This window comes from Maniola hyperantus, chromosome 6, assembly GCF_902806685.2.
Source record: "Maniola hyperantus chromosome 6, iAphHyp1.2, whole genome shotgun sequence".
In the NCBI taxonomy this organism is placed as follows: Eukaryota; Metazoa; Arthropoda; class Insecta; order Lepidoptera; family Nymphalidae; genus Maniola; species Maniola hyperantus.
The window spans coordinates 3831433-3972468 of record NC_048541.1 but is presented as its reverse complement, the minus strand read 5'-3'; the positions used below and the strand labels follow the sequence as shown (position 1 = coordinate 3972468).

Below are 141036 nucleotides of genomic sequence, written 5' to 3'. Positions count from 1 at the left end.
AATCTTTTTTATGTTCCCCGATTACTCAAAAACGCCTGGACCGATTTTGAAAATTCTTTTTTTGTTTGAAAGGGTATACTTCAAAGTTGGTCCCATTTCAATTTGGTGAAGATCTGATGAACATCTTCGAAGATAGATACTGGAACTCCTCAACGGATAAGAGTAAATTGCTCGCGATCAGTGTAATAGCTTAGTAAACAGTAGATTTTTAACCAGTCATAGCATAATTCAATGGGGCCACTAAAAATTGTGAAATAAAAAATTTTTACAAAAAAAATAAAAACCGACTTCGTTACATAAACACTAAAAATTGAAAAATAATTTAATTTATTACCGAATATATTATGTATACAAGAGTAAATATAGTTCCATAATAATATTTTTTGGGGTCGGTGCCAATGAGGTGCCATTGTGGAGTCCCATAAAAATATGAAGTCTAGACGATTCGCGCAGCTAAAGCTAATTGGCACCGGCACCAAAAAGTATTATTATGGAACTATATTTACTCTTGTATACATAATATATTCGGTAATAAATTAAATTATTTTTCAATTTTTAGTGTTTATGTAACGAAGTCGGTTTTTTTTTTTTTTTTGACCAAAGTTTTTATGGAAAAACATGTAGAACTTTTCCTTTTATATTAGAAGTATAGATAGACTAAAGGATAGACTATAGCTCATCATAAACAGCATATTATGTAACTATTCCGTTGTCATTTTCATATTGAATAACACAGCTAGTTAGGATATGTCGCATCGTACCTGCAGTCAGTGATCAGTCACTATACCTATACAATTTTACCAGAAAATGCAGTGAAATAAGTCGCAGCGTACGTACCTATAAACAACCTCACACGAGTAGGTACATAACAACCTTTTCTTTTTTTTAACGCTGGGAAATGCGTTTACGCATCCCCCCTCCTGGAAGCCAGCCAGCTAACCAGTCAGCCAACCAACTGGAGGGAAGGTATGTGGGACTCGCCGGCCGAGAGGCGACCGGAATACCCACTAAAACCCAGCGGCATTCCTGCACGTCGCCTGGTGACTGGGTCACGGGAACGCCGAAGCAAACCACCGCGACCCAGTCAGCGACATCCGCCGAGGCGGACCCTCCACCGGGGACCCCGCTCACGAGGTCCCCACGCCGCGCCGCACGTCCGGCCGGGAACGGGGCGACAACTGCACACTCCGCGCACGTCGCCCCCGTCCCATCCTCCGCCTCGCCCGCTGTGCCCTCTGCTATATAGTCAGAGGGACACGCGGAGAAACTTCCCCCTGCCAGGTCATTAGCCATGGCTAACAATATCCCCGAAGAGAGATTATTAGCCATGTTACCGGGGTGCACCGGCCCGAATACTACTCTTCCCCTCAGATGCCCAATGCATCCAAAAGGGACCAGCAGCACTCAGGCACACTGGGAGATTACCTGGCTGGCACCCCAGGTACATAACTACCTACTATTAGCAGAGAATATAATATTATTTTAATATGTAGTACCTACTAGGACCTACGTACATAATATTCTGTAACACGAGGCACACAATAGCTGTGTTCGTTTGCTACTCTTTGTGTGCATGTGCGCGATTCATGCATGTGTATTGTTATGTTAATTACTTCTCAGCTGCTTCTCAGAGACTCCGACTCGTGACATTTGCTTCAAGTTTAAGCAACTGCACATGTACCACAGACATGCACGAATCGCGCACATGCGCATAAAGAGAAGCAAACGAACACGACTCATGAGGATAGGTTACCTAGGTACCTACGATAAATGTTTTGTTAAGTTCTTCAAAAGTTTCGTTGAACTTGTCGTAAGAAAATAGAACTAAGGATCTCGTAACATAAATTAAGCAAGGGAAGCTCTACATAAATTTTCTTTAAAGCCCTGAAAATTTACTTTCCAGTAACACAAACCACCATGTAATTTATAGGTATGTACCTACTACCTACATAATAACATGATAGAGAGAGAGAGAGCCAGTGCGTGCCAGACCTTCGTTATTTTATAAAAGCTGAAAGTTTATCTGCACATTGTCTCCAACACTGGGAGAAGCGTTTGTTTGCATTGCCAGACACTTAGTACAACACTCAGCTTAACCCTCTGCCACACACCTTTAAAGTTTAAAAGATTATTCTGAAGAAAATTAAAAAAAAATGGACTTTATACAATAACGTAAGACTTTTATACCTTTATTAGGTGTTAAAGCCAAAGCCACCATGATGCGAACAAACATTCAAGCAAACGCTCCTGCCAGTAATGGAGCAATACACAGAGAAACTTTCAGATTTTAAAAAATAACGAAGGTTTGGCACACGCTGTCTCTTAGTCCATAAATAAATGAGCAGCACAGGCGTTCTCCTCTGTGATAATGAGATTTTGCATCTCACCAAACGATGATAGAATTTATTCGAGCGTTAGAACACAATAACGCCAGAGTAAAATGGATCTAAATATCATTGACTTAAAGTAAAAAATTCAGTACCATCGATTTTAATTTCAAAAGGTTTCCGCTTGGAGCGCTGTCTGTAGATATATGGATAAACTAGCTTTACTGCTGAAGTATTACGAGCTATTACGAGGCTCGATTTCTATCAATGTTGGTGAGATTCAAAATCTCGTTCTGGAACAATACGTAAACGTTGATCGTGAGAAGCAAACGAAACGATTAACGATAAATGCAGTGTTCAATCCTACTAACGGAACTGAGCACACTGAACCGTGTACTTAGAGACTTAAAACTCACCAACAAGTAACAACGTTATTAAAATTCGAACGTCAAAACACTTCATCGTTAAAATGATGAAACCACGCCTCGTTCCCCGACTGCGGCGAAATCCAAAGGAGGGCTATGTGTTTGACCTGTATGTATGTATGCCTGTTCCTCTGTCTATTTAAAATTATTTTAAAAATCTCATCAGACCCAGCGAAGCGAGGTTCTACTTGAGTGAAATTCCACTTGTCCGTCCGTCCGCCCGTCTGTCAAAGCCTTACAAGTATAACCTCTGAATTAGGTACTGAACATTACTCAAGTTTAAACACAAATTTAATGTAAACGGATGGCCTTCAGCCGAATAATGCATAAAAAAATATAAAAAGCTTTATTTCAGGGGGGCTCCCATACAATATGGGGGGCTTTAAAGTGGAGTTTGAATTCGACGCTACATAATAGAAACTGAAACTTGTGTATAATTTCAGCTTTATCCTGTACTTGAACAATAAATACTAAAATTAGATAACTAGGTAAATACTATAAAGAAACGAAATTATTTGACTTTTAATGGGCGTCAGGATTTTTAACATAAGTTCACATAATTCTTCTTTGATAATCAAAGAAGAATTATTCTTCTTTATTACGGGTAACATTGTAAACGTGCGTAAGTGGTTACCATAGAGATTATTCCTGTCTCTATGGTGGAAACCTTGATCGTGATCGTGTTGTGAACACGTGAATGTGATACGTAGATTTAGTAAAAAAGCTAGATTGAAGTACTCTGTAACCGCGTATGAGATAGCGATAGCACGACGTAACGATGAATAACAAAATACAATCACACCACGAATTCTCATGGTTTGTTTTGCAAAAACAGAAAAATAGGTTAGCTGCGTCTCTGTTTATCACATTAGTAACTTTATCTGTGCTATCTTTTTAGTGTGAATGAGAAGGCAAACGTTCCTTTATCTAGCTTTACTACTCTATCTACGATGTCAAATGCGTCAGTGATGCTGATGCGTCAAATAAATTAAATAAATGTCAAAACCATCGCTGATTTCAAAAATTTTGCTCAATTTTTTAAATATTAAAGAAAAAATATGAAAACAGATATAAAATCACAACAGAACCTAAGTGAATAGAAGTTGAAACTATTATTTTTTTAAGTAAAATAGTGTTCAAGATTCAAAACCGTACTGTGTTGAGACAATTTATGATTTCAAATATTGCATAAAATATGAAGATTTCCGAGGTAAACATGAAACATTTCTGAGAAATAATATAAGATCATAAATTATTATTAGTTTATTAATCATAAATTCATACATAACAGCTACCAGGGGACGAGGATTCGAGAGCGACCTGTCGGACATACGTCTTCCAAGATGAAAGCCACACATTGGGAAATGCGTTAAAATGTATAATAGATAGATAGTAAGTATTTAACCAATATTCGAATTAGAATATAGGTCTATTCATGCTTAATTTGCATGCATGAAAAATTGAGCACTTTAGGAGTAGGAATCCTACCAAATGGCATACACAAAGTTATTAAAACCATTCACATGTTAAAACAGTGTATGTTTTTGCAGTACCAACAATGTGTCTTGTTTAATATGATACTCAATGTATGTGCCAGTATGTATTTGATAAGATTTACCCTGTGCCATCAAATGCCATGTAAATGAAGTTGTAAATAGAAACGAATATACAATCAAATTAGATTCAGTTCTAACTCAATAGATAAACTGCTTCTTCCTTGATTAACTTTTTCATTTTTGTTCCAGTGAAGATGTCCAGTTTTGTGGATACACAGTGCCTCACCCCGCTGAGGCTAAAATGCATTTTAGGATACAAACTAATGAAATTCCAGCTTTAGAAGTTTTGAAAAGAGGGCTCAAAGATTTACAGAAAGTATGCGATCACACCATAGACTTATTTGAAAAAGAAGTTAAAGATTTTAATAAAACATGAAACCAATTTTTTGCAGTGATTTTTATTTGAAAGAAGCTATTCCAAATAAATGAAATATCTACCTACCTACTTACCTGAATAGCAGGTTTATAGCAATGTTTTTACTCTAATTTAAATCAACATCCCGTAAAACAAAATATTAGTTAAGACTGCCAGAAAAACTAATTTCAACTTTCACATTGAGATTGAGTTTTTGTATTAGGAATCTGTCAAAATATTGTGAAAATGCATTTCACGAAGGCCACTGACTCATGATTGTGTTTAAGTCATATTGGTATATGTAAGGTACACTGTGTGCGTTTGACAGCGCTTGCTCAGGACGACCCTAGAATAATTCCAACATCAATGCTCAGGACTGATTGGTCAGACACACATGCACACTTACCTACGCAATGACCAATGTAAACGACGTTACCACAAGTTCAGTAGCCTTTGTGTAAAGCAAGAACTGACTGAAAGAAAAACATTCGCCGATGTCCGTCCGTCCATCTTATCAGTTGCAGTGGGCTGTCATGAACCATAATAGGTAGTTTAAAATTAACATCGATAGAAATACTCACAATGACAAACTACCATTACAGTTCACCAGATACAGCCCGGTGATTGACAGACAGGCAGTCAAGCACTCAAGGCTTAGTCTTTAGTTAGGTTAAAGAAAGGTAAGGAAGCCTTAAGAGATAGTAGCAAAAAAAAATTATTTTGTTCAAGACATTTAATCAATATTTAAACTTTGAATTCAGAGTATGGTGACTTTGTCAGTGGGATATCCCTCCACAGGTCAGGAGTAAGGTAGGCGTATGTCTTAGCTATGGCTGCATATGTAGCCTTGGCAAAGTTTCCAAGAGTGCCAGTGGAACCACGAGCCGATGTATAACAATCTTGTACTCCAGCCATCTGTAGCAGCTTCTTAGGAACTGGGGCAGACACAATACCAGTACCACGGGGAGCTGGGATCAACCGCACTGTTACAGAACCACACTTGCCAGTGACCTGAGAACAAGTGAGACACAGTATTAGCAATGATAATTTAACATATACAACCAATTGCTGTCAACATTTAAAATCAGACACAACAGAGCTTCATAGGACTTGCCTCAAGAGGATACCACGAATGAAATGATTATTAATTTCTCATCATCAAGTAAAAACTAATTTAAAATTTATTAATTCTAGCTGTAAGTTACCTTGCATGGTACAGTGTGCGGTTTGCCAATCTTGTTACCCCAGTAGCCCCTACGGACAGGAAGCACTGATAGCTTGGCCAAGATAATAGCGCCTCTAATGGCAGTCGCCACTTCTTTGCTGCATTTAACACCAAGGCCAATGTGTCCATTGTTGTCTCCGATAGCCACAAAGGCCTTGAAACGGGTACGCTGACCGGCCCTGGTTTGCTTTTGTACTGGCATAATTTTTAGTACTTCATCATTCAAAGATGCGCCAAGGAAGAAGTCAATGATTTCGAACTCTTTTATGGGCAGAGAGAATAGGTAGATGCTCTCGAGTTTGTCTATCTTTCCTTCGCGCACGAGGCGACCCAGCTTGGTTACAGGCACCCATTCCTTTTGGTCTTCCTTTCCGCGGCCACGACCTCGACCGCGACCACGGCCGCGTCCACGTGGACCCCCACGGCCCCTGTCACCGCCACGAGATCCAAAGCCACCGCGAAAACCGCCACGTCCACCGGCAGGAGCTGCGTCCGCCATTCTGTAAATGCATAAGTATTCAAAAATGAGAAACTGAACATAATATTATACAATTTAGTACACGGAAAATAATGATGAATCAGACGCGTTAGGGCCATCACCGTGTAAACACTATGGTAGATACCACGAATGAATTAGTTTTAAATGCTCATCATAAAATGCTTATAAAATGGACCACGTGTTGATAAGGTTATTCTGACTACAGAATTGTCATGGTACATATTAATGTTAAAATAATATGTGTAATGAATATATAATACTTATTCCCTAAATTAAATGATAAACTTCCAAATAAATTGAGTAAAACTATAACGAAAATAAATAGGAAAAGTAGGACTTACGTTGAACCGTGAGCTTAACAAGACGGTCAAATACAAAATGGCTGAAGCCAAAATCACCGACCGAATGATGATTGATGAGCGAAGATAGACCACAAATTACAGAATATATGAATGTATGACCGAAAATGGTTAGACCCAATTTACACTGGTCAAAAGTTTAGCGAAGTAGATAGTTAAGTACAGTCAGTAAGTAGGTACATTGGTTTAAACCGATTGGACAGTAGCAAATCAATAATTTAATTTAATTTAAATTTAAAACAACTTTATTGTTACTAAAATTACAGAGAGTAAGAATACAGGATACACTTAAAAAACAAAGGGCGACCTTATCACTAAAGTGATCTCTTCCAGGCAACCCATACTTAAGAACTTATAGAACTGTAAGACGGGGAGTCGCAATGTAGTTATATATATATATATATATATATATATAAATAGATATATAGGCATACATAATTAATTTTATTAACATAAATAATTTTAGGCTTTGCAAACAACTAAATCCAAATATGTAATATGGTTTCCTATTTTTTGTGGCAAGTACTTAGTACACCCCTCACACACTGACTACCTACCAGTCAATGTCATTCAAGTGCCAAGAGAGCCTTGTCGCTCGCACTGTATAGTTCACCTTTAAAATGACTATTATATGTGCACGGCATACGTCAGGTGTCGACACGCCATGTCGGATTGCGTGGTGATAGAATGTTTCAAGCTTTAAAATCATGGCCTCGTCCGAGTCAGGTTTACGGAGACCGTAGATATAATAATAGGTAGATGTAAGTACTGTGTAATGCGTATGAGATAGCGATAGCACGACGTAACGATGAATAACACGACAATTATTACCATTGTTTAGTAGTCAAATATTTGTATTAACCGATCAACAATATTTGTATTAAACGTTTTTTATGTGAAAACAAGTAAATAACTCATGAGAAATACAATTACGCCACGAATTCTCAAAGTTTTTTTTGCAACTTCTTGTGTGTATTCTTGAAAAAAACCAGTTACACGATAAGGGACCAAAAATAGGTTAGCTGCGTCTCTGTTTATCACATTAGTAACTTTATCTGTGCTCTCTTTTTAGTGCGAATGAGAAAGCAAACGTTCCTGCATCTACCTTTATTACTCTATCTACGACGGAGACGTGTGCTGTGGCTATTTTATCTATGATCAGTGTTAGGTACCAAATTATTGACTTTAGTCGCTAGATTTCGATATTTTGACATTTCGAAGACGCGCTTTTCTGGTCGGTGGACGCGATTGAATTTTTCCACTTCTAGCCACTTTAAAAACATATTTTTTATATGACAAACTATATGATGGCCGCGACTTCGTCCGCGTGGATTTTTCTTTTAAAAATCCCATTGGATCCGGTATAAAAAGTAGCCCCGATGAAAGCTATCTCTACCAAATTTAGTCAAAATCGGTAGAACGGATGGGCCGTGAAAGGCTAGCAGACAGACAGACAGACACACTTTCACATTTATAATATTAGCATGGATTTATTAATAACATTAAATAACTAATTCACTATTTCTGTTGTTCATAAACTTTATTGTGATGGAAAATCTACACATGGTAGGGCATAAATACAGTGAATAATTTTACTTCTTTTTTCCTGCAATCTTTCCTATTTATCAAGAAAAAGCTTATGAGTTTTGACAAAATATGTTACCAAGATTTTATAGTTTGGATTGTAAAATAATATGGGTTTAGATAAAGTAGTGTATGAAACTATATAATTATATTAAAACACTCGTGTGATACTATTCGAAAACTCGCCTGCGGCTCGTTTTTTAAACTCGCAACTCGCTTTTTAATATCTCCCATCATGCAGCCGTTTCATAAACTACTATTTTCGGGGTTGATACATTTTGAACACGTTAAAATTAAAAATAAATAACAAATCAATCTACTTTCTTAAAACGAATCATTGTTAAAAAATAGAAATAGTAGTTACTTAATTCATAAAATAACAATTATACACTATGCAGGCTGAAATTTTACTTGACCACTAGCAAAAACAAAGACTGGTGATAGCACTGATGATTACTGATAAGATACCACAAAAAACGCGATAAAAATATTAAAAAATATATATTTAAAAGCAAATAAAACATCTGACTGATGATAGAGGACAACGAACGTTCCGTAGATAGGTACCGCGGGGTCAATGCTGCATCGTAGGCGGGGCATTGACCCCGAGTTTTGCACGCTATACATTGCGGGTTTGAAAAATAATAAATCACAAAAATTACAAGTATAAGACAAATGGTTATTGATATTGGATTGCGTTAGGTAGTACAATATTGACTTTAAGAGTTTGCTAGTGTTCTAATAATTATACCCTGTGATACTCTATTATTTCAACAACATAAGTCCTAAATTATCGTATATATTTGACTATTTTGTAAAAATTACAAAATTACCCTGCCATCATTTCTGTTTGTGTTTTTAGGGTTCAAAAGGAAAAACAGAACCCTTATAGGATCACTTTGTTGTCTGTCGTGTTTGTCAAGAAACCTATAGAGTACTTCCCGTTGACCTAGAATGATGAAATTTGGCAGGTAACATAAGGGGAAAAATATGAAAATCGTGTACTTATGGTTACAACACAAGAAAAATGTGTTCCATGAACTCATAATTAGTACCTATTTTCAACTTTCAAAGTAAGGTTTAGTATACCAAGTGGGGTATGATATAAAAAGGCTTTACATGTACATAATAAAACAGATTTTTATTTATTTTTATGCATTAGTTTTTGATTTATCGTGCAAAATGTCAAAAAATACGAATTTAGTACGGAACCCTCGGTGCGCGAGTCTGACTCGCACTTGGCCAGTTTTTTGTATATAAGTATATATAATACAATACAACAAAAAGGCGCAAGTTCTATCATTCATTCCTTTTCACTTTCATAGTTATCGAGTGAATGGAAAATTAAGTATCCCACAGTGTTAAAACTTAGTGCAATGGCCACGAACAATTGACAGTTTCTATTTTATATTTATGCATTGTGATGTCTTGAACTACGAAGGGGAATGGTTCATCACCCAAACCATGGCAGGCTGCGCCGTATGCACCGTCGATACTGAGAGCGATTACAGCGCCCATGAAGTCAGGATAGTGAGTCGCTATTCGGTTTATGGCTGTTCTAGCAGCTTCTGTGGGTGATGCACCGCGACGCATTTCTTCGACAGCTAGAAAACTAAAAATGTAGGTATATAAGTTAGGCTAAATTTTAATTTATCAACATCAAAGTGGTAATAGCTCAACATATATTATGGTTATGGCAGACATTGCGGTCAATATGAGTTGGCAATACACAGTATTATCAGAATATTTGGAGACAAGGGTTTCTCATGATTTTTTTTAATGAAAATCTAAATATATAAAACAAAAAGGTGATGGATCTGGCTGAAATTTGGCATGAAGATAGCTATTATGATGTAGGAGTCCGCTAAGAAAAGATTTTTGAAAATTCAACCCCTAAGGGGGAAGTCGCTGGCATAAGCTAGTATTACAATAAAACTTAAAGCTAGCCTTATTAGATATGATTTGATTTGATTTGAATAGGCTTGCACTTGAGAACAATCATGCTTAGTAAAAAGCAAGGATGAAGTCTATATTGTGTGCTTGCCTAGATGACTATTCACTCTTGCCTAGAAGGTATTGTTTGGATTATAATATGTGGCAGGAAATATGGACACCGAAAGGACAAATTTACATCTTAGAGGTTGGTATGTAAAATGTTGAGTTTTGTGCAAATAGATAGGATGTCGACCACATAAAAATGCCAATGTTTGTAATTCCTCACTGTTCTGTGGTAGAATGGTGGAGGCGGAACTCACATATATTATAGTGCATTAATATTATTAGTACAATATTAATAATAATATTTACCTAGGTAGGAACCTAAGCATGATATCACCATCACCAGTTGCAGTAGCCCCACCTACAGTATTGTCTGCGTAAGCACCTGACCCTGGGATCGGAGAATCTCCAACTCTCCTGAAAATAGTAAATAAACATCATTATATTAAGTTGGTTGCAGTCATAAGATACTCATGGATTAGAATAGAATAGAATATATTTTTATTCTAAACTTTTACAAGTGCTTTTGTCATGGAATTTAGATTCCATAACTAGAAAAACTAAAGACTAGCCTGACCAGAAAAATAAAGCACCTCGCCATATTGCGGAAAACCTGTGGAACCAATTTAAACAAGACTCTGTACTTAGTGACCATATACCTATATACTAGTGGCGGCCCCAGAGAAAGTTTTTTATATATTTTCTTGTAAGGTTTTTTATATTTCTTCATCTCACTGGCCAAAAATATTCCTTTGTCACTGGTAAGTAGGTATTTTCAGTAGGTAAGGATCCCAAATCCATTCGGCTGTTTCTGTTGTAAATTGTAATTAATCTCTATACTAAATTTACTTGGTCTTAATCTAGTGCTATTCTTTTTCATACAAAGCATTATGAAAGACAGAGCAATATATTTAGACCTGTCATTTTAATTTAGTTGAGAGATTGTCTACAACAGAATTAATTGACTTATTAATCAAGGCAGCAATGGTCTTATACCTATATCTATTAAAATCTATATTTATATCGATTAAAATAATATACAGTGTGGTTAATTCTGTTGTATCTCTAAACTAAATTGACAGGTCTAAAACTAGTGCTATCCTTTTCCACAGAGAGCATTATGAAACATTAGACATGTCAATTTAGTTTATAGATAGTGCAAAATTAGCCACAATGCATACACAAACTTACCCAGGAATTTTAAATTTAGCTCCATTTGTTGAAGTACCAGCCGCTACATCACCTTTTCTATCAATGGCGACCATTCCAATTGTGTCATGGTTAAATCTATCAACTTTTATGGGCAGCCAATTGTAATATTTGTGCCTAAAGTGATCCATCTTGCTATACGGCCCACAAAACTTGCTCGGATCAGGTGTGACACCCTGTGATAAGATAAATGAATCTTGAAGTGATTCAGATCTTCAAACCATCTTGTAGTACTTAAGATATTGTTTTAGTATGTCAAGGATAATTACGAAGGCCACAAACTAAAAGCAAATTATTACATTTTATAAATAAACTCAAACATATTAAAATGTTGGATAGAAGCAGGAATTACTTTACGGAAGTCCATGATAGCAACAAGCTTAATTAAAACAGAGTCACTTTGCAATTGTGCATTGTAGTCTACGTTTTCTTATGATAATAATAATAATAATACACTTTATTTGCACAACCACAAAAAGGATTACATTAAAGAATAAAAAACCCAGACAGAAGGAAGATACAAAAGGCGGCCTTATCGCTAATTAGCGATCTCTACCAGGCAACCTTAAAGATTGGGAAGTATAAGGAAAATTAGACTGCAGGTGGTGTAATGATCTGTTTCAGAATAAAATGTATATTGAGTGTGCTTTAGAAGATTTGTGTGATCTGCATGTTTAGTAATGGGAGAAAGGGTGTTGCATGCTGCACATTGTACCATACAGATTTGTGTTTTTTTAATTTTGGTGGATTGTAGGAACTTGTTGCTTGTATCAATTCAACCAACCTTACCTTCTGTACCTTCTGTATCAAACATTATACGACAACAAGTAGGTAGGTTCATTACAAACCATCCAAAAATTTGGTTGACAATGATCCCTGTAGTACCATTTAAGCCACATTCTTTTAGAATCTGGTGTTGTTAAAGTTTCTTCATGGAAACCCATTTGCACAGCAAATTGTGTCGCCAACTCTCCAACTAGAATAGAATGCTTTGTGTGCTCTAAAACATGCCTCGCAACCGAGGCAGCGTGTTTAACTCGTCTGAGGGCTGCAACTGCACCAACATTCATTGTTCTCCTGCAAAATATATCATTTAATTGAAAAAATAGACTAAGTTTCTCTAAAAATTGTGTTACAAATACCACCTACTAATGTAAATATTTTGATATTTAGTAGATTACTAGCTGATGCCTGACTTTTTGCATGTGAATTTAGGTTTTTAAAAAGCTCATGGGAGCTCTTTGATTTTCGCTCACCTATATCACCAAGTCTTTAACTATACCCATGGAGAAAATCACGTTGATCCGTTGCTTCTTTGTGACGTGATTAAAATACAAACAAACACACTTTTGTAAAAGTTACTTTTTTTTGTAAGTAAGGTAGTTTTCTTATTACCCGTCCATTATAAGAGCGTCAAGTGTAGTTTCACCATCTTCGTCGGGGCTTCCTCCGTAACCCACAGTTCCATCACACTGCTGCTCCTCGCAAATTGATGTTCCCCTCTCAATCGCATCCAGAGAATAGCCTCCTTGCTTTAGAATATTCCAAGCTATAGTAGTAATATTAATAAACAATTAAAACAGTAACGTTGTTAGTAATATTAGAACAGTCAGGTATACCTACATGGTATTGTATCAGTAAACTTTCAGGGATTTCCATAGCAATAATTTCTTACCGGTAATTGTAGAATTGACAAAATTCCATGTTGTTATCACTATAGGAGTATTTTGTTCGCTATTAATAAACAGGGCTAGGGTTAGTGAGAGAAAAACGCATATTTTTGACATTTTAATATTTAGTTAGGTAAAACAATATTTTCTTCTTCACAGTCTGTGTTCACAGTTCACTTTGTCGAAAGAAAATAAATAAATCAAAAACGGAAAACCGTAGACCATATTGTACGTTAGTACCACCGGTTAGTACCTACATCACCGACCAGTAATAAAAGGTTGTACCAAAGAAGTTGGAAGTACTATAACTAGCACAGAGACTACTAGGTATGTCGATGGGATGGGTAGGTAGTACATGGCTACATCCTTGAGTACAACCAAATTCTTTGCCGTAGACAGAGATTACAGATTCTCTAAGCTCTGTCTATACGTAGTATCCCTATTAAAGGTGCTCTGTCTAGTCTACCTACCTACGTCCACGCCTACGTCAAAACAAACTTTTATATTAATTGTGCTTTGCTTTTATTTTTTGCATTTTGCATAGGCTAAACATGTGCAGTTGTTCAAAATATGCACAAATCACGCACTGCGCACATGTGCACAACGAAAACTGCTACTATTTCACAGTCAAAAAAGCTAGAATCCAGAGCCGTAAAGCTAGTTGCAAAAAAAATAGTCAAGTTAGTGAGTTATCTGTAGACTGTAATCTATGGACGGAATCCGGAAAGCCGGAAACCCACGGAAACCTGACAAAAGTGACAAAAATTGAAATCGTGCCTTCTGTGATGCCTCTTTTTAAAGTTCATAAATAAATAAAATGGGACTGCATAAATTTTGCCGTGAACTGCCCAAATTAGTAAGAATTATTCTACAATTGTTAAACAAAACATTACTAAGTACCTACTTAATTTTTTTGGAACACTATTAGATTATCTTTTCTTTATTATTCTTTGCCAGGAGTTGCATGCTCATCTAAATGGCTCTTTGAGTCGCTCAACCATGCTTCAACTGCAACGGTGTCTAGCTGATAATGGAATGGCTGATACATCTAATGCTTTTCTAGACGAATTTCAAATAGGTGCAGGTGACACAAGAAACTTGGCTGAGTAAGTGAATAATATGTTACTTAATGGTACATTAGGTATTTAACGTTAAACTAAGAGAAACCAAAACTTCTTTTTTTTAAATTATTTACACAAATAATTAGTATCATTTCTAAACAGGTGTTTAATTATTTTACAGTTGTTTCCAAGTATTCAACATTGCACATGCGCTAACAAGCACTAAAGAGACGCTTGCTAAGGCGACTGCATCAACACTTAAAGAATTTGAAGACGACGGGTGCTGCTACATTGAGCTGAGAAGTACACCTCGCCAAACACCCCATATGACAATCAGCGAATATATTGAAACCATTGTCCAGACTATGCTGTAAGGCACTTGTATTATTTGTGCTAATGGCTCAGTTTTATTTGCTTAATAGATAGCTCTCTTATGGATACATACTTAGTTTATATGATTCTATGTAAGATTTCTTCCGTTTATTGACAAGTTAATGCATGTCACCAATCTTCACGAGTGATAAGTGATAACAGCTTACAATGAAGCCTCAAACGGAAATACACTAAAGTTATAGGAAACCCTTTTGGCCACAAGAAAATACGCTAAATAGTTTTTTTTCGGAAATTCTCAATTCTCATCTTCTTAAATATATAAAAGGAAAAGGTGACTGACTGACTGACTGACTGATCTATCAAGGCACAGCTTAAACTACTGCACGGATCAAGCTGAAATTTGGCATGCAGATAGCTATTATGACGTAGGCATCCGCTAAGAAAGGATTTATTGAAATTCAATTCCTAAGGGGGTGAAATTGTGGTTTGAAATTTGTGTAGTTCACGCGAACGAAGTCGCGGGCATACGCTAGTAGATAATATGATGAATTTTATGAACATCATTTTTGTGAATTAACTTTCCTGATAATTAAAATTGTATAAATTGCAGGAACACCACAGACATGTCAATCATATCCTGTCTCATAGTATCAATAAATAGAAGTAGCTCTCAAAGAGATGCAGATATAATTGCAGATTATGCTATTGAATATCACGCAAAATATCCGGATATTGTAGTTGGCATTGAACTTAGTGGTAATCCTGCTATCGGAAACTTCAAAGATTTTGTACCACCATTAACTAGGGCAAGAAATGCTGGTTTAAAAGTATATACCTACATATATTATTTTGTATTGCTGAGTATCTTTATGGTATTTAATGCCTCAATAATCTTTAGCCAACTAGTAGAAAAGTATAAGCACGGGTATAAGTATGTAAAAACCTCTCTTCAATTGCTTATTTGTAAAAAAATAATTGTAAAATAATAGGTTTTTTTCAATTCTTACATATTGTGCGAAATAAAGACTATTGCCAGTACTTGTCTTATTTGCTTACTAACCAAACTTGTATTTTTGTTTAAATTAGGCAGGGTTAGGATTAGGACACATTGATGCATCTTTCATTTCATATTGTGCCATTTGCTATTTAGTGTGTTTGCAGTCAAGTGCAAGCCTGTATAGGTAGTTTAACCATTCACATGTTTGAAATAAGTAATTTGTAGTAATTAAATAACGGAATTTTAATTTCCTATTTACAAAATACTTAATTTTTATTTCAGATCACATTACATTGCGGAGAAATATGCAATCCACAAGAAGTAATTGAAATGTTGAATTTTAAACCTGAGCGTATTGGCCACGGTGTTTGTATACATCCACGATTCGGTGGTATCGATGCCGCCTGGGAATTGCTGTGCAAGTCCCAAATACCTGTTGGTAAGCTTATTTCTTAGCTTATAAGCTGTGATGGCCTAGTGGTTAGGACGTCCGCCTTCTAATCAGAGGTCGAGGGTTCGATCCCGGGCACGCACTTCTAACTTTGGGGAGTTGTGTGTTTTAATTAATTAAATATCACTTGCTTTAACGCTGAAAAAAAACATCGTAAGGAAACTTGCATGCCTGAGAGTTCTCCATAATGTTCTCAAAGGTGTGTGAATTCTTCTAATCCGCACATGGTCAGCGTGGTAGACTATAGCCAAAACCCTTCTCACTCTGAGAGGAGACCCCCGTGCTCTGTAGTGAGCCGGCGATGGGTTGATCATGATGATGAAGCTTATTTCTTAGATATATTCTTACCCTCTATATATAAATAGACATGGAATAGTAATACTGTTTTGTCTTTTTCCTTCAAATGTCAAATTACTGATGACAGAGAAAGACAAAATAAAGTATAACTATTCCACTTTTAATTGTTAGGCAGTTAATATATATTCTAACCCATAGATAGGCTATATAAATAATTTTAGCCTTTAGGAAGGAATCAGAAGTATTCTATTCTAATATAATAAAAGTGGAAGCCAACTTACATTACAACTAAACTGTTAGGTCTAGAAATTTGAGATTTTGCATGTAGCCTCTTAGTATAACCACAGTTTTATATAGTATCATGAAACTAATATAACGTAGATTTAAATGGCTGAAATTAGTAAAAATAATCTCTCCGTATAACCACAGTTTTATATAGTATCATGAAACTAATATAACATAGATTTAAATGGCTGAAATTAGTAAAAATAATCTATCTATAATAATTTGTCAATAAGTAAACAGGGAAACTGTCTTCGTTTTCGTTAATTTATTCATTTGCTTTCATGATTACATGAAGCCCCAAGCTAGCGTATAAAGTTATTTTGCAATGTAGTATTCTATCAAAAATTCTATGGTCAATGCTAAGTATCTTTTCAAAGTTTTTGAGAAACTCCAATGGGATCTCCACCCAGACACTATTGTACTTATAACAATTAATGGTAGAACAAATGTAAAAAGAATAAATTGTAGTACCTATGCAATAATTTTATTTTGTTTGTTTACAGAAATATGTCTAACAAGTAATGTGAATACAAAATCAACGCCAGATTATAACTGTCACCACTTTAACGAATTGTATAATGCCAATGTGCCTATTGTTTTATGTGTAAGTATTAAGTCATATGTACAGCAGTTTTGTAGAGCACTGTCTCTGTCCTTGAGACCGACAAAACGTCATATAGGTATGAGAGACAGAGACAACGCTCTACAAAGCCGAAATATTCTAAAGGCCGATCATTACTTTCGGCCGCGTACTGTACAATGATACCTCAATGGCTGGTACAGTGACTAGTGAGTAGTGTGCATTAATACCAAAATGGGAAGTTCCCCACGACTACCCTCAACTTTTTTTAAACTTTTCACAGACTGATGACAAAGGAGTATTTGCAACATCACTTTCGCAGGAATACCAAATCTGTGCTGAAACATTTGGAATTGAACAATCAAAACTTGCCAGACTTAGCCTGAGCGCTTGTAATTATATATTTGCAGTAGAGAAACGGAAGATGCTTATGGATAAACTACTAAATTTTATAAATAAAAAAGAATTATAATTTTAAAGAAAACTTTTTTCGCTAATCACCTAACCCAGGGCCTCCAAACTTTTTAGCCGAAGGGCCACACTGACTCCTCCACTAGGTAGTCCAAAGGACCACGATGTACAATCTAGAAATATTTGAGTTATTAAGTATAAAGGGTCAACCTTTTTCAGCTGACCGAATATTAGCCTTTTTCGCGGGCCGTAGTTAAGAGAGCACTGATGTGACCCATAATATTATAATAGGACTGTCTCGAGTAGGAGTCTTCTGAATCTCTTATTATTTATATTTCTAAGCGCCTAGCCTCGCGGTCAAGGTGCATCAATCGAATCTCCGCCGATCAGAAAAAAACTTAAGAGGTTCCGAGACGGTCAAGCTGTAGATTTTTGCTGAGTCAAGCATTTTGACCGTTTACGTCTGTTTGATGCTAGAGCCAAGCATTCACAGAACATATTTAGCAAGCATTTATCTCTATGCATTTAACCGATTGATGCGATTTTATATTTCTTGCTTGACGCGTCGGCTTGATCAAGCAAGTCCATAGATTAATTCACAGAGTACATTATATATACTGGTATAGAGACGTCAGCTAATCTTTCGTAGTGGCGCCATCTGTTTCTAATTGCAGTAACTATTATATGTAATTTATTTTTAATTTTTTCCGGCCTTGGATACTAGTTTTTTAAGGTCAACTATATAGCTATATGTATAACAGGTATAACACGTGTGCAGGTTTGATTCATATATTATTTTTATAGGTAGTGACTTCAAAGAAAATACGAATCAAAAATTATAATCCCGCTTAGGTACACTTCGCAATATGGCAGAAATTCAGTCTTATTCTTAGTTCGGCCGCATTATTTATTATTTTATACATTGAAAGAAGTACTTTCAGTACTAAAAGTTGAGATAATAAAACAAAACCCGTAATTTATTATTTAAAACTAAATTTTCTTTTTTTCTTTACACATGATTTTTGTACTGCATTCTCTATAGGTATTCGGTTATGTTGAATTTAGCATGAATTTATAAGTGAATATCCCAGCAGTACACTTGAATGGATGGATCACGGATGCAGTAACACTGCGTAAACAAAAATGTGGCACAAACATGGATGTCAAGGTTACTATACAAGGTTGCTATAGTACCCTTATTATAAATGCGAAAGTGTGTTTGTTTGTTGGTTTGTCCTCCAATCAAGTCGCAACGTGCAACGGATTGACGTGATTTTTTGCATGGGTATACATATAGTCTATGGGTATAGATATGTACCTAGAGAGTGAAATATGCAACTTTTTATCCCGGAAAATCAAAGAATTCCCTCAGTGTTTATAAAAACCTAATTCCACGCGGATGAAGTCGCGGGCTTCAGCTAGTAGCATAGGAGTAATAGTGTCCTGTGGCTAGTAGCACCTAGTCGTAAATAAAACGTTTGAGTCGTAGAGATCTTCTTCTTTTTCTTAATTTGCTTTATGGGAAGTCGTAGAGATACCAGACTACAGTGCGACAAGGCTCTCTTGCCACTTGATTGACATTGACAGGGGGGCGCTATTGGAGAACAAAGGCTTAGAATATTCAAACAAGAACAAAGGGGACACTTGACGGCACTGTTAGTTCCGATTTCGCCACGCGCCAAGATAGCCTTGTCGCACCGTAATTTATTTTTGATAAAACGCCATCTAGTTCTAATTGCACAAACTAAAATGATGGAGATTTTTTATACTAAACAACATTAGTTCTATCTGCAGGCCGATTGCCGTAAACTGACATGTGACATCGCAATAGAAATATCCTTAAGAATCGTGATCGTTACAGTTGATAAATTTGCTATCGCGGACGACTAATGCACTATATCGCATTTGGTCATTATCGACATTTTGATGACGTATTGGTAGCACGGACCTATTTATAACCCGACTAAATCGAATATCTATGGTAATCACTTGGTAATCTAGCAATTTACATGGACATAACAGTCTCCTAAATTTGGCTACGTTACTTATTACAAATAAGTAGTTAGTCTGTGGTAACTATTTAGAACCCCAGACCACAAAGTACAATTTTTTGTTGTTTTTCCTTAGTTTACGCGTTTGTTTTTTGTAATTAATTCTGCAACTTTGCTTGCTCTTCGGACTCCGGAGACTTAGTTTTTCTCACTGAACTTATACGCAAATGCCTGGGCACTGATTTGCCTAAGTATTGGGACCCTTATTGACGGACTGTGGCTGCTTGGAAGTTAGAACTCGTAAGTTAACAAACGTTATCATTCAATACAAGTAAGTTAAGGCTCTCATGCGGGTTTCCTCACGATCTTCCTTTTCCTTCACAGCTAAGCTAGTGATATTTAGTTGTTACAATGGTATTAAACTCCGAAAAGTTAGAGGAGTTTTAACAGCGTTTCATAAAGTACCTATTATACAAATTGAGTCCATTGCTACTGGTGGTTATGACTTCATAGTAAGTAAGAAAGTTTGGATGTTTCTTACTCCTTCGCACCACAAATATTTAAAGAAACAATTTGGATTAGCTAAATTAGTAACAAAGATACCATATACACTGATTCTAAAGTCTTCGCAGACAACGTCATACCTAAACAGAAGCTGGTAGTGCCTAGTGGTATAGATTAAGCAACACAGTCAGTGGTCACTTACTCAGTTATCATAATTTTTTTTCAGGCAAAGGTGATACAGTGCTGCATTCATTTCTTCATCCAGACAAAGATATGGATTGGGATATGTTGTGAACTCGAGCTCTTGGACCCCGTGCAGAGACAAATAAAATAATGAACGGTGCCAGATTAGATTTATAAGAAGCAGATGGTGATATAATTAAAATGTCTGAATCTAATCTACTTTAACAAAAGAATACATAAAAAATCATCAAACTGTTGTTTTATTATAAGAAGCAGATGGTGATATAATTAAAATGTCTGAATCTAATCTACTTTAATAAAAGAATACATAAAAAATCATCAAACTGTTGTTTTATTTGCCTAAATAATTTAAATTCCAAAGTAATTTCCAAAGCTAAATCAATTAAATCAGAAAATGATTTGACTTTTGGACATTACTTTGGGGAATAATTTTAGAAGTTCCCCGAAGAGCCTAGTGGTTAGGATGTCCACCTCTGAATAATTGAAGGTTGGGGGTTCAATTCTAGGTACGCATCTCTAAGAGTTATGTGCGTTTTAAACAATTAATTGTACTTAACTTGATTTAGCGGTGAAGGAAACATCATGAGGAAATCTGCATGCCTGAGAGTTCTCCATATTGTTCTCAAAGGAGTCAAAGGTATACTATTATGTTCAGCTTGTCGCTGGCTCACTATAGAGTACGGTTCTCTTGAGTGTGAGAAGAGTTTTGGCCATAGTCTACCATGCTGGCCAAATGCGGATTGGTAGACTTCACTTCACACACCTTTGATAACATTTTGGAGAACTCTCAGGCATGCAGGTTTCCACACAATGTTTTCCATCACCGTTAAAGCAATGATATTTAATTATTTAGTTAAAATGCACATAACTGTTCTCCAAGAAGTTATAGGTGCGTGTAAAAAGTACTCTGTGATTCTCGTTTCTCAGTGTTAGTATACCTCTATATTTAATGTACTCTGTGCATCAAACCTACTAATGAAAGAGTCATCACATATTCTTTTAAAAGTACTTATGAGACTTACATTAATCTAAAAATACTTTTATACTATTATACTAGCTTCTAAAATTAATAATTGATTTCTTATCTAGCAGAAGAATTACTATAGCCTTTTTTAATCCCTTTCATAACTTTATTTTAATTAATATGAGTAGTAAAACGATTTGCGGATAGCTTATGTCACTGATAAAAACACCTCTCGAGTTGTTTCAATGAAAATCTCATTTGACGTAACATTTGTCGAGGTTCTTATATGACATCAAACTTCAAAACGCGTCCGCAATAGCATTTTTCATACAATAAATTTTATCGATAGTGTAAATGAACTGTCAAAACATTTTTTTGTCCACATCTATCCTTTGTGGACTGTCTCACCGAACCGTGATAGGAAAACCATATTTTGACATTGATGCTGTCATTAAATGATAGATGCAGTCGATTCGTAATCGGCCCGCTGTTAAGGCCCTGGATTAATTGAGCAAGTCCTACTCTATGAAGCATAGCTCATTCGCATGGGCGCGTCAAGCAAAACTTGCGACTAGACCGTCTCGGAACCTCTTCAGAGAAAAAAAGATTCGAATTTCTGTACCTACCTATCGTCTGGACTCCGATCTATACCACAGAATACATTTACTCCAGATCTATACTTCTAGTTTTTTCAACTTCCAACAATCCAGAGCCGGATCATCGGAAAGCCGGCTCTGGATTCTAGCCTTTTTGAACCTTTGAAATAGACATGGTTGTAACCATGCTATGGTTGCCATAGACCTAAAAGATCAATGAATGAATGGTTTTTCTTTTTGACATAATGTTTAAATGTCAATATTTTTAATTTTATAGTTTATGGTCTCTTTCTATAACCTAAAAAATAATAATTTAATAATCCTATTTTTCTGAATTAAGAAGTAAAAAATAATTTTGAAATTACAAGATGAGCGAATTACCTGACTTTTCGTCGAGCAGCAAACCAGGAGACTCTGAATTGCAGGATTTTCTCTTAGTAGAAAAACAAAAGGCTCAATTTCATGCCCAAGTAAAAATGTTTTACTACTAATTTATTACTAGGCTACTATTAATTTAAAACTAGATCTTAATCAGACAAGCAAGCTGAGCCAAAATAATTAAAGAATTTTTGTATATGATTTTTCATTTTCTTATTAAATTCGTACCTATAGGTTGTCTTTTAGTAACTGTTATGATGACACCTCTAAGAATTATCTTGCAACGAGAACAAAAGTATACATTCTACTATTTACATATTGTTTATTGAGTAGGTACCTATATTAACGTTCTTGCTGTTAGTCTGAGCTTACTATAAATGTACTTACTGATAAAATATGGTAAGACATCTAAAATAGGCAACTTTAACTTATTTCAGATTCATGAATTCAATGACTTCTGCTGGGACAAATGCGTTGATAAACCGGGTGCTAAGCTTGACTCCAGAACTGAAACATGCATTTCCAACTGTGTAGAGCGATTCATTGATGTCTCATTATTAATCACAAATAGATTTGCACAGATGCTTGAGAAGGGAGGAGGCATGCATTGAAGCTTCTACCTATAAATTTTATTTATTCAGTAAAGTAGTGTATCAAAAGATAAGCTAAGTTTTATGCAGGATTCAATGATCACAATGATCTTGTTGGTACATTGTTTCTTATGTAGTTACTTCATTGATTGACCCATTTATCCTATTCAAAATTTATTTGGTAATACTTTGATGGGTTTATTAGAAACTATAAGTATAATAAAATATACTTAATAGGTATAACAATATTGTAATTTGTTGTAATATTAAAAATATTATCGGGTTTAAAATACTATTAAAAAACATTTGTAAAATACTTAAAATCTGATGGCTACTATTTTGTCACATAAATTTAGATTTTTTTTAAAATCCCATGGGAACTGATTTTCCACAATGAAAAGTAGCCTGTTGATTGAGGTGTTTAGTTAAAGACCTAAGTTAACTCTAACTAAACACCTCAATCTGTTTCTCGGATGTGAGGTGATTGAAAGACAAACACACTTTCACATTTAGATTGCTAGAGATTTATAATATCAGAAAAGCATTGTATTTTTTTGTTTAAAAAATTTATTAAATAAAAGTTCATAGTGTTGCAGTTGCACATAATTTATTTACCTTGTGTATAAAATATTTCATAATTTTCTTCAGGATAGACTTATTGAAAGTTTTCTTATTGAGCAGGTGAGAATAGAAGCAAAAATAATTTCTACTATTGCAAGTAAATCATTAAACCAACCTAAATTGATAGAATTTCTTAAATATTTGCACAGAACTACAAACAATAGTGTAATTATTTAAAGTTTAAACCTGTGTGGTGTGGACGTAATAAAACTGTTGCATTAGCTAATGCTGGTTTACTTAGTTATTTCTGTAGAAAACACATATCCACATATTTTAAGATTAATAATTACAACAGAATTGATTAAATATATTTTTCATTACTGTTTTTTCATATTATACTCGTCAAAATCTTTTATCACAACATATTGGCTATGAATGACAAAATCATAAGTCCCAGCTAGTCAGAGATGAGAGGATTAACAATGATTTACAACTATCAGCTTTTAGAACCAAATAAGAATGTTAGTGCATCCTTGATGTTATAGTTATAAGAGATTTTGACACTATGATGATATAATTTATCTCCCAACTCTGCCCAGTTTAGTATCTGTGCGTGGATCCGCTGTGACAGTCTGCACGGCAACTAAAGCTTCATTGATCTTTGTTTGAAGCTCCCTCAGATCTTGTATAAAGAGCAGTTTCAGTACATCAACGGGTTGGTTCACCATGTTGAACTCATTTCTAGGATGATCAGGGTGGGGTGCCGTTTTTAATATCTTAGCAACAGCTGCCAAACGAAACTTAGGATCCGGGTGGGGGCCCACACCAGCGAGTGCACAGATCCTTTCAACCCCTGCTTTGAATGTTGGGCTGCTGACTGTAAAATCAAACAAAACATATTATATAACCACCACCACGTTGGCCAAGTGCAGAATGGCAGATTTTACACACCTTTGAGAACTTTTTGGAGAACTCTCAGGCATGTAGGTTTCCTCACAATGATTTCCTTCACCACTAACCGTGTGATATTTAATTGCTTAAAATGCATACAACTGAAAAGTTAGAAATGCGTAGGGATATAAAGTGACTGACTGACTGATCTATCAACACAGCTCAAACTACTGGACGGATCAGGCTGAAGTTTGGCATTTTGCCTAATATAACGTAAGCATTCGCTAAGAAAGGATTTTTGAAAATTCAACTCCTAAGGGGGTGACATAGGGGTTTGAAATTTGTGTAGTCCACACAGACGAAGTTACAAGCATAAGCTAGTTAAAATTTAAATAGAACAACTATTTCGGTCAAAAGTAGTGTTCCACAAAGCTGTCGAACCATACCCAAAAATTACCCATCATGTTCTAAGCAAATTTAAATTTGCATCAAATTGTGAATGGCCCCACCCATGGCTATATTATTGCTAATGTTATACATAGTACAGGCATGGTGTTTGTAGAATCTCATTTGCAGAGAATTAGCAGAATCTTTGGAAATTATAAAAAAGTAAGTAACTACAACTAGACTTATACTTACAGTCAAGGTTATCCAATGGGTTTGAAGATATAACATTGGGAGCAGTCTTCTTTGGTTCTTCCACTTTAACATTCTTATATTTAGTTACTGCAAAGCAAAATAATATGTTGTATACACTTGTTTGCATCATGCTGTTTCATAGCTAACTATGTATATTTAAACCTCAATAGCTCAAATCTTCTGCCCATCTGAGATGATGGGCAGATGATTTGAGCTATTGAGATCAGATAGGCAGATGACATTAAGTCTGTAGCAGGGGCTACATGGCAGAGAAAAGCCAGAGATAGAACAATTTGGAAGGGAATGGAGGAGGCCTATGTCGGAAGACACTGAGGCGCTAAAACGGCTACCGAAGACGCAACTTGCTATTTATATACTTACTAGTTTAATAATATGTAATTGTTTAAATTAACAAATTGTAAATTGTGAACCCTCAGAATAATAAAGGCTTATTTATTTATTTATTTATTTATATAGCTCAAATCAACTAGCTTCAATGATATGGATAGTGGACCAGAGTCCAAATGGTCACAAGTTTCAAACTAACATAATACTTTTGTCATACTAGAGAGATTTGAGCTATTGAGGTTAAAATATACTAGTAAGGAGCCAACAGGAAATATTGTACATCGACTATTAGAAAGAAGTTTCGACTCGTAGAGCCTCGTCACTTATACCTATATGACGTTTTGTCAGTCTCAACGAGAGAGACAACACTCTACAAAACTGCTACCTCTTTCTAAAAGGCTACATATAATATTTTTTGTCAGTTACTGTAAGTACAAGTTTTCATTATTTTAACACTAAATTGACAAACAAAACTAAAGCATAAGCGGATTTACATAATTTTCATTAAAGTATATGTATAATAAAATATAAAAGGATAAAACTGGCTGACATATCAACATAGCTTAAAGCTTAAAACAGATCTAGAAACTTGAGATTTTGCAAGTCTAGGCCCTATTTATAATGTAGGGTCTCACTGAGAAAGGGGTTTGAGAGATTCTATAAGGATCTTTTAAAAACCTAAATACATATACCTATATACAAAAAAATATATAACAATAATGTTATTATGTATAACATTATACACATTACACAATTGCGGGCCTTACCAAAAGTACAACTTACCATTGTCAGCATACTCTAATCTTACAGCGTAGGACAAGAGCCAGTTTAATTGTTCATTCGGCAATCCTTGGACTACGGGGCTCACCAAATCTGTTTGATATGTATCATACGCTCTCTTCCACTGGTCACTCTCAATGTTCCGTAGACCTTCCCTTTCTTCTATTTTATAATGCCTGATCTTCTGATCTTCTAGCCAAAGCACTACACTTCTGTATTCTTTTTCATCTACAAAAAAATACATAAATTAAAAGGACGAAAACCGATAGCATCAAAACTTTCTCAATATGAAGGGTTAGGTCGTAATACCTTCGCAATTAAAAGCTTCTGGATTAGGATGACCGAGAGCAGTTAACTTTAGCTTAAATATATTACTCATTATATTTGATTTTGTTTCGATACTTTCTAAAATTTTAGTATTTTTCAATAAAATTGGACACCGGTCTTTGTCCAATTTGTCTTCTCTTTGTAATTTAAATTTTTTTTGGCTCCGGCTTCGGGCTAGCTATTGGCTTGGCCATAATCCATACTAAAATTATAAATGCGAAAGTGTGTCTGTCTGTCCATCTGTCTGCTAGCCATTCACGGACCATCCGTTCAACCGATTTTGATGAAATTTGGAATCAAAGTTTCCACGGGATTTTAAAAACCTAAATCCACGCGGACGAAATCGCGGGCATCATCTAGTCTACTATATTATTAAAAATGCAGGACAGGCTTCCGGGTCTGTGCTTATAATCGTTATCTGTGATCGTTATAATCTCAGAATCATCTCAGAATGTAGGTACCTATTGTATGTGATTGTATGTATAGGTACTATCTCTATGATTGTACCATTTTTTTTTTTTTTTTTTTTTTTTTTTTTTTGATTGTACCATTGTACGTCTCAACCATAGATAATATACTAATACGGGTCTCAACTCTCAGTAGAATCATAGAATATCTTCATCACCGACCAGAAGAAAAAGATCTTCATCTATGTGTTTGTTGATAAATAAACCTCAAATATTTATAATTCTAATTAAATAATTTAGTCAAACGTAATAAGTTACAGTGTCCTGACGTCAAATTCAATCTAGTTATATCACAATGTCTTGGATTAAAGAAAATTGTTTGTCCTTCTTCCAACTTTTTTGTATTAAAGTTATAAAAACTGGTAGAATACCGCAACATTTAGCCTTGATTATGGACGGAAATCGTCGCTACGCCAAAAAACTCAGCGTAGGTAGTACTGAAGGACATAATAAAGGGTTTGATAAACTGTCCGAAGTCTTGAAGGTTAGTAGTTTGTATCTGTACATATTATTCATACTTTTATATTATATCAGATAGGTAGGGTAGGTACCTACTACCTTATTAAAGTTTTTTGTTTGTTATGCTTATATTTCCTGCATAAATCATAGTGTTTCTTTTAACTTATGGCAGGGTTTGGATGTTAAGTAAAAGGGCATATTCCAGCTTATTGTACAAGCAGTAGGAATGTGTTTTATTTGGTAACTACTAAGTACTAACTATATTTGACTAAGTGTCTGCCCAACAGGCTAAACCATCACTCAGCAGGCAACACAAGAAGTCGTGATTATTTGTTCATTGTGATGTGTGCAGTGTGTGTAATGTTCTGACTGTAGTACCGAACCCACGGTGAGCGAGTCTGACTTGCACTTGGCCGGTTTTTTCCATAAGTGCTGTCTTTAAGTTGGGGTAAAATAATATAAAAAACATGTTCACACATTAATTTATTTATTTTAGAAATTCAGGGGTTTTAACAACTCTATATAATTATTTTGAACTGGACGCGACCGCACTCCATCACAGTTGAACAACGACTGACAAAATGTCAAATTGGTAGTTTGCGACAAAGATAACGCTCTAATAAGCCGAAATTAGCCGACTGTCTCTTTCTAAAGGTTTCATCACTTTCGGCCGCGTACTGTCACTTGTTATTTAAATGTTATTTTTACAGTGGTGCCTAGACCTTGGCATTCCTGAAGTAACAGTATATGCATTCAGCATTGAAAACTTTAAACGGAGCCAAGATGAGGTAGATGCCCTCATGGAGTTAGCAAGTGACAAATTCAAACGGCTTCTAGAAGAAATGTAAGTATGAGGGAACAGAAACAAACTTATTGGAAATAGAAATAGATTGATTACAAGTGTTTTAGCGTTTATACTATGGTGAGTGAAATAATCTGAAAACTGAATTTGTGGTAACATCACAAAAAAATTTAAAAAGTGTTACGATGAAAAAAGTATGTTTACTGAATCACTTCATATATGGCGCTGTCCGTTATAAATTATTTTATGACTAGAGACTAGTCCCTGAGGTCAAGAGCATACGGTTGGCTATATATGGGAACATAAAGTGTTAATTCTTGTTGCACTTGACTGGTTACATTGAATGAGTAAAAATTGTACATTTTCTGCAGTGATCAAATAAATGAGTGGGGAGTTCGGATGCACGTGGCTGGCCGCTTGTCCCTTCTGCCCGCAGAGTTGCAAGCGCTTGTGTCCAAAGCAATGCTGGCTACAAGGCAAAACAACAAGCTGCGGCTTAATATAGCCTATAGTTATACAGGTAATATATTTCTGGTTGATTTATGTATTTTCTGCAAATAAAAGTAGTGGTCAATATGGATCATCATTCATTAAGTATTTCATTTTTCATCTAATGAATGTTTGATGACGTCCCTGGTGCAGTGGCCTTATAAATTCGAGGTCCCGGGTTCGATTGCCGGCTTTTGAAAATTTATATGGGCAACAAAACGCGGGGGTTACGCGCATTTGTTCCACTTACTGCCATTTATATCAGTCCAAAACGTCGATTAATTACCTAAACCCATTTAGCTTAGACGTCCGTGATTTAAGAGCTATAAAATAACTTTTTATCCATTAGAATTCCCAATGAGTCACTGTGGGTGTGACTCAATAGGATTTTTTTATAGATTCCCAACGAGTCACACTTAAAGGCGATTGGGTGTGACTCATTGGGCACCCTAAGTCGAAAGTACCCCTACTACTTACCACACAACAGACGGAAACGTTTAAGTGCGGAAACCAGCCCAGAGCAAAGAAGTCCCCTACTACTTATGTCACACATAGGTATTGTAATGTACCATTAATTTTGTAGGACGTGACGAAATAAGTAGAGCAGCATCAAATATTATAGACAGCGTTAAAAATAAAGAACTAACAGCAGATGATATCGACGAAGAGCTAATCTCACAGACTCTGGACCTCGGGGAACCAGAGCTGTTGGTGAGGACTTCTGGTGAAGTTAGACTTTCAGATTTCATGTTGTGGCAGGTAAGAAAATTCAAAAATACATAACTATATTATTATACATGTATGACATAACGGCTTTACTCACGTATTACGTAGACGTTAGCCCGACTAGTTTCAAACCCATCCGGAGTCCTTTTTCACAAGGACGCAGTCTCAACCGCGACACGTGCGCGAACTGAGCCCCTGTGAAAAAGGACCCCGGATGGGTTTAACACTTCTATAAAAGATCGCGGTGTTATGTCAAAGATTAAAACCTAATTATCATATACATAATTACATATAATAATACGATGTGATATTAAAACCTACCTAAAAAATCCTTTTGCCAACCTATTTTCAACAATGAAATCCCACGCCCTTTTTGTTTTATTTTAACCACGAGGGACATGGTACAACAAGCCCTAATTTTTTTTCCAGGTTAACAGAACAGTACTGTATTTTACGGATGTTTTGTGGCCTGAGTTCACAATATGGAACCTGTTGGCCGCCATCATACACTTCCAAAGGCACGCACCGCCAGCGTTGCAAGAAAAAGAAAACACACCGACACAACAAGAATTTTTAGAAAAATTGGAGACAAGAAAGTGGCAAAAATTAGAGAAAATTGTAGGTTGTTGATAAATAAAATAGGTTTCGTAATGGTGCTAATTCGGTTGAATACAATCTCTAAATAATAGACAGTCCTATTTATCGCATATACAAGGTTTTGCATGAAAACAAAATCGTAAAATGTTGGCGGGGGACAGGGGAGAATGCTTTGTTGTGGTGGACTCAAAAGTCACGTAATCAAGACAATGTGCGGAATGAGGGTGCCGAACGGGCGTGGGCTGACTTTTATGCTAAGCAACTGCCTAAGCTTGGCGATCGGGGGTGTCCAGCTATTAGGCGTCTATAGGTGGTGGCCTGTGATTTATAAGTAGTACTAACTTTTTCTGCTGCGAAAATTATGAAAAGGAGTGTACTATTGTTTAATTTGTAGACTAGCGCTTGGCTGCAATAAAACTTCCTGGCAAGTGATAATAGCCTAAGAGCGCGCTTGCCTAGATGCCTACGCACTCTTGACCTGAAGCTACCTCTCCTATATTAAAAGAAGAAGGGAAAACTGGAGCCGGTATTCCATATCCTAGCAGTTTGAATTAGAAACTAGGAAGCAAATCGGTTTATACGTGTCCTGTCAATTTAGTTTAGAGAATGTCTACAAACGAAATAGCACCATTGGTACTTTCAAAATCAATGGTCCTACACACAGTCACAGATTTATCGTATTTTTATTTATTTTCCTAAGTTTTATTATGTACAATATGATGCCCTTGACTTTGTTTGCGTGGATTTAGAGGTTTAAACCCGTGAGAACTGTTTTTTCGGGATAAAAATAGAGCTTATTACTCCTCAGGTCGAATGATTTTTTTGCATGGATATACGTAGTTAACGTATATCCATGCAAAAAATCATTCGATGCGTTGCGGCGTGATTGAAGGGCAAAGCAAGAAACTCTTTCGCATTTATTACATAAAACAGCTGGATATCTTCCTTAATAATAATTAACTAGGATTTAGGCGTTGTTTATTTTACACCAGGCTAGTGTACAAAGAATTGTTATTTAACAATGGTGCTAGGACTAAGGAGCCAGCGCGTGCCAGACCTTCGTTATTTTACAAAAGCTGAAAGTTTCTGTGTATTGTCCCCAACACTGGGAAGGGAACGTTTGTTTGGATTGTGGTGGCTTTGGGAGATAACAGGTAATAGAGGTGTAAAAAATCTTACGTCAAAGTATAGTCTAATTTTTTATATTTTCTTCAGAATAGTATTAGAAATCACGTCATGCATTGCCAGCATTGACTTATATATATTACTTCGTTTGGACAGGGCCATTAAACAAACAAAATGGCACCGACTCTTCGGTGCTTTAGCACCAATGCAACCTCAGTGACGTCTGGATTTCAAACGGGTCGTTCATAAGTATCTAAGAGGTGGCGCTGATTTATTTGGTTCCAAAACCGTGAAAATTTTTGTTCACTTGGGCATATCTTGTCATTTATATCGATGATTGCCAGATACTTAGTATCATGGCAACCCCCTGCCAGGTTGCCACAACACTAAGTGTCTGGTAATGCATGACGTGATTTTTAACACTATTCTGAAGAGAATATAAAAAAGTTTGAAATAAGATTTATTCAGCATTTATAAATTTATATGTCAATACAAAATGTATACCTCAAAATAATATAAGTCGATTTTATTCCTAATAGAATTAAAATAATTTATGGATTATTATAGCTAAAATGTTAATAAAATCGTTGTTATTCTAAATTGCTATTTTATTTAAATAAAGTTAAAAATAATTAACTATTTTGTAGTTATTGCATTATTCACAACAATGTACAAATGTATTTGATAATAATATATTTAACACAGTACTGAGTGAATATTGTTCATTTTCCTTTCACAGTATACTTAGAGTAGGTCTTTGTTGGATCGTAGGGCTCCCATCTGGATGCGGGGAATATGTGTTTGTTTCTTTCATACCAAGATCTGGAATAAAAAACTTGTTGTAATGGGGTATTTTATACTTTTTGAAAAGTGTCTTAATTTTAACCTAAAAAGATAATAAACTACCAATAAATGCAAAAATGCATTTAAATTTAAGAATCAAACGAACTTACCTTGTGATGTTTGATATCTAATTATACGAGCGTCTTGACCGAAGATGATTATATTTACATGCAGTACGTCGGATTCTGCTGTCCTAATCACACTTTCAGAGTTAAAAAAGCACTTGACTTATAAGTGCCTACCTCGCACCGCACCCCTCCGTCCCGCCTGCGGGCGTCCCTGCGGTCTGTTGCCATTATTTAGAGCCCTATTTTTTCGATAGGTCTAGGGATTTTGAAGAAAATATTGGGTGGGTGGGATTGTAATCATCTTCGGTCAAGACGCTCGTATAATTAGATATCAAACATCACAAGGTAAGTTCGTTTGATTCTTAATTATACTTTGCGTCTCTCCCGAAGATGATTATATTTACATGCAGATGTTTAGAGCATCGAAAAAATAGTAACAATTTTGTCCGTTTCTAATTGTATACAAGAAGTATATAAAAAAGAAAAATTAGAAATAAGTACCATATAAATGGTTAAACGAAGTCTTTATTCTCTCTTAACAATCCCCGTTTTACCATAGTTTTAACTTCGAAACAAATCCATTAAATCCAATTGACCTGATTTTAATACGTTTTTATTATACCTAGTATTTTTCAAAAACATTCGAGGATTCGGGCTAAGCTGCTACTTTCCGAATAGTTTCAAGATTAACACCTGCCCTGTTCGACGCGTGTCGCGTACTATGAGCACCAGTGTAATATCAATGCCACTTTTTTCCAATATTGATTTAACCCAATGAGTAGAGTCTGGGAACATACCTTTTTGTATGGTTTTTGATAACTGATAAAAGGAAAGTCATTTTGGGAACGTAAGGTATAAGTTTTGTCTAAGTATGTTTTAAGACATAAAGCTCACAATGACTGGCTGAGAGACATTTGGTCGTCAGGTTTTTACCAATTCATCTATTTTAATTGTATTCTGAGATTTTAATATGAATATTTTCTAATACAAATGAAATATTATGAATTTTTATAAGGCTAAGTGTCTGCATTCTTTGAGCAGATGCTAAAACCAACAGAGTTCTAGTTTTTAGAGATAAATCTTTTAATGAGATCAGATCGTTGGGATAATAATTTTGTAGGTGGTTTAATACAATATTAGGATTCCAATTAGTGGTATCGTATTTCCGTGCTGGAGGATTTGTACGATAAATACATTTAAAGAACCTTTTTACAGTGTCATGACAAGTAATTTCTTGGCCTAACAAAATAGACAACGCGGAACGGTAGCTATTTAATGTACTGTAACCAGCACCTGAATAAAATTCAATCCGCTGCGTATTGTTGGAATTGCAATAATTTAATTCTTTGTTTTGCAATATAGCCACCAAGATTTTAAACATGAATTATCTTATAAATTATATTAATTTAAGGTAGGTACTAGTAGAGAATGAGGCCATTACTATGTCTAGCGATGCGCTGGGGATTCCGCATCTCAGTAGCGACTGCCTGATAATTTCCCTGCTATCAGGGTCAGATCCGCATGGAGTGGGTGAAGCTCTTTGAAATGACAGATTTTTTTATTTAAAGGTTTTTAACAGGCTGAAAATAAAGTACACACTAAATAAAGTACTACTTCTGAAACCAGCGTGTTGGTCCATATCGGATACCAGGGTTGAGTATAGGCCAATCAGGTGAACCAAAATAATCCTTTATTTGGCGAAACGCGTTATCAGCCAATTTCCATTCAGTGTCTGTATTAAATGTTTGACGTGATTCAAAATCTGCGACTACGTCCATTTTAGATTGGATATATGACGCAAAGGTGATGAAGGTGTGAATAGTATACCACCCATTTTATTAATATAGGCAATAGCTGTGGTATTGGCTATTCTCAATAAAATTCTGCACTTTCTTAGACGTGACGCAAAAAACTTTAAGACTATAAAAGGCTGCCAGTAGTTCGAGAGCATTTATATGCAATGATAGTTGTGAATTATTTCAATGTCCATGAGCTGTTTCGTCATTACGGGCTGTTCCCCAACCCGAGCATGAAACGTCGCTACACTACTAGTGAATACTATACATTTTGAAATGAGTGGCATGCAGAGTCAATATGATCCGTCCACCATATGAAATCATTTTTTAAATGTTCAGATAAGGTCATATACTTGCTGTAATGGTCAGAGTAGTTGAGTTCCAAAAAGTTTTCTCTTTCATACATTTTTGTATGTTCGTTAGTAAGTAACTTAATACGTTTTTTCTTGTCATCTGGTAAAGTTAAATACATTTTAGACGAATCAAATATAATACCTAAGATAAACAGCTTTTCGGTGGGTAAAGTTGACTTTTAGTAGCATTGCATTAATTAAAAATCCTAATTTTAAAAGTAAATCTTTGGTTGTTTCTAAATTATTTCAACAGCTGTTAAATGAAGTTCCGATGCACAAAAAATCGTCAGGGTAATTAATTAGTGACAAATGACCTGACGAACGTAAGTGGTGAAGGACAGGTTTCAATAGCTTTGTATAAACATAGGGAGCAGTGCAAAGTCCAAACGGTAGAACGTTAAACTCAAATAGTTGATTTTTCCATACAAACCGAAGATAGTATCTCTTTGAGAAATAGGCAGTAAAAATATCTCTTAGAAACAATCTTTATTAATCAATTTTAATACTGTACGATAGTTTCATTTTGAAGTGATTAACATGTACGGGTTTTATTTAATTCTTTTAAGTTTTAAATAAATCGATGTTTCCCGTTACTTTTAGGGACTGTAGAAATTGGCGAGACAAATTGTTTTTCTGGCGGAAGACATGTCGAAATAACCGAATTCTATATATACCGTAATGCACTCATTAATGTCCATCTCGTTAGGAGAATATGACCTACTTTTATCTGCGTCTGTTTGATATGGAAAACCATAAAAGAGAATTTTATAACCTGTAATCCAAGACAAAATCGTGTAATATGTAGCCATTCATGAAGGAAATATTGAAGTCTACCAGCGATGGGTAAAAACTGTGTTATGTACCTGCGGTGAAACAGCTAGGCGCGTCGTCTAGTTTGCGCGTAGGTCCTTGAGCGATGAGTTATCGCACGATGGTATGGGCGAGGCGCCATTGGCGCCGGCGCTCGCGCCGCTGGCGGCGCGGCGGCTGGGGCCGATATTGGTTCGGGTACACTTGCGTCTCGGCGGGAAGCGGCTGGTGCCCGCGGTGCCCCCCATGCGTTTAAAGCCCCCGGGTTGTGAGCTGAAGTACTCGACTGTGAGCGAGGCGGGTTTGATCTAACGCTGTTACCTCTTAACTCCGAAGCGGAAGTCAGGATGGCCTTGGATGAGTTCAGATGCTCTGACAAATTAAAACCAAATAAATGGTTATCGATCTTTGTGTTTTTAGTATGTCTCGTTTCTGTTTACTTATGTTATTAATAGCAAGTCGTCTCGAGAGAGATTCTCTATAGTGTGTATCGCAAAACAATCGCCCTGCGTCACTTAGTACTTTTACAATCTCTTGCGGGATACGATCTTTTTTGAGCTAACATCAAGTTCAATGCTTTGCCAATTGCATAGATATAGCTTGGCATCTGATTTTGCTTTCGATCACTTTATAAGTCTCTCTTAATGTTGATTTCAGCTACTGCTGATTTTATCTCGGGCTTTAGTAAGGGCGCCTTCATATTATGTGTACAGTTTTCGGCTGGTAAATAACGTTTGAGAAGGTCGATCTTTTCTTCTTTAAGTAAACCATTAGTCAAAATGTATTTCCATTGTGTAACCAAATCTTTGTGCAAATTTTGCCCGAAGAACTTGTCTTGTGTTGGGTCTGAGCCCAATAATTGCAAAATATCTGGATCCAATTCGTCTATTGTCTCAGATGGGACATCAGATGGGACCTCAGATGGGACCTCACACGGGACCTCGTGTGTAAAGACGATTTTCGTAGTAGTTTTACTTTTATGTAGGCATACATGTAAATCATGTAGCAACAAAGCTAGGTATACACCTGTCCATAGTCGCTTGTACTGGCGGGTGCAAACCTAACCTTGTTGCTGACCCTACTATGTAGTAATCTATAACCATACCATAAGACCTCACACACGCTTTGCGTCGGAATAGTAAAACTAAGAATGGTATAGATTCGAATCCACACACAATATAGGTATGTCAGGATAAGAGACGGTGTATCTATTTGTATCCACACACAATATATGTCGGGATAAGAGACCGTGTATCTATTTGTATCCACACACAATATATGTCGTGTACCTATTTATATCCACACACAATAAATGTCGGGATATATAATTTCCACACGCGTTATACGCCGGGATAAGGACAGTGTATCTATTTGTATCCACACACAATATATGTCGGGATATAATTTCCACACGCGTTATACGCCGGGATAAGATACATAATTTAAGTGCAAGAAAACTAAATAATAATTTTGTGCAGACCTTGACAGGTGAATCTTCTGATGACGATAACTATATTCGTTTCCTGCTTTTTTCTCCAACTTTTATAACACTTCATTCACTATTTCACTAACATGTTTTCTTTTCCCCATTGTTTTGATGTTGAAGCAGTGTGACTCGGACAACACAAAATTACGTAATGGCAACAGACCGCAGGGACGCCCGCAGGCGGGACGGAGGGGTGCGGTGCGAGGTAGGCACTTATAAGTCAAGTGCTTTTTTAACTCTGAAAGTGTGATTAGGACAGCAGAATCCGACGTACTGCATGTAAATATAATCATCTTCGGGAGAGACGCAAAGTATAATTCCCCACGAAAATGCTACTTACCATCGTTTTAGGCAAAAAATAAAAGCTACGAACCTTAGGAGTACTTTCCCGGCATGGGAGTCTTGCTTTTCTTGCGTGGCGTCGTTCACTAATCTTATGTCGTCTGAAGCATCAAACTGGAATAGAGGACCACTCTTGCCGCGCGCCTACAACGAATAACATATATTATATGTGATTAGAATTACATTAACTGATTATGGTTATACGCAACGAGGGTTCCGTACTGTAGTCGTATTTTTTCGTCATTTTGCACAATAATTCATAACAAATAAAAATAAATAAAAATCTGTTTTAGAATGTACAGGTGAAGCCCTTTCATATGATACCCCATTTGATGTAGTTATCTTACTTCAAAATTGAAAATACTAATTATTAGCTCATGACCACAATTTAATTTTTTTTGTGTGATGTAACCACAAATACACGGTTTTCAGATTTTTCCCCTAATGTCTGCTATAAGATCTACCTACCTGCCAAATTCATGATTCTAGGTCAACGGGAGGTTTCTTGACAGACAGACAACAAAGTGATCCTATAAGGGTTCCGTTTTTCCTTTTAAGGTACGGAACCCTAATAATAAAAAAAATGTGTATGTATAAATGTACCTTAGTTACTATGAAATCGTAGAAAGTGTAGTGATGTGGCAATATCAAGTCTTCTTTCACATACATGAGTTGGTCGGCAGACACTGTTTTCAACTCGCTGAACTCTGGTCGCAAAGTGTCAAGGCATCTTTGCAGAAACTGATATATAGAGTTTCCTGTAATAAAGATACATGTTGATGACATTGATATACATACGAAAGTGTGTCTGTTTGTCGGCTAGCCTTTCACGGCCCAGCTGTTCAACCAATTTCGATGAAATTTGATACAGAGATAGCTTGCATCCTGGGGAAAGACATGGGCTACTTTTATCCCGGAAAATCAAAAAGAATTCCCACGGGATTTTTAAATATCTAAATCCACGCGGATGAATTCGCATGCATCATCTAATAGACGATAATTATTTTCTTTTTAATCCTTAGTACAAGATATGAAAGTACTGCGCGGCACGGCGTTGCAAATATAGTTTATTTGAGTTTGTATGGAGCTAGGCGCAATTGAGCGATGCGGCAGGCAACTACGCGCCGCGTCACGTCGCGCAGAGTATATGCGTTTGGACCTTAAACCAGTGTTTGCACATCCACAGGTCCACTATAATATTATCTCCCGCGCATGGCTGGAGAATAATCGCCATGGACGAAATTCGATTGGGATGACAATGGCACCGATTCCGTTGTCTTTTTCTAAACTAAATTTAGAGTATCTGCATCCTTTTCTTTTTAACAATGCTAAAAAATGATAGAACATGAACTTTACATTTAAAGACTCTAAATTTTAGTTCACGCTACAGGCTCGCGACTGTGCGCTAAAATCACGGGTTTTACCATCTAAAAATAAAATTTAAAACTGTCAAACTGCGTCTGTCCTTTTCATATTACATTAGTAAGAAGAGTTTACGAATACTCTAAAATTAGGTTGTGCTCAGAATCAGTACCATAATTATTTTTGAAAAGGATCACAAACTTCAACAACAAAGGAATACATTACATGACACAGAGATAAATTACCTTTCTTCAGTGTGACATTCCGTCTATGCCCAGAGCCGTCCCAGTAGCTGAAGGTGACAGTGATTGGCTCATCCTTGAGGCTGGCTTGCGTCATGACCCACTCCAGCCTCAGTTCCTCGCGAAGCTTCAAGTCAGCTTCCTCCCTGTCTCTGTCTGGTAGAAATGATGTATCAACATCTGGATTCTTTTTAATTTTTTTACATACCTGAAAGCAAACTTTTTGAATTTATTTGGTGATGATAACATGATATAAATTTTTTAAACTTAGGCTTTACTTTATTCAGAAATGGTGTCAACCAAGGAAACAAAATATGAAGTGGAGTTATGTCAGTGTCGCTCAAGGATGATATTTTTCTTATTGTGTCACACGGATGTGACTCATAATGAAAATAAAAATGGCAGTGTCACAGTGTTACGCATGGGTGTGTGACAAGTACAGTAGCTAATTTTAAATTAAATTAATCATATAAGAGATAACCCAAAGTCAAACTGAACTAGTATGATATCAATTCTTACAACTTCACTCTGATCTCGCCAAGTCGTTTCTGGTTTCTCTTCTTCTTCCTTTTCTTCTTCGCAGTCTTCTTCTGAATCTTCATTAAAATCAAATGAGAGAGCTTGGATCTGGAAACAACATGCAGTTTAAAGTCTACATTCTAAAACTTATCATCTTAAGGTGGATTAATTAGACCAAATAAGTAAATGCTCACTGTATATCCACTATATCATTCTCTTTGGATAAACAGACAGAGTAATGCTTGGATTCTGTTTATCTAAAGAAAACAATTCCAACTGAGTTTATGTTCAAGCATTCAAAAATAGAGTTTCTCTCAAAAACTCCTAGATTAATACTTGCCAAGACTTAGCATAGGTTAGCATGGCAAAGAGAAAAAATGACACTCTATTGCACGTAATTATACCTGTCGTTTTTGTTTATTTTTCTGCGCCTGTTTGGCTTCAATTTCTTTCTGTCGTTCTTTCTCTTTTTCTGCTTTCTTTTGAGCCAATTTTTTCTCTCTTTCCCGCACTATGTGCTCCTGCTTGGCTTTCATTTCGTCAAGGGTCACCAAACCTATGGTGGAACTCTTGAGTTGCTGTTCAACTGCATCATAATGTGTGGCGAATTTGTTTTCAATGTTTTCTATCTTGAGATCCTCTTCGATTTTCTTCTTTCGAAGTTCTATTTCCTGCTGAGCTTTTTCACGTTTCTTCATCAGGTGCATGGCTCTGCCAGCTTCCGATGCTGCACCCTTGTAGTGGGCCATGTTTATTTATTTCCCTTTTCGTAGCTATACGAGTTTATTAGGTGCTAAATTAACAAGTGATTTATTTTCACCAAATCGAAATTCGTAATATGAGAATTATTATGAGATATTCACATTAGTATTCCTTCTGCTCATCGACTAGAAAAAAAAGCTCCATCTTTTTCTTGTTTTGTTGTTTTTCCAAGTTTTTTCAGAGTATGAACCACTATGAACCAAATCAAAGAGTAAAAGTTTAGTGAGTACAACCACAGAACAGACCACTACGTTTCAAAGAGTATGTAACCACTACTTGTATTGTCCGTTCAGAATATGTTGGCACCACACAACAATAAGTCACTCCACAGTGCGACAAGGCTATATTGGCGCGTGGTGAAAATCTGAACTAACGTTGCCGTTAAATGTCCCCTTTGTTCTTGTTTGATTATTCTTAGCCTTTGTTCTCTAACAGCGCTCCCCGTCATTCAAGTGTCAAGAGAGCCTTATCGCACTGTATATATAATGTACCTACCATCTGTGATTGTGTTCAGTGCTCAGAGCAAAACATCGTAACTTAACGTCGTGTAAGAGAGCTTTAAAATATTAATTTTCTCTATGTAAAAAAAATTATCATTCATTCATTTGCTCTTTTCTCTATGGTGACCTAATGAAAAAAAATATTTTGGTTTGTGAAAGTAACTGTCACTTTGACGTTTAGGTGTTTTTAAATTTTGCAACGCATGGATTCGCACCGCCCGGTGTTTAGCAGCCGTTAGAAATATTTTACTGGTGGTTTATGTGCCATTATTAGTGCTTTTTTTCAACTATGAACGGAACTGTAATATTTCCATCTCCAAACTGGTTCCAAGTGTCTGGACTAGCCGTATCCAATGATGGGTGGCTTGTTTACGGTGGTCCAAGCAAGAGTCTTTGTGTTTTGGAACTATTGAATCCAAATAACCATGGATCAGGAAATGAGAATTGCTACCAAGCCCACGTTATCAACAGAGCACACCTAGAGAAGTAAGTTTATTAAAAAATGAAAAATGCTGTCTCATGAACACGCAAATCCTTATCAAAGTCGTAGTTATACGAATCGGCAGGTATATTAGCTTTGCACATGAACTGAATTACCTACTTAATATGATATAAAATAAAAATCTTGCTAACATGTGCAAACTATATCGTTGCAAATGTGATTTTCTCTTATAAACGTTTTTAAGCTTGATTTTACAGCGCGCTGTCACTTGCCCTCCACTTGCCGCAGCTGTGTATCAGTAACATATGCATTGCGTTGCTCTGCTGATGCTGTGTGTGACTCATTACATTAACAAAAGCTGGACAGGCCAGACACATATTTGGCTGTCGTCATTATCATCATCAACTGATAGACCTCCACCGCTGGACATAGGTCTCTTGTAGGGACTTCCACACACCACTGTCTTGCACCACCTAAATCCAGTGGCTCACCTGATGTCCGTCCATCTAGTGGGATGTCTTTCAACGCTGGGCTTTGTGCGAGGTTGCCATTTCTTTACCTTAGGACCCCAACATCTACCAGTTTTTTGAACTATGTGCCCTGCGCATTGAAACTTCAGCCCCACCACCAATATATTACTAATATAAATTCAAAATTAAGTTTGTCCTCCAATCACACTGCAGTGGGGCAACATATCCACATGATTTTTCGCATGGATGTAATTTAAAATTTGAAGAGAGTTATAATTATGTTACTGTTTATCCCAGGAAATTAAACAGTTTACATTGAATTTTTGAAAATCATGTGGACAAAGTCACAGGCATCATCTTGCTGTTTAATATCGTAATTAAAAAAAGCTTGTATTTTACTCTCATTTATTAAATTATAATCTTTTTAGAATAGTCAGTGTTGACATTTGTCGTGAATGGCCAGAGAAGAAGTTGTTCTTGACCGGCAGTGCAGATGGTGCCGTAAAACAGTGGAGCTTTCAATATGTTCAGAATACAGCAAGAATAAATTCTACACATTGTCTTGATATCTACCAAAATGAAAAAGAGGTACATATAATCAGTATTTTTATACTAAACTATGAATTAAGTAAATAAGCTAAGTGAAAAACTTTGCTAGTGCTGAAAGTTTGATAGATATTAGAGTTACAAAGTAACTTGTCAACTACCTTTACATTTGAAACACACCATTCTTATTCTTCTTCTTCTCTCTCTGGGCTGGTTTCTGCACTTAAACGTTTCCGTTCCGAAACACACCATATACAATTTATTATTCATTTTTTCAAGGATGTGGTAGGTGTAGGATACAGCAGTGAATCATTTGCAATAACAGTTGGCGGCTTTGGCAATATCATCAAATGGGACTTGAAATCGAATGTGGCTAAAACATACAGAAAATTTCTAAAGAAGTTCAAACCAACTTGCATAGCTTGCTCCCACCATGTACCTTTGAATGTTGCTGTGGGCACCAAACAAGGTGTTGTGTTTGTTTTAGACCTAAATGGTGAGTGCTTTTACTTTATTTACCAATTTATAATCGTATTTCTCATTGCTAAGGATTATGATCCTTATCCCTAAAACACACAATGATAGAAGTTCTCTTGAGATAATAATGTGGTTGATTCCCAGATCTTTATGCATACAACTCAACTAAGAGAACAGAATTTTGTATCTTAGACAGGACATGTACTCAGAATTTTAGCTATGAATAAGTTTCCTATAATTTAATTCTTATTCTAGGTCAAGGTAAAGTAGTTTACAAAGTTAGAGGCCAAGACGATGAGATCGTCAATGTGTCGTGGTGTCCACAATATGAGGTGCTTCTCAGAAAATCTTTCAAAGAATCCATTAGAAAATCAAGTGCTATGGAAAGATTGGAAAAAATTAGATCTGAAGTAGGTGAAGATGAAGAGAATTTGGACGACTCTGGATTGGAAAAGAATTTACCTGATGACAGTTTTGATGAGTCAATCGTACAGGAGGATGACACATTTGATATATATAAAGACCACGAGGCAGATGAGTTTGGTCACAAAAAGTTTGAACCGAAAGACATAATGGTTAGAGTTAAAGAAGAAAAGGAGCAAGGTGATTTTTTAACTGAATGCTTGAAACTCAAAGAAGATATTTTAAAGATAAAAAACGAATCAGAGGAGTCTGTAGATAATCTTGTAGATGCACTGGACAAAACACATGTGGATAGTGAGGAAGAAACTTCTGATGTGACCTTAACTGAGAAGGAAGAAGTAATCCCTGATGCTATAACTGAATCCAGCACTCACATACAGAAGCATCTTTTAGCTACAATTGGGAAATGTGGGTCAGTAATTTATTTCATATTAGTAGTGATCTCTCCGCATCAGAGGGTACATACAGCAAATGCGTTATTCGTGATTGAGGGATTTGTTTTATTGGCCCATTGAATAACCCCAGATTAATACTTTCCTTGTTGTGTCTTGCTGGATATTTTATCCAGGAATATAATTTTTTTAATTATTGTTAAGTATGTAGTTTTAATTTATATTGTAATATTCCCATTCAAATGTAGTTTTTTATTAAATTTTGATTTAAATTTTATTTTCAGTGGTGTAAGATTATGGTCTAAATCTGGTAAAATAGTCGGTAGCTGTGCAGTCCCGAAAAGTGTGAATAAGAATCCTAAAGGCTCTCTCTGCACCACAATACTATGGTATAAGCCTGATGTCCTGCTCATAGCTGATGGAAAAAGCCAATTACTTGAATGTAACCCATTGAGCATTGATTGGTAAGTTTTTTCTACCATATAGCACCATTATACAATGACAGCTTTAATCCTACTACCATGTAGCCTATAGATTAATAAGTAATTTTATTTTAGCCTTAACTTCTACTTTTGATGAATTCTAAATTTAATTTACAGCTAGTTTATTCTAATATTATTTTATAATGTTTTTTTGTAGTAAAAAGAAATTGCGGTGGACGGTAGTTCATTCGTTACACAAGCGTGGACTGTATTGTATCGCTTCAAACGCACCGCGCGTGCAATCGCCAGATAAATCGAGCGATCCGTCGACAGATAAGTTGAGCGATTCGTCACAGGATCAGTGGAATATATGGACTGTCGCCCAAGATCGCAATCTTATTTGCTATTCAATGCAGAACCATGAAAAGGTGGCTATCTACAATACATGCGGAAGCTTCATATACACAATACAGTCATGTCCCTATGATGCTAAAAGGTAAGATTCGATTTATTTTGTATTGAATCAGCTGCGAACATATATTTTTAAATATTTGATGTTTCAATTTTATTGGATTCAGACTAGCTATTTTTAGGGTTCGGAAGGGTGCCAACAGACCCTATTACTAAGTTTCCACTGTCTATCCGTCTGTTTATCTGGCTGTCAGGCTGTATTTTGTAACCGTAATAAGGTGTTAAAATTTTCACAGAATGTGTATTTCTATTGTCGCTATAATAACAAATAATAAAATTCACAATGGCTGCCAGTAAAATTAAGAAAATTAAAAATAGCTGTTTCTTGTATGATGGTTGTAACTCTTCATGTGCGAGTCCAACTCGCACTCGACTGATTTTGAAATATTTGGTGTATTAATTTTTTTTGGATACATTCTAACCATTTTATAAAATTTACAAATTTACAGTGTAGCTTTGAGCGTAGGCGACGGAGCAGTCAGGGTTTGGGAAGCGGATACACTGGATGAGGATGACACCAAGTTGTCCCTGGGCCAAGTCACTATGTACTGGCAGAAAGTGCAGGGCAAAGTGTTGGTTGCAACCTGGCACCCCACTCGAGATAATCTACTTGCGTTCGCTACGGCGGAATCTAGGGTAATTTTATTTATTTATTTAGAAATCTTTATTGCACACACATAATATATACAGGAAAACAATACAAGATACGGAAGAAACTATACAAAAAGGTTTTTACAATTATTTTTATTTTGAATTCTCAGTCATTACCCAAAATCGTGGGTGAAAGTAAAGTGTTCAAAATTTATAAACATGTTTAAAATGAACTCCCAAAAATTAACAAAAAACTGCCATAAACCTAGGGTCTCATTCAGTCATGCCGTGTTGGGCCTCTGACGCCGCCGCTAGGTAACGGTGCGATATATGTCCACAGGTGGGGTTGATAGACGCGAGTGGCAAGATGGAGCGGCCCGCGCGCACGTTGGTGCCAGCGCTGAGCGGCGCGATATACTCGCTGTGCTGGGGCGACGGGTACGACCTGTATGCGTCGGGCGGCGGCCGCCTCGTGCGGTACTGCACCAACAAGCCCGATAAGGGTATGTGTCCAAATAAACAAAAAGAGGCTGGTTTCTTGCCTCATAATAAAATATTCAAAGTAAAAAAAATAAACGGAAATGTTGTTGCTGTTGGTACAAGTTTGACAGATATATTAGTTACAGAGCGATGATCTCTGTTTATTGTTTGTGCTATATGTTTGACAGATCCAGAGGCAATAACCGTGAAGTTGGAAGGTCAGAAGTGGGATGTGTGCTGCGTAAACTGGCAGGCGCGGGGCCTGCTGTGTGGCAGCCTGGGCGGCGCTGTGGCTGTGCTGGACCCTTACACGTGGGACCTCTGCACTGTGGCCTTTGTGTTCAGGTGAGTGACAGTAACTGTGGAGGTGGAGGGTCAGGAGTGGGTTGTGTGCTGCGTGAACTGGCAGGCGCGGGGCCTACTGTGTGGCAGCCTGGGCGGCGCTGTGGCTGTGCTGGACCCTTACACGTGGGACCTTCGTACTGTGGCCTTTGTGTTCAGGTGAGTGACAGTAACTGTGGAGGTGGAGGGTCAGGAGTGGGTTGTGTGCTGCGTGAACTGGCAGGCGCGGGGCCTACTGTGTGGCAGCCTGGGCGGCGCTGTGGCTGTGCTGGACCCTTACACGTGGGACCTTCGTACTGTGGCCTTTGTGTTCAGGTTAGTGACAGTAACTGTGGAGGTGGAGGGTCAGGAGTGGGTTGTGTGCTGCGTGAACTGGCAGGCGCGGGGCCTACTGTGTGGCAGCCTGGGCGGCGCTGTGGCTGTGCTTGACCCTTACACGTGGGACCTTCGTACTGTGGCCTTTGTGTTCAGGTGAGTGACAGTAACTGTGGAGGTGGAGGGTCAGGAGTGGGTTGTGTGCTGCGTGAACTGGCAGGCGCGGGGCCTACTGTGTGGCAGCCTGGGCGGCGCTGTGGCTGTGCTGGACCCTTACACGTGGGACCTTCGTACTGTGGCCTTTGTGTTCAGGTGAGTGACAGTAACTGTGGAGGTGGAGGGTCAGGAGTGGGTTGTGTGCTGCGTGAACTGGCAGGCGCGGGGCCTACTGTGTGGCAGCCTGGGCGGCGCTGTGGCTGTGCTTGACCCTTACACGTGGGACCTTCGTACTGTGGCCTTTGTGTTCAGGTGAGTGACAGTAACTGTGGAGGTGGAGGGTCAGGAGTGGGTTGTGTGCTGCGTGAACTGGCAGGCGCGGGGCCTACTGTGTGGCAGCCTGGGCGGCGCTGTGGCTGTGCTTGACCCTTACACGTGGGACCTTCGTACTGTGGCCTTTGTGTTCAGGTGAGTGACAGTAACTGTGGAGGTGGAGGGTCAGGAGTGGGTTGTGTGCTGCGTGAACTGGCAGGCGCGGGGCCTACTGTGTGGCAGCCTGGGCGGCGCTGTGGCTGTGCTTGACCCTTACACGTGGGACCTTCGTACTGTGGCCTTTGTGTTCAGGTTAGTGACAGTAACTGTGGAGGTGGAGGGTCAGGAGTGGGTTGTGTGCTGCGTGAACTGGCAGGCGCGGGGCCTACTGTGTGGCAGCCTGGGCGGCGCTGTGGCTGTGCTTGACCCTTACACGTGGGACCTTCGTACTGTGGCCTTTGTGTTCAGGTTAGTGACAGTAACTGTGGAGGTGGAGGGTCAGGAGTGGGTTGTGTGCTGCGTGAACTGGCAGGCGCGGGGCCTACTGTGTGGCAGCCTGGGCGGCGCTGTGGCTGTGCTTGACCCTTACACGTGGGACCTTCGTACTGTGGCCTTTGTGTTCAGGTTAGTGACAGTAACTGTGGAGGTGGAGGGTCAGGAGTGGGTTGTGTGCTGCGTGAACTGGCAGGCGCGGGGCCTACTGTGTGGCAGCCTGGGCGGCGCTGTGGCTGTGCTTGACCCTTACACGTGGGACCTTCGTACTGTGGCCTTTGTGTTCAGGTGAGTGACAGTAACTGTGGAGGTGGAGGGTCAGGAGTGGGTTGTGTGCTGCGTGAACTGGCAGGCGCGGGGCCTACTGTGTGGCAGCCTGGGCGGCGCTGTGGCTGTGCTTGACCCTTACACGTGGGACCTTCGTACTGTGGCCTTTGTGTTCAGGTTAGTGACAGTAACTGTGGAGGTGGAGGGTCAGGAGTGGGTTGTGTGCTGCGTGAACTGGCAGGCGCGGGGCCTACTGTGTGGCAGCCTGGGCGGCGCTGTGGCTGTGCTTGACCCTTACACGTGGGACCTTCGTACTGTGGCCTTTGTGTTCAGGTTAGTGACAGTAACTGTGGAGGTGGAGGGTCAGGAGTGGGTTGTGTGCTGCGTGAACTGGCAGGCGCGGGGCCTACTGTGTGGCAGCCTGGGCGGCGCTGTGGCTGTGCTTGACCCTTACACGTGGGACCTTCGTACTGTGGCCTTTGTGTTCAGGTTAGTGACAGTAACTGTGGAGGTGGAGGGTCAGGAGTGGGTTGTGTGCTGCGTGAACTGGCAGGCGCGGGGCCTACTGTGTGGCAGCCTGGGCGGCGCTGTGGCTGTGCTTGACCCTTACACGTGGGACCTTCGTACTGTGGCCTTTGTGTTCAGGTTAGTGACAGTAACTGTGGAGGTGGAGGGTCAGGAGTGGGTTGTGTGCTGCGTGAACTGGCAGGCGCGGGGCCTACTGTGTGGCAGCCTGGGCGGCGCTGTGGCTGTGCTGGACCCTTACACGTGGGACCTTCGTACTGTGGCCTTTGTGTTCAGGTGAGTGACAGTAACTGTGGAGGTGGAGGGTCAGGAGTGGGTTGTGTGCTGCGTGAACTGGCAGGCGCGGGGCCTACTGTGTGGCAGCCTGGGCGGCGCTGTGGCTGTGCTGGACCCTTACACGTGGGACCTTCGTACTGTGGCCTTTGTGTTCAGGTTAGTGACAGTAACTGTGGAGGTGGAGGGTCAGGAGTGGGTTGTGTGCTGCGTGAACTGGCAGGCGCGGGGCCTACTGTGTGGCAGCCTGGGCGGCGCTGTGGCTGTGCTTGACCCTTACACGTGGGACCTTCGTACTGTGGCCTTTGTGTTCAGGTTAGTGACAGTAACTGTGGAGGTGGAGGGTCAGGAGTGGGTTGTGTGCTGCGTGAACTGGCAGGCGCGGGGCCTACTGTGTGGCAGCCTGGGCGGCGCTGTGGCTGTGCTTGACCCTTACACGTGGGACCTTCGTACTGTGGCCTTTGTGTTCAGGTTAGTGACAGTAACTGTGGAGGTGGAGGGTCAGGAGTGGGTTGTGTGCTGCGTGAACTGGCAGGCGCGGGGCCTACTGTGTGGCAGCCTGGGCGGCGCTGTGGCTGTGCTTGACCCTTACACGTGGGACCTTCGTACTGTGGCCTTTGTGTTCAGGTTAGTGACAGTAACTGTGGAGGTGGAGGGTCAGGAGTGGGTTGTGTGCTGCGTGAACTGGCAGGCGCGGGGCCTACTGTGTGGCAGCCTGGGCGGCGCTGTGGCTGTGCTTGACCCTTACACGTGGGACCTTCGTACTGTGGCCTTTGTGTTCAGGTTAGTGACAGTAACTGTGGAGGTGGAGGGTCAGGAGTGGGTTGTGTGCTGCGTGAACTGGCAGGCGCGGGGCCTACTGTGTGGCAGCCTGGGCGGCGCTGTGGCTGTGCTTGACCCTTACACGTGGGACCTTCGTACTGTGGCCTTTGTGTTCAGGTGAGTGACAGTAACTGTGGAGGTGGAGGGTCAGGAGTGGGTTGTGTGCTGCGTGAACTGGCAGGCGCGGGGCCTACTGTGTGGCAGCCTGGGCGGCGCTGTGGCTGTGCTTGACCCTTACACGTGGGACCTTCGTACTGTGGCCTTTGTGTTCAGGTTAGTGACAGTAACTGTGGAGGTGGAGGGTCAGGAGTGGGTTGTGTGCTGCGTGAACTGGCAGGCGCGGGGCCTACTGTGTGGCAGCCTGGGCGGCGCTGTGGCTGTGCTTGACCCTTACACGTGGGACCTTCGTACTGTGGCCTTTGTGTTCAGGTTAGTGACAGTAACTGTGGAGGTGGAGGGTCAGGAGTGGGTTGTGTGCTGCGTGAACTGGCAGGCGCGGGGCCTACTGTGTGGCAGCCTGGGCGGCGCTGTGGCTGTGCTTGACCCTTACACGTGGGACCTTCGTACTGTGGCCTTTGTGTTCAGGTTAGTGACAGTAACTGTGGAGGTGGAGGGTCAGGAGTGGGTTGTGTGCTGCGTGAACTGGCAGGCGCGGGGCCTACTGTGTGGCAGCCTGGGCGGCGCTGTGGCTGTGCTTGACCCTTACACGTGGGACCTTCGTACTGTGGCCTTTGTGTTCAGGTTAGTGACAGTAACTGTGGAGGTGGAGGGTCAGGAGTGGGTTGTGTGCTGCGTGAACTGGCAGGCGCGGGGCCTACTGTGTGGCAGCCTGGGCGGCGCTGTGGCTGTGCTTGACCCTTACACGTGGGACCTTCGTACTGTGGCCTTTGTGTTCAGGTTAGTGACAGTAACTGTGGAGGTGGAGGGTCAGGAGTGGGTTGTGTGCTGCGTGAACTGGCAGGCGCGGGGCCTACTGTGTGGCAGCCTGGGCGGCGCTGTGGCTGTGCTTGACCCTTACACGTGGGACCTTCGTACTGTGGCCTTTGTGTTCAGGTGAGTGACAGTAACTGTGGAGGTGGAGGGTCAGGAGTGGGTTGTGTGCTGCGTGAACTGGCAGGCGCGGGGCCTACTGTGTGGCAGCCTGGGCGGCGCTGTGGCTGTGCTTGACCCTTACACGTGGGACCTTCGTACTGTGGCCTTTGTGTTCAGGTTAGTGACAGTAACTGTGGAGGTGGAGGGTCAGGAGTGGGTTGTGTGCTGCGTGAACTGGCAGGCGCGGGGCCTACTGTGTGGCAGCCTGGGCGGCGCTGTGGCTGTGCTTGACCCTTACACGTGGGACCTTCGTACTGTGGCCTTTGTGTTCAGGTTAGTGACAGTAACTGTGGAGGTGGAGGGTCAGGAGTGGGTTGTGTGCTGCGTGAACTGGCAGGCGCGGGGCCTACTGTGTGGCAGCCTGGGCGGCGCTGTGGCTGTGCTTGACCCTTACACGTGGGACCTTCGTACTGTGGCCTTTGTGTTCAGGTTAGTGACAGTAACTGTGGAGGTGGAGGGTCAGGACTGGGGTTTGTGCAGGTCACAGACTAAGAACACAACGCGCCTTATACATACACCTTGTGTTCAGATTGGATTACCACAATACCACAGGTTCATCGCTGAGACTTGTGGTGGTTTTTAACTTAAATTATTTAGTGTTTCCGTAAAATGCATTTGCGGAAGAAGTTTGTTCCGTAAACAGACTATCACATAGATAGAACTTGATAGAAATTGACTGCTTTAAATAAGTCAAATTTTTCAGCAAAATGATACACAGCATGGAGTGGCACCCGCAACAAACTTCTAGTTCTAGCGAAGAGTCGCCGCACAAAGACCTCATCGCGATCTCTTCCCTCGACAAGTCCTGTGACGTTGCTATCTACGAATATGCCGATAAAGGCGGTAAGTCATCCCAATATAACCTTTAGTATAGTGCCCAGCGTGAGTTGGCGAATCTAGGTAGCAAGGGTCCAGTTATTACACCATGTATACACAGACTCCAAAAAATATTACTATAGAACTACAATAACTCTTGTATACATAATATATTGGGTAATAGTTTAAACTTTAAATTATTTTTTACTTTTTAGTGTTTGTGGTTATTGAAGTTGGTTTTTTTTTTTGAATTTTTTTTATTTCACATTTTTTAGTGGCCCCATTGTACTAAAATATGATATGCCTGGTTAAAAACCTACTGTTTACTAAGCTATTACACTGATCGTGAGCAATGTACTCTTATCCATTGAGGAGTTCCGTTCTCCATCTTTGAAGATATTCATCAGATCTTTACCAAATTAAAATGGGACCACATCTGAAGTATGTCTTACAAAACAAAAAAAGAATTATCAAAATCGGTTCATAATTGACGGAGTAATCGTAAACAAACATACAAAAAAAAAATTAAAAAAACATACAGTTGAATTGAGAACCTACCTCCTTTTTTTTAAAGTCGGTTAAAAATGCAGGCCCAACACAACAACACTACTTACTTCGGAGATATGACATAAACAACTGTCTATTTCAGACTGTGGATGGGAGGGTTTCCGAAACATTGATCCTGGAAACATCTACGTGATGTTTCAGAAACTTTGTAACCGAAGCTCATGGCTTTATCTCTATAATTTTACATACAACTAAAAACTTACCTGTTCTTGATTGTAGATGGTCTAAAGTTACACAAGTGGAAGTCACTGAGCGGCCACAAGAGCGTAGTGCTGCAGCTGGCGTGGAACCCGCACCGGGAGGCGTGGCTGCTGTCCAGCTCGCACGACAGCACTGTCAGAGTGAGTTATTTACTTACAGCCATTACGCGTAGTCGACTAGTCTAGTTGAACTTTCGACTTCACTAATGAGCGCTGCCTCATCCTGTCCTCAGCCTTCCTCATTCAGCCGCCTCCTGTCACTCTATATTGCCAGTTCATCGTGCCGGAGGCATGCCCCACGCTATCCATACTAGTACATTCTCCACTTTAGGGCTTTTCGGCTCCAACGGTCATCGCTTTTATGACAAGCATAGCCTACTCGCTGCCACTTCAGCTAGTCTATAAGTGAGCCGGACTTTCGATTCATTTTTTTTTATTGGCACAAACTATAGCAGTACATGAGGTTGTGATAGCCTAGTGGGTAGGACGTCTGCCTCTTGATCGGAGGTCGGGGGTTCGATCTCGGGCACGCACCGTTAACTTTTCAGAGTTATGTGCGTTTTAAGTAATTAAATATCACTTGCTTTAACGGTGAAGGAAAACATCGTGAGGAAACCTACATGTCTGAAAGTTCTCCATAATGTTTTCAAAGGTGTGTGAAGTCTGCCAATCCGCACTTTGCCAGCGTGGTAGACTATGACCAAAACCCATCTCAATCTGAGAGGATACCCGTGCTCTGTAGTGAGAAAGCGATGGGTCGCTCATGATGATGATGATGATAGCAGTACATTTGATTGGGCCAGGTGTGGGATGTGGTGGAAGGCGTATGCATCGCCATATTCGGTGGACACGCCCAATCGTCCCTGGGCGTGGCGTGGAGCGCTTTCCCGCAGCTGTCGTCAACGGTGGTGTCGGGCGGCGCGGACTGCTGCCTGCGCGTGTGGCGCGTGGAGGACTACCCGCCCGCCGCCTACACAGGTATGGTACGCGACAGGTCGAGATGCCACCCGCACAGCCCCCGCGCTCTGCACAGTAGAGTTGTCAAAGCACGACGTTCTACCATCGATCCCTAAAGTGCCTCGTAAACGGTCAAACATGTTTGTCAAATATTACGTCTGTCAAATTATTTGATCGTCTGCGGTCGTGTTTGATGCTTTTGTCAAACAAAGTATGTGTTTGGCAAATTTGATTGACGGCGTGTTTGTCAAACATGCTTGAAGGTGTACAGCTGCGTTTGTCAAACAAACTACCTGTTTGGCAAATTTGATTGACGGCGTGTTTGACAAACATGTTGACCGTTTACGGGGCACTTAATAAAATAAATTGACACTATCTCTAAAAGGCTTTAATCAAGTAGTCAATTCGAAGGATGGGGTAGGGGTGGGGATGTAAGTTCGAACTCTGAACAAGAAAACTTATGAGGAAAAAAATGGCTTTCTCATGACAGCAAGCTTATCTTGATGCTTTTATGCTCGCGACTTCGTCCGCGTGGACTACAAAATTTCAAACCCCTATTTCACCCCCTTAGGAGTTCAATTTTCAAAAATCCTTTCTTAGCGGATGCCTACGTCATAATAGCTATCTGCATGCCGAATTTCAGCCCGATCCGTCCAGTAGTTTGAGCTGTGCGTTGATAGATCAGTCAGTCAGTCAATTTCAATTCCGAATTTTAAATCAACACTTTCCGATTTCATTCCTCCTTTTGAACCTCGCTTCTTTTTTACCAAACAAGTTTGTAAGCTATCGTGAGGCACCTATAGGTCGGACGTGAATCGCAATTTTAAAAGGACATATCTTCTCATCGCGTTAAAATAAGGACTTGAATTTTTTATAGAAATAATAGATATTAATTTCAACATGACATCTAATATTTTCAAAAAAAAGCTTTAACAGACAGACAGACGAATGACAAGTATCTAGGATTGCAACCAAGATCTCCTTTTGCAGAAATCAAAAACGAAGTAGCTCCAAGGAAAAGAAAAGAAGATATGAAGCTAAAAGCGAAGATAGATGAAAATAAAGAAGTGGAACAGCAGAGTGCAGAACCCTCTACAAGCGCCGGTCAAGTCGCCGCGACCGCTGGGAACAAACTCAAACCGCCCAGGCGGTTCCTGTTGCCGTGGTTACGGAAACAAATGGCTCGGTGTAATGCGCACAGTTTGAGAAAAATGGCTGAACAATTACTTAAATCCGAAGAAAGTGGTAAAAGTAATCAAGAAATTAATCAAAAAGTGGTCAAATCTGAAGAAATCGAAACAAATGGCGATCATAAAGATGAGATTAAAACAAATGGTGAAATCAAATCAAACAGTGATCATGAAAATGATGAAGCCAAAGATGAATCAAGTGATGAACAACTCGAAGTAAAAGAAAATGAACAGGTGTATGTAGAATTTTGGAAGGTGTTCGGCAACACTAATGATTTGAATGAAGTGCTGGATTTAGAAAGTGAGTATGCGTTTTGTGTACTATATTTTTTAATTTCCTTCGACAATATTTTTCGGGGTTAGTACAGAGTCGCATATTGAAGTTTTTCGGACATGACGGCGTAAGAGTGACTCCATCGAGTGCTTTGTAGTGCAGGGCAGAGGAAGAGGAAGAGGAAGGTTGCCCATGCTATGGACCGAGTATAAGTCTGCTGTGAGCAGTACTTTGCAAAGTATACAGTATCAGCTGATGCCCACATCTCCGCTTGGATTTAGGTTTTTAAAATTCTGTGGGAACTCACTAATTTTCCAGGATAAAAAGTAGTCTATGCAAAAAGGTACGCTTGTCCGTTGCTCCGTTGCGGTGTGATTGAAGGGCAAACCAATAAATCAGCAAACAAACACACTTTCGCATTTATAATGTGAGTAATATGTATAATATAACTGTCGGCCAGCAGGGAGAAATTGCGAATACTCCTGAGGAGAATCATTCTGCTCCTAAAGATGCCACTTAGTGAATCGTGATGACGCCACCGCTCTGCCGAGACTGCTACGAATACGTTTCAGTTTCACTATATTTATTTCGCGGTGGAGATGTGTATGAGTATTTCGCCGAAATTGTGTGGGAAAGAGATGGACTTATAGTCAATGTTGTTGTCCGTGCGTTAGAAAAGGCAGTTTCGTTTCTGTTCCGCATGACATACATACATACATACAACTGACAAGTCATGGCGGTACCTACTTCAGCGGCGGTGACTGTAGCCTGTACCTCTGAAACATTTTAATAATTACTAGCTGATGCCCGCGATTTCGTCCGCGTGGAATTAGGTTTTTAAAAATCCCGTATGAACTCTTTGATTTTCCGGGATAAAAAGTAGCCTATGTCATTCTTCAGGTCTTTATCTATACCCATGCAAAAAATCACGTCAATCCATTGCACCGTTGCCACGTGATTGAGGGACAAACCAACAAACCAATAAACCACCAAACAAACACACTTTCGCATTTATAATATTTTAATTAATAATATTTCAATAATTATTCCCAGTGCATCGCCATTTGAAGTTTGAGCGCTTCGAGGCGTGGTGCATGGTGTCACTGTTCCGCGGCCACATCGACGCCACGCTGCAGGCCGCGAGCCGGCGCGACGCGCTGTGCCCCTTCCTGCTCAGCATAGCGCCCTCTGTTTCCTTCAAGTGAGTATCCGCCGTGTAATCTTGCTAACGAATCAACAGCGCGAGCGAAGCGAGTGCGTAATTTTTCCATATTTTAACAAAAAAATTGGGAAATTCAAGAATGAGTGTGAGGTCTGAAAGCAAAAAAACAGGATTTTCAGTCAAGAAATTCTCAGCAGCTCGGAGTTGGGAAATTGGCAGTGTCACCCTCGTGGCTCTGAAAGCATGTAAAGCCATTGATCCTGCGCCTGATCTCTCTTCAGTCGTGTTGGATCAGCACCCCATCTGACAATGAGAGTGAGGGAATAGAAAGTGCATCTTTGTTTGTGCACACATTTTAATGTTAAAAAAATATATATTTTGAGTAAAATACCCTTCTATATGGTTATATTGAATGATCTATAAGTAAACTATTTTCTAGGTATTGGAAAGATGTGACACAACTTTATTTGGCTCAAATCGAGAGACTAGTTGCCAAAGGAGAGGAGGATAAGCTTAGCGGTGAGTACATTAAACTATTGTGGACCAAACAGTTTATTTTATATTTATTTTTACCATATATAAACAGACGAATTGATGTTTTGACAGGTAATTGCAGTACAAAAACTTTATGCCTCAGTTAAATATTATTTGGCAATTGAAATCGGGTCATATAATCATTATTGGAATATTAATAATGTCAGTTATGTAGTAATAATTTGTTTAGTCATAAAATTTGTTACCAGTTCAATTGTTAAGTTCTCAGATTTGCCTCCACATATAACGATTTAACTGAACAGTCAGACTATTCAGTTATAACTGCACGTATCTAGCCGGCTTAACGTCCCTAATTCCCTACCTATGTGCTCTTTAAAATGTATGAGGTTTATTTTAAAATCATAGACTAGCCCTTGAATGCAATCAGACCTGCTGGAATATTATGAAGCAGTCTAAGGTGGAACATTCTTGCCTAGATGCCTATTCACTCTCGACTTGAAGGTACCCATATTAAAATTGGAGGGGAAACTGATACTGGAAGGGTGCCCATATCTTAACATTTCGAATTAGAAACGAGGAGGCAAATTGCTTCGTAGGTGTCTGTGGCATTTCGACTACGCACGAGTGCAGACCTTGGCGATGCCTTGCAATGCGATAGCAAAAAGTTGAAGTAGGAATCAGGTCATAAATTCTTAGGCATACTGAACCTGTAGTTTGGAGACTGCTGGTTCGGATTGGTCACAGATAACAAATTAAGTTTGTTGGTCTTCCCAACATGATCTGCTGATCGCAGCACGGTGTTGTGTTGCAGAAGTGAAGAGGTACGGAGGCACCATATACCAGCGCGCCGCGCTGCAGCTGAGCGTGCACGAGCTGAAGGGCGCCGTGACCGCGCTCGTGGACGCGCGCCTCTTCCTCGAGGCCTACGTCCTGGCCAGGGCCAGGTAGTGACTACTCCATTGTACTGTTTCTTCGCAGCTAGAAGTACCTGTTTATATGCTAATACGAGCTCCCTGTACATTTTTTTTAATAGTCCATGTACACTAGTGCTACAATGATTTTTGACACCTGGCTAAAATCGGAACTGACGCCGCCATCTTGTGATGTGTCACTCTGTCCGTTTGTCGCTGCGTGTGCTGGTGGTGGGCTGTGTGGTGTTGGTGTGGTGTGTGTCACCCTTTCCTTCTAAGCGCACCTCACCCCGAGAGAAGCCGGGTGAATGAATTTTGCTTGATAAACAAGACTTTTTTTAAAGACAAAAACGGCAAAGCGAAAATTGCACATCGACGTTTGGCTTGGTTATAGATCTAGAACAGCCAAAAATCGAATAATAGTCTTAATACGTTTGTAGGTATGAAGAAGCGTGGAAGAAGTGTACCCTTAACATGCGCAGATTACAGCGGTCGTCGTTCATGACTACCTCAATTTAGAGCCTCAATAGCTCAACGGTTAAAGGAGCGGGCCGAAATCCGATTGAAGCCGGTTCATACCCCACCCGTTGCACTATTGTCGTACCTTCCCCCAGCACAGCTTAACGCTTAGTTGGAGGGGAAAGGCTAATATTTTTATTTAAAAAAAATCCGGCCGTTTTGGGTGATCTGCGCTAACAACTCTAATGTCTAAATGTAACTGTTACAGGCACGTGGACAGCTTGGCTGTGGACGTGCTACACGCGTGGAAGAGGCAGTGCATAGTGCTGGGCCGCCCGGAGCTGGTTGCCATGTGGTGAGCTCATTGCGGGTGTTAAACTATCTATATAATAAAAATAACACATATGTAATGTTTAACAAAAAACAGGCCAAGTGCGAGTCAGGCTCGCGCTACGAGGGTTCCGTACTACAGTCGTATTTTTTGGACATTTTGCACGATAATTCAAAAACTATGATGCGTAAAAATAAATAAAAATCTATTTTAGAATGCACAGGTGAAGACCTTTCACATGATACCCCACTTGATACAGTTATCTTACTTCGAAAATTGAAAATACTAATTATTAGATCATGACCACAATTTTTTTTTTTATTGATGTAACCCTAAATTCACGGTTTTTAGATTTCTCCCCGAATGTCTGCTATAAGACCTACCCACTTGCTAAATTTCATGATTCTAGGTCAACGGGAAGTACCCTGTAGATTTCTTGACAGACAGACAGACAACAAAGTGATCCTATAAGGGTTCTGTTTTTCCTTTTGAGGTACGGAACCCTAAAAAACGTATAATAAATGATCATTTCACAAAAAACGTTTCAAAAACCAACCAGGTGACGGTCCGACTTGCACTTGGTCGGTTTTTATTAAAACGTGATATTAAAAAATAAAATTGTTAATTTTTTTTTTGTTTCCTTCCAGTGATTTGGCATTAGGGGACGTGTACAAAGCGGCGGTGTCTCTGGCCAAGTCGAATAACCAAGATTTGCTGAGCTTGGCCGCGGACTTGGCCAAAGCCGCCGGCCAGCCGACCTTCGCTACACACATCGAAGATAAAAAGTCGCTAATCCTCAGCGAAACCCCCGACGTAGATGCTGCTGAGGATTTGAAAGAGTTACCTTCTAAAATTGACCTTCTGAAAGGTAGTATCAAAATAGCAGACGAAGGTGAAACCATTATTAGTGAAAATGAGGACTGATTTCGTTAAAAACCTATGTACGCAACGTGTAATGCTACGTATGTTTTAAGGCAAATGCGAACGTTTTTATTGTATTCTGATGTACTGCTCTTAAGATTCAGGAACTGATCTTAAGGTGGATTTAGACTAAACGGGCGAATGCTCGCGCTATCCCCACTCTGTCAAGTTTTCTTTGAATGAACAGAGATAAATCAATGCTCGGTTTATGTTTATCCAAGGATAAAATTTGACAGTGAGAATAGACTGAGCGAGCATTCGCTTGTGTGGTCCAAATTCACCTTAAATTCATTGTCATGTTACCATATGAAGTTATCAGTCAAGATGGTGCGTTATTCATAATTTTACCTTCTGATATATTACATAACGCATAAAATTTAACTTTCCACGCGCCATTTTAACTTTTTGTGTCAAATTTCATGTCAAAAGTACGATTTTAATCCTTATTTCGAAGGTGAACCGTACTTTTGACATGACAGTTGACCCATAGAGTCAAAATGGCGCGTGAGGGGTAATTTTGGACATACTATACTTAGCGTTCGGCGTAATGTGCGTACAGTTTGTTAATGGTGGCACAATTTTGATTAGGAAAATATCGTAACTTTGTATCAATCTTCAATCTTGTATCGTTTTGTTAAGTGCTTCTCAAATCTCATATCATCAATCATAGTCATAATTTGTTTAAATAAAACTATGTTCTTAATTGACTGTATCTTTATTGACATATTTAATCAAAAACAGTATATACTATAACCTATTACTATAATTATATGCATATTAAAGTAAGTAGGTATAGGTAGTAACGTAGCAATATTATAAAAGTACTGAATACTAATATTTACTTACGTCACTCAAGGACCTTGAAACATAACGCGTACAATTTAACTCTTCACTTAGTTTATTCTAACTAAGAAAACACAGGAAAGGGACGCATTGAAAACGAGGTTTTCTCTTTCGGCTCGCGTTACTGGCCTTAGTCGGCCTTCTTCGGACTTTGCTTAGACCACAGAATATATAATAGTACTAACGTACTTAGACTTAAGACAGTTAAAACGGGACAGAGCTATATCTCTCGCATAAATCTGTCTCGTTTTAATTCAATCTCAAGTCTGAGCAAAGTCAAAGTGCACTCTATAGATCTCAGCCTTAGTGAAGCAGCAATATAACCAAGCAATGTCAAATGAGTTCGGTGGCTATCATTCACGGTTGAACACTGAGATAGCGTATCATCTCGCTGGTTATGCAACTGTGGTTGCTTATTTTATGTGGGAATGAGCGGAGTAAAGAGGCCTAATATTATAAACCTCTCACCCTAAAGTCGTTAAAAGATCTTCGAGTTCGTTCCATTTGGGGTGAACAAGAAACTATCGGATAAAAATGAAACAAACCTTCATTCTCAGTCAATATAATACATCAGAATATTATGTAATGCAATGTTTTTATAATTAGAATTCGTTACAATCATCATTCCTTAACGTCTCATTAAAATCAGTAGTTTATCAGTAGTTCAGGCAAATTATTATTCAAGTTAGCGGAATTCTTAGATCTTAAGAAGTTAAAATTAGCAAAGCTGATTGAACAGCACACGCTGAAACTAAGTACAGTGAAAATGCTCACCTTGCGTCAAATATTTGTATGCAAACGTCATTCGCGAGTACCTACGTTATACGTAATGATTTCAAATACCAGTGGAGCCACCAAGTACAAAACAGCTTAGTACACCTTACGGTACCAAGTGGTACGTTCGATGACTGAATTGGACTAGCCCCCGTTCCCACTTGTCGTTTGTAGTTTATCGCTTGATGTTCCAGTGGCTGTACATTTTGAAACAAAATCGGTTTCCAACAAATGTGAATAGCTTCATATAAAATGTTCTGCCCCTGCAACATCCGACAAACGACAAGTGGGAACGGAGGCTAGACCAATTCAGTCAGCGAACGTACCACTTGGCCTATTATGCAATTACCGATTTTTGAGGGTTTTCATATTAGATATAATTATCGTAGTTCGATTCAAATTTTTAAGTGACTGAGAAGTGAGCTGCGAACACCTTACAATTCAACAACACCGACTACGTAATTCAACCAAAATTAGTAATATGTTTATATTACATTAAAGTAACACTATTAGTTATTTAATCATATTGCGTTGACCCAGTGTTACAGTCTATCGTTATCATACACCAAGAAAATAAGTTACGAAATCTTAGCACAAAACGAAAAAGAAATAATTGTGTGTACCTAGTATACAGTTTCAGCGGCCCGATACTTTTTTCAGCGAACGAGAAAAACATAGACCCAAACTTTGATAAAGCATCTTTATTATCATGGCTAGACATCTTTGGCTAAAGATGTACCTAATAATTGTAACTATGTTATTCATTGTATGAAATGCCTTTCGAATTATGTTGGAATGTCTATTACAGCCTTTTTGAAACGGATTCAGTCAGGGGCACTCATCTCCCAACCCAAATCTGTGTATATAGTTGCTTATTCTATCAACGTTGGTTAGGTAGAAAACTTTTTGGCTTCTGTCAATTTTTCGACTAGTGTACAAACGAATATGCCTCATTATTGCGAAGAAATAAGTGACAAGAGTGAGCGCCCATAATTATTATTTTTCTTTATTTTCTAAGCACCATCATAGCCATAAAAATTAACAAAAAAATCTATTAAAAAAAATTAATCTACGAAATTGTAACAGAAACCCAGAGTTTGGTTTACAAACGAATTAAGTACAAACTTATGTATTTAGGATTTTTTTTATTTACTGGAAAACTTGCAAACTTAAGCATGCAAAAGTAATAATGTATAATGAATGATAATTATGTTTTAATTATAAATCGAATTCGACCGTCAAAAATGTACCTAAAGGTCCTTTATTTAAAGTAAAAAAACCCTAGTTGGGCTTAGCGTCGACTAACGACCTGAGTACAGTCGGTAGTATATATTATATTATGTACATTTATAATGAAAATCACTCACGATAGTTTAAACGCTATGTTTTAATTATTGCAATTTAATGTTTGCAACGTCCTGACAGGGCCTCATGTAAATGCTAGCTTTAAGCATCATCCAAACCTGCGACCAAAGTGACTACGAAGCGGGAATGTCAGCCGCGCATCGGTTGCCTACCACGATATTTAATGGCGCCATGCACAGTGCACACCTACGCGACTCCAACAGTTGCACAGGTGTGCATAAGATACGCGTTGTAGACGCTCTCGCATACCCCGTTCATGACGCGCAGGTGTGGTCGTAGCTTAAAGAATCCACAAAAACTGTACATGAACGCAAATGAATATGAAAAAAAAAAACAAAACAAGTCCAGCTTCTGAAAACTTTTACAAAAATAATTAAACTACTAAACTTTATACGTGGAAAGAAGTTAGTATAGCGCCCTCTCTGTTACGTAATCCCATACAAATTATAGAGAACAAAATCCAAGTGGGCGTTAACCGTTTTGAAGCACCAACTAATCACAAACATGTTTTCATACAAAAAAAAATTCAATTCGAAAATGTTTTCAAAAACATTAGAAATTCAGTTAGAAGCCCTTTGTGATTGGTTGGTGACTCAAAATGGTTAGCGCCTGCTGAGATTTTTGTCTCTTTAATTTGTATGAGATTAAGTAACAGAGAGTAAACTTTAAATTCTTTCCGCGGATAGAGTATTACTAAAATATTATATTACAATCAGATTAAAAGGAACACTAAGAGTGTTTTGTACGTCAGTTGAACTGCTGGGGGGGTTGCTCGTTCTCGCGGTTGTCCGTGAGCGCCTTGCCGCGCTTCTCGCAAAACTTCACCAGCCTCGCGTTCATTTTCTTCAGTTTTTGGTTCTCCTTCATGACGTCTGTTATTTGCTGATTCTGAAATTTTATATAATAGTCACGAACACTAAGAGTCCCCGCAGACCACAAACTTTTTATCGGCCGATAGTTTGGTCGGTTTCTTAATCAGTATGAAGATGTAATCGTTATAATTTGCGCACTTACATACATCTTCATACTGATTCAGAAACCGACCAAACTATCGGCCGATAAAAAGTTTGTGGTCTGCGGAGACTCTTATCAAATAAAAAATAAAATCTGTCTTAACAAAAGATGATAGTGATCATTAGGGTTCCGTACCCGAAGGTAGAAACGGTGAAGGAAAACCTCGAGAGGAAACCTGCATGCCTGAGAGCTCTCCATAATGTGAAGTCTGCCAATCCGGACCAGGCGTTGTAGACTATGGCAAAACCCCTTCTGATTTCTAAGAGACCCGTGCTCTGTAGTGAGCCGGCGATCATGATGACCCGAAGGTTTTATTTGACTTCATAGTTGGTGCATCAATCTAATTTTTCGTAGTAAAATGTAAAATGAACTCGGTGGCTATCATTCAACTGTTGATCACTGAGAGGTTTTATTTGACTTCATAGTTGGTTATACATTGCTGCATCAATCTAATTTTTCGTAGTAAAATGTAAAATGAACTCGGTGGCTCTCATTCAACTGTTGATCACTGAGTTAGCGAATCACCTCGCCGCGCCGCGCTGGTATAGGCTTTCAAATGAGCAAAACAAGTAATTTCAAGTTTTCAAAAAACCCCCACATCTCTTTCAGTCCGCGCATTAAAGCGCACAGTATTCACCATTTAGAATTTTTAAGAATTTAATGTATCTACCCAGTGATACTCGCGCCATCAATACGAATTTAATGACGTATCATTTATCAAAATCGGTGGAGCCGTTGAGGATTTACGAGCGCACATAGGAACGATACATACATACGGGTTAAACACTAGTGTTGTTATGGATATCCATATCCGTAACCGAAACTATCGGATATCCGAAATAAAAAAATATCCGTAACCGTAACCGAATCCAAAATAAAAGTTTCGGATAGTTTCGGCTGTAAGAAAGAATTACTTGTATGACAGATTGCGAAACCTACAAGGTACAATTAAAAAGTCGAATATAATCTTATTTGTATTTCATTTTACAGTTCCTTAAAAAATTAATATCCGTAACCGAAACTATCGGATAATCCGAAATAATTTAATATCCATAACCGTAACTGAAACCGATATTATATTTTACCAATATCCATATCCGTATCCGGATCCGAAATTATATATCCATTACTATTAACTACTATTTGACGCTTTGGTTCGTGCCAAGCTAGAAACCAGCGCTTGTATTTGGAATCCATATGAAAGCACTTACACCTTGCTACTTGAAAAGGTTCAAAAAGCCTTTCTAAAGTATTTATATAAAAAATTGCACGGGTATTACCCATTCATGTATCCCACAAAATTTCTCCAAGGGCACTTGGGTTTCCACTCGCTCAAAACCCGAAGAGACTGCGACCAAATTGGTACAATTTGCAAGATTCTTAGGGGTGTGATCGACTGCTCTGAACTACACAAGCTCTGCTGCGTTTATGCACCCTCTAATTACAGCTATCTCCGCCACCGCTCCAAATTTTTCGTAAGTCCGTTTAGTCGCACGGTAGCGCGCTCCAGGTCACCCATACCGCGCACTTTGGCTGGGCTCAACGCGCTGCTGAAGGAGTCCCCTCGCTGTGACATATTTGCTGACAAATGGGCTGACCTCATGGGTCACTTTTGTGAAAATTTATAATTTTGCTTTTTAAAATTTATAATTTAAACAATTTTTGTAAGTATGTTTATGTTAGTTTGTACTCGTAGTTTAATTAGGGTAATTGGCTTTATGGCCGTTCTAATTAAATAATAATAATAAAAAAAAAAATAACATCCCTATTAACCACATAGCCCTCCTTCTGGGCTTTGCCGCAATCGGTAACAGCTGAAAATCAGCGTCGTGCATATTATGTGTGTTAACGCATATGATACAGGACATTATGCTGAGCTGTACAGTTGTACACCCAATTGGGGTGGTGTCACAGGTGAACATGTTACATTTGTACTTAGTTTTTATCTGTGACACCAACAACAAATAAATGCATTTTCTTTTACTTTCTTTCTTAAATAAGGGGAGATGTGTTACCTGCACGATGGCGCTGCCCGTGGCCACGTAGCGCGGCGCCGCGGCCAGCTGCTGCTCCAGCTCGGTCTTCTGTTGCGACAGCTTCTCCAGTGCCTGTGGAGTCATTGAAATCTTGTAAAATACAAAGTACGTACGGGCAGCAACACGCGCTGCTCGCAGTCACAATCGCGACGCGTGCGCGAACTGACTCCCTTGAAAAATGACCCCGGATGGGTTCGAAACTAGTCGGGCTAACGTCGACTACACACCGACTAACGTCGGGCTAACGTCGACTATACACGTCGAGTAAAGCCGGGACAGATATTATATATAATGGATCTGGATGGAATCACTCACGATAGTTTAAACGCTAAAATACAAAGTATACAGTGCGCGGCAGGAAATAATGTACATCGGCCTTTAGAATGACATTTCGGCTTTGTAGAGCGTTGTCTCTGTCACTCATACCTGTGACGTTTTGTCGGTCTCAACGACAGAGACAATGCTCTACAAATCCGCTATCTCTTTCTAAATATCGATGTACATTATTTTCCGCCGCGTACTATAATATAACAAATACAGTTAAGGTATGAAAGGGAGAAACGGCGGGGTGATTACGTAAAACGTTGCAGTAGCGACAGCAGTAGCAATGCGACAGTTCATTTGCTGTCTCTCTTCTTATTTTGCTTTGTGGCTATTGCTGTCTCTCTCAAGCCGCTGTTACGTGTGACGTTTGACAGCAATGGTCACGAGGTTTACGCCTGTCGCAAGCCTGTCGCGAGATACGTAATCACCCCGCGGGACTGGGAAGTAATAGGAATAAAAAAAATCAATTACGTACCATTTTAAGGCGTTTCAGTTCCGTAGCTTGTTTTTCGTCTGTTGCGAGTTTTGAGCTGTCTCTCTCTACCTGGTATGTTAGTAAGTCTGAAACAAAGTAGTAGATTCAAGATTCTGTTTAGTGTTTTATTCTGCAATGAGGCATGTATAGATATTAGGTAAGTCCCTACAAGAGACTTATGTCAAGCAGTGAATGCCTTTTAATTTCTTTATAAGTTAGCCCTTGCGAAATCACCTGGTGGTAAGTGATGATGCAGCCTAAGTAATGGTAACGGTAGCGGAGTAACTTGAAGGGGTGGGGTAGTTTTTATTACACCCATAGCCCTTATCAGTTTCTACGGGGCATCGTCCCGATACGCTAAATCGCTTGGCGGCACGACTTTGCCAGTAGGGTGGTAACTAGACACGACCGTAGCCTCCCACTAGACTAGACCAGAGACAATTTAGAAATTATAAATTCCCGAATTGCTTCTGCCGGGAATCGAACCGAATTTATAAGACCCAAAGATTTAAGAGAGCACTCTATCGGTTGATGACGAATACTGGTTAAAGCGTTTACCACCTCTGTATTGTATCGTGTGAACTGTATCTGTACCTGTGAACTCGAGTGAGTGAACTCTGGGTTTGATCCTGAACCAACGATAATTACGTCAAATATTAGGCTATGGTGACGTAAAATTATAGAAAACTAGGGCTACCTGCGTCAAATGTACTAACATTTTACGCCTGCCAGTGACGTCGACACCTCGCCGTTTTGTTACAAGCATAGTAAGAAGTTCCCTAACTGTCGAGAACTGTGGTATTGACTCACCATCGCTGGTGTTGGTTGCGGCGTCGCTGGAGAGGGACATGGGTGTGCGGCGCTGGTCATGGTGCGCCTGGCGCCGCAAGCGCAGCGCCGCCGCCGTGTCGCCGTGCTCCACCAACTTCGCCTGCGCAAAAATGTTTAATAAAAAAAAAAGAAAAAAAAAGAATATTAGCCATGTTAAATGACTAATATTCCCCTTTCCTCTCCAACTAAGCGTCAGGCTTGTGCTAGGAGTAGGTACGACAATAGTGCAACGGGCGGGGTTTGAACCGACGACCTTTCGGTTTTCAGTCCACTCCTCTACCGGTTGAGCTATTGAGGCTCTTGTTGGATATAACGATAGCTCTGTATCATCATCGTCATCATGATCAACCCATCGCCGGCTCACTACAGAGCACGGGTCTCGTCGCAGTAAGAGAAGAGTATACCACGCTAGCCAAGTGCGGATTGGCAGATTTCACTTACTTTTCAGAACATTATGGAGAATTCTCAGACAGGCAGGTTTCCTCATGATGTTTTCCTTCACCGTTACAGCAAGTGATATTTTAATTACTCAAAAAGAAAGCTCTGTGTGCTTAGTGATTATTACATCTCACTAATGCTGACAAATTTCGAGCGTCGAAACAATTCAGCGTTAAAGTAAAATCTACTTTAACAACCGTGTTTTAAAGATCAAGTTTGTTCCGCTACATTCAGCGCTCCAAGCGGAAACCGTGCGTTAGATTCAGCGGTACTGACGGTTGGCACCCTTCGTGTACGAAATCCTAAGAACGCAGAAATGGGCACTTTTCACGCATAATACACAGAAACCTGTCCAAAAACGTCCGCTGTGCCAGATACTTCTTTCCACGTACATGCAAACTGTGGAACCAACTCCCATCGGCGGTGTTCCCACTAGATTACAACATGGGGTTATTCAAGGGGCGGACCATCAAATTCATAAAAGGCCGGCAACGCATCGGCGGTTCTCGGTCAGCGGTGCTGCAAATGTTCATGGGCGGCGGTAATCACTTAACATTACGTGACCCGCCAGCTGGTTTGCTCGCTATCTCTATTAAAAAAATAAAATAAGAAAAGGACATGCGTGTGTGCGTACCTCAAGCGCCTTGTTGGCTTCGCGCAGCTTGCGGCACTGCTCGTCGCGCTCGCGCAGGTAGGCGGCGCACGTCTCGCACTCTTCGTCCAGCTCTTTCACCCGTTGCCGCAGCTCCTCCAGCTCATGCGAGCGCTGCCGTAGCTCCTCCAGCTCACGGGCGCAGACGGCCAGCGAAACGCGCATCGCCTCTAATTCTCTACAAAAGTATTATTGGAGGGAATATTGAATCGAAAAAGGAGGTGGCTCTCAATTCGGCCCTTTTTTAAAGAGAAGTTTGGCATTTATCATCATCAACCGATAGACGTCCACAGCTGGACTTCCACACGCCACGGTCTTGTGCCGCCTGAATCCAGTGCCTCTCCCTGGGCTGGCCTGGCCTGGGCTGGGTTTGATGTCGGCTGTCCACCTACACCGCTGCGCTTGCCGGTGCGAGGTCGCATTCCAAAAACTTGGGACCTCGACGTCTATCAGTTTTTCGAAGTATATGCTCTGCCCATTGTCATTTCAGCTTCGCAACCCACTGAGCTACGTCTGTTACTCTGGTTCTCCTAATTTTTGATTTGATCACATAGAAAAACTCCATTTGATTTGAGATTTGACATAACTATTACTCAATTTGTTAAAAGATAAGGAATATCCAAGCAAATAAGAGTTATTTAGAAAACTAGTACATAACAAATAACTATAGTCATGTGTGTTGCCTCATCCCTCCATAAAATTTCCTACTTTTGCATACAAATCAGTACACAATTCAACTCCTGTTTGGTTCATCCACTTTTATTTTCTCTCCGTAAGAACCATCCTCGTACTTCAAGGAATATTATAAAAAAAAGAATTAGCGAAATCGGTTCAGCTGTTCTCGAGATTTGCGATGACCAACACATTTAGTGAATTATTTTTATATTATAGACTAGATGGTGCCCGCGACTTCGTCCACGTGGAATCCGGTTTTTCAAAATCCTGCGGGAACTCTTTGATTTTCCGGGATAAAAAGTAGCCTATATCCTTCCCCAGGGTTTTAGCTAACTTTGTTCCAAATTTCATCAAAATCGGTTAAACTGTTGGGCCATGAAAAGCTATAGTAGACAGACAGACAGACAGTAAACCACAAAATGAGTCTGATGTCAAGAACTTACTTATCTTTGGATGGATTTTTGTCCAGCGCTTTCTGCATCTTCGCCACGGCCGCCTGGAGGTCCTGCTTGCGGTAGCGCAACTCTTCGATGGTCTTCACCAGTTTCTTGTTCTTCTCCACCTCCGCATCGTACGACATCCTGTCCACGACCACAGCGTGCAGGTTCGCCCAGTCTGAAACAAATAAATATTACAGCAAAAAAAAAAAAGATTCCGACGAATTGAGAACCTCCTCCTTTTTTGAAGTCGGTTAAAAATAAGCTGAAACACCCCGGCTTTGCTTGAGTGATAGATAATAGCAATGATGGATAAACTTTTTATAGCAACTAGCTTATGCTCGCGACTTCGTCCGCGTGGACTACAAAATTTCAAAACCCTATTTCACCCCCTTAGGAGTTGAATTTTCAAAAATCCTTTCTTAGCGGATGCCTACGTCATAATAGCTATCTGCATGCCAAATTTCAGCCCGATCCGTCCAGTAGTTTGAGCTGTGCGTTGATAGATCAGTCAGTCAGTCAGTCAGTCATTCAGCCAGTCAGTCAGTCACCTTTTCCTTTTATATATATAGATTACTTTTCTGGAATGTTGTAATCTTCAGCCAACAAAATTAAGTCATAATGAAAAGTACTATAAATAAAATAGAAAACAATCCTAAAAAAATGTATGACGGAGAATATTATAATTTTTTATATCATCATCATCATGATCATCATGATCAACCCATCGCCGGCTCACTACAGAGCACGGGTCTCCTCTCAGAGTGAGAAGGGTTTTTGGCCATAGTCTACCATGCTGGTCATGTGCGGATTGGTAGACTTCACACACCTTTGAGAACATTATGGAGAACTCTGAGGCATGCAGGTTTCCTCACGATATTTTCCTTCACCGTTAAAGCAAGTGATATTTAATTACTTAAAGCGCACATAACTCCGAAAAGTAAGAGGTGCGTGCCCGGGATCGCACCTCCGACCTCCGATTGGAAGGCGGACGTCCTAACCACTAGGCCATCTCAGCTTTTTATATAGCCTGTAAGAATAATATAATGCGCCTGAACTTACAAGTCCTACAAAATCCATTGAAAACACGGCCAACGTGGTGCGCCGTCACTCAAGACTGATTAAACTTAGACATCACAACATGGCGGAAACGATTTCCCTTTGTTAGTTCGGATGCATTATTTTTATTTTATTTTCTTTAATGGGTTTACCAACAGCTTAGTCATTTACAAAAACAGTCACAAAAATAATTTTAACTATTTAAAATACATTCACAAAATGACAAGCTTATTATAGGCAACCACAGCATGCATAAACTTATCATACATTTCTTACAAAACATACAAAATTAAATTAGATTACATATTAAATACAGATTAATGATTATTATTTACATACAAATACTTGTTGTATGTAAATACTTATTTATTTAATTATTTTTAATCATCACTTCGCACCTATTGCTTCGCACCTATACATAGCTATGCGAAAATTTCTTAAAATAAATCTATTTTTATGACAGACATTACCTTCATCAGTATTAACGGATGCGTCCGCAAAACTGTTAGCTTTACTACAGTTTGGATTGACGCTCGTTAACTTGTCCTTCAATTCAGCGACAATGCTCTGCAAAATTGAAAGTAATTATAAAGGTGAACGCACACTTATCCGAGTCGAACGCGTCAAACGAAACTAATTTTAGAATTCTGTATATGAAATCTCATGAAAACTCGCACACTTCTCCGCGTCGAATTGTAAGAATCTGCAAGAACCCCAGAAATACCTAGACGAATTCGGATGACGTCATCGAATTCGGCGCGGTTTATGCGGTCGACTCGACGGATGTACTCGCAGTCTATCAGTTGCGTACGACAGAGGAACGTGAGAATACTATTTTTTCATTGTTTAAAAAAGATGTGATTCTAATTAGATAGATTCTAATTAATTCTTGAAGGTGAAATCATAGAAATATAGGACTACATTAGGGTTACCAGCGTCAAATGTATTAACATTGGACGCCTGCCAGTGACGTCGAAGCCTCGACGTTTTGTTAAAGTTGCTGCCGTGAATTGTGTCGCAGGCATCAGCTAGTAAATCAAACTTACCTCTAATTCACGCTTCTCGCTCTTTAATTTCAAGCACTGTTCGTCTCTCTCGCGCAAGTACTGCGCGCAAATCTCGCACTCTTCATCGACCTCTCGGTACTTCTCTTTGAGCTCTTCCAATTCTTTGTGACAAGACGACAGTTGCTTTTTTAGTTGCGTTACTTCACTGAAATGCAGTTGATTTTTTAAAATATAGACAAAATTAATGACTGTTTTTTGTTACTGTAATGTAAAACGACAAATACACTTAATTACATATTGGTGCTATATCGGTTCACGGAATATAGGGCACTCTTTGTTACGGAATCCCATAAAAACCGGCCAAGTGCGAGTCAGGCTCGCGCAATGAGGGTTCCGTACTACAGTCGTATTTTTTCGACATTTTGCACGATAATTTTTATTCTATTTTATTCAAAAACTATGATGCATTAAAATAAATAAAAATCTGTTTTAGAATGTACAGGTGAAGACCTTTCATATGATACCCCACTTGATATAGTCACTCACTTTAAAAGTTCAAAATACAAATTATTAGTTCATGACCACAATTTAATTTTTTTTGTGTGATCTAACCCTAAATTCACGGTTTTCATATTTTTCCCCAAATGTCAGCTATAAGATCTACCTACCTGCCAAATTTCATAATTCTAGGTCAACGGGAAGTACCCTGTAGGTTTCTTGACAGACAGACAGACAGACAGACAACAAAGTGACCCTAAAAATGACAAAGACAAAAAGTCAGTGGTCGTTAAGAATATTGAGTGACCAACCAATCACAAACGAGCCTACGTTTTCCGTACTAACTTCCGTAAGAGACAAGTTTGCACGGAAAACAAAGGATATGCGTAATCTCCTAAACTAAATGGATAGGTAAAATCAAAATCTAGTGCTATCCTCTTCTGCAGGGAGTATTATGAAAGAAAATGTTAAATTAATCGTGGTGTGTACCCATTATCTACATTAAAATATGTCTTTAAACCACGAAAAAAGCTTAAAATCATTAGTATTATGAAAGAGATTTGCAATATATTTAAAGGTGTCATGTTAGTTCAGATTAGTTAAAAGATAGTTTACAACAGAAATATTAATAGTGTAGTTTAGTTTAAATCTAATTTAAAGTTATTTGATGAAAACGCCCACAGAAACGAGACAAAATTATTCCTACGTAAACACAAAATAAATAAAAATAAAATACTGACCTATCGATGCTATTATTGCGTGAAGATTCTCGCGAGTTTTCTGAAACAAAAGTTACGGATTACATTTCTTCAAAACATGAAATGAAATACATTGCTATTCCCTTTCATAATGCTCCTTGCGGACAACGGACGAAAAGGACAACATTAGATTTAGATATATCAATTTAGTTTAGTTTACAGAATAAGCCACAGTTGTATCTTGATCGCCCCAGATGTTATAAATAACGTGATCCTTTACAACCAGTGCAGCAGTGGCGTGAAATAGTTTATAGACTAGCGCTTGGCTGCAATCAGACCTGCTGGCAAGTGATAAGGCGCAATTTATACGGGAAAGGCGTAAGACAAAGCAGCGACGTCTGGACTCTGGATACGACCAACGGATAAGGCAAGAATGCTATTTAAATTATAGAGAAGATTTGCCAAGGTGTGTCAGTATACAGAGTAATTTTGTTTCGATAGCATGTCTTGCTATCGAAACAAAATTACTCTGTATTATACTATATATATAATTAACTATCTGCAACTTATTAATGTGCAGAGACACTGATAATATTGGGTGCATCCTGTATGGAAATTGGAACAAGAGCATAGGTTTTTTAACATAATAGAAAAATGATATGAATTTCCTGATCGTTTTTCTACAGTGTATAAAATGTCACAAGAATGTTTCCACATTATATTGTCGAAAGTAAATCACGGTCTTCAGAAACAGCATACAAATTGGAGAGATTATTGTATGATGATATCATCACGCATTTTCATCACGCTGACGTGCCGCGCCTTTACCTTACGCCTTTCCCGTATAAATTGCGCCTAAGATGGAGCGCGCTTGCCTAGAAGATGCCTATTCTCTCATGACTTTGAAGGTGATTCATAAACACAAGAATATAAGGCGCTGATTTTCAGCTGCGGCCCCCAGATGGCAGCAAGGAATTGGCGGTTAGTTGTGTTGTAAACATTGATTCGGTAATGAATTGCATGCATACGTGGTCGACGCTGACGCAGTGCGGTTGCGGGGGCGAAGCGGGAAGCGGGACGCAGGAGATCTAGGAATACGGCGAGCCAATTAATATTATGCCGATTAAGGATAGGGATTTTAAATAAGTCTATCGTAAATACGGAATATGCGTGAGGTTGTGGTAGTGGATAGAAAATTATAATATCCAAACCGTCGTTTAAAAAAATACTTTATGGTTAAATTCATAAATGCGAAAGTGTGTATGACTGTTAACTTTTCACAGCCCACCCGTTTAACCGATTTTGAAACAATTTAGTTGAGATAGCTTGAATCCCGGACACAGGCTAATTTATCTCATGGAAAATCAAAGAGCTCCTAGGGAATTTTTACAAAAACCGAAATCGAAGTGGACGCGGGCATCATCTAGTTCTAGTACTTAGTAAATGGGATAATTTTTGTTATTTTAAAAATAATAATAGCGAGCAACGAGCAGTTATGTCAGTCCTTTTTTCACGCAACGACGGATTAATGTGACACCAGGCCTGCTCATCTCCCATCTGTTGCTCTGTGCGGGGCATCACAGGATAAAGGGTTACCGCTCGTGTCGGGCGTCAGACGCACGCTGCGGTGCAGGTCGTGCACGCTCTGGCGGCGACGGCGGTGAGCCTGCACGCTGGGACACCGGGCCTGCTCCTCTCCCCTTTCGCTCTGTGCGGGACATCACAGAGTGACATTCATTACTGCTCTTAAAACACCATCATGGATCATAATTTCGATCAAAATTCCCCGCCACAGCTTTTATAAGTCATACGAGTAATACTCGGCAAGAATCTAGAGGTATGACCGATGCCAGATGATGCGCATAACGGAGCACATATACCAGACCAAATATACACAAATTAAAAAATATTGCTTACTAAATATCCCTCATACAACGGGACACTAAACAGGCCCGACAAAATATTGTTGTTGAATGTTAAAAAAAGAAAGGCAAATGTACAAAGCTGGAGCGGGAAGTTATCTTAAATATTGTATATTATGATTTGCTTTAATTTGAAATCGTGAAATGCTTGTAATAATTTATGTAGTTCTATGGAACAGATTAGGATGAAATTGTCTCATTTTGTCTGATGACGTCAAATTCTATAGAACAAAATGGGACTTACCTACAAAAATTTATAAAATCTTACCTGATCATGCTTCGATAAGAGACTGTCGCGTCTGTAATAACAATAAATTCAAATTATTCTTTACAATCGAAGCCTTTTGATTTACGCTCTGTGGACCCATGCGGAGTAACCAACCCAAGAATAAAAATAGAAGCAAAATATGTTCGAGTTTCTAAAAAGATTTTATTTATTCATTCATATCCTTCCGGGGTTTGATCTCGAACTTTACAGAGTTATGTGCGTTTTAAGCAATCAAATATCACTTGCTTTAACAGTGAAGGAAAACATAATGAGGAAACCTGATAGTTCTCCATAATATTCGCAAAGGTTTGAGAAGTCTGTCAATCTGCCAGGGCCAAACCCTTCTCATAATGACAGGAGACCCATGCTCATAGTGAGCCGGCATTGGGTTGATAATGGTACTGATTCTGAAAATTGGGAGACCCATGCTCATAGTGAGCCGGCAATGGGTTGATAATGGTACTGATTCTGAAAATTAGGAGACCCATGCTCATAGTGAACCGGCATTAGGTTGATAATGGTACTGATTCTGAAAATTAGGAGACCCATGCTCATATTGAGCCGGCATTGGGTTGATAATGGTACTGATTCTGAAAATTTTAAAGTGTTCGCATCATCTTTTTAAAACTACTAAAACAATCAGTTTGACGTGAGCTACCCACAAATTAGTCATTATTTTGACTAATTTCTTAAACTGGACACTTTCAAGTAAACATTTTTAATATAAACCTGCGAAGATGATATTGCTAAGAGCGAAATTGGAATGCCATAAGTCTACTTTGTCGTATTCGTTCACAAATTGTGAAAAACCAAATTAAATTTGAATTTCGCGGGCAGACCCATGTCTTGGGCCTTAGTAGCGTGCACTAATATTTAGAGTCTTTAAATGTATAATTCATATTCCGTCCATTTTTAGCAATATTAAAAAGAAAAAGATGCAGATACTCTAAATTTAGTTTAGAGAAAGACAACAGAATCAGCGTCAATGATTCACATTATCACTTACCCTCTTTGCATGAATACTGGCGTGCTCCTACTGGAGCTGTTGCCATCCACGTCCATGAATACATCTTCTGTTATCGAATGAGATATCAACACAGCTTGCTCTGTGAAAGTATCCATATATTGTAAAGCCGTAAATGTTTGAGCGGTTTATAAAGAACCTAACCAAATAGACCAAACTTTCAAATTTACAAGCATTTAGATACAAATCACATCAAAATAATAACATATTTAAAAAGTTTGAAGAACTTTACGAGCATGAGAAGTAAAAAGATATATTTTCGCACACAAACCTTCGTTATCCTCGGAAAACATTCGTTTCGAGTCGTGAATGCTTTGCCGGCGGCGCCTGACCGTTTCAGTCACTTCAAGGGACGGGCGGCGCTTGTTGCTTTGCACTTCCTCTTCCAAGTCAGTTATTCGAGCCTAAAACAAAGGAAAGAGACCAAAGACTTAATATATTAATTAGGCCGCGCACATTAACAACCTTTGATGAATAATAATAACAGGGTGAGCACACAAAAAGTAATCGTGAAAATATTAGCTCAACTGACTCAGCTCAGTTTGTACCAATGAGGAAGTTTATATACAGAACTATCGTATTTCTATACAGTATGGGTATTTTATAATATTTCAAAAAAGAATAAGACAGCATTTCCGATGAAAGCTCTCAGTCGGCTTGATTTCTGCCGACATCTTGAACTATTATCGTATTTCAACAAATGAACACAAAACTATACGTATTTAAGGGCCAGCTATCGCTTGAACTATGAAATTCTAAGATTTAAAGCTCCAAATTTACCATCATAGGACGAACTTTCATGTAATTGAATACATGTTTAAAATAAATCAATCTTTCGTATTGACCTTTAATGTATCATATTTACAAAATCTATTTTATTTATTTTGTAGTGTCCAATCTCCCGCACCTAGTTTTAATTAAATAAATAACAGACTCAACTTTGAAGCCCTAAATCTGTCCTTGAAAATCATCTAATTTACTGGAAAAAAATACCTGAATATCAGAAATATAGTCTTATTGGCTTATAATGTACTAGAATATGGATTTTTAATCACATTACTGGGTAAAAAAAAGAACTGTTGCCAATTTTCACGAATTATATGGCTAGTTTAAGACAACTTTTTGTATTGAATAAAACAAATTCAACCAAAAATTTATATCAAAATAAACTACGTTCTTTAACAAATCTATTTGTATAGTTTTGGTAACAATCTATTTATTTGATCAAGCGTAAAAAAATTATAAACATCACTCTAAATTACTATAAATAGCCACGCAATGGCTTCGTTCGTATGGCGGAGCGTAAATTTGTAAACCGCCTCTTAAACCTTCCTCTTGAATCACTCTATGTATTGATGAAAACCGAATAAAAATCAGTTGTTTAGTTTAAAAAAATCTAAGCGTATAGAGAGACGGACGGCGGGAAACAACTTTGTTTAATACTATGTAGAGATTAATAGAAACAATATCTACTTACCTCCAACAAAAGTTTCCCATTTCTTAGCATTTCAATCTCATCCCTAGAGGATTTCATATCATTCATTAATTTTTCATAGTCAGTCTCCAACGACTTGTATTTCCGAGTTAATTCCTCCAATTTCAAATCCTTCTCACAAGTTAATTTGTCATCTTCTTCTTTCTGTTTTTGAAGTCTAAAACCAAAGTAAAAATGTGTAACGAAAAATTTTACTTATACCATACTTCAAACATATTATAATTAAAATAGATGTGTGCACCTTTTTATCATTCTGCTTTGAACTTCTGCGGTTTTTTCGTGTGTTCTGATGTTCATTTCCAAACGTGAACAATTCTGACATTTTCCTTGTATTTGCTCCTGTAGCTCCTTATTCAACGCAGCCAAAGTATCTTTGGTTTGCTTCAAAGTTTCGGATTCTCGTCGCAGGTTATCAGTAACAGTTAAATTTTCCTTGACAGTTTCTTTCATCACATCCAAATCAATTTTATTTTGTTTGATTACTGCAGATGCTTTTTCTAGTTCCATTGCGTAATTATCTTTTTCCTTTGCAATGGTTTCATTTATAGACTTTAGATTTTCAGTTCTTTTTTCCAACTCGGTTATTGAATTCAATAATTGTGAGATTTTCAGTTCGTTCTCTAAGTGATGATTTTCATTATAAGCTTCGAGTTTGGCTTCCAAAGATGTAACTAAAGCCTGTTTCTTTAATAACATTGCTTTTAATTCATTGACTTCTATTGTTAAGTGATCTATTAATCTTGTATTAACATCATTTTCTTCAAGTTTCTTTATATGAATTGTATTCAAGTGTTCAAGTTGAGACTTTTGTATGTTAAGCTCTTCTTCTGTTTTTGTTAAATTTAACTGTATAGTTTTGTTTATTTCTTGTACTTTTGACAGCTCATTAGTGAGTGTGCGTAATTCTGTGTCCTTTGTATCTATGAGTAATTTCAATTTATCTACTTCAGCTCTAATATTTTTTTTTTCCTTTAACATTAATTCATTGTTACTCATTTTGTTCAACGTAAGCTCAAATAATAATTCTATAAGTTTTTTCGTTGGTAATGATAAATCTATTTCTTCATTTAGAATATTTTTTTCTATAAGTTCATTGTAGCCACTAATAATTTGATTTCTTAGCTCTTTTTCAATTTTGACAATATCTAGAGTTACAGCAGCGTTAATGTTATGCACTTCTTCTTTTTGTTTTTGTAACAAATTAAATTCATTTTCTTTTTCATTCAGTTGAGATTTTAAAAGTGTACAACTCTCGTTAACGTTCTGGAGGCTTTTAACTATTTGTTGTATATCATCTTCTAATTTTGTATTATCGTTTCTCAAACTCTCCATTTCTGCTGTATGGGTTTGATGCAACTGTTGCATTACTAATTCAAAGACTACTGTACTAGAAAATCCAAACTCTTTATCTATTACTTTCAAAAAATTGTCTTTAAAATTAATAGGGCTGTCCTGATGATTGTGTGCATCTCTCAGAATAGTAATATTATTTCTTGCATGGGTAACGACATTGGCCATGGTTTCAAAATAGCAATTTTTTTCTTCTAATTCTTTTGTGACTCTTAAGTTTTCCGTTTTTATGTCATGTAGAGTTTTTTGTAATGCTTTTTTTGATTCTTCGAAGTCTTTTAATTTATTTACTAAATTTTCAACTTCATTAGCATGTTTAACTTCTATATATTCATATAGCTTTTTCATTATATCTATTAATTTTACGTCACTCGCAAGACTTCCTTTATTAGCTCCCGTTTTTTCAGCATAATAATTGAGACAATTTTCTTTATCTAAAGTAAAAATACCTAAAGATTCTCCTGTAATGCTTGGCATATCACATTTAATTATTTGCGAATCGATGTTTGCAAAATCATCATAGCAATACACGTGAGAGTTTTCAATATTATCATCTAAGTCCATCACATGACTAATAGTTAAATTGCTACGGTCTAAATGATTCTTGATTGTGGTTACTTCCTCTTTTAATTCTATACAGTCTTCTTTACCCGCATGTAATTCATTTTGCAAACTGCAGATTTTGTTGCATCGGGATGAACTATCGGAATCGCTATAACTTCGATCCAATTTTATTTGCGGCTCTGAAGCTAATTTATTTTTTAAACTTGTTATGACTTCATTTTTCAATTTGCATTCCGTGCATGTGATTTCTTTCTCATCATTATCCTTTGAGTTGTCTATCTTTATCTCCAAAGATGCACAGTTTTCCATAAGTCGGGAATTCATTTCTTTCAATGTATCATGTTCCTTTTTTAAATCGTCAAGTTCAGAAATAGTTTCCATTACTTGATTAGATAGAATGTCATTCTCCTCTTGTAAATGTCTTATTTTTTCATTTTTGTTTACTAAACTTTGTGAAATCTTTGTTATTTCACTTAGTTTTATACAGTGTTCTTTTTCTATAGCATTTAACTTTTGTACTAGGAGCTCAGTTGATGGAACTTCTAAAGTAAGATCACGATATTTCAGCTCAATATCTTGTTTTTGAGATTGAAGTTCATTTAATTTTTTTGTCATAGTTGTAATTTCTTTTTTATGCGTATCCACCATTATTTGAATATTTTCTTCATGATTACAATTACAAGATAAATCAATGGATTCATTGTTGCTGAGTGAAAGTCCAGTTTCGTTTAAACTATTTGATATTTTAATAGGACTGCAGACTTTATCAGTCACATCAATATTTGATTTCTTACTTTTCGAATATCCATCCACAAGATCTCGTAATTTATTGTTTTCTGTCCTTAAAGATTCTAAGGTATCTAGTATTTTTTTACAATCAAATGGTTGAATTTCCATCTGAGAAAGTAACAAATCATAATTTGTAATTTCATTCAAGCTAGTCTGACATGCTACCTCGTTATACGTACAAACCTGAGTTACATCTAAACATGTTTGATCATGGCCAACTAATGTATTGTCACAAGTTGTTAAAGAAATATTGGTGTCTAGCATTAAAAGATCGCAGTCCGAAATAGAGTCATTTTTGAATTTTGAATGTGTTGGAGTAATATCTGAGTTTGGTAGGGAATAGTGTTTGAAGCTTTCGTTTTGTCTGTAAATATTTTCCGATTTCAGTAATGTCATAAGAATCTGTAACTGATTTTTAAGGGCCGGAATATCTTTTTGGCATACATTATGAAAGCGATTATGGTGATGTTGTAAGAATTTTATTTGAGAGGTTAAAGATTTATTTTCTGCGTAAGTAGTGGCGGTCAGAGTGGACAAGTTAGTGCGATGATTGGCTACTTTTTTTTGTAACTCTTGTGTATTTTCTACAAGTAACTGTACCTCTTTTTGAATCTCATTTTGTTCTTTAACAAGACAATCGTTCGTGTTTTCCAACTGTTCAATTCTGGTTTTTAATTTACAATTTTCTTCTTGTAGCATATTTAAATCTGTCGTTAGTTCTGCGCATTGGCAAGTGTAATTTAATTCTGTACTAGTACTAGAAGAACTTTCCGAATTAATGTTTTCATTAGAATGAATAGATTCAATTATTCTATTGCAACATATAGTTAAAAGGCTAGGAGGAGAATCTAAAGATTGCATTGAAATACATTTTTGATCACCAGTTGCAAGATTTGCTTTTGGGGTTGGACCACTTTGTATATATTGCATCTTCATCTCTGAGCACTTTGTTTTTAGTTCAGTGTTTTCTAATTCTAACATTATTATTTGTTCTTTTGTTAAAGATTCATGCTCTCTAAACTTGTCCTTCCATTCTTTAGTTTTATTTTCTATAATTTCAATTTCATTCTTTTTTGATATTAAGTCATTACCCAATTCGTTGATAATCGTATTACTTCCTATTAAATCTATTTTCAACATTTTACTTTCACTCTGAATATTTTTTATCTCAGCAGATAAATCAGCATTGTTTTTTTCTAAATTAGAAATGTCTTGTAACATTTTACGGTTTTCTTCTGTGAGCTTAAGAATTTCCTTCTTTGCTTCAGACAAAATTTCTTGTACAGTATCAAATTCTATTGCCTGTTTTGATTTTAATATCAATATATTGTTAGCAATGGTATCAAAAGTTAAAGTTATTTGATCATATAACCTGCCCTCAACGTCGCTTTCAATCTGGCTTGAATAACCAGTATCAATGTTGAATTGTGAAGCCATTTCATTAGCTTTCTGTAAAAGGTCGACGAGTAATCCTTTTCGACTTTCTGCAATTTTTTGAATTTGTTCTAAATGTTTTGTGTTTTCCGTGACAAGTTGAGACTCAAACTTGACCTTTATATTATTTATTTCAATGTCTTTATTTTGTGCACTTTTATTAAGACATTCAAGTGTTGTTTTTATTTTATCCACAAGATCGCCGATTTTTAATTCTATGTTTTCATGGGAACCATCTTGAAGATTCCTGTTGCTGCTATTATTTTTAAGAATCATGGTGCTCAAACATTCACCATCTTTATAAAAAGCATCTACACAATTATCAAGATCGTCAATCTGCGACTTTATCTTAATGAAAGTTTTTTGATGGTGTTCAACTAAAACACGTAGATCGTTCTTTTCTTTTATTATTTCTTTGGCAATAGCTTCCAAAGACGTTAAATTGTCAGTCAAAGTTCCGAAAGCAGATACTAAATTGTCTATCATTTGTGGAACTTCTAAAACTTTTCCTGACAGTAGAACTATTAGATTGCCTAACTGTGAAGTTACTCGTTCTAGATTTTCATGCGATACCTTTTTCTCCTTTCGTAACTCAGTAATTATGTTATCTTTAGTTCTATTATCATTTTTTAGTGTACAAACTTCTCGGGATAACTTGTTTATTTCGCTTTGAAGTGTTTCATTATCATGTTCTTTTTTCATTAGTTCGGACGTCAAGTCCTCTTTACATTTTGTTAAATTCGCCATTTCAACTAAATGTACTTCAGTTTCTTTATCTTTTGTTGCCTGAAGTTCTAACAGCTGTGTTTTCATTTGTTGTTCTACACTTAATAAATTATTTTTAGTCAGTATAAAATTATTAACCTCTTGTATGTGATCTTCTTTCAAAGATTCAATTTCTTTAACCAGTAAAGAAATTTCTCTTTTCTTACTTTCGAGTTGCTCCTCCAAAGTCTTGAAATCGTGAGTACTTTCTTTATCAAGAGATGATTGTAGTTTCTTTATCTCTTCATTACGTAAATGCAAAGCTGTCTTAAGAGTTTGTATAATATTTTTCATATTTTCGTTGTTAGCAATGAACAATTCTTCATTTGATATCATAGTTTCTAGATCACTATCGCTTACTTGGGTTGTCGTTGTATCTTCTTTGTTAGATAATTTAACTTTCAATTCTTTAATTATATTACCGTATGATTCAATATCAGCCATTGCCTTTTCGTTGGCTGACTTTTGACTTTTAATGGTCCGATTTAAATGATCTATTTTCAATATTTGTGAGGTATTTTCGTTTTCAAGAACAGAAATTTTGTCTTTAAAATCACAAATCATTTCTTGGAATTGTTTATTTGTGTTTTCTAAACTATCTATTTTAAGAAGTTGTACGTGTAAATTAGCTTCTAACTCCATAATAGTCTGATCTTTAAGCCGTAACTTAGTTTCTAAATCGTTGTTTGTACGTATTACAGGATTCAAATGCATTTCTTCTATATTTATAATACTGTTTTCGTTATCACTATTGACTAAAGATATATCTCTAGATAGGTCCATAAAGTGTACTAGCTCTTTTCCTAAAGCTTTTGACGATATTTTACCTGAATGTTAAAAATATATAATTAATAAGTTAAATTCCATAGAGTAATATTAAATAAACAAAGGTCAGCCAAGGCATACACAAACCTATTTTTTCATTTTTCTTTTTCTTTTCATGCTCCTGCAAAAGAGAAAGGAGTTCTTCTTCTCTTGTTTTAGCCTTTTTTTGTAATGTTTCGTAGCTTACTTCCCAGTCGGTTAGTTTCGTAGTGTAGTCTTTGCAGGCTATTTCCAAACTAGTCTAAAATCATAGATTTCAGTTAGATTTTTTTATATTTAAGTAATATCAAAAACACTAAGAATGAAAATACACAGCAATGACAGTTTGCCTGCGTACCTTAGCAGAGGCGATGTCTTTTATTTGCTGATCTGCTTCGCTGATCTTACTCTTTAATCTTTCCATTTCTTTGTCTTTTTCTCTACTGAGATCATCGAGTTTAATTATTTTTTCCTCAAGATTAGCAATTATTAATGATTTATTTTCTAAATTCTCCATTAGTTCAACCTGGCAAGAAAGAAACATTTCAATAATAAATCAAATGAGTCTTAGTACTGACAATGCTGTAATTTATTTAACGAAGTATTATAAATATCATATTATTATACTTTCATGAAATCATAATTTTCTTATGATATTATATACACTTACTACGTTGGGGGTGTAAAGTTTCTCTCTTTCTGTCAATTCCACTATGTCTTTATAATTCTTTTCAGCTAGTTTAGCATTCTTTCTTAATATACAAGGCGGTGTTTTTGATGATTCTGAAATCAAATAATATTTTGATTATATGTACGAATTATGGAACTACGCTTTGTCATACAATTCTGTGGCCGGCGATATTTTTACTATAGTGTTGTTGTGGCACCTCTAGGACCCTTATAGAATTAGAATTTTGGTAGGAATTTGTTTGAAAATAAAATATCGCCTATGTTACTCAGGAATAATGTAGCGAATGAAAGAGTTTTTAAAATCAGTTCAGTAATTCCAGAGATTACTTCCTACAAACAAACTTACAAACTTTACCTCTTTAAAATATTAGTATAGATTTATTTCCCTATAATGTATAATATGTATAGGTACAGGACATTCAATATTGACTTACGATAGCATCCGTGATAGGGCGAGCAGGTTTGTACGTCTATTGACTTGTCATCGTCACTATCTAAAAAACATATTGTAATGTTGAAAAAAAAATTGCATTACCTAACAGCGAAGCAAGGGAATGGTGACAAATTGACTTGATTAAATGTTCGGCATTTTAAATAAATAAATAAACTTTTATTTCAGGCATAAGTACACCCATAATTGTGTGTTAGTACAGAAACAATTCCTTAACCTATGTTAGTACCTACTTATTACTAGCTTAAACTTAACTTAACAACTAATTCTACTAAAATTAAAACTAATCCTATTTACAATGCCCGAGGGGGTCTCTTTGCACCTATGTGCGCACCACTCCAGCACCTCCAGAGAGGGCTATCCAATTTCATGGACAATGCGCTGAGGAGTGTTGGTACTCCTCAACAGCCTGCTCATCATGGACGCGGCACGTTTGCGCATGATCGCGTAGAAATCATCCACGCGAGCATCCGCAAACATTGCCGACGCACTGCAGTGGCGAGGCTTCCTCAGCACCGCCCTCAGCACATTGTTGTATTGAACGCGCAGGGCACTGTAGGTCCGCTGCGTGTAGTTCGTCCACAGACTGCATGTATAAAATGACTGGCAGTAAGCCCTAAATAAGGTCAGCTTTACCTGTCCAGTACATCGCGCAAATCTGCGGGCCAACATATTGCCTCGGACCGACAGAGCCCGGCGCTCACGTTCCATGTCACTGTCGTCCCTCAGGCTGTCGGTTACTACATGTCCGAGATACTTGAACTCAGTCACTTGCTTCAGGGGATTACCACATAGTTGTATTTTTGGTATTAAAGTAGTTATTTTGTTTTTTCCCCTGAAAACAAGGAACACACTTTTATTAGAGTTGTAACTGAGTCCATTCATCCCGGCATACTCCTCACAGAGTTGCAGCAACTTTCTAAGACCCCCGACCGAGGGTCCAGTATTCGGTATCAGTAACTAAATCGCAATAAAAAACTGTGTGTAAAATCACACACAATTGATTCATTAGTAACAAGATATGGTGTAGTTGTATTGAAGCCTGACCAGAAAAATAAAACACCTCGCTTTATCGCGGAAAACCTGTGGAACTAATTTAAACAAGACCTTTTACTTAGTGGTCATAGACCATATAGTTTACCCCAGAGCAAGTTTTTTATATTTCTTGACAGGCTTTACATATTGTTACTTTTATAGTTTAAAAAGAGCAACTGTGGAGTTTATTGCCGGCTCTTCTCAGTAGAATTTTAATTCCGAACAAGTGGTTGAGTCAGATATAGAATATATCTATAGAATTTTGTTCCCGCTAAACCCTAATGCCAATGATTGTTTTTCGAATGGGTGTAATGAAAAATATTTTTTTATTTTTAATTGTGTACAGCTGTGTTTGGACAAACCTAGTTCAATAATTTCGTCGCTGCTCGTGACTTTCCTGTTGTTGGGTGGCGGCGTGATGAGGCGCGGCTCCTCGTCAACGCTGCTGAGGCTCGACGTATTCTGGTTCCGTGTGACCTCCGGCACGGTGTGCAATGTCATAGGACTGCAATACGAATGACAAATAATCCACTTAGGCACCCTAACTACCAACCATATACCATAGGCAACCATATACTATACCCTATCCGCGGAATGAAATCAGTACCTACCCTTATTATAAATGCGAAAGTGTGTTTGTTTGTTGGTTTATTGGTTTGTCCTTCATTCACGTCGCAACGGATTGACCTGATTTTTTGCATGGGTATAGTCAATATTATATATATTGTATATGTATTAATTCGTGGTTAGTGTTAAGTTTGCAAAAGTTTGTAATGTAGGTATCTTATTGTTAACAGAACCGGAGACTTACGTAATGCTGTATATGCCTGTTACTGATGATTGTAGTAGACTGGAATTGTTTGTGACATGTTTTTAATATTTGTGAATGTTGTTACAATTTATCGTTGGCTATTTATCTAATAGAATAAAAAAAAAAAAAAATAAAGACTTGGAGAATGACATAAGCTACTTTTATCCCGGAAAACCAGAGTACCCACGGGATTGTCAAAAATCTAAATCCACGCGGACGAAGTCGCGGGCATCAGCTAAAACATTTACTTCAGATATTTCACCCATAATTTGTTAGTAACAGTAGACCTTATTAACTATGTTAGTAACTTAATTAGATTACAGTTCTTATTTATTTAAATTATCTTAATAAATTCATGTACCCCCTTGACCACTGGGTGTTCATGTGTATGTACACCCAGTGCTTCATAAAAGGGTTTTCCCAATTCGCAGTTAATGTTCTCAGAATACTGTCAGAGCTCCCGCGCACTCTGCTCATCACTGATGCAGCTCTTTTTCTCATAATGCCGTAAAAATCATCATTGTGAGCCTCCACAAACATCTGTGATGCACTGCACCAGCGCGGTAACCCCATCAGTACTCTGAAACCATTCTTGTACTATAACGCGTTAATATAGCGCGTTCTCTGTTTGGCTCTATCATTTGTATGGGTACGTAACAGAGAGTTACGTACGTATACGTTTATATGTTTTGTTTCCAAGTACTCTTTACATCCTGATTTAATTATTCCTATCTGTCTCGGCCAAAGACAAGTAAAACTAATTATATTAGCCATTTATTAGGTCTCAATCAAAGTGAACCGAGGACTAACGATACGTAAAATTGTTAGTCTTATCTCAAACATAATGATATTCGCACATGAAATATCATAACACCTAATTTCCCATTCGCACCTAAAATCTCATACATTATTTATAAATCTAACGCTTACCAATTATAAAATTTAAATTCGCAACTTTTCCGGTTTGAATGAGATGAAAATTTATGTTGTCAGTGTCAGCTTTTCTAAATTATTCTCTGACAGTGATTTTCTTCTACAAAATAACACTTTTTTTAAATTTGAAACGAAAAAGTTTCTGGTTTATAAAATTTCATCTAAACCTTACTATAAATATTATAGATACGAAAGAGTGTCTGTGTGTCTGCCTGTTTTGTTTTTATTCCGATAGAAGTCGTAAGTGGTGATGCAGTCATCACATCGATGACGATAGAATGTGTCCGATGTCTCCGATGAGGGAGTGCAGAACCTGGGCACAGTGTCCTCCTGTATGGGATGCAGCGTGGAGATGGTCACCCGCCGCGGCTGCTGCAGCTTGCGCCGCGCACCGCCTCGCAAGTCTGTATTGCTGCTCTGAGCAAGCTCGTGCAGTACACAACTCACTTATATTTGAGACTGGGAGTGCAGAACCTGGGCACAGTGGTGGGTACAAGTTCCTCCTGTGTGGGATGCAGCGTAGAGACGGTCACCCGCCGCGGCTGCTGCAGCTTGCGCCGCGCGCCGCCTCGCATGTCTGTGTTGCTGCTGTGAGCAAGCTCGTGCAGTACACAACTCACTTGTATTTGAGACTGGGAGTGCAGAACCTGGGCACAGTGGGTACAAGTTCCTCCTGTATGGGATGCAGCGTAGAGATAGTCACCCGCCGCGGCTGCTGCAGCTTGCGCCGGGCACCTCCTCGCATGTCTGTGTTGCTGCTGTGAGCAAGGTCGTGCAGTACACAACTCACTTGTATTTGAGGCTGGGAGTGCAGAACCTGGGCACAGTCGGCACAGGGTCCTCCTGTTCCTGTATGGAATGCAGCGTGGAGATGGTCACCCGTCGCGGCTGCAGCAGCTTGCGTCGTGCCCCACCCAGCATATCTGTGTTGCTCCTCTCACCAAACCCGTTCAGTATTAGTCGCTCGAGATTCTCTATACGCTTTTGTAGATCGGAGTTGACTTGCTGTAAACAATTTTAAAACATTTATGAAGGGAAGTCCCTACAAGAGACCTATGTCCAGCAGTGGACGTCTATCGGTTGATGATGATGATGATGTATAGAGCCGTATTTACCTCAACATTCTTTTTACTCTCCAATTGCGTTTTGAGGGACGATAGCTGTTTGGTGAGCGACTGAATCATCGTAGCGTCTGTCGCTACGGCATTCACTGCCGGCGTGTTCTTGACAGATTTCGCTCTGTTAGCAAATCTGAAACAATTTTATTTCGAACTCATCCTATACTCTATCCACGGACAGAAGTTAGTAGGTATAGCGCTCTCTCTGTTACTTAACTACTGAGACTTTTGTGTTTGTCATTTGTATGGGACTAGCTTATGCTCGCGACTTCGTCCACGTGGATTACACAAGTTTTAAACCCCTATTTCACTCCCTTAGGGGTTGAGTTTTCAAAAATCCTTTCTTAGCGGATGCTTACGTCATAATAGCTATCTGCATGCCAAATTACAGCACGATCCGTCAAGTAGTTTGAGCTGTGCGTTGATAGATCAGTCAGTCAGTCAGTCACCTATTCCTTTTATATATTTAGAAGAAGAAGACTACGTAACAAAGAGCCCTATAACCCTAACTTGTTTCGGTGGATAGAGTATAACAATAGTCAACACGTACTGCAACGTCGATATGGTCTCCTCGAGAGCGGCGGGCGTCACGGCACATATAATACCGGTCTTCGCATTACCTCCGAGGGAATTTTGCAAGATACGCGTCAGTTTACTGTCGCGATAGTTTGCATGCCTGAAAAAAAAATTAGACGTATTTTCTGAGAAACGTTCCTGGGCGATTACAGTGATCGCAAAATAAAGTACTCCAATCTGAACTTGCAACGTGGATGGCACCGCCATATCTTCCATACCAATATTATAAATGCGAAAGTGTCTGTCTGTCTGCTAGCTTTTCACGGGCAAACAATTTAATCGATTTTGATGAAATTTGGTACAGAGCTAGCTTACACCCCGGAGAAGATATAGGCTAGTTCCCACAGGGTTTTCAAAAACTCAAATCAACGCGGATGAAGTCGCGGGCATCATCTAGTTATAAATAAATATACAACTGACAGGATTTTTTTTTCATTGCATCGGTGTGCTAAAGAGGTAAATAAAGGGACCGCAGAAGCTTACTTATTGGGGTCCTCAGACAGCTGTTTGATGACTAGAGCGAGTACGGACAAGGACTTGTTGATGTGCGTGCCCTCCTTGAACCGCAGCCCCGTGGCGCCCGTCTGCCCCGCGCGCTCCGACCCGGCTAGGTCCACGAGGTTCAGCTGCGACACGTTCACTGACCCCACCTCCTCCTCGCCTGAGATGTGCTCCCGGGACTCTATCGTCTGTAACAGTTCACGCTCTAATTCGCAGGCTCGAAAGGGCTACAACCCAGAGCTGGGAAGCCAGTTAAAAAAATCATTTTCACAGTATCAGTATTGAAATAAATGTTTTTTTTAACGTCAAAATAAAATTCTAATTAATTAGTATCTAAAACAGCATCGTCTTTGATCTAATAGTAATAACTATAATATTACCTAATCAATCTGAGGCTCAGGGTCACCTAAGGATGCCCGGCCCTGACCCTGTGACCCTGGGCCCCATCATGCTCACAGGATTGTCACGCTAAATGGCGATTTATCTACCTATCTATTGTGTTATTTAGTCGAAATGACGACGACTAGATTTTGAATTAATAATAATCATGTGACGCATTTCAATTGAACTCTGACAAAGAAGAAAGTCAGTACAAATACCCATAGAGAAGACAAGAAAGAAGAAAGTGTTATACTTACAATTTGGAAGATGGAATGTGATCTGCTACTCTCGTCGTTCATGTTTGTGGCGCCTGTCTGTCTATTGGCTTTACCCTAAAATAAAGTATCACTAAATTAACTAGAATTTTTTGTTTGACTGACATAAATAATAGCTGCTCTCTCAATTTTTTCAATACAAGCTCTCAACTTTGTCGGCGTGGATTTATGAGATCATAATTTGGCCTTGCATTGCATCAAAATTTTGCCAAAGGTGACATTTTGCATCAAATCCTCAAGGTTGGTTTCAAATTCTCTGACACTTTGCAGTATCATCTTACACTTTAGTCACACAGTTTGACCTTCGTAATTTCAACAAAGGAACAATAAATAATACAACTTCAAATATCATTATTATGTATTATTTATGCCATATGAAAGTACAAGTCCGCAAATTGCTAATACGTGTGGCCGCCATTTTAGTGACGTCAGCACTAGACTGAAGTTTCGAGATGATAGTATATTTTTATTTCGGCTGACGTCAAAATGACGTCATTTCGATGTTAATGAGACATGGTTCCAGCGCAATAGCAATTTGCGGGACTTATAGGTACTAATTTATTAATTATTATTAGCACATAGAATATTGATAATTTGATAATGATATTGTGGCTGGATGAGGAAGGCTGAGGACCGGGTGTGGTGGCGCTCTTTAGGGAAGGCCTATGTCCAACAGTGGACGTCCACAGGCTGATGATGATAATGATATTACTGTATGTGGCAGAAAATAATGCACGTCAACCTTTAGAATGAGATTTTGGCTTTGTAGACTGTTGTCTCTGTCACTCACACCTGTGATGTTTTGTCGGTCTCAACGACAGAGACAATGCTCTACAAAACGACTATCTTTCTAAAGGTTAATTATTGTCTGCCACATACTGTAGTTCAAATGTTGGAAGCTTCTTTGCAAGCTTTTAGCTTCACTCTTAACATGCACACTATAGGGATAAAGAATAGACTGTGGAAAGAGGACAGGAGATCAGATTTATTACTATAGGTATAATGCATAACTGAGTAGGCTCCTGCGGCAGTGGAGTGGTGCGAGACAAGTTGACGAATCACTGAGCTCTCGCGTCACGTCATTACACCCCTCCCGCACCGCTCCACTACAGCAGGCACTTACTCAGTTGTGTTAAGCCTATAATAATCAGTTTTACCATTATCAAGCACAAATTGCTATAATATACTCATCATAATCAGTTAATCACTAATGGTATAAGTATGAAAAGTATGATTTTTTGGTATTGATTTCATGGTGTAGTCCTGTTGTCCCCGTTATCCATATCCCCGTTAACGGGGACATCGGGATTTGAATTAAATTATTAAAAACTTATCCCGTTGTCCCCGTTGTCGTTTCTGTTTAACGGGGACAACAGTATTTGAATAAAATTATTGAAAATCTATCCCGTTGTCCCCGTTCTCTATTCCCCTTCAACGAGGACTGCGGTAAATGAATAAAATTGTTAAAAACTCTTTCCGTTGTTTCCGTACTCTGCCCGCGTTAACAGTATCGAGAGTCAATTCCACAGTCTTACGGAATCTTGCTATGGGGTAAAGCAGCAGATATTGGAAAAAATTTCGTATTACAAAAAAGGGCAATACGTGCAATTTATAATTTAAAACCGCGCGATTCCCTAGGGGAGAAATTTAAGGAAATAGATATTCTTATAGCAGCTTCTCAATATATTTACAATAATATAATTTTTGTTAGACATAACATTCTCCGTTACAAAAAAAACGGTGATTTCCACGACAGACAAACTAGGAACCGTAATAAACTTGCAACTCCTACGCTTATCTAAGATTTCTTTTACGAAAACATAGAGGTTTTTTTACAGAGGTAAAATTGGAGTTAAAAGGTTATATGAAAGTCCTACGTTTTTGAAGTTACAGGTATGAAAATCGCCAATAGGCTTGAGTTATTTTGGAAACTCCCCTCTTAAGGTTGGTAGAATAGGAGATGAAATTTTGTAAGCGAATATTCTTTTAAGGGGTAAGTTTTTGTGTCAAATGTAATGTAAAAGTGCTTCTGTAAACAATGTAAATTGTTTATAGAAGCACTATTATTATGTATTAAGAAATAGACGGAATGACACACTTTTTAAACCTTCGTGGTTTTTTGCTGTGTCTAAATTAGATTTGTTAAACATTCTTTATGTTGGTAATTTAAAAAAAAAAGTATCTGATAAAGAAAGATTTTGCGAAAATACACTCCTAAGGGGGTGAAATGGGGGTTGAAAGGTTACATGAAAAACTTATGTTTTTGAAGTAAGAGATATGAAAATTGGCATTTAGGTATTCTGGGTTCTGTGCCTTAAGGTTAGTGACGCCTTTTGCAGCGGGAAAATTTCTGATCTCATGAGAAACCAGAAATTTTACGCGGACGAAGTCGCGGGATTATCTAAAATGATTTATACAGATTTTATTATTTAAAGCTAGTAACCTAAATGACAGTTTTCACGTCTCTAACTTCAAAAACATAGGACTTTCATACAACCATTGACGCCCCTTTCATCCCCATAGGGGGGAATCTTCTTATCTGATACCTACCCCCTAGAAAGAACTTACGTTTCAAATTGCAAGTTAAAATAAAAATATTTAAAACTTCTCTATAAAACTATTTTACCACCCTTACGAGGGGAATTTCCCAAACTGACTTATACAGATTTTTATTATTTAAACTTAATAACCTAAATGTCAATTTTCACTTCAGTGAGTGAGTGATATTTCTATATACACGGTGAAATTTTAGTGTTTGTCTTCCCGCAGCAGAACGATTTGCCCTCAGTAGTACTATGGAAATTTTGAGTTAAACTTAAAAAATACAAATGTTTTTGTCTTGAAATAATTTTAAAAAATCAACAACTCTAAAGTATGAGAAACAGTAGTACCTCCCTAGATGTAACGTGAATAGTGGGTAGGTACATCCACTCGAACCGCGCTGTCAATAAAGTGAAAAAGTTTCGAGTAAAATAAGCTCTCGCGCGTAGTGATATGGCATAAACTAGCGTGCACGCACGTGGTATCACTATTGGTTCGAGGTCTCTCTCGAGGTCTTTTCTCGATTGTAAATTTGTCATTTTTGACTCTAATAATTTTTTATATTTATAAATCGATTGTAATACCACAACACAGTCATTTTGTTTTGGGGAAAACAACCATTAAAATTTCAGCGTGTATATGTCGCAGGTATATTGTCAAAGCAGTGATATTATAATTTCAGTAGTGATATTATAATTAAACGGTAGATTGTCAATCGACTTCATTTCTCAAAATTTAACGGTCTGGTTTTAGTGTCATTGTAATGTCACGGGGACACTATAGTGATATTGTAAGACAATGATATTTTGACAATTTGCTGGTCATTATGAGGCTGTCTCTGATTGGCCGTTTCGAATGTCAATTTTGCAATCATAGAGTTATAAGTAAAAAATCACAAACTATTGTACTAATATCATAGAAAGTAATAAGACACTTTTCTGGAGGAGGACTTTTTTGACCAATCAGAATGCTCGACGTCTCTCACTGCCAACTTCACTCATAATAAATAAATAATGAATAAATAAATAAATATCTTTATTTGCAAAAAGATTTGGCACATACGACTTTGACCACTGGCTCCCAAAGAAGTAGAAACTGTGTCATGGGAGCCAGTAATATACCTAGATTTATTATAATGTCGCTATAATGATCCCGTGATATTACAATACCACTAAAACCAGGCCGTTAAATTGTAAAAAATGAAGTCGATTGACAATCTACCGTTTAATTATAATATCACTACTTTGACAATATACCTGCGACAGATATAAGAAGAAGAAGATAATTTAAAGCTAAACACCTCCGTGTTTATGGTTTTTACTAAACGATTTCATTACAGTGAAAAAACTGTGTATATGGTACCTAGGTACTTAGTTTAATTAAATAATAATGTCGACTCTCGGATACTGTCAAAGGGGGCAGAGTACGAAAACAACGGAAAGAGTTTTTAACAATTTTGTTCATTTACCGCAGTCCCCGTTGAAGGGGAATTGATAACGGGGACAACGGGATAAGTTTTTAATAATTTTATTCAAATCCCGATGTCCCCGTTAAACGGAAATGACAACGGGGACAATGGGATAAGTTTTTAATAATTTTATTCAAATCCCGATGTCCCCGTTAACGGGGATACGGCTAACGGGGACAACGGGACTACATGGATTTCATGATTTATCAACTTGTGCCTGTAAATTTTAAATTTTACTGGTAAATCAACATTTTACAGTAACATACTTTAGCATTATTATGTGGCCTGAATTGACACAAGTTACTTTTTGAGTTCTCATGGCATTTTTAAATATTCACAGACACAAAGTTGCAGCCATTATCTAGTAAAAACAAATTACCTTTCTCATGACTTCAAGGACTTCTTCAGGGGAGGTGGTTACTTTCTCTGTTGCATCGACTCTTACACCTTGAAAGCTATCATGAATTTTGACGCGTTTCTCAATATTTAGCAAGTCTATTAATGTTTCATTGTATATCTCTACATAAGACACTCTGAAAAAAAGCATTACTCAATTTAGGTTATATATATATAAAAGGAAACGCTGACTGACTGACTGACTGATCTATCAACGCACAACTCAAACTACTGGACGGATTGGGCTGACATTTGGCATGCAGATAGCTATCATGACGAAGGCAACACTAAGGAAGGCTTTTTGAAAATGCAATCCTTAAGGGGGTAGAAAATTTGTGTAGTCAACATGGATGATTTTATCCATAGTACAAAATTTATTTAAAAATACGCCATCAAAAATATATTTAATTAGCTATGCCCGCGACTTCGTCCGCGTGGACTACACAAATGTCAAACCCCTATTTTACCCCTTTAGGGGTTGAATTTAAAAATTCTTTCATAGTGGTTTCATTCTTTCTGTCTACGCCATAACAGCTATCCGCATGCCAAATTTCAGCTTGATCCATCCAGTAGTTTGATCACTGCGTTGATAGATCAGTCAGTCAGTCAGCTTTCCCTTTTATCATATATAATTATAAATAAAATAAATAAAATAGCCTTTATTCTCTGATACAATAATTATACATCTTATATTACTAACTAACCGTATTACTAATTTCTTATTTCCTATTATTTAATTATCCTATCCTATATAATTTATTCTAAAAATTGGTAACACCAGCAATTTACAGATCAGGTTGTACTCTTTGGACATAGGCCTCCTCTAGACTTCTCCATTTTTTCCTATCTAACGCCAATCCGCGCCAACCCTTTGGCAGGTCATCCTCCCATCGTCATCCATCATATATAATTAGATTACAATATATTTCTAGCTAAGACATGGTGGAAACTTAATCCTTTTATTAGTTCGGACACATTATAACATGCAAGATAGCACTACAAGCAGGAGATTTTATGGGAGTTTCACCATATTTGAATAAGAAAACTTTACATATTCTGATTATTGTAAGAATTTATAGTCAGATGTATAGCAGTAGGTACCTCACTAAAAAATCTCGGCCAGGTACATTTTTGATTATGTCAAACAGATTTAGAACAGCCAGCGGTATAATGCCCGGTGACTCGTCAGTGCCAGTCATGGTGTAGGTCTTGCCTGATGAGGTCTGGCCATAGGCGAAGATTGTGCCGTTGAAGCCGGCCGTCGCAGCCTCAACAATTGGCTTAGCAATATCGTTATATACATCGCTAGTTTTGGATCTCTCGTCATAAACTTTATCTTAAACAAGTAAAAACATTAAAAGTGCATGAAAATACTTCTCTGGCCTTGATAATGACGTAAATTAGGCACATATTTGGAAGGCTTTGCTTTGCAAACAACCTTTTCGGCGATCCACTCACCGGCCGAATATTGGCCAAAAATACTTACCGAATGTAAAATTCGGTCCAGTTTCCCTACCATTTTGATCTATCTGAATAAGAGCGTTATTAATTACGCGCCATTGAAGTAAAAGCTTGTCTTCTATCTCGCGGCGAATCAAAGGCCGGACTTTTACAACTACTTTGATATTGTCACTCATGTTACTTAAGATTATGTTGGCCTATTTATGTAATTTAATATTTATTTCTTCAATATAATATGACATAAATACGTTTAATATACATTTTTCTTAACAATTTTAACTCAAATTTATTTGCCACTTGCTCCAAGTTATCACATCACACATCACCGACAAAAAAGCAAGCATCAAAAACACCAAAAAACACTTTGCCAACGGTTTTTTAATTTTTAATTTATCTTGACAGACACAGAGTATACATTATATATTATTTTATATTTGACAGACACAGACAACTTTGCTAGTATGAAACCTTTGTGAAACCATGAGAGTGATCTGTGCTGTGAAACCTACCATAGAAACCAATCACAGAAAACGTAGTGATTATATTCTCTTTGGTCATTCTGTCATCTGTGTCGGTGTCGTGGTGCGTGTAATAATAAGATTTAGATATAATATTTTTGTTCAATTAAATCAAAATGCAACATGACGATGTAAGTAATTCATCAATTAATCTTCTTATCATGCCTTAGTCCAATTGTGTTTACAGTTAAAAGAAAACTTTGTCATTTATAGGTTGTTTGGGCGATTATCAATAAAACGCATTGTTCCCATAAAGTAACGTAAGTACAGAAACTGTTCTATGATAAAACTATTTTATGAACATTTTACAAAGTTTAAAAGCGAGTTTTCATGTTTCAGAACCAAGACGCAGCACTTTTGTCGCAATGAATATAACCTCACAGGTTTGTGCAGTCGATCGTCATGTCCACTCGCAAACAGTAAATATGCTACCATTAGGGAAGAAAATGGAATCATTTATTTGTTTATGAAGACGGCTGAAAGGTATACAGTTTATACAATACAGTTTAAGTACTTACCTAATTTATTATTCAAATTAATATTAGACGCAGCGTTGGAAGACCCCTACTAGGTGGGCGGACGACATCAGACGAGTCGCAGGGAGCCACTGGATCCAGGCGGCGCAAGACCCTGGCGTGTGGGAGTCCCTACAAGAGACCTGTGTCCAGCAGTGGACGTCTAATGGTTGATGATGATGATGAATATTAGTATTATGTAGAACTAGATGATTCCCACGACTCCGTCACGTACGTTTCGGTTTTACCCGTATCCCATGGGAGCTCTTTGATTTTCCGGAATAAAAAGTAGCCTATGCCCTTCCCTGGATTCAATTTTGTCAAAATCAGTTAAACAGATGGGCTGTGAAAACCTAGCAGACACAGACAGACACACTTTTGCATTTATAATAATGATATTAGTATGGATTGGTTTGAAGGATCTTTGAAGTGGGAACACTGTGCATTATTATCCCAAAATAAACCCCAACTCTATTATCTATAATAGATTAATAGAAGGGATCACATTTACATCTGCTGACTCAATGATGAGAGATGCAGAGATAATAATATTTTGCTATTTTTAGAGTAATGTTTCCAGCCAAACAATGGGAAAAGGTTAAATTGTCTAGAAACTTTGAGAAGGCCATCTATCAAATAAACGAAAATCTACTATACTGGCCGGCCTTCATCAAAGCAAAATGCAAGCAAAGATTTGTGAAGATAACACAATACTTAATAAGAATGAGGAAACTCAAGCTGAGAAGAGTGTAAGTTAAATGTTAATTATTTAATTTATGAGTGCATGTAAGAAATTAACTTACTAACTAAATTAACTTTAACAGTGAGGACAAACATTGTGAAGAAATTAGCCTGCAAGTTTTCCATAATGTTTTCATAGGTGTATTAACCCTGCTAATCCACATTAAATCAGTGTGGTGAACTATGGCCCAAATGCTTCTCATTCTGAGATTGGACCTGTTCTTAGTAGTGGGTCGGCGAATCGATGAAATGATGAAACTACATGAAGCCAAAGAATTTTAAAAAGTTATTAAAAATGGATTTTTGATTTATATAGATATAGATTTATATAGCATTCATACAAAAATAAGCTAAAAGAACACATTTTTTTGCATTAAAAGAAACTTGTTTAACCTGTTAAAAATTCAGGGTGTGCTTTTTTTAGTTTAGTATTTTTATTTGGTACTATTTATTATTTTAGTAGCTGATGTCTGTGACTATGTTCGCGTGGATTTAGTTTTTAAGAATCCCAAGGGAACTCTTTGATTTTCTGGGATAAAAATAGCCTGTGTCATTCACCAGGTTTTTAACTATAACCATGCAAAAAATCACGTCGATCTGTTGCTCCATTGCGACGTGATTGAAGGATAAACCAACAAACAAACACTTTCGCATTTATAATAATGGGGTAGTGATCTTTAATTACATAATTTAAAATTGTATACAATGTACAGGAAAGAGTTAGTTCCAATACAACGCAAGATAGAGAGACGTGAGCGACGTAGGGAGGAGAAAGCTTTGGTTGCGGCCAGGATTGATAATGCTATAGAGAAACAACTGCTAGAGAGGTTAAAGAAAGGAACTGTGAGTATGAAAATTTAATTAAAGCCTGTTGGATAACAAAAAAATTATCAAATCAATTCAGAAATCTCAGTCAAATTGTACATAAATCTAAATATATAAAGGAAAACGTGACTGACTGATTGATCTATCAATGCATACCTCAAAATACTGGACGGATCGGGCTGAAATTTGGCATGTAGATAGCTGTTATGACGTAGGCATCCACTAAGAAAGGATTTTTGAAAATTCAACACAAAGTGGTGAAATAGGGGTTTGAAATTTGTGTAGTCCACGCGGACGAAGTTGCGAGCATAAGCTAGTCTTTTTAATAAAAGTTGGCAACCCTAGAGTCAACCCTAAAGTGTTTAAACACACCATGCCGAAAATACGTAACCGAAGTTCCGTGGCTGATTTTAATAGAGAAATGACGTTGGCTATAACGCGACGTAATTTCGGTTTGGTGTGTCATCAGTAATTTATAATACACTAGCTTATGCTCGCGACTTCGTCCGCGTGACAAATTTCAAACCCCTATTTCACCCGCTTAGGGGTTGAATTTTCAAAAATCCTTTCTTAGCGGATGCCTACGTCATAATAGCTATCTGCATGGCAAATTTCAGACCGATCCGTCATGTAGTTTGAGCTGTGCGTTGATAGATCAGTCAGTCAGTCAGTCAGTCACCTTTTCCTTTTATATATTTAGATTACAGGCGTAGTCACGCTGAACTTCGGTGGCGTATTTTCAGTATAGTGTGTTTAAACACTTAGGCATTCACGTTTAATATTTTTTAATGCATCATATCTCTTTCACAGTACAATGACATTTACAACTTCCCTCAAATGGCCTTCGATGCTGCCCTGAAAGCTGAAGAAGTTTCCAGCGAGAGCGAGAAATCAGACGATGAAGAAGAAGTTGAGAGAGAGATGGAGCCAGAGTTAGAAAGAGAACTGCGGAAGAATATTGAGGAAGTTGACGAGTTTGTTGAAGCTGACAGTGACATGGATAGTGATGTAAGTGATTGTTATTCATTTATTGGCAACTAGATGATGCCCGCGACTTCGCCCGCGTGGATTTAGGTTTTGAAAATTCCGTGGGAATTCTTTGATTTTCCGGGTTAAAAAGTAGCCTCTTGTCCTTCCCTGGGATGCAAGCTATCGCTGTACCAAATTTGGTCAAAATCGGTTGAACGGATGGGCCGTGAAAGGCTAGCAGACAGACAGACACACTTTCGCATTTATAATATTAGTATGGATATTATTTTTATAGAATAGAATAGAATAGAATAGAATAATGTTTATTCGAGGTATATAGGTGGTACATGGTGTAGGCAATATCGTCCTGTACAGCAGTGCAACACCTCGAACAGGTAGGCCACTCAGCTTGTGTTGAGACGTCGGGCCCCTCAGACACAAACCTCTAGAGCAAATATCTGAGGTACCAGATGCCCCAACGCTGATTTTCAGTGACCGCCTTTTAAATATTACCTAAACGTCAGTGGCATAGAATATATAAAGTTGGCGAGTAAATGGATAAATAAAATAAAATAAAGTGTTTACAGTTTTTAAATTTAAAGTGATATAAAAGAAGAAATAAGAAATAATTATAATAAGCTCTCTGTAGGCATTGGAGATGTCTCTCAACTAGTGATAGTCTTGATATATCATAATAGTGGCGTGGGACATGTCCTACGTAAAATAAATAAATTCATTTCATTTCAAGTACAAACTTTTTAAAAACCACAATTTTTTTTTTGAAAAATCCTATTACATAGGATTATTTAAATCATAAGAAATCGTGGGAATGAGTTGCCGGTACGATGCCGTGTAGAATCCAAAGGGGCATGGGTTTAATAAAAAAAAACTGCCACATCCCTTCTAGGTTAGCCCACTTCCATCTTAGACTGCATCATCACTTACCACCAGGTGAGATTGGAGTCAATGGCTAACTTGTATCTGAATTTAAAAAAGTACAGTTCTAGTAAGTAATATTGTAAAATGGATGATATTGTACATGTGGGAACTATCATTTTCTGGGATAAAAAGTAGTCTACGTCAGACCCTGGGATGCAAACTGTCCCTGCACCAATTTTCATCAAAATCGGTTAAGCTGATGAGCCATGTAAAGTTAAGTCAGACACACACTTTATTATTAACTAGCTGATGCCCGCGACTCCGTCCGCGTGGATTCACGTTTTTCAAAATCCCGCGGGAACTCTTTGATTTTCCGGGATAAAAAGTAGCCTTTGTGTTAATCCAGGGTATAATCTATTTCTATTCCAATTTCAGCCAAATCCGTCCAGTAGTTTTTGCGTGAAGGAGTAACAAACATACACACACACACACACTCAGACACACATACAAACTTTCGCCTTTATAATATTAGTGTGATATAAACAGCTGCGCGATTGCGGTAGAATGACAGCTCCAATGTCACGATCGCAATCACCCCTGATTGGTTGACGCTCGCTCACCATTGGCTACTATGCATTGTTGCAACAAGAATAGCACAAATTCAGCCAATAATAACAATTGAGATTGTAATAATGATTGGTACAGGTTTTACGAAATCGGCCTACAGTATGGATATATAAATTAATGGAATATATCAATGTTTCCAGGATAGTGAGTCTGGCAGAAAGGAACATGCTGATGTTGGAAGCGAATTTGAATCAGAGACCTCTGATATTGAGGTTAGTAAGAAATTGATTGATTGTTTAAACTTTGTAATTGAGATTTCATGACAACCAAGTCCTAGTTCTAGCAGGCTAGGCTCACTTATGTTGAAATCTATACAGCGCACTTTGACTCTGCTCACACTGAAGACACTTAAAACGAGACAGATTTATATCGCTGGCATGAGTTTGTCTCGTTTTGACTGAAACTTAAGTCTGAGCAAAGTCAAAGCACGCTCTATATATCTGAGCCTTAGTCACGTGACTTAGGGCCTAACATGCGCCCCGCGAGAAAATTTTGTCTACGCATTATCTCGTGTTTCTTCATACAAATAAGACGAGTAAATGCGTAGACATAATTTTCTCGTGGTGCGCATGTTAGCCTAACTGGGATATGTATACTTACCTACAGCAGCTCTAGTTCCCCTTTGATCTCATAAGAGAGTAAAAGATACCATAAGTGCCAAGGTTGCCATAAGTGTCTGGCAATGCATGACGTGGTTTTTAATACTATTCCGAAGAAAAAAATTAGACTTCATACTTTGACGTAAGATTTTTTACACCTTTATAACCTACTAGAGGATGCCCGCGACTTCGTTGTACCAAATTTCATCAAAATCGGTTGAACGGTTGGGCCGTGAAAAGCAAGCAGACAGACAGACAGACACACTTTCGCATTTATAAAATTAGTAAGTATGGATTATCTCCCAAAGCCACCATGATCCAAACTTCACAGTCCCTGATCGTTCCTCCCAGTGTTGGGGACAATACGCAGATAAACTTTCAGCTTTTATAAAATAACGAAAGTGTGGCGCGTGCTGGCTCTTAGTCCATTAGACTTAGAGATTGTGTACGACAGAATAATATTAAAATTAACCTATTTTACAGGATATATCGGTGAAGATAGCAAGCAAGAAGCCTCGCGTTGAGATCGAGTACGAAACAGAACCAGTTGCTAGTGTGTCGAGAAAGAAAATAAAACTTTGATACAACAATTAACTATTTCTTTTCATTTCATCATCATCATCATGATCAACCCATCACTGGCTCACTACAGAGCACAAGTCTCCTCTCAGAAAGAGAAGGGGTTTTGGCCATAGTCTACCACACTGGCCATGTGCGGATTGGCAGACTTCACACACCTTTGAGAACATTATGGAGAACTCTCAGGCATGCAGGTTTCTTCTCGATGTTTTTCTTCACCGTTAAAGCAAGTGATATTTTAATTACTTTAAAACGCACATAACTCCGAAAAGTTAGAGGTGTGTGCCCGGGATCAAACCCCCCACCTCCGATTGGAAGGCGGACGTCCTAACCACTAGGCTACCACACCTTTTCATTTACATTTTATTAACTGTCTTTAAAAAAACTGGCCAAGTGCGAGTCAGACTCGCGCACCGAGGGTTCGGTACTAGGCTATTTTTTTCGATATTTTGCAAGATAAATCGAAAACTATATTGCATAAAAATAAACAAAGTCTGTTTTAGAATATACAGGTTAAGTCCTTTCATTATGATACCCCACATTGTATAGTTATCTTACTTTGAAAATTCACGGTTTTCGGATTTATTCCTTTACTTGTGCTACCTGCCAAATTTCATGATTCTTGGTCAGCGGGAAGTACCCTGTAAGTTTTCATGACAGACACGACAGACGGACAAACAAACAGACAGGCAACAAAGTGATCCTATAAGGGTTTCTTTTTTCCTTTTTAGGTATGGAACCTTAAGAATGGTATTACTACTAGTTGACTAGTCAACTACTCAGGACTAGGAGATTATAGAACACAAAATATGTGTGCGCAGGTGCACTGTATATTCCTTCACTCTCAAAGTTTGATGGGCAATCCGACACGATCGGAGAGATAAAGTGCAGGTCCGAGAAGTCTCGCTTTACGTGCTCAAACAATGGGCTACTTGACTCATATCTAATTTCGTCCAATAAATCATTATTTATTATAGTATTTTGCTTAAGACAACGAAATATATCAATAACAATTATTAAAAACGCAGGATGGATATATAAATCCAATTTTAAAAAATACAGTTTTTATTTTTATTTGAAACGCAGAAAACGCTGTCAGCCATGATGTGACGTCATTAAATATGTAAACAAAGAAATGTCATCCCTATGTCACGCGAGGACTAACGTAGTATCCATATATATAAAATTTAGAGTCCTGACTAACTTATATATCAACGCACAGCTTAAACATCTAAACAGCTGGTCCTAGATACATGAAATTTGGTGGGTGTGTTCTTTGTAGGTAAAGAGAAGGTATCCACTAGGAAAGAATTTTTTGAAATTCCACCCCTGAGTGGGTTAAATGGAGGTTTGAAATTTATGAAGTCCACGCGGGCGAAGTCACGAGCATAAGCTAGTTTTTATATATTTCTAAAAACTCATAGTAAACGTAAAAAAATATCGTTTTCTCTTTATAAATTGAATAAGTTATTACAACAAAGTGATCTTTGCAAAAATAAATTTGGGTTGAAGTCGTTAGTCATATAGGATCCCTTTAAGCAAGTCTTCGCGTGTTACGTATATTTATTTCACTGGGCACTCTAATCCACAACTTTCCTGTGGTCTTTATCGATGCGTTTTTTACATTCTCGGATGATACAATAACGAAAATTACTATATTTTTCATGTACACTAGTATAGAAGTCATGTTTATTAAACTTTGGGAGGTTATGCTGTTGTTTACAAATGCATGACGTCAGAGCACAGATAATCTATCGGCCAAACATGGCCGACAGTGTTTTCACCTGTCTAAGAAAAATATATTTTTAAATGAAAGTTTTACGGTTTTTAGGGCGCAAAAAAATATACCTAGTGTTAATTTTTTTGATATAATAGCACAAATATTAACCATTTAAGACCAACTTTAAAAAAGTGTCAAGTAGCCTATTAATAAATATCATGATCATGATCAATCCATCGCCGACGTTACTACCGAGCACGAGTCTAAAAATGAAAAGGGTTTTGGCCATAGTCCACCACGCTGGCCAAGTACGGATTGGCAGACTTCACACACCTTTGATAACATTATGGTGAACTCTAGGCAAATTCCTCACGATGCGCGATGATTTCCTTCACCGTAGCAAGTGATATAAACGCACAGAACTCCGAAAAATTAGACGTGCGTGCCCGGGATCGAACCCCTGACCTCCCGAATAGGAGTTCATCCTCTATTTGAAGTGGTTAAAAATGGGATGGATGGAAATGGGACGTAATTAATGTGCGACCAGCATATTAGGTCAGTAGGTATGCTTGAGCAGGAAGGAAATCCATGATTGTACCATTGTCTTTTCATAATTAATTTGGATTTGAAATTGAATTTGATTGGAAATTGTGAAGTTAGTCGGAACTCGGAGGCGACATTGTTCGCGACTTAATTACACTTATCCGTTAATTAAGAAGTTCTTTAGAGAATAGCGTTGATTCGTTCCCTAATTCGACGTATAAAGTTAGACAAAATTAACATTCTGTGCCAATCTAATTACATGCTCAAATATATGGGAGGGAGAACTCTCCCTCTCGTATATCTGCAGTAAAAGTTGGATACGCCAGCCAAGGAAAATAGAAAGGAATCTATGACTACCTTACTTAAGTCCAAGTGCCTCATTTTGTTCTTGTATTTTTGTAGGTTTTCTTTAAAAATATAAAGCAGGTAGGTACCTAACATAATTAGTAAAAAAAATTAAAAATAAATCCCTTCAAGTTTGATAGATCTAAGAGATACCTATGTATACTACAAAGTACGTAGTTAGGTACCAATTACGAAGTACAGTAGGTACGCGGCAGAAAGTAATGTACATCGGCCTTTAGAATGACATTTCGGTTTTGTAGAGCGTTGTCTCTGTCACTCATAACTATGTGACCTTTTGTCAGTCTCAACGACAGAGACTACGCTCTAAGAAACCGCTATCTCTTTCTAAAGGACAATGTACAATGTTTTCTGCAGCGTACTGTATCTACATTGTAAGTCCCCAACCTAACTAGGTAAGTAAGGAGTAAAGTACCTACCTACCTATAATAAAAGTCAAAAGTCAAATTGTTTATTCAAAATAGGTAATAAATTACACTTTTTGATGGTCGGTTGTTCCATTTGTAAGATGATGAAATAGTGGTGATAATTTTTAAACTCCGAGAGTTCCAAACGCGCTCAGGTCAGAGAAGAGCCCACAACAAACTCAGTAAGATAAGATATAACAAATAGATACCTAGTTGAAGGTAAGTAGGTAATAGGTATATAAGAAAGACATAGTCCCCGGGGAGGTTGTGAGTGGAATGATAACGACTGCCTTGTGCCGGGAGCATAATAAATCAATGGCTTTATATTAATCGGGAGTTATTGGTTTTACCTACTTCACGATCTATTCTATTGTCTGGCCAAAAAAGATGAATCTCTATAAGTACATCTCTACTCATCATCATCTCAACCCATAGCCGGCCCATTACTAAGCACGGGTCTCTCAGAATGAGAACGGCTTAGGCCATAGAGTCCACCAATCCAGTGTAGATTGGCGGATCATCCTTACTGCATAATTTAATACCTAGTAAGGATGGAAAAAAGTAGTGATGGTAGTAAAAAGCTGTGATAGCCTAGTGGTTAGGACGTCCGCCTTCTAATCGGAGGTCGGGGGTTCGATCCCGGGCACGCACCTCTAACTTTTCGGAGTTATGTGTGTTTTAATTAATTAAATATCACTTGCTTTGACGGTGAAGGCAAACATCGTGAGCAAACCTGCATGCCTGAGAGTTCTCCATAATGTTCTCAAAGGTGTGTGAAGTCTACCAATCCGCACATGGCCAGCGTGGTAGACTGACCAAAACCCTTCTCACTCTAAGAGGAGACCGGTGCTCTGTAGTGAGCCGGCGATGGGTTGATCGTGAAGGATGGACAAGGATCGGCAGACTTTATACCTACACCACTGAGAACATGATAGAAAACTTCCAGGGATGCAGGTTTTCTTCATGAAAGTGTTATTTTAATTGTTTAAAACGTAAGTATATAATTCAGAGAAGTTAGAGAATTAAGTATAGGCCGATATCTTAACCACGAGGCTATCACTCCTGTATAATAATAATATTATGTTGGTGCTGTAAACAAATTGAACACGTTATTTAGAAAGCACCTATATGTAGGTAATGTAGCGGTAGGTACTAACCTACTATAATTATTGGCAACTTTTTCGTATTTCGTGCTCGCAATTCTCTTAATGCCTCCCCCGGGGACCATAGACCATTCCAGAATGCCTTATGTTCAGTTCAACTTCAAACAAATCCGAAGATGTAGGGAGGAACACATGGTAATATCTACTGTAACAACAAAATTCGCACCTCAGAGAGGTGTGTGAGTAGGTCTACCTTGGTAGTCTCCTACTAATATTATAAATGTGAAAGTGTGGATGTTTGGATGTTTGTTACTCAATGACGCAAAAACGGCTGAACGGATTTGGATGAAATTTGGAATGGAGATAGATTATACACTGGATTAACACATAGGCTTCATTTTATACCGGAAAATCAAAGAGTTCCCGCGGGATTTTTAAAAATGTAAATCCACGCGGACGAATTCGCGGGCATCAGCTCGTAAAAAGATAAAGTTCAAATTCGACACCTTCAAGGCTAAGAAAATTTGACGAAACGAAAATCTGTCGGATCGAAACGATAACAACTCAAATAGGCTACTTGACTCATATCTAATTTCGTCCAATAAATGATTATTTATTATAGTATTTTGCTTAAGACAACGAAATATATCAATAACAATTATTAAAAACGCAGGATGGATATATAAATCCAATTTAAAAAAATACAATTTTTATTTTTATTTGAAACGCAGAAAACGCTGTCAGCCATGATGTGACAAAGTGTAAATATGTAAACAAAGAAATGTCATCCCTATGTCACGCGGGGACTAACGTAGTATCCATATATATAAAATTTAGAGTCCTGACTAACTTATATATCAACGCACAGCCTAAACATCTAAACAGCTGGTCCTAGATACATGAAATTTGGTGGGTGTGTTCTTTGTAGGTAAAGAGAAGGTCACTAGGAAAGGATTTTTTGAAATTCCACCCCTGAGTGGGTTAAATGGAGGTTTGAAATTTATGAAGTCCACGCGGGCGAAGTCACGAGCATAAGCTAGTTTTTATATATTTCTAAAAACTCATAGTAAACGTAAAAAAATATCGTTTTCTCGTTATAAATTGAATAAGTTATTAAGTAAGACTTACAACAAAGTGATCTTTGCAAAAATAAATTTGGGTTGAAGTCGTTAGTCATATAGGATCCCTTTAAGCAAGTCTTTGCGTGTTACGTATATTTATTTCACTGGGCACTCTAATTCACAACTTTCCTGTGGTCTTTATCGATGCGTTTTTTACATTCTTGGATGATACAATAACGATAATTACTATATTTTTCATGTAAACTAGTATAGAAGTCATGTTTATTAAACTTTGGGAGGTTATGCTGTTGTTTACAAATCACAGTTACAAATGCATGACGTCAGAGCACAGATAATCTATCGGCCAAACATGGCCGACAGTGTTTTTACCTGTCTAAGAAAAAAATATTTTTAAATTAAAGTTTTACGGTTTTTAGGGCGCAAAAAAATATAGTGTTAATTTTTTTGATATAATAGGACAAATATTAACCATTTAAGACCAACTTAAAAAAAGTGTCAAGTAGCCTATTAGGTGGGTACCTATATACCTTCTTTATTTTGAAGTTGATCATAGGTAACTCTCTTTTGAATTAATCTGACTCCACGCGAAGTTGCGGGTATCATCTAGTTTAGTAATATAGATAAAGGTTAGGTTGGGTAGGTACTCGTATATGGATACATGATACATCCACGCTCTAACAATACATCGTATCTTCTCCGGAATCGGAACAAGAAACTGTAGTGGAGCTGGGAGCATCGACAGCGGCGGATTAATGATGTTGTCACCTGCAGGCGTTCCGGCGGCGAGGGTGCGGACGCGGCTTTTGTTATGTAACTCGATACTGGCACCGCACATGGGCACTTATATCAGCAGGTACACCTGTAACAAAAAATATGTAGGTACTAGGTACTACAAATAAAGCTGTGATAGCCTAGTGGTAAGGACTTCCGCCTTCTACTCGGAGGTCGGGGGTTCGGTCTCGGGCACGCACCTCTAACTTTTCGGAGTTTCGTGCGTTTTAACTTATTAAATAAGGAAAATATTGTGAGGAAACCTGCATGCCTGAGAGTTTTTCATAATGTTCTAAAAGGTGTGTTAAGTCTACCAATCCGCACATGGCCAGCGTGGTAGACTATAGCCAAAACCCTTAGAGTTATGCGCGTACATAGATTTTATAGATATTGTGGCTAATTCCATTGTACACAATCTCTAAACTAAACTAAAATGGCACGTCTAAATCTATTGCTATCCCTTTCATAATGTTGCTTGCGGAAAAGGATAGTATTAGATTTAGACCTGTTAATTTAGTTTAGTTTAGAGATTGTGTACTAGAGAATCGGCCCCATTATGGGAGTAAAATCGGACACTAAACTTCAACAAGGCTTATAAAATTCTGTCTCCAACAAAACTTGGTTGTCTACTTAAAAGTTGCTCAACTAAAATATTTTCAAAGCAAAAACATAATACTAGCATATAGCAAGGAAAAACATCCTAACTCACTTTTTAGTGATTTTGAGTTACAATCATATTCTTAGTATAAACCAATAAATTCGATTGCGTTACGATTTTAGCCAGTGGAAAAAGATTGTAAGTCAGCATCCATTGAAGATAGTAACAAGGTATTTAGTTACATTTACTTGCCTATGGCTGCCATCAATAATTTTACTAACTAAAATTGTAATGTAAGATATCATCTGGTTCTTGGCAAGTATTGTTCCGTATTAAATTATTGACTTCCGTCCGTACACTCGGGCATTGCATCTCAGACTTAAATTTTTTTTCTACATATTAACATACAACATTGAATTGTATGCCTGAATTACAATGTTATTTTATAAATTTTATATTCATATATTGTGGTAAGTAATTGTAACTCACAAAAAGTACCTAATAAAATATTTATATTAATATGAATAACATATAAAGTGTAGATTTTGTCTTGTTGACAAAAGTTTTCAAGGTTGGATAGATAGTTGCTTTGTAAAAAAAAATTAAAATCATTGTCGCGCTCTCCTGTGAAGTTACAAAAAATGAGATACGATGTTTTACGTTGCAACTGTCGATATTATCGTATGTCCCCGCACAGCCTTTATGTTTCCATTCCACTCTATCTTAATAATAATGCTGGCGGCTGGATCTCAGGTGGCGTAATTTACAGCATCCTCGGCTACCAGCTACATATATAAAGGCGACGTAAAGTGTGCCTGAACTAACTAATGAGTAGGTAAATGTGAGATGGGCACCCACGTACGTAGCAGCTACATTATTTTCACCACGTATGCGTTTGCCTCATACATTTTAATTCGTACACATTGTTACTTTTCAGTAGAGCCACAGAAAATAACAGTTTTCTTAGTTACCTAAACATTGTTATTTTTTCAATGACAAGTTGCTCTTACTGACACTAATCTCGCGTGGTACGATGATGTACCTAGTCTACGATGAAAGGCAGCTAACTTGAAAGGGCAATAGAGCAATCACCACTGCGCTAGGGAGGTCGTCACACAATTTTTTTAGGTGCAGTAGGGAACTAGGGAAGCATAGGGCTGAACATTTTAAACATGTACCTAATACATATTCAAGTTTTCAATAGATAGCTGTAGTACACCACGTAGGTATACCTTAAATTAGGTACTTAAATACAATCTCTCTCAATGCACTGCATTGTTTTATTGCTGAAAGCCAGCAGCTGAATGCATATTGCATTCGATAGCAGGGTAGTTCTAAAAGCTATACATTACACTGGAGTGTGGGATCGTTTTTCCAATAGCAAGTGGCTAGGAATGAAAGCCTTTATTGGTCGTAAATAGAAAATTACTCTCTCAGCCGACTCAGAGTCATTTTCGCCGGACGTTCCCTTTTAATATTAGATGAAGACTGTTTTCCTCATGGGTCTCGGCTTTGTCGTGAAAATCGTTTTTTGGGAATGCGAAGAGGCCCAAAGCTTATTTTATGTAGGTATAATTTAATTTATATTTCTTGCAAGATCCTCGCATCCTTGCGCTACAACCCAAGTAGAAAGTCATTACGAGTTGTAATTCTGGTCAAGCGTTTGCCTATAATGCATAAAAAAAAAATGTGTTTTTAAATCTCGTGCTGCAGAAGAGCAAGCAAGTCTAAGATGGCGCGAACAATTTTAAAATTCATTTTTTTTAAATTATAGCTAATTTTTTGCATTTGTCTTCATCTTCAAACATCATGAATAAAATATTTTCAATGTAAATGAATTTCACAAAGGATAAGGGCTTCGCTAAGATCTACCGCCCGGAGCCTCGTTATGGTTAAGACTGTCCCTATACGTACTGATACGTAGACGTCCACTAAGAAAGGATGTTAAGAAATTCCACCCCAGCAAAGTATCACTCGCCTCTACTTTGCTACTTAGATCTTCTTGCTACCTAGTTACTTCGACTTTGTTACGTAGACTACGAGTGATAGGTACTTAGTCTTCTAAATCTAAAAACTAAAGGGAAAGCTTACTGATTGATTGATTGATCTATTAACGCACAGCTCATACCTACCTACTACTGGACGGAATGGGCTGATTTATTTTTCAAAAGAATATTAGCCATGTCATTTTAATTGACTAATATTCCCCTTTACCCTCCAACTATGCGAAAAGCTTGCGCTAGGAGTGGTTACGACAATAGTGCAACGGGTGGGGTTTGAAACAACGACCATTCGGAAGTCAGTCCGCTCCTTAATCATTGAGCTATGGAGGCTCAATTTGGCATGCGGAGTCTTAGCTATTATGATGTAGACATCCGCTAAGAAAGGATCTTTGAAAATTCAACCCCCAAGGAGGTAAAATAAGGGTTTGTGTGTAGTACACGCGGACGAAGTCGCGGACATAAGCTAGTTAATTATAAGAGCTTGTAACACGTGTCGAGTGCCCGGAGATTAAAAGTGTAATTTCCGATGGCATGTTGGCACTTCCTTCGCGGACACTGTCGCACTATGATTTATTGTCATGAGAGCTGAACCCGTATAGCTGTTTTATAAGGAGCTTATTTCGTGATTAAACGTCTTTGATCCTGCTTAAACTTTAGTTGTGACTTGTGATTTCTTGCGTGTATCTTTTCCTATAATATATACGACATAGTTCGCAACAGCTCAGCATGGCAATCGTGGTATGAGGTGAGGCATGCCCCGCATATCCGCAAGTCACCCGCGCTATCCCGCAACGGGATAGCGCGGGGGCTGTACGGGTGTGTGGGGCGTTCCCACCCCGATTCCCATGTCGACCTTTCGCGAACTATAGCTGTTCACTTTTTGACAAATATAGTGCCACCATTTTATCTGTTCAGGTGGGCAGAATTGGAACTAGAACCGCGTCAGCAGCCATTTTAAAATCCTTCCATCTGTTTGTCTGTCAGCGGATCGATGGTCAGCGGGCTGTATCTTGTGAATTTTTTTTGCCGCTATAACAACAAATAATAAAAAAATTAAAATAGCTGTCATGAAAATTAAAAAAAATTAAGTATTAGGTAGGTATTTATTGTACGATGGTACGTATAGTACGCGACAGGTCGAGATAGCGATCGGGATGGGGACGCCCCGCACACCCGCACAGCTCTCGCACTAACCCGGTGCGGGATAACGCGGGTGACGTAAGGGTGTGCAGGGCGTCCCCCCGCCTTATACCCCGATTACCATCTCGACCTGTCGCGTTCTTCGTGTGCGAGTCCCACTTGCATTTGATCAGTTTTTAGTTGAATCGAACGTCGTATTGCGAAATACGTATAATTTTAATCGTCAATTGATTTTGCTCGTGAAATTAAAATAATAATGGTATCAATTATTTATGCGATAGTTCTTTTCACGCGTACCTACCTACAGAGTAGGAACCTAATAATCTGCAAATGTATAAAATGTCACAGCTTTTTTCATTGGCATAAGTAATCTTAAATTAGAAAGTAAAGAGTGTTGTTATAAAACTTAAAAAAATGAATTTTAATTTTTTAAACGTGTTTATCTTATTTATTGTCGTTATTGTTCTTGGATTAAAAGGTGAATATAGTAAAACTAGCTGACCCGCCCTGGCTTCGCTCGGGTGGAATTTAGAAAATCGAGGTAGGGGTTGAATTTCCAAAAATCCTGGAACTGGTATTTCTTTATTTGTGACCGAAAACCTAAATACCAATTTTCATGCAAATAACTTGAAAAATGACTGACTTTAATACAAACTTTCATCCCCTATTTAACCCACTTAGGGATGGAATTGCGGAAAATCCTTTCTTATTAGATACCTACTCTTTACAAAGAACACACCTTCAAAATTTCATGTCTCTAGGACCAGCGGTTTAGGCTGTGCGTTGATATATAAGTCAGTCAGTCAGTCAGTCAGGACTCTGAATTTTATATATAAAGATAGTATTATCAACGATCTCTATTTCAATGATTTTTTTGTGGAGATGAGTAAACTATAAGTAGGTACAATGAATACTCTACCTTACTTAAGTAGTTCTTTTTTGGGTTCCGTACCTCAAACGAAAAAAACGGGCCGAATTGAGAACCACCTCCTTTTTGGAAGTCGGTTAAAAAGGAACCATTATAGGATCACTTCGTTGTCTGTCTGTATGTCTGTCAAGAAACCTATAGGGTGCTTCCCGTTGACCTAGAATCATGAAAGTTTACATCTAGTACTTAGATACATAATTACTTATAACATTATGTACTCAAACAGTATTTAATAAGTCTACATTCTTACTGATTTTTTCAGACGTTGATGGACAGTCGTCTTGTAGATACGACTGTCCGCCTTATTGCAGATATGAATGTGACCGTGGTGCTGGACCCTGTTCGTGTTAAATGCCAACAAAACCTAGGCTTTGCTAATAAAATGTATTAATTATAGTTTCATTTTTTTTAATTCTTTATTTCAACTAAATAATAATTGTACAATATTCCGCTTGACATCCAGAAACTCTCTTGAGTTTGTATGGATTTTGCACATTCCTCTTATAATATTGAACTAAGCTAGAGAATAACTAGGTACAAATCAAAATCAAAACTGATGAAATCGATACAATCATAATAATATTATGTAGGTAAAATGTAGGTCGATAATTAACAATAAGCGAGCCATTTTATTTAACTTGCCATTCAATCGGTATATCCATTGGTTTGTGACCGTAGGCACGACGCTTCCCGGGATGAACTCTTTTTTGCCCCATTTTCACCACTTAGTAAGTACGATAGATTAAATTTTAAAAGGAACTGTAGACAACACATACAGGGCTTTAAAACCAGCTAAGTGATTCTCTAACTCTATATGATAGCCACCGAGGTTGGTTGGTTCTACATTGCTGCTTCACTGGGGGATATGAAAATATTGCTTCGTAGAGAACCTTCAACGGATTAAAAATGAGCTCGGTGGCTATCATTCAGTGTTGGAAACTGAGATAGTGAATCACTCTACTGGTAGGCTCGACGCTTCCCGGGATGAACTCTTTTTTGCCCCGTTTTCACCACTTAGTACGATAGATTAAATTTTAAAAGGAACTGTAGACAACACATACAGGGGCTTAGAACCAGGAGCGGAATCTTAGACTTTTACGGGAAACCATTCCGCGTGGAGAAGTCGAAGAAGAATCTAAGGAAACCTCATTCATCAATAAAGAGTACCTATGCATCCAAACTACGGTTAGAAATGAATTTCTACCATATTACGGGGTGATACTTAACTGGAAATATATTTTTAATTCAAAAATAAGTAATAAATAATATTGTGGTAATTAATAAACTATCAATAAACTTACATCAATTTAATTTGAAAACATATTAAAAACTAGCTTATGCTCGCGACTTTGTCCGCGTGGACTACACAAATTTGAAACCTCTATTTCACCCTCTTAGGGGTTGAATTTTCAAAAATCCTTTCTTAGGTAGCTATTATGACGTAGGCATCCGGCAATCTATATTCTTACTTGCATAATACGCTGTTACAGATTCACTTAACAGTCTTTCTTGTCTGCACCGGTGCGATAGGTATGCTTAGGTAAATACCCGGGGTTTGTCCCGTATATATAGCGTCTATAGTATAACAAGACTTTCCTCTTCACTTCCATTTTACGTCGGATTACCCACAGGTAAACTAGAGGTTTTAGTACTTATACATACTTGGTCGACTGCGTATCAGTCAGCTGTCATTATTAAGTGAAGGTGCATGGAAGCAGTTGGATTGATTCGATTCAAATAAAATGAATTTTAATTTTTTAAACATTATTTTCATCTTTATCATCTTCATGATTGAGGGTATAAAAGGTAGGTTACTTTAAGTAATTTATGTAAGTAGTTTTGCAATTTTACATTGTACCTATAATTTGTTTCGTTTTTTTAAGCTTGCATAATTTAATAAAAGTCCTAGTTACTTACTTATTATTTTTAATGTGTCAAATAATATCTAGACGTTACTGATTCGAGGACGTAGCACGAGTATAATTTGCATTATAGTATATATTGGTACCTGTAGAAGTGCTAAAATGCTATTTTTTTTTCAAAATTCGTACCTACTATAGTCACAGAATATACTTAATATATATAGTATCTTGTATCAAGTGGGTCTAGGTATCTAATATCTATATTATTAATACCACTTTATAATTATTTTAGAATGATTTTTTTCACCAAGTCATGACAGATCGCTTCCCATCACTGGGTACCCATATCATAATATGATCAGTTATTATCACTACCAATAAATGCAAAAGTATGCTTGTTTGTTGGATTATTGGTTTGTTGGTTTGTCACTCATTCACGTCGCGCCGGAGTAATGGATTGGTGGGATATAGCTAAAGACTTGGAGAGTGACATAGGCTACTTTTTGTCCCTCAAAGTCAGAGTTCCCACGGGATAAATCCAATCGGACGAAGTCCTGAGATCAGCTAGTAGTAAAAATGCGAAAGTGTGTTAGTTTCTTGGTTTGTCCTTCAATCACGCCGCAACGGAGGACGGATCGACGTGATTTTTTGCATGGGTATAGTTTAAGACCTAGAGCGTCAGATCAGAGCTCCCACGGGATTTTTAAAACTTAAATTCACGTGGACGAAGTCGCGGGCATTAGATAGTTTCTAATACAAAAACTGTCGTACTGTTAACTCCTCAGTTAAAAATTATCTCGCCAGTGTTAAAAAATCAGCCCTTGAAACAATGAAGTGTTATACCTATAAAACCACGTACTGGACTAAGAGCCAGCGCGTGCCAGACCTTCGTTATTTTGTAAAAGCTGAAAGTTTCTCTGCGTAGGTATTGTCCCCAACACAGGGAGGGACGATCAGCGACTGTGAAGTTTGAATGGCTTTGGGAGATAACAGGTTTTAAAGGTGTAAAAAATCTTACGTCAAAGTATTAAGTCTATTTTTTTTATATTTTCTTCGGAATAATATTAAAAATCACGTCATACGTTGCCAGACACTTATATATAGCTCCCTGCCGACCGCCCTTACAGTTTAAGGATTTGTTAAAGTTTAAGGGTGTCTGTCTGGCAGAGGGTTGTATGATACTAAGTGTCTGGCAATGCATGACGTGCTTATACGTAAAAAAATTACTTTATACATTGACGTAAGATTTTTTACACCTTTATTACCGGTTATCTCCAAAAGCCACCAAATGATCCAATCAAACGTTCCACCCAGTGTTGGGGACAATATGCAGAGAAACTTTCAGCTTTTATAAAACAACGGAGGTCTGGCACGCGCTTGCTCTCTTTCTATACCTACCTAACACCAATAATAATTCTTATCAGTATCAATGGTACAGTCAAGGTTGCACATTGCATAATTATATTCATTTTTATGCCCAAGGTAAATATAAATTGTGATCTCGCTTTTGAAAATAGTAGATTGTACAACAAGGGCATAAAACAAGCCTTTTTATCTGAGATGTGGATAGCGCAGGCGCTGCACGGGTTTGCGGTGCGTCCCCCGCCTCATGTCCCTATTGCCATGTCGACCTGTCGCGTACTATATATACAAACGGTCCGATTAGCTACTCATCTGCATTTAGCATCACAAAATAATAACGCGTGCTATAGTCTCTATTGCACCATGGAACACTAAAATAGTAAAAATCAGTCAAGTGCGAGTCGGATTCGCACACAAAGGGTTCCTTACCATCGTACAAGAAATAACATTTTTTAAATTGTCATGGCGGCAATTTTTAAATTTTCATTGAGTATTTGTTGTTATAGGTGCAATAGAAATACACACTCTGTAAAAATTTCAACTCTCTACTTATTACGGTTCACGAGATACAGCCCGCTGACAGACAGACGGACGGCCGGACAGCAGAGACTTAGTAATAGGGCCCCGTTGTTGGCACCCTTCAAGTACGGAATCCTAAAAATAGAGGTACTACCTGCAATAAAAATTAGTATGGTAATTTTGAAAGAACGATAGGCCTTGCGATAATAATGTAAAAATAGATATAAATTAATATTCTACGTTGGAACTCGACCAAAATTAACTATGAAACAATTACTTTGAATATACACACGAAATACGTTTTACTTTCCTGTGATATTAAGTTGGTAAATGGGCGACCTACTTTCGTGATACTTTCGTAATACAATTCGTCCCATTTTCCGAAAACTGTCTCCCCCGTAGGTGTTACGTTACGAGTAGGAAAATACTTAAATAAACATTTATCTAGTATTCATTTCAACTCTTGTACGAAATAGAGTAAACGATTGCACCTACAAAAACCGCGATGGCAACTATCGCCACACTAAATGCGCGCGTAAGTGTAGAATTTTTGACGACCTCCCTGACTCTCACTAGACCACAAGACTAAGACCACAGTGGCAAGCGCTGTGATGGTCTTATTAGTGAGAGGTCCTGGTTTCGATTCCCGGCAGGGGTTTGGAATTTTATAATTTCTAAACTTCTGGTCTGGTCTGGGTGGCGTTTTACGCTGGCATAAATCCGTCTCGTTTATAATTTCTAAATTTCTGGTCTGGTCTGGGTGGCGTTTTACGCTGGCATAAATCCGTTTCGGTAATACTGAGTAAAGTCAAAGTACAGTAGGTACCTACGCGACAGAAAGTAATCCACATCGGCGTTTAGAATGACATTTCGGCATTGTAGAGCATTGTCTCTGTCCCTCATACCTATATGACGTTTTGTCGGTCTCAACGACAGAGACAATGCTCTACATATCTGCTATCTCCTTCCAAAGGTCGATGTACATTACTTTCTGCCGCGTACTGTACGCTCAATAGATCTCAGCCTCAGTGATCTGAATAGACATTTTGGACATATACAACAGTTCACGATAGTTAGGGAACTAGTAACAAAACGTTCTTCGACGTCACTGGCAGGCGTCTAATGTCCCTACATTTGACGCTAGGTGTTCTATGAATCGCCTATTTTTCTTTTCTTTGATTTCACGTCTTGTTCTTCTTCGTCGTAACAATCTTGGCAGAGTAGTCGTGGTCATCACGAAGTGACCTTGTTGGGGGCATATTATGTCATACGCCTCACAAGCATTCGCCACGTCTTCTCCTTGCTGGTCGATAATCTGGTACATTCGTGAGCGGGACAGCCCACAGCGGACTTAATTTGGTCGGTCCATCGCGTAGGTGACCTACCTCCTGGACCGGCGATTTCACGTCACCCATAGCCTAATATTGGATCAAACCGAGAGTTCATTCTACCTATACTGACGCACTTTATTATAAATCTTTCAGATGCTGAATCGGCAGGTATAGACAGTAACCAGTGTCGTTACGACTGCGTGTCGTACTGCCAGACTCAGGGCAAGAGCGACGGATACTGCGCTCACGGATCCTGTATGTGCCGAACTACCGTAGGGCCATAGCATAATAAATTATTTGTGAATAGAGTTTGTAAATAATACCTAATTAAATTTTAAAAAGGCTAGTAAATTATTATACCTAGTCTTTGTTTCTGTTATATTTAGGTATTTGTGTCAGTGTGTACATAGTAAATTTATTAATTTAAGTTGTACTTATCTAAATTAATCTTATCACATCCTATTGTACATAAGTAGCACTTCATTTTATTTTCCTTTTTCCTGTCCCTGACCTGTTCATGTTTTCGATATTCCTATAATACTGAAACAAATTGACTTGCCTGTTTTTTTTTTTTTTTTTTTATTCAGATACAAGTTAGCCCTTGACTGCAATCTCACCTGGTGGTAAGTGATGATGCAGTCTAAGATGATAGCGGGCTAACCTGGAAGGGGTATGGCAGTTTTTATTAAACCCATACCCCTTTGGTTTCTACACGGCATCGTACCGGAACGCTAAATTGCTTGGCGGCACGGCTTTGCCGGTAGGGTGGTAACTAGCCACGGCCGAAGCCTCCCACCAGACCAGACCAGAAATTTAGAAATGATAAAATTCCAAACCCCTGCCGGGAATCGAAACCAGGACCTCTCACTAATAAGACCATCACAGCGCTTGCCACTGTGGTCTTAGTCTTGTGGTCTAGTGAGAGTCAGGGAGGTCGTCAAAAATTCTACACTTACGCGCGCATTTAGTGTGGCGATAGTTGATAGATGGCAGGCCAGGAATCGAACCCGGGACCTCCCACTATTAAGACCACAGCGCTCACCACTGCGCCAGGGAGGTCGTCAAAAGAGGTTGTTTGAGACAAACAAGTTCTAAAATCATGAGGCCTAAAAAATGCAAGACGAAAAAATAAGCCATATGATTTTTTTTCGACTGTTGGTTTATTGCTAGCAGAGGCTATTCAAACAAAGTACCATGATAACAAAATTTATACTAATGCAACACCTACCGATATCAATCCTAATTTTGGCCTCAGTAAATTAAATTTTACTACAACAAAAGAAATCATTGAAATAATAAATAACTTAGATGTTAATACGAGTTCTGGAATCGATTGCATAAATACTAAAGTTATAAAATCCATTAAAAACTCTATAGCTGACGAACTTACTAGGTGCGTAAATACCTGTTTAGAAAATGGTAGTTTTCCTGCGTCTCTCAAAATAGCTAAAGTGACACCTATTTATAAATCTGGAACAAAAACAGATCCTAGCAACTATCGACCCATTTCTGTACTCCCAGTATTGTCCAAAATTTTTGAGAAAATTATTTACAATCGGCTAGAATCCTACTTGAACTCCATTGATTATTTATATCCCAAACAATACGGATTTAGATCGAAATCCAATACACTGTCTGCTACTGTTGACTTAGTAACTAAAATAAAAATAATATAGACGCCAGGAAAATAGCCCTAGGCATATTCATAGATCTAAAAAAAGCTTTCGACACGGTTAGCCACAAAATTCTACTGAACAAATTAAAAGATATAGGCATCACCAATAACGCTCACAAAATTTTTGAATCCTACTTAACTGATCGTTTTCAAATAGTGAAGATTGGTGAATACCAAAGCAAACATAAATTAATAACTTATGGAGTTCCTCAGGGCTCGATTCTTGGATCTATATTATTTCTGATCTACATAAACAATATAAGTAAACTTGGACTAAAAGGAGAACTGTCGTTGTATGCCGATGATACCACCTTGTTTTATTATGGAAATAAAATTGAAGACATAATTCAGGACGCCCAAAATGATCTTAACTTACTTAATGTCTGGTTTCAATGTAATTTGCTGACCCTTAATGTAAACAAAACCCACTATGTAATATTTGCAGCTAAAAATAAAAAAATTAACGACTTTGAACCACTTAAAATAAATAATATTACTATTAGTAGGTCAGATTGCGAAAAATATTTGGGTCTAACTTTAGATAATAAGCTTACATGGAAACCACACATTAAAAATATTAAAACAAAATTAATATCTCTAACTGGAGCCCTTCGTGGTATTGTACGCTGCTTACCCCATAAAGTTCGTTATTTAATCTATAACTCCCTTATAAAACCCCACTTAGATTATCTAATCCAAGTCTGGGGATCAGCCGCTATTACTAATCTTAAAGTACTACAAACGGCACAAAATAAATTGATTAAAGTTTTATTCAATTATGATTTCTTAACATCAACAGAAAAAATATATAAAGAAACTAAATTAATGAATATAACTAATACTACAAATATTACACTTGTATCTTAATCCGAAAACTACTATCAAAAGAAATACATTCAAATATAACCTTCACAATTAAAAATAAATATCCTCAATTACAACGATTAAGAAGTGCCAACAATATAATCTTACGCCCACCAAGGACTAATTATGGTAAACGAAATATTACTTTTGAAAGTGCTCAATTGTATAATAAACTTCCTAAAAATATTAAAGATTGCAAAAGTGTAAACATTTTTAAAAAACTACTCAAAGCCCATTTTAGCAGTAAAACTTAAACATAAATAATCTTATGAAATTAATTGCTAACTTATCAAGTAGAAACAATATTTTTTGTTGCCACAGCTAGTAACCAGTTTTGAATGAATCTATGTAATCTTTGCAGTGAATCAGCCGTGGCTCGTGTCGTCCGTCGATCGACCCGCGATGCGTCGGTATAATTTTGTTATGATGGTGCTTTAAAATTTTAAAACTACCTACTAGTGTAATTATTATAAAATTATCATACTTAACATGTACCTACTAGAAATTAGAAATGTATATAACCTATGATTACCTACTTAACCTATTTTAATTCGGTACCTAGTACCTACCATGTATTCACTGTGCGCTTTAAGATACAATTTTGTAACCCACTTTTTAATAGCCTGTAAGTTCCATGTAAGTGGAAATTTCTTTATGGAACAATAAATGTCTTAAACCAGATAATCTAGTCAGCTAAGACGTGGGCTAGCTAGTTTGATATGTGGCTTAGTTGGTTTGGTATAATTACAATCAGCATGGATGTTGGATAGCTCAAAGCGCTCTCCAAGGCAGAAGACAACGGGAAGGCCGAATTCAAACTTCCGAAGTAATTTCTGATAGCTTCAGATGATTGAGCTGGTTGCGCCAATCGGTAACTTTATGCGACTGTCTTCGGAAGTTTGAATTCGGCCTGTCCGTTTTCTTCTGCCTCGCATGCTTATTATCCCTTATAAAGGGGGCTCGACCCTTAGCAATGAGGATTATGACGTAGAGAGAGTCTTATAATAGCGGACTATGTATGCAGGCAGTTTGTAGAGCTAGTATAGCTCTGAATGTGTTTTGTTCCTAGAGTATAGACCTGTAGAGGAATCGCACCACTCGCAAGGCACTGTGCCATAATTATGCCAATTGGAAGCAGGATATTCTATAATAGTACACGTAACTTATAGATATCGCGGTCAGACTCCTTTGGACAGTGATGGGTCATGATTTCATATTGACGCTTTATTGATGATGACTAGTATTGCGAATTACGATCGGTGTGATTTTGGGCCATTTCAAACGACAGTGTAACGTTTTTACTCGCTAAGGAGCAGTCCATATTATCTCCTTACATGGTCTGAAGTTTTGGATGCCATCGCAGCTGACGTAGGAACTAGGAGCTTTGGAATTGCAAATACAGCGAGCGGCCGCAAGCTCCTTGCTCGTACGCTTAGCTCCGGGAGTAGCTTTGCATACCTTCCAGTTTAAAGTTGCAGAGAATGCAGAGAACAAAGATCTTAAAATCAGGTTTACGTTGACTTAGAATCATGAAATTTGGCAGGTATGTCTGAAGCCTAGTCTGAAGGTAGTCTGAGGTCTTATAGCAGACATAAGGGGAAAAGTATTTTCAATTTTCGAAGTAAGATAACTATATCAAGTGGGGTATCATTTAAAAGGGCTTTACCTGTGCATTCTAAAACAGATTTTTATTTATTTTGAGGCATCATAGTTTTTGAATTATCGTGCAAAATGTTGAAAAATATGACTGTAGTAAGTACGGACTCGCACTTAGCTGGTTTTTTTACTCTTATGAATGGAACTTAGCGTTTAGTGAGCAAGTGAAAAGTTCTTTAGGCGGTTTTGAAATGGGTAAAAACTACAAGGTCGCCCAATACAACCAACATGCTAATTTTAACAGTTTTCGAAGTGCCGATAGATGAATCAAACCTAATTCCTTAGTTAGGTACCTAAGAAATTCTAGTTTTTGATAGATTTATTTTAGAGACATTATTTTCTAGACCTGTAAATTGAGGTTATTAAGGAGAGACTATGACATGTACCAACTTACAACAGTTGTTACAAGTCTAACAAACTACAACGCAACACCTAAGTACGAGTATAAAGGTATCATTGTCTCTAATCCCTTAGATATCCATTTAGTATTGTTAGTTTATTTTATTAGAAAAAAACTTGATTTCAATCGTTCCATCCACTTAACCTTGATAATATCTACAACTGTTCTAATATTGTCAGTTTGCTCATAGGTGGGTTATTGACATCGGTTAATCCCCGAGCATGACTAACTGGTTCGGTTGCACACAATACGAAACATTTTACGTTTTTGCCATCTTTTCAACCATTGCTTTCTTATCATTAACTTTCTTTTTACTATCACTTAGACATGCGGTAATGTATAAGTCGCAATATAATATTGTAGAGTTACAAGTGTCTTTATGACCATCACACAATGTAAAAGAAATCATGAGATTTGCGGGGAAAAATATTATAAATAGCATCTCTAGGTCCAAACATTTTGCAGTCAATTCTCGTTCCCAATATGAAAGCCTGGCTGGTGCTAGTGATCTTCTTCATTGCCGTTTTAGCTTTAGGTGACAGTGAAGAATTAAATAGTAAGTACTTACCAAATTTTTATTTATTTAAAATTTTTCATATAAAAGTTTTCAGCTAAGTACGGAGTTGCCTACCCGTATATAGAAAGCTTGGGAATGAGTTGCTCTAACTAACAGCATTGTCTTAATTAGATGTAATTAAGTGATAAGTATTATTGTTAGATGGTGATAGTAAAAAGAATACACAGCTGAATCTCATCATCAACCTATCGCCAGTTCACTACTAAGCACGGGCACCACACTGGTCTCCGCTCAGTATGAGAAAGATTTGGCCATGTTGGCCAAGTGCGGATTGGCAGACCTCACAAACAATAAAGAACATTACGGAGAACTCTCAGGCATGCAGGTTTCCTCACGATGTTTTCTTTCAGGTTAGCATCTGGCTAGCCCATTATAATTTTTTTACTGATCTAGCTATCTATTAAATTATATCACGCAACCGAAGCCGAGGGCAAAAGCTTGGTACCTATGTAATAAACGGAAATAATATTTTGCAGGTTCCCACAATATACAAAAGAGACAAATAATCAAGCCTGCGACGATTATGGTGAAACCTCCGCCTGGATGTGTGTTTTACGAGTGCATCGCGCGTTGCAAACAGCGGGGACATCGCAACGGTGGATACTGCACGATCAATGGATGCCAGTGCGTTCGATAGTGCTATAACGTATGATCAACATGGGATATACTAAAGGCAGTAGCGCCTTTTTATATTAAAAAATAAAAACAAATGTTCTACTTACTTATTTTATATCGGTTGTATGTACACAACTACACAATACATAATATCTAAAATAGACCGAATATAAAGATAAAAATAATGTTATCATTTTCAGGCGGACAATTCTGTGGAAAAGGCATTAATTTGAAACCTGTTAATTTTGATAAGAGATTGTTGACAACCAAAATTAGCACCAATAGGTATGCTATCAGTATCTAATTAGGTATTATTAAAATTGATAATATTATAACCATTTAACTAACTTCGGCGGGGAGGGGCAATGCACGCACAACCGACGGAAACGTTTAAGTGCGGAAACCAGCCCAGAGCGAAGAAGAAGAAGAACCAATTAACTACTGAATATTACAGTAGGTAGGTATAGTTCGCGACAGGTCGAGATGGCTATCGGAGTGTGAGGCGGGGGACGCCTCGCACACCCGCACGTCACCCGCGCTATCCCTCGCCGGGTTAGCGCGACCGCTGTGCGGGGTATCCCCACCCCAATTGCCATCTCAACCTGTCGCTTATTTACATTTTAGGTAGGTATTACCTATACCTACCTAACAACTTATTATTGTTAATTAACATTCAAGTACCTATAGCTACCTCATAAAAATATTGTAGTTGTTCATCCAACAAATAAAATCACAGCAAGAAATATTAATATTTGCCTTTATTCACGAGAGCGTATGGACTTAAGAAATAGTTCGGGATTGTAGTGGGTACAATAACTCTACCAATAAGGGATAGATCCATTACAACTTTTTTGTTCCCCGTGCCAAAGTAATACGCTTGTATCACAAGCTTTGAGCAGTAACTTGGGTTCGTGGACCATATATCCGGGGTTATTTTATATGTGATGTGCTTAGTCTTCTTTGTACCTCCACTAGGATTGTAGTACGTGTGGTCCGCCCATACCGCAGCGTCTCTGGCGGCAATTCCGTCGTTACAACGATACACGGTTGTCCAGTCAGAGCTGTGTTCATCGAACCACTTGTCCTTCTTAACCTGGCGGTTGTTATCCCGTATACCATTTTGCCACTCTTCACCACCCCTCATTTCAAGCACCCAGCTATCCGTAGTCATAATCGCTGCGTGACCAATCAATCCACCGATACCACGTCCTGTGATTAGAATATCTCCTTTTCTCACGGTGTTGATAAAACGTCGCTTGTTTTCCGCTATACTACGCTTAGTTATTTTTCTTTCATACAAAGATTCCTGGGTATCGGGTAGTATACCGAAGTTGTTCATAATGAGCCATTCTTCGTAGTTTAGTGGTAGGGTTTCGTTCATAGAGATATACTCTGTGTAAAGGTCCCTAAGGATGTTTTGTTCGTCTCTGTGGAAGCCTTCCAATGGATATTTTTCCATATCGATTATCCCCAGGTCGACGCCGCTCATGTAGGTCCTGATAGTCTCGTTTGAAGGGTCAACATTTTCGCCTGAAATTATGAATGCATTTTAATCAAGCCTACGCGTTTTAAAAAATAAGCTTTACACAGATTCATTAATTTGTAACAGTCAATTGACCCATTTTTTTTAAGTTTACACATTTCAGTATTTTCGTGTCGCTTCCAATTAATTAAAATTATTCGTGGTTTAAAATATTTTTGAAAATATTTGAGATGAGTCAAAGCATCGTTAATATTTCAGTCGTTGCAGCTTTCTCTACTGTACGTAATTTTGCCGTAAAACCTGATCGTGCCCAAATTTTTCACTAACGACTTTTCACTTAGGACGTACCTGTGTACAGCGCTTTTAGAAATTTTCCATGCAAAGAAACGTTGGTACCTAACTGATTTTAAAACTTCAAACTTGGTATTCTCCTTACCTCGGAGAAAATGCTGAATGGTCAATCCCGGTTATTAGGTTTTTATCACATTATTTTAATCGATAAACCTAAGAGACGAAGTCGAACTGTCAAGTCGTGTATAAAGGATCTGGGAGTATCACATAATCCGAAGAAAACTTTCATCATGTAATAAATGGAAACTGACACAAACCTTAGAAATGGAGAATACAACACAGAGAGAGAACAACATAAAACTAAGGACCTAGCATTTTTATTAAGCAGTACCCTGCACAACAAAATATACTATAGATAGGTAGGTAACTTACCAATCTGTAAGTTATCTTCACACCAAACAATGCACCTCATAAACAGCAATGGTATTAAAACTAGGTGAAAAATATTTTCAGACATGTTGAAGGAAGCTTCACGACTGCCTTATCAAACTTATAAGATTCTCTTTATAAAGGAAAGTAATAACTTGGTGAAAACTGAATATTGAAGTACTAGGGGATGTTCACAGAGATAAAGTATTTTAGTCATATCCGTCCCGCCTATCATTTCGTATCAAATTAAATTAAACACGCTAAGTACATTGCGAATTGCATTAGACTACAGCTGAAGCTGTGGTAGCCTAGTGGTTAGGACGTTTGCCTTCCAATCGGAGGTCGGGGGTTCTATCCCGGGCACGCGCCTCTAACTTTTCGGAGTTATGTGCGTTTTTAAGTAATTAAAATATCACTTGCTTTAACGGTGAAGGAAAACATCGCGAGGAAACCTGCATGCCTGAGAGTTCTCCATAATGTTCTCAAAGGTCTGTGAAGTCTGCAAATCCGCACTTGACCAGGCGTGGTAGTCTATGGGTAAAACCCTTCTCACTCTGAGAGGAGACCCGTGCTCATGATGATGATGATAGCTGATCTGCCTACTGATGAACTAACTAAGTGTCTAACACTGGCATGATATCCACCGAGCTCATTTGACATTTACTTTTCATCCATTGAAGGTTTTCTAAGAAAATTGTTTTAACACCACTCTGTGAAGCAGCAAAGTAGAATTAACTAATATCAAATGGGCTCAGTGGATATCATTCAGCGTTAGACACTGAGGGGACTCACCCCGCTGGACAGAGGACTCTCCGTCACTCGCTCCATAAGTACAAACATAGTTTCCTTGATTTGAACATTAAAGCAACCAAACTATGTCATATTATGTATTAGCTGATGCCCGCGACTTCGTCCGCGTAGATTTAGGTTTGAAAAATTCCCATGGGAACCCGTTCCTTTGACTAACTGACTTAGTAGACCAGTTTTTAAATCACCACGATTTAGGAATGCAATTCCTTACAAATAGTAGTAATAAGTAGCCTATGTATATTACTCCTTGTTTAATTCTCGACTTGTCTGTGAAAGTCCAGTCAAAAAAAGTTCAGCCGTTCCGAAGATTAGCCCGTTCAAACAGACAGACAGACAGCCAGACAACAATTTTAAAAACATGTGGTTCAGTTATAGTACAATTCAAATAACCATAATATGAGCTTAATTTGAGATTACAGACAGACACTTCAATTTTATTTATTAGTATAGAAGTATAGATAGGCATGCCCGCGACACGGACTCCTGTGTGACTAATCCTCAGAATCATTTCACTTGTTTGTCCGTGTGTTTCATCCACTTGATACATATACCTACTTTTAAAAGTATGCAATGATTTCAAACTTGTACCTAAGTACCTAAACGTAAATAGTTAGATTAGATAATGTGGCATATAGCTTTACCGACTTATAATATAAGAAGGAAGGTAATGTTTTTATTTATGCAAATTCTTATCAATAAGCTTGAGTTTGTAATAAACTTAGACATATTTTCTTTGTGTTTTACTATTCCAGTAAAATTTTATGTCACAGTCATACAGCTTTACTTAATAACGTCATTCTACCAATTACTGATACGGGAAACTGTGTTATACCTACTAGCTGAAATAACTTTATTTACACCTAGGACATAGTATATAGCACAGAATACATAGTAGTACCTTCTAGGTACTAGTAGCAGTTGCTCATGATTGCAAAAGTTAGGTACTTAAATACCTACTTATAATGAAAGTATGATGGCTGGTCTTGGGGGGGGCCTGATAAAGAGTCGGATTAAAATTGCACGTGCGTTTTTCATGAAAATTCAGTAATGACAAAATCCGACGACGTGCCGGTAAAAATAAAGACCGAATTTTGAACGTCAAACGTAGAAAGATCAGCTGTTATCTGGACATGTTCTTAGATATGACCGGTACCGCCTACTTCAAACCATCATGATGGACAATTGAGGGATAGAGAAGCGTCGGTAGAAGAAGAACATCCGAGAATGGACAGGGATAGCCAACGTAGCACGATGCTTCCGTTGGCGAAAGACAGGTACGATGACGGTCAACCTCCAATAGTGCAGAGGCATGAGAAGAATAAGAAAGTATGATGCGTTTAATAAAGTAACAACCAACTAATCCACATGTTATCACCCTGTATATTATATAGATGATGCTTGCGACTTCATCTGCGTGAATTTAAGTTTTTTTTTAAATCTCGTGGGAACTCTTTAATTTTTCGGGATAAAAAGTAGCCTATGTATGTCCGTCCCCGTTGTAAGCTAACTCTGTACCAATTTCTATAAAATCGGTTAGACTGTTGGGCCGTTAAAAGCTAGCAGACAGACAGACAGACACACTTTCGCATTTATAATATTAGTGTGGATTGTAATCTCAACTAAATAAATACGTAAACGATGTACAATGCCATGCTTATGTGACTAACCATCGTTCATAAGCTTTAGTGACCGCACCCGGTTAAGTCCCGTCTATCGCCCTATTTAAAGAAAACAGGAGAGAATTTAATTTTAGTATTATTTAATACATCGTGGGGGCATAAAGTTTAATCTCCTGATAATAATGTTTCCCTTGCAGAGTATCGTTTTTATTGCGGTGTTGTGTGCGGTACACGCTGCTGTCACAGTTAATATTTATGAAGACGGTAAGTTTGGCATCACTTTCAGATTATTTCTAACTCGCGACTTCATCCGCGTGGACTACACTTTCAAACTTCTCTTTCACCCCCTTAGGGTTGAATTTTCAAAAATCCTTTCTTAGCGGATGCCTCTACGTCGTAATAGCTATCTGCATGCCAAAATTCAGCCCGATCCATCCAGTAGTTTGAACTGTGCGTCGATAGATCAGTCAGTCAGTCAGTCAGTCAGTCAGTCAGTCAGTCAGTCAGTCAGTCAGTCACCATTTCCTTTTATATATTTAGATAATAATAATTATTTTTATACCTGGGTGCGTTTGGAACCCTCGTTGCTTTAGTTTTAAATTATCACCTTTAAATACATAATCTGATGAGATTATGTATCTAAAGGTGATATTATTAATTGAGACGGGTGGCTCCGAAATTAGTAATTTTATATTTTAAAGATTTTTTCATTGAACTTCGTGTTCCAACTCCTCAATCTAGCTGTAGCAATGAAATATCTGTCAATTATAACTTGATATCTGTGTAAATAGTTATCTTAAATAATGTGTACTTAATAGATATCTTAAATAGTTTTTTTTATATTCTAGACGTGGAAAGCATAAAATCAAATAAACTCGATGAGGTAGTAAGCTGTAACGATGGATCGTGTTACCGGACATGTCGGCGTTTGGGTTTTGACTTCGGTGTTTGCGTGGGCGATACATGCGAATGCAGGAAATTCCACAAAGACAACGGTAAACGATTTGGCTGTATGAGTACTACCATACTTGCGGGCTAATTCGCTAGCTCAGTACTCAACACTGCTGCGCGATTGCGGGAGAATGACAGCTATAACGTCACGATCGCAATCATCTCGGATTGGTTAACGCTCGCTCACTATTGGCTACAATGCATTCTTGCAACAAGAATTGCACAAATTCAACCAATCAGAACAATTGAGATTGTAATAATGATTGATGCAGGTTTTAGACAATCGCCCTACATAATGATAGCCAACGATTTCATTTGACATTGGTTAGTTTTACATTGATGCTTCACTGAGTGACATTAAAATATTTTTCCTAGAAAACCATCAATGGATTAAAAATAAGTGTCAAATGAGCTAGATGGCAATCATTCAGTGTTAGACACTGAGTTAGCGAATGATCCCGTAGGTCATAATTGTATCTATACTTACTAATAAATAAAATTGAAGTAACTCTGTAATTCCGAAATAACTACCTCATACATCCTTCTACATAATATTTAGATAATCATCCTATCACTAGAAGATAATATCAGCAAGTTTTTTCAGATATTGCTGAAATGTTTTGCTAACACTAGTTTCTGTGTCATTTACAGAATTACTTGAACAAAATGATATACCAAGTCTGGATGAAAGTTTTACTAGATCAGGGTTAGGTGGTTGTAACCCCAGCGCATGCGATCAACTGTGTCGTCGCTTGAAGTTCCCCGGTGGCGTATGCGTCAATGGTCGCTGCAAGTGTGACAACTTTCGACAAGAACCAGGTACTTATGAAAATCGTATTATTCCACGCGGACATAATTTGTATAAGTAGTAGTCTAGCTTCAAGTTTAATTGTAATATTTTCACAGAATTTAATGAAAAAGAAAATCAATGGGGGGAAAAATCAGCATGTTATATTTTTTGCGTGATATTTCTGAAATATTTTACTAAATACTGATTTATGTGTCCTTACAGAATTACTTGAACAAAATGATATACCAAGTCTGGATGAAGGTTTTACTAGATCAGGGTTAGATGGTTGTAACCCCAGCGCATGCGATCAACTGTGTCGTCGCTTGAAGTTCCCCGGTGGAGTATGCGTCAATGGCCGCTGCAAGTGTGACAACTTTCGACGAGAACCAGGTATTTAGATTATAACTAGCTTATGCCCGCGACTTCATCTGCTTAGACTACACAAATTTCAACCCCCTATTTTACCTCCTTAAGGGTTGAATTTTCTAAAAATCCTTTCGTAGCGGATGTTTATGTCATAACAGCTATCTGCATGCCTTTCAGCTCCATTAGTTTGAGCTGTGCGTTGATAGATCAGTCAGCCACTCGTCAGTCACCTTTTCCTTTTACATAATATTTAGATAATCATCCTATCACTAGAAGATAAAATCCGCAAGTTTTTTCAGATATTGCTGAAATGTTTTCGACAAGAACTAGGTATAGTAGGCGACGCGTCAAGATGTTTTACTCCCAGTAAAATACCAAAAAAAATTATAGTACTAAGGAGACGTTTTACTTACGAAAACTTTAATTTTTTTTTGGAGATAATTTGACTCTATATTAATCATTATTTTAATAAGAAAGACATAAGATGCATCAAGGCTTACAAATCAATATTGAAAATGTTGTATTTCAGAGGCAATGATGGAAAGGGAAGTTGAAGAACAGGTCCAGGCGCGATGCACTAACACTGGATGCAGCATATTATGCCATCTTCTTGGATTTCGATACGGAGTGTGCGTTGGTGACACTTGCAAGTGTAGCAACGTTTTACGAACTGATGGTACTGGCTTACACCTGACCAGAAAAATAAAATACAGTGCGACAAGGCTCTCTTGGCACTTGATTGGCACTTTGTTCTCCAACAGCAGGGCGCTGTAGGAGAAAAAAGACTTAGAATGTGCTTAGAATATTCAAACAAGAACGAAGGGGACACTTGACGGCAACCTTAGTTCTGATTTTCGCCACACGCCAAGAAAACCTTGTCGCACTGTACCCTGCCATATTGCGGAAAACCCGTGGAACTAATTTATACAAGACCATAATATATTATACTTAGTGATCATAGACCAGATCAAGTTTTTTATATTTCTCGTCAGGTTATACATAATATGTACCTACTTAAAAACTTTACACGCAATATGACACTCAAGCTTACTTCGCTATAGTCGCTCCGGACAAGAATGGATTTTTGATGACCTCCCTGACTCAGAGTCCCGGGTGCGATTCCTGGCAGGGGCAATTTTCGAATTTGTAATTTCTAAGGTCTCATGGCTTCGGCCGTAGCTAGTTACCACCCTACCGCCAAAATCGTGCTGCCAAGCGATTTAGCGTTACTCATCCTGAAATTCAGTACGCTTCAATATCTGCCCTGTTATCTTTTAGCCTAGATTTTTTTGTTGTAGTTCTTGAACTCTCGCTAAGCCAAGGCATGAAGGAGGACATTGTTAATTCAGTTGAACCAAATGTTGACACGGTGGTCACTGAGGCCGTACGGAACTGTGACCCGCTGGCTTGTATGATGTGGTGCCAAGAGCTAGGGTTTCTTGGAGGATCATGCATCTTGGACAAGTGCCGCTGCAACAAGAGAGGTATTACTTTTGTGTTTTATTTTAATTTGAAAATGAATATGAATTGGCTGGATTTACGGTACCTATTTCACTGTTGCTGTCAAACATTAGTATTATGTGGTGTTAGGCCTGCAAGACTTTTTAAATGTCTAAAACTCTGTAAAATAACCAGATTTTGTATAGATATAGCAGGCGTCACTTTGTGGAAGTCCATAGACTTATATCATAGATATACAATGAACCAAATGCTTAGTTTGCTATAATCCGCTGAAACAGATCGAATCTGTATATAATCCACAGTTGCAATTGCTTTGCAATAGTGGATTGTAAGTTCTACATCTCCCGAGGATGCTCTTGTGTCGGGGAGAAAAGGATGTCGAGTGTGTTTTGGGATTTGTGTGGTGCTGCGTGGTGGTGGTGTGTATTGCTTGCCTGGTGGCTGCGGTTTTTCGTGCATGTTTAGCAGTAAGAAGGCGGGCGGTGCATGTCGCATGCTGCATGTTGCTTCAAAGTAAGCTTTTGGTTAATTGTATAACCAGATTTTGTCTTTGCATCAGCGTTGAAATGGAGTACCCTGGCGGGCACTTCGAACTTTAAATAATTATCACTTTCTCACTTTCTTAACGGCGAAGCAAAATATCGCAAGGAAACCTGCATACCTGAGAGTTCTCCATAATGTTTTCAAAGCTGAGTGAAGTCTGCCAATCCACACTTGACCAGCGTGATGTACTTACTATACTACTACTAAAGCCTTCTCCTTGTCATTCTGAACCTACAACCCTTCTCATTCTGAGAAGAGACCCGTGCTCAGTTGCGAGCCAGCGATGGATTATGGAGAATCACATGGAGAAAAACTTTATTTTAATACAGGCAAAGAGGAAGAAATTGTAAGATCATTAAGGGCCTGTAACTCGGCTACATGCAATATGATGTGCCTTCGATTGAAATACAAAACGGTGGTTGGTGCAGATTTGATACATGCCAGTGTTTTTAAGAGCTCATAACTATAGCTACGACAATCTCATTTCATTGAAATCTCGGTATGACCTAAATTATTATTACCTATTAGCAATTAATACCTCTTTGAAATTTTTCTTATAACATGTAAATGACTACCTATAGTACCTATCTATTATTTATTTATTTATTTAAACATCTTCATTGCTTAATACTGTGACAAAGAATATTATTACTATAATGTATTTTAATATACTAACTACTACTTCTTTTACATTTTTTTAACTAAAAATGATGATATTATGTATTTTAATGCGCTCAGTTGCCTTTTCTAGCAGACTGAATTATTTTTGTTCAGCGTGAAAAGGCCACCAGTATTCCTGACTGCATGATTTTTAGGGTTCCGTTCACGAAGGGTGCCAACGGGGCTTTATTACTAAGACTCCGCTGTCCGTCTGTCAGTCTGTCTGTCAGCGCCGCAGCGGGCTGTATCTTGTAAAAAGCTTCACAGAAAGAAAATCCATTTTCAAATATGAAATTTTTTAATTTTGTAGTTCGTTTTTTGGCAAAGCAATCGTGTTTTTTGTTACAGATAAAAAAGTTGAAATTTTGAGATCGTGGCAAGCATGCAACAATGTCAGCTGCTATTTGATGTGTCGAAGTTGGGGCTACATCGGTGGCTCATGCCGAGGTTCCAATAATAGTTGTTTGTGTGTGTAATCTATAGATTAGGTTAAGGTTTCTTAAAATGTATGGACTTTTTAAATAGATAAGTTTTGTTGTATTTTGACGTATGTTCGAATAATTATTATTAATGGACAGCATCTTTCATTTTATTAATCTTCCGTAAGATTTATTACGTCATTTTACTTTATATGTTTTGATTTAAATTTTTGTTTTATTAATTTAACATAAAATATTGCATGTACTGGTCACGTCTAATTTGTTCAAGTTATTATTTAATTTGTTCAAGATATATATTTCGCAACATTTCGAACGAAAATTATTACAATAAAACTTAAAGCTAGCCTTATTAATTGGTTCAAGATTATAGCAATCTACTGATTAAATTTACACCATACATTATAATGCTTGATTGTCTTTCTGTCGTGTCTGTCAAAAAAAACCTATAGGCTGCTTAGGACAAGTAAAGCAAAAACCCTGAAAACTGTAAATTCGTGGTAAAATCACAAAAATATATAATTAAATTGTGTTCATGGACATAATTAGTTTACCTACTAAATCACATATAGATGGTCCAGTTGTCATTAACTTGCAGGGTGCACATAAAAGTGTTAAAATATCTGGTACCACGGTACGGAACCCTTCGTGTGCGAGTCCGACTCGCACTAGACCGGTTTTTTAAAACTTTTTTTACTCTGTCTCCTGAAGAAAACCTTTGTTGTCATATCATGATTATTATCATTAGTTTAGACTAAGCTTTTTTACGATATTAAAAAATAATAAAATAAATCTGTTTTCTATTTATCTTATCTATCCAAAAATATAAAACTCCAGATAGGCAAAGCTCATACCTACTAGATCAGTCAATCAATTTAACTTGTAAATGAACCGTAATTCTGAAAACAATTCTGATGGAAGACATGCGTACAGTTAAGCACTACGTGACTTATGTTAAGTTGGGTAAGTTTTAATTAACGGCCGCAATTCAAATCTACTACTACAACTAAGTTAATTAACTAACTAAGAAGTAACCTGCGTGTGTTGAGGAGTTACTATTGTCTACACTCTACAGCAAACTGTGTATACATACAACAAAGCCGGCAGGACATACTGAACACACGACTAGCGCCCACCCGTGGCATCGCTATAATAATTACTACTTAATAACTATTACAAGTAGGTACAAAGTACAAACCCTTTAGGACCGTCTACTATTTTTACCATTGATCTATTCTGCAGCATACTGTCCCGAAATAGCCCGCTGAAATGGACTGAAACCCGAAAGGTCGGCGGTTCAAATCCCACCCGTACCCACTCTTAGTACAAGTTTCTCGCTTTATTGGAGGGGAAAGGGGAACATTATTCATGACTAATAAAGAAGATGGCGGGAAGTGGGTGGATGAGGAGGGCTGATTGATAGCTGATGTTCTTTGGCGCATCTTTGTGTAGGGTAGGTAGGAAGGTAGGTCACAGAGGAGGGTCCTCAGCAGGCGCCGTTGGCTGTTACACGAACGTGTTTGTTTCCGTAGCCCAGCCACCAGGCGATGCGTAGAACACCGTGGGGCTTTAGTTGGTAAGAGTACAAAATTGCTTTCGTGCCTCCCTGGGTGTGGTGGTAATGGTATCCAATCCATGAGGATTTCCTCAAAAAAGAGAGCTCCGATCCGATCAAAAAATACTATAAACGGCTCGAGTTGAGGCGATGCCGATCTGTTTCCCAGTTGATGTGTTTGATAACCCTTATTCCGTCGCTGGGTATTAATTTCAATGAGAATTCATCGAGGCAATGACGCGAAAGCTATGTAGAATATTCCATATCAGTTGAACGATCGCGAATGGGGGGGAATATCGGAATACCGACGCCGCGGTATTCGCTCACTAGTTCATATCATAGCGCCCTTAATTACACAACCTCGTCTCACCTACCCTCATTCCCGAACGTGACTTCATTACGCCGGATATCTTGAATTGAATATCAAACTTTTTTGTTGAAGCTGACGTGACCTATATTCACGCAGTTTGTTTGCGCCCAAGCGATGCTGTTATAACACCATCTTCATTGTATCGTAGGAGAATCAGAGTTAACGACATAGCTCAACGGGTTGTGAAGCTGAGGTGATAATAGACAGGGCACATGGTAATTCATTAAACCGATAGACGTTGGGCACAAAATATTTATACAGGCTGTAACCAGAATGCTAGCAAAAACTTAGCATTATTGTTATGTTATACCTACTATTTAAACACAATCCAATACCAATAACCATTTACACACATTCCACAACACAACAACGCTAACATAACGCTAAGTTTTTGCTAGCGTTCTGGTTACACCCTGTATACATTTATTTATACCTTAGACGTATTTTGAATAATATGTCACAGGTCACTACATAAGCACGAAGTACATCCAGTGAAATTCTTAATCCAAGACAATAACCTACTTATCGAAATCCATCGAAATCTAATCAATTACTCCTGTCAAGTTACCTCATTCAATTAATAAAAGAATCGCTACAGAGTTGGATCAGTTGGACAGTTTGGCAGTTGTTACTTGTTGGAGCCTGTAATGATGGCTCTCAGTGAATTTCACCCCGCCTTATTGATCTCGGGAAATTGTCGAACTTACTCCAAAGCTCTTTTATCTTAAGATAAGAATTAATAGCAACGTTATCTCCTCAAAATTTGTCGAAAAAATATCAGCATTCATCGCACATTGAAAACAAAATGGACTCTATTGAAAAATTTTGTTTTTCAGCATGGCCAATTTACAGGTCCCATGCATGGCCATTTAAAGATTCCAGTTTAGCTAGAAACGAAAAAGTAGACCGTATTATAGCTAGTGTCACTTTATAAAATGATGTAGCGAAAAGTAAGCATAGGAAGCTACCAAGACGAGGATCTTTAGTAGGGGACGTGTTTTCTCTCGCATATTACAGATGGGGTGGTTGTAACTTAGAACCATGGAAGTAGGAACACATGAGTAGATATCTCAAGTAGTAGGAATCAGTTTATTCAAGTCAGAAAAATAAATAGTGCGTGCTACTGTTTTTAATATGCAATATGTATAAAAGAAGAAACGGACTAAGAGCTAGCGCGCACCACGGTGCAGTGAGTTGCGGTGCGTTTTAAAATCCGAATTTTAATCTATCAAAATCCGGTGCGGAATTAATTCCGCAGTGCGCACACTTCTTTGTAGTTCTACAGTTCACAGATGTAGTAGTCACAGTAGACTTACTCACATATCGACTGGTACAGCTTAAACCATAGCATATTGAAACTTGAGATGTTGCTTAGCTACAGGCAATCTACTCACTCCACTAAGAAAGGATTTTCATAAATTCCATCCGAGCGAAGCCGGGGCTAGTCAGCTAGCCGCTTGACTGCAAACAAGGCAACGCGCTTGGCCGATTTTCACTAATAATTCCATTTTATCTATTCATTACGAAATAATATTAATAAGGACTCCTGAAATCTGTTTCCCGGATCGCTTAACTGGTTGCATTAGCCACTGGCATATGTAAAGTCGGCTTCCATAAAATTTTCTCTATTGTACGAGTAGTTTATGCAAGAGATTTTCCTGTTCAATGAATGAGATAAGGTGCCAACGCCAGAGGATAAAAAGATTATTTTACTCACAACTCTGAAACTATTGTATTATGTTTTAGTTTTGTAACCTCTTTTCCAGCGATTTCCTCCGCGTGGTGGGTTTCTAAAGAATTTACAAGCACATTATTAAGATTCTGGAACCCACCCCACGGTTAGATATGCTGTACATTTGCTTAGTGCAATTTTTAGGGTTCCGTACCCGAAGGATGCCAATGGAGCCCTATAACTAAGCCAATGCTGTCGTGTCCGTCCGTCTGTCTGTCGGACTGCCTGTGCCACTTATGATAAGTCAAGACTCTACCAGCAGTTCAAATGGAAGATTCTACCGGTAAGAGTCAGCTAGAAACTCAGCAGTTGCTCTGTTTTTAAAAACAGAATGTTGCAATATGTAAATATGAAATCCCGACTTAATATTATAAAGGCGAAAGTTTGTATTTGTGTGTGTGTGTGTGTGTGTATGTTTGTTACTCCTTCACGCAAAAACTACTAGACGGATTTGGCTGAAATTTAGAATGGAGATAGATTATACCCTGGATTAAAACTTAGGCTACTTTTCATCCCAGAAAATCAAAGAGTTCCCGCGGGATTTTGAAAAATGTAAATCCACGCGGATGAAGTCGCGGGCATCAGCTAGTACATAATTTAAGCGTATAATATTATCTACTCAACCCAACAAAGGCTTTCTGCAAAGTAAATACGTATAGGACGCGACAGGTTCAGATGGTAATCGGGGACAGAACGCCCCGCACACCTGCACAGTCCCCGCGCAACCTTGGTGCGGGCGAGTGCGAGTGACGTGCGGGGCTTCCCCCGCCTCATACCCCGATTGCCATCTCGACCTTTGCGGACTTATAGTTATATTTGGAAAATGGAATGTAGGTATCTAAGTACTCGTAGTGTTGAAAGTTAACCCGAACACTGAGGTATGAGTAACTTATACTTCAATAAAACGTTTGTGGTTGAAACTTCAAGAGTAATGTGCAGAACGTTTGTTCATTATAATAATTCCGCTTAGTCTTGTTTCTGGCCCGCTTAGATTAGTTCTTCAGAGTTAGTTAATTAAGCCATGTTGGTACATTTGAATTCGGGAAGCTAATTAAAACTTCGCTAAATTAATATGAGTTGCGGGAAGTATATTTTAGGGCGTTTTAACCATCATCGGCACGGGTCTCCTCTCAGATTGAGAAGGGGTTTGGCCATAGTCTACCACGCTGGCCAAGTGCGGACTTCACACACCTTTGAGAACATTATGGACAACTCTCAGGCATGCATGTTTCCTCACGATGTTTTCCTTCACCGTTAAAACAAGTGACATTTAATTACTTAAAACGCACATAACTCCGTTATTAACAAATTTTAATAACGTCACAATATTATGTTCATCACAAAACTAAAATACATTTAATAAAGAGTTGTTGATTTGATTGATTTGCAAGTTCCTCCTTGTTCACATCTTTATCCACGTGTAAATAGAAGTGACGAGGGGGCCTTCTAAACCATCGCCTACAAAATAACTGAATCAATACTATACATTTAATTTGGATTCCGCTGAGTTTGAAAACAATCTTGCTAAATTTCCGTAATGAATGGAACCAAATGAGGCGTTAATTTCAATGGAATTTCCCGAGGGACTTTCAGTAAATTAATTAACAGAAATTACAAAGTCCGTGTTTTACTTCACCGATATCATTATATGGAAAATCTCGTTTCCTTCATCGACTGCGGCCACTATAGTGGCCACCGAAGCATTTACCCCTCTAAAGGCAATTATCTAAGTACCTACCTACTAGCTTATGCTCGCGACTTCGTCCGCGTGGACTACTCACGTTTCAAACCCCTATTTCACCCCCTTAGGCGTTGAATTTTCGAAAATCCTTTCTTAGCAGATGCCTACGTCATAATAGCTATCTGCATGCCAAATTTCTTCCCGATCCGTCCAGTAGTTTGAGCTGTGAGTTGATAGATCAGTCAGTCAGTCAGTCACCTTTTCCTTTTATATATTTGGATTTCAATGGTACATTACTATCAGTGGCGTGCAACTCATAGAGGCATAAAAGCGCTGCTTACCCAAGAAATAGTTAACTCGGTTGAAATTGTACAATGCTCATTATCCTTTCACTTGCTTACCTAACAACTGCTTACCCTGGCTTTAAACCCTATGCACGCCACTGATTACTATAACGATGATGTTCATATTTTAACATTGAAAGATTCATCAATCTTTTATCACAACTTTAAGTATTGGGAATTCAAACTGAACAAATCGTTTAATCGTCGAAATTAAATCGCACCTCGGTTATTTATCTTAGTAAACTCGACGCGTTAACTGGCCACTCCATCACGTCCTCCACACAAACGTAGTAAAAAAAAAAAAGATAGCGAGCAAACGAGCAGGCTGATGATAAGTGAATACTGCCGCCCATGAACATTTGCAGCACCAGGAACCGCCTCTTGAATAACCCCATGTAGTAATCTAGTGGGAACACGGCCGATGGGAGTTGGGTTTCGAGAGCATGTCTACAAAATTACATCAAGTATTAATTATTATGTTTTATGAATATTTCTATGAAAACCAAATTATGTTTGTATGGAACGTCTGACGTATAGCGACAAGGCCGTTTAGAGCAAATTACTTCAAGGGCACCCACTTTATCAATCCTGGGCCGGTATATTAATTTGTAATGGAAAACAAACAATCAGGGGTCCTATGTTTGTACAAATCCAAGATGTAATTGATAACGATCTATCGACCTTAATCTATTATCTCGACACTGTTATGAAACGGTTTTGGGTTGAATGTTTCAATCAACCCCATAGCCTCACGAAAGGTTGGCGATTCAAACCCCACCCGTTGTACTATTGTCGTACCCACTTCCAATAAGTTCTAGCACAAGTTTAAAAAAAACTTTTTTATGTCATCAGACCAACTTTTCAGTTGTCTTCCTCTCTTCCTGTTGCTGTTATATCGTGGAATCCATTCCGTTATGTTTTTCGTCAATTTTTCTGTTGATTTTCTTAGCATGTGACCTGTCCAGCGCCATTTTAAGTGTTTAGTTTCTTATGTTCACCTTCAAATTTTACTGTGACATAAAAACAGATTGGATCGGGGCGACCGGCCAGTACTTCATGTCGATGACAACAGTAAATCACTTTCAGCTGATGCGGCTAATTTCGGTGGATATTTCGGTAGATTAATCGCCTGTCCATTGTCTATTCGTTATACAAACCGTGAATAAATCTGGGCTATAAATCATAGGAATGAAAAAAAAATTGTTTCACGGTGCATCTTCTTCTTCTTCTTCGCTCTGGGCTGGTTTCCGCACTTAAACGTTTCAGTCTGTTGTTCGTGCATTGCCCCTCCCCGCTGAAGTCTTCACTCCAACCATCCAAGTTCACTCCAGAAGCCGAGTAGACCGCCCAGGTTGCCGAGGGTTCACGGTGCATGTGCTTGGGTTCATAATCAAGTCGTGACCTCTTTGCATTATACATAATCAGAGTTTTCTGTAGTTAATACGTAAGTACCTAAAGCCAATGATATTAGAAGAAATACAAAAAATTATAAATTCTTAGGTACCCTACCTTAATACGCTCGAATAATTATTAAATTTAAATATTATATTCAATTCATACGTCATAATATATATATACCTACATATACAACAGAAAATTCATAAACAGTTACTTTGTCAATGAATAAAATACAATTTGTTTTACAATGCATTTAATAATAAAAATATTAATTTTAAAGGCAAATTAAGTACATATTATTATTTTAACACTAGAAATGACTATAGTTATTTTGTATCACATCTTAGTACGTAGATATGTTTAAGTACTGACTACTGACAGAGGTTACTGGCCAATTTTTTTAGTCTCAGTTTATGACTTAGAATATTTTGGTGTGATGAATTTTATAAACTCGATGCATGATGTAAGAAAACGTTAAAATCAGAGGCAGTTACATCCAGTGAGGGTACAGTAGCCTCCCAAATGCCTGCCTGCCCTTCGGCAACTGGAACTGCACTCCCAAGATGTGCAGCGAGGTATATTGGGTCTGGGGGTCCACAGCTGTCTCTTTTGCAGAACGTGGACGGGGTCTGTGAATACGAGAAAATTTTGTTAAACCTGAAACTTATTTTTAGGGTTCCATACGTCCCAATGAAAAAACGGCACCTTCATAGGATCACTCGTGTGCCTGTCTGTCCTTCTGTCTGTCCGTCCGTCACATCCAATTTACATCGAATCAATTTTTATTTTATTTTAAATATTAGCCATGGTGGCCATTGACTAGCATTCCTCTTTCCTCTCCAATAAAGCGCGAAGCTTGTGTTAGGAGTAGGTACGACAATAGTGCAACGGGTGGGGTTTGAACCGACGACCTTTCGAATTTCAGCCCGCACGCTATTGATATTGGACTGATTCAGTTGATTACACAAATCTGTGACCCCATCAAATACGGACGTGTAACGTATCTACTAAATAAATTTTGGATATGGGGAGTCACTTTTCGAGGGGAGTAAATTAGAAAACTAAATAACCTTGTGACATATTAATACTTACCAAATGAAAAGGATTTTTGTGAGGGTCTCAAATATTCCATTTTCTTTATAATTTTAAAATAAATGGTTAAATTAAAGATAAAGGGAAAATATGGGTCAAAAGTTAATAGGTGTGTAGATACTTACTGTAATTGTTGTCTTCAATCTCTTCACATTGTGATGTAGCCACAAAGGCTACGATCAAGAAGATAGCCAGAACTACACACGCCTTCATGATTGAATTTCACAATTTAACTGTGAAATTGCAGAACTAAGCAAGTAATTTATACATTCTCCATACTAGTACGTATCGTCTCTGTGCTCATACTTTATCACGTCCGCGTCTTAATGTAATAACTTTGCGACTATAACGCAATGTTACGAGTTCATTGCTGCACATTATACCGATATTACAAAATATGATATAAACCATGCAGCAATGAGTAGTGTTTTTATTAAAATTGTAAAATATAAACGAATAGAATAACAGTCTTGCACGCAGAGAGGGAATAACCGGAGTCAATTTCCCTGGAACAGAATTGCAAGTGATAAATTCATACCACATTTTATAAATTGAGTTTATATTATTCCTTATATAGAGTTGCAAGTCGTTTGTCTTCGTTTTTAGGGTTACGTACCCAACGACTAAAAACAGAGCTTTAATAATGTCACTCTGCTGTCTATCTGTCTGTACACATGTAACAGGTCTCTAACTCGGTAGACAAAATGACTTACAGTCTACAGACCTAAAATTTTGCTACCTATTTGATGTATAACGATGATCCAAAACCGAATGTTGAATTAGAAATTCAATAAACTATTTTTCAGGGGGCTCCCAAGTAGTCTGTGTCTCCCCACACGTGAATAGGGAGCAGAATTTCTTTTCTCTTACCCTAGCATGTGAGGTATCTTTCATTGTTCTGAACACATTGTGTAGAGTACGAATATATTTCTTTTTCTTTTTTATTTAAAAAAATAAAGGAATGCAATGGGAGGGCCCTGCCATCAAAGTTGCCAGTTTTGGCCCATTTTCGTGACGGGATCTATCTCAAAAGCTAAACTAGCTAGGAATATGAAATTTTGGTGTGTTATGCTGTATATACTGTATTTAAACCACAAACCGGGTTAGAGCAGGGTCTGTACAGACCCTTTTGAGATTTGTATGACGGTTTGTTGTGCGATGTCTAGCTCGGAAATGAAATATTATTTACACCCAAAATAATTTAATAAGTTGTTCATAATACGGCATTTGACTATGTCAAAAATAAATAATTTCTTAGTGATTATTAAATAGAGCGTCTACCAAAATACGTGAATTCCAAATCTTTTGTAAGTTTTATGTGTGACAACCATTTTAAATT

General features: G+C 38.1%; 13 protein-coding genes and 3 long non-coding RNA genes across 22 annotated transcripts; 9 read left to right on the top strand and 7 right to left on the bottom strand.

Annotated features, from left to right (window-relative positions):
* The first annotated feature begins 3715 nt into the window (after positions 1 to 3715).
* Polr1D (RNA polymerases I and III subunit AC2 l(2)37Cg) lies at positions 3716 to 4690 on the top strand. The gene is made up of 3 exons (XM_034969870.2): positions 3716 to 3962; positions 4044 to 4144; positions 4498 to 4690. The coding sequence occupies exons 1-3, from the start codon at positions 3948 to 3950 to the stop codon at positions 4682 to 4684; spliced, it is 303 nt and encodes a 100-aa protein (XP_034825761.1). The 5' UTR covers positions 3716 to 3947; the 3' UTR covers positions 4685 to 4690.
* Positions 4691 to 5378: 688 nt separating this feature from the next.
* RpS2 (ribosomal protein S2) lies at positions 5379 to 6885 on the bottom strand. Its single transcript, XM_034969868.2, has 3 exons — positions 6729 to 6885; positions 5869 to 6388; positions 5379 to 5674 (listed from the first exon to the last, which is right to left on the bottom strand). Exons 2-3 carry the CDS (start codon positions 6385 to 6387, stop codon positions 5408 to 5410), a joined length of 786 nt encoding a protein of 261 aa, XP_034825759.1. The 5' UTR covers position 6388; positions 6729 to 6885; the 3' UTR covers positions 5379 to 5407.
* Positions 6886 to 8267: 1382 nt separating this feature from the next.
* LOC117983345 (N(4)-(Beta-N-acetylglucosaminyl)-L-asparaginase) lies at positions 8268 to 13413 on the bottom strand. Of its 2 annotated transcripts, none has more exons than XM_034969865.2 (6): positions 13213 to 13413; positions 12933 to 13086; positions 12386 to 12614; positions 11520 to 11713; positions 10638 to 10745; positions 8268 to 9942 (listed from the first exon to the last, which is right to left on the bottom strand). In XM_034969865.2, exons 1-6 carry the CDS (start codon positions 13322 to 13324, stop codon positions 9699 to 9701), a joined length of 1041 nt encoding a protein of 346 aa, XP_034825756.1. In that variant the 5' UTR covers positions 13325 to 13413; the 3' UTR covers positions 8268 to 9698. The 2 variants fall into 2 exon arrangements, with proteins under 2 accessions (XP_034825756.1, XP_034825757.1); XM_034969866.2 differs by having other exon boundaries at positions 9751 to 9934.
* Positions 13414 to 13915: 502 nt separating this feature from the next.
* On the top strand, positions 13916 to 17695 carry Ada (adenosine deaminase-like protein). Its single transcript, XM_034969867.2, has 7 exons — positions 13916 to 14063; positions 14165 to 14313; positions 14450 to 14638; positions 15212 to 15428; positions 15881 to 16037; positions 17135 to 17235; positions 17495 to 17695. The coding sequence occupies exons 1-7, from the start codon at positions 14025 to 14027 to the stop codon at positions 17681 to 17683; spliced, it is 1041 nt and encodes a 346-aa protein (XP_034825758.1). The 5' UTR covers positions 13916 to 14024; the 3' UTR covers positions 17684 to 17695.
* Positions 17696 to 22146: 4451 nt separating this feature from the next.
* Tim8 (translocase of inner membrane 8) lies at positions 22147 to 23444 on the top strand. The gene is made up of 2 exons (XM_034969871.2): positions 22147 to 22351; positions 22697 to 23444. Exons 1-2 carry the CDS (start codon positions 22250 to 22252, stop codon positions 22868 to 22870), a joined length of 276 nt encoding a protein of 91 aa, XP_034825762.1. The 5' UTR covers positions 22147 to 22249; the 3' UTR covers positions 22871 to 23444.
* Positions 23440 to 26708, bottom strand: LOC117983348 (RNA transcription, translation and transport factor protein). Its single transcript, XM_034969869.2, has 4 exons — positions 26378 to 26708; positions 26072 to 26296; positions 24941 to 25027; positions 23440 to 24287 (listed from the first exon to the last, which is right to left on the bottom strand). The coding sequence occupies exons 1-4, from the start codon at positions 26445 to 26447 to the stop codon at positions 23989 to 23991; spliced, it is 681 nt and encodes a 226-aa protein (XP_034825760.1). The 5' UTR covers positions 26448 to 26708; the 3' UTR covers positions 23440 to 23988.
* Positions 26709 to 27011: 303 nt separating this feature from the next.
* Dhdds (Dehydrodolichyl diphosphate synthase subunit) lies at positions 27012 to 31678 on the top strand. Its single transcript, XM_034969226.2, has 5 exons — positions 27012 to 27346; positions 28032 to 28165; positions 28495 to 28643; positions 29196 to 29371; positions 29768 to 31678. The coding sequence occupies exons 1-5, from the start codon at positions 27158 to 27160 to the stop codon at positions 29966 to 29968; spliced, it is 849 nt and encodes a 282-aa protein (XP_034825117.1). The 5' UTR covers positions 27012 to 27157; the 3' UTR covers positions 29969 to 31678.
* LOC117982801 (protein FAM50 homolog) lies at positions 31572 to 39842 on the bottom strand. Its single transcript, XM_034969225.2, has 6 exons — positions 39286 to 39842; positions 38882 to 38989; positions 38366 to 38570; positions 37362 to 37516; positions 36790 to 36902; positions 31572 to 31882 (listed from the first exon to the last, which is right to left on the bottom strand). Exons 1-6 carry the CDS (start codon positions 39628 to 39630, stop codon positions 31783 to 31785), a joined length of 1026 nt encoding a protein of 341 aa, XP_034825116.1. The 5' UTR covers positions 39631 to 39842; the 3' UTR covers positions 31572 to 31782.
* Positions 39843 to 40349: 507 nt separating this feature from the next.
* Positions 40350 to 58291, top strand: LOC117982800 (gem-associated protein 5-like). Its single transcript, XM_069499452.1, has 18 exons — positions 40350 to 40629; positions 41484 to 41643; positions 41881 to 42097; positions 42334 to 42913; positions 43178 to 43357; positions 43533 to 43811; positions 44236 to 44422; positions 44718 to 44880; positions 45046 to 45202; positions 50157 to 50296; positions 51056 to 51177; positions 51840 to 52014; positions 52984 to 53484; positions 54511 to 54658; positions 55059 to 55138; positions 55926 to 56058; positions 56753 to 56839; positions 57463 to 58291. The coding sequence occupies exons 1-18, from the start codon at positions 40433 to 40435 to the stop codon at positions 57737 to 57739; spliced, it is 3783 nt and encodes a 1260-aa protein (XP_069355553.1). The 5' UTR covers positions 40350 to 40432; the 3' UTR covers positions 57740 to 58291.
* A 3108-nt stretch (positions 58292 to 61399) lies between these two features.
* On the bottom strand, positions 61400 to 94270 carry LOC117982831 (kinesin-related protein 4-like). Of its 3 annotated transcripts, XM_034969264.2 has the most exons (29): positions 93940 to 94270; positions 93555 to 93789; positions 92437 to 92590; positions 88031 to 88105; positions 87375 to 87580; positions 86866 to 86991; positions 86313 to 86448; positions 85988 to 86202; positions 83816 to 83958; positions 82402 to 82461; positions 81948 to 82060; positions 81636 to 81803; positions 81386 to 81539; positions 75813 to 81300; positions 75554 to 75728; positions 74348 to 74480; positions 74059 to 74158; positions 73053 to 73083; positions 72459 to 72570; positions 71891 to 71950; positions 70905 to 70944; positions 69706 to 69871; positions 69130 to 69226; positions 67607 to 67778; positions 66471 to 66666; positions 65378 to 65498; positions 64568 to 64653; positions 63748 to 63840; positions 61400 to 61606 (listed from the first exon to the last, which is right to left on the bottom strand). In XM_034969264.2, exons 1-29 carry the CDS (start codon positions 94088 to 94090, stop codon positions 61466 to 61468), a joined length of 9147 nt encoding a protein of 3048 aa, XP_034825155.1. In that variant the 5' UTR covers positions 94091 to 94270; the 3' UTR covers positions 61400 to 61465. The 3 variants fall into 3 exon arrangements, with proteins under 3 accessions (XP_034825155.1, XP_069355318.1, XP_069355319.1); XM_069499217.1 differs by lacking the exon at positions 71891 to 71950; XM_069499218.1 differs by lacking the exons at positions 85988 to 86202; positions 86313 to 86448; positions 86866 to 86991; ... (3 more) ...; positions 93555 to 93789; positions 93940 to 94270 and adding an exon at positions 85818 to 85948.
* On the top strand, positions 61958 to 62210 carry LOC138402505 (uncharacterized). Its single transcript, XR_011236880.1, has 2 exons — positions 61958 to 62040; positions 62139 to 62210. It is a non-coding gene; the product is annotated as an uncharacterized lncRNA (long non-coding RNA).
* Positions 94271 to 94412: 142 nt separating the features above from the next.
* On the top strand, positions 94413 to 100181 carry Rbm13 (RNA-binding motif protein 13). The gene is made up of 8 exons (XM_034969508.2): positions 94413 to 94563; positions 94646 to 94692; positions 94772 to 94915; positions 95514 to 95696; positions 96402 to 96531; positions 97324 to 97521; positions 99129 to 99200; positions 100071 to 100181. Exons 1-8 carry the CDS (start codon positions 94549 to 94551, stop codon positions 100167 to 100169), a joined length of 888 nt encoding a protein of 295 aa, XP_034825399.1. The 5' UTR covers positions 94413 to 94548; the 3' UTR covers positions 100170 to 100181.
* A 12083-nt stretch (positions 100182 to 112264) lies between these two features.
* Positions 112265 to 116370, top strand: LOC138402442 (uncharacterized). Its single transcript, XR_011236818.1, has 2 exons — positions 112265 to 112630; positions 116052 to 116370. It is a non-coding gene; the product is annotated as an uncharacterized lncRNA (long non-coding RNA).
* Positions 116371 to 122424: 6054 nt separating this feature from the next.
* Positions 122425 to 124697, bottom strand: LOC117983017 (uncharacterized 30.3 kDa protein-like). Of its 2 annotated transcripts, none has more exons than XM_069499318.1 (2): positions 124681 to 124697; positions 122425 to 123215 (listed from the first exon to the last, which is right to left on the bottom strand). In XM_069499318.1, exon 2 carries the CDS (start codon positions 123172 to 123174, stop codon positions 122431 to 122433), a length of 744 nt encoding a protein of 247 aa, XP_069355419.1. In that variant the 5' UTR covers positions 123175 to 123215; positions 124681 to 124697; the 3' UTR covers positions 122425 to 122430. The 2 variants fall into 2 exon arrangements, with proteins under 2 accessions (XP_069355419.1, XP_034825361.1); XM_034969470.2 differs by lacking the exon at positions 124681 to 124697 and adding an exon at positions 123892 to 123982.
* Positions 124698 to 126356: 1659 nt separating this feature from the next.
* Positions 126357 to 131668, top strand: LOC117983176 (tenascin-like). 3 transcript variants are annotated; one of them, XM_069499311.1, is made up of 8 exons: positions 126358 to 126581; positions 127166 to 127312; positions 127920 to 128087; positions 128281 to 128448; positions 128954 to 129100; positions 129723 to 129908; positions 130758 to 130927; positions 131437 to 131668. In XM_069499311.1, the coding sequence occupies exons 1-7, from the start codon at positions 126500 to 126502 to the stop codon at positions 130889 to 130891; spliced, it is 1032 nt and encodes a 343-aa protein (XP_069355412.1). In that variant the 5' UTR covers positions 126358 to 126499; the 3' UTR covers positions 130892 to 130927; positions 131437 to 131668. The 3 variants fall into 3 exon arrangements, with proteins under 3 accessions (XP_069355414.1, XP_069355412.1, XP_069355413.1); XM_069499313.1 differs by lacking the exon at positions 128281 to 128448 and having other exon boundaries at positions 126357 to 126581; XM_069499312.1 differs by lacking the exon at positions 130758 to 130927.
* Positions 131669 to 138841: 7173 nt separating this feature from the next.
* LOC117983030 (uncharacterized) lies at positions 138842 to 140253 on the bottom strand. Its single transcript, XR_011236810.1, has 2 exons — positions 139823 to 140253; positions 138842 to 139234 (listed from the first exon to the last, which is right to left on the bottom strand). It is a non-coding gene; the product is annotated as an uncharacterized lncRNA (long non-coding RNA).
* Between the last annotated feature and the right edge of the window lie 783 nt (positions 140254 to 141036).

Excerpts from the sequence above, each read along its gene's own strand:
- LOC117983017 (XM_034969470.2), bottom strand. The coding sequence starts at position 123,976 with ATGTCTGAAAATATTTTTCACCTAGTTTTAATACCATTGCTGTTTATG. Across the intron at positions 123,216-123,891 it reads TGAAGATAACTTACAGATTG|GCGAAAATGTTGACCCTTCA; the intron begins GTAAGTTACCTA and ends TCATAATTTCAG.
- Dhdds (XM_034969226.2), top strand. The coding sequence starts at position 27,158 with ATGTCTTGGATTAAAGAAAATTGTTTGTCCTTCTTCCAACTTTTTTGT. Across the intron at positions 28,166-28,494 it reads AAACGGCTTCTAGAAGAAAT|TGATCAAATAAATGAGTGGG; the intron begins GTAAGTATGAGG and ends CATTTTCTGCAG. Across the intron at positions 28,644-29,195 it reads TATAGCCTATAGTTATACAG|GACGTGACGAAATAAGTAGA; the intron begins GTAATATATTTC and ends TTAATTTTGTAG.
- RpS2 (XM_034969868.2), bottom strand. The coding sequence starts at position 6,387 with ATGGCGGACGCAGCTCCTGCCGGTGGACGTGGCGGTTTTCGCGGTGGC. Across the intron at positions 5,675-5,868 it reads CGCACACTGTACCATGCAAG|GTCACTGGCAAGTGTGGTTC; the intron begins GTAACTTACAGC and ends ACTTGTTCTCAG.
- LOC117982801 (XM_034969225.2), bottom strand. The coding sequence starts at position 39,630 with ATGGCCCACTACAAGGGTGCAGCATCGGAAGCTGGCAGAGCCATGCAC. Across the intron at positions 37,517-38,365 it reads GAATGTCACACTGAAGAAAG|GAAACTCTATATATCAGTTT; the intron begins GTAATTTATCTC and ends TCTTTATTACAG. Across the intron at positions 31,883-36,789 it reads GCCGGGAAAGTACTCCTAAG|ATCTTGGTATGAAAGAAACA; the intron begins GTTCGTAGCTTT and ends TTTTTATTCCAG.
- Polr1D (XM_034969870.2), top strand. Across the intron at positions 4,145-4,497 it reads AAATGTATAATAGATAGATA|TGAAGATGTCCAGTTTTGTG; the intron begins GTAAGTATTTAA and ends TTTTTGTTCCAG.
- LOC117982831 (XM_034969264.2), bottom strand. The coding sequence starts at position 94,090 with ATGAGTGACAATATCAAAGTAGTTGTAAAAGTCCGGCCTTTGATTCGC. Across the intron at positions 88,106-92,436 it reads TCCTTGAAGTCATGAGAAAG|GGTAAAGCCAATAGACAGAC; the intron begins GTAATTTGTTTT and ends ACTTTATTTTAG. Across the intron at positions 86,203-86,312 it reads AGAGTAAAAAGAATGTTGAG|CAAGTCAACTCCGATCTACA; the intron begins GTAAATACGGCT and ends AATTGTTTACAG.
- LOC117982800 (XM_069499452.1), top strand. The coding sequence starts at position 40,433 with ATGAACGGAACTGTAATATTTCCATCTCCAAACTGGTTCCAAGTGTCT. Across the intron at positions 42,914-43,177 it reads GCTACAATTGGGAAATGTGG|TGGTGTAAGATTATGGTCTA; the intron begins GTCAGTAATTTA and ends TTTTATTTTCAG. Across the intron at positions 43,358-43,532 it reads AACCCATTGAGCATTGATTG|TAAAAAGAAATTGCGGTGGA; the intron begins GTAAGTTTTTTC and ends GTTTTTTTGTAG.
- Tim8 (XM_034969871.2), top strand. The coding sequence starts at position 22,250 with ATGAGCGAATTACCTGACTTTTCGTCGAGCAGCAAACCAGGAGACTCT. Across the intron at positions 22,352-22,696 it reads AGGCTCAATTTCATGCCCAA|ATTCATGAATTCAATGACTT; the intron begins GTAAAAATGTTT and ends AACTTATTTCAG.
- Rbm13 (XM_034969508.2), top strand. Across the intron at positions 94,693-94,771 it reads CATTGTTCCCATAAAGTAAC|AACCAAGACGCAGCACTTTT; the intron begins GTAAGTACAGAA and ends TTCATGTTTCAG. Across the intron at positions 99,201-100,070 it reads CAGAGACCTCTGATATTGAG|GATATATCGGTGAAGATAGC; the intron begins GTTAGTAAGAAA and ends CCTATTTTACAG.
- Ada (XM_034969867.2), top strand. The coding sequence starts at position 14,025 with ATGGGACTGCATAAATTTTGCCGTGAACTGCCCAAATTA. Across the intron at positions 14,314-14,449 it reads GACACAAGAAACTTGGCTGA|TTGTTTCCAAGTATTCAACA; the intron begins GTAAGTGAATAA and ends ATTATTTTACAG. Across the intron at positions 17,236-17,494 it reads ATGTGCCTATTGTTTTATGT|ACTGATGACAAAGGAGTATT; the intron begins GTAAGTATTAAG and ends AACTTTTCACAG.
- LOC117983345 (XM_034969865.2), bottom strand. The coding sequence starts at position 13,324 with ATGTCAAAAATATGCGTTTTTCTCTCACTAACCCTAGCCCTGTTTATT. Across the intron at positions 11,714-12,385 it reads GTCAACCAAATTTTTGGATG|GGTGTCACACCTGATCCGAG; the intron begins GTTTGTAATGAA and ends ATCTTATCACAG. Across the intron at positions 9,943-10,637 it reads ATGCTTAGGTTCCTACCTAG|TTTTCTAGCTGTCGAAGAAA; the intron begins GTAAATATTATT and ends CTACATTTTTAG.
- LOC117983176 (XM_069499311.1), top strand. The coding sequence starts at position 126,500 with ATGTTTCCCTTGCAGAGTATCGTTTTTATTGCGGTGTTGTGTGCGGTA. Across the intron at positions 126,582-127,165 it reads AGTTAATATTTATGAAGACG|ACGTGGAAAGCATAAAATCA; the intron begins GTAAGTTTGGCA and ends TTTATATTCTAG. Across the intron at positions 128,449-128,953 it reads CAACTTTCGACGAGAACCAG|AGGCAATGATGGAAAGGGAA; the intron begins GTATTTAGATTA and ends GTTGTATTTCAG.
- LOC117983348 (XM_034969869.2), bottom strand. The coding sequence starts at position 26,447 with ATGAGTAATATATTTAAGCTAAAGTTAACTGCTCTCGGTCATCCTAAT. Across the intron at positions 26,297-26,377 it reads AGAAGCTTTTAATTGCGAAG|ATGAAAAAGAATACAGAAGT; the intron begins GTATTACGACCT and ends ATTTTTTTGTAG. Across the intron at positions 25,028-26,071 it reads ATTAGAGTATGCTGACAATG|TAACTAAATATAAGAATGTT; the intron begins GTAAGTTGTACT and ends TTTGCTTTGCAG.